Source organism: Gymnodraco acuticeps, unplaced genomic scaffold (genome assembly GCF_902827175.1).
Source record: "Gymnodraco acuticeps unplaced genomic scaffold, fGymAcu1.1, whole genome shotgun sequence".
In the NCBI taxonomy this organism is placed as follows: domain Eukaryota; kingdom Metazoa; phylum Chordata; class Actinopteri; order Perciformes; family Bathydraconidae; genus Gymnodraco; species Gymnodraco acuticeps.
Window position 1 is genome coordinate 1,392,026 of NW_022989799.1, and position 144,179 is coordinate 1,536,204.

A 144,179-nucleotide genomic window follows, 5' to 3' on the forward strand; every position below is an offset into this window, starting at 1 on the left:
GGATGTGTGTTATTTTACCTTTTTTAGCAAAAAGAAGTCCCTCAACGAATGGCCTTTTCCTCAGCAGTCTGTACTGTACCTGGTATTGCACCCTTTTGCTTGCAAAGTACTTCACCTGAATTCGTTTTCATTATAAAGGCCCAAGTGGCTGCTTGGTCACCTTTTCGCAAACTCCCCTCTGTCAACAGTGTTATCTTTGGAGCAGCGGTTTCCTGTAAAGGTGTCATATTTCCCTTTGTGGCTTACTTCCTGAGGTCCTTTACACTCCACATCTGGATCAGACATCATCATCTTCCATTTTCCCCATCTCATCATTGCTTTTGCTCCCTGAACAGTTGTTTAGTAGCTTCAGATATTGAAAATAAAGAGTGTATATGGCACATTTTGGTACCTTGAGACATTTCCCTCAGGGCTGGATAAAATCTGAATGCAAGTGCAAGATGCTTCTCTTCAGGAGAGAATTTTTCCTCTGTTCCTGATCAAGTCATGGACATGAATAACACAGATTTTCTATCACCCTGGTTCCTTATCTCCACACTTCCTCCTAAATCATTCATGGCTAGATGAACTTCTCAAGCTTTCTTCATATCTCACATTGTTAGTTTCTGAGAATGGGTCTCAACATACTCTTTTGGTTTTTGATATTGATATTATTGTTCTGGTGTTAAGATAATTTTTTGAATCTCCCTCTTTTCTTAACAACTGGAGCTATGTCTATTTTAGATCTGACTTGGTTAAGAGTTGATTTGTTCTTTGGTGAGAGGAACTCTTCCCCTTGTGCTGGGTGGGGGATGGGTAGCCTACTTTGGGAGAGTTCCTTTACAATCTCCAGATCTTCCTCCCTGAGTAGAGGCCATATAATTTTTTAATGGGTCTCTCTGTTGTCTGCTCAGATTTTCTTCCCCTCCAGAGGTCACGCCTGTCTCTGACCCCGTGTGCTGCGTTTTTCTGCAGCACCTCAGGAGCAGAGAAAGGAGGAGATTTTTTTTCCAAACGTGTAAGCTCCATTCATGAGCAAAATAGCACCACATGTTACTCTCCCTGACTTGTCTTTAAAGCGTTCTTTTAGGCCTGAATTGAGTTTTCTGTTGTGTAACGGAAAATCCCATTTCCAGAAAGGGGTCAAAAGCAAATAGTTTAGTTGATTTTGGTAAAGTATTTGAGCTTTAGCTTCGCAAAAAACGTTCTCATATTAGTTTTGAAGATATTGTTGGGGCTTGATATCTGCTGATAGTTCCCACATAGGTTTTTTCTTAAAAGTACATGCAAAACAACTGGTATTTGTGGGTCATCTGATCACCACATTTTCTTCTGACAGTTTAATAGTCCTTATCATATTATCACTCTGTGCTTTCATGCTAGGACCTATTCTCTTTGCCAGAGCTACTGCTATTTTTCCTGCATGTGTTAGCTTCCTATTAGCAGGGTTCATTAACATGGTTTGTTGATCCAGTTTTAGGATTTTCAATATTTGACATTATTTATTTCCAGCATTCCTTTTCCCTGAATATCATGTCTAACAATGTGTTTTCTTCTAGGAGTAGTAGATGAGATACTCATAAATGGCATTTGTGAGCTTTTATCCATGTATGGTGGAGGTAGGGTCTCAGACATTATACCACCTGCTTGTTGCTCTCTGTCCAAACGGTAGTCGGACAGGAAACTTATTTTGGTCGCGGTACGCCCGTGGGTCTGGGCTAAGCTGACCAGGGCGGGCAGAAGCTCCGGATTTTGCTTCTGTGTATCCCTCCCTGTGTGGTTGGCTCCGAGTCATTAAAAAAACTGCGTTCTAACCTCAATCCCGCCATTTTTTTTTTTAAACATTTTTTTTTTTATTTAAGGGTTTACGTTCACTCTTTTATACACATGCAAGTTCCTAGGCTATTATTCACACCAGAGGATCAGTTCCGACTATACCGTCACTTGGTTCTAGGTTACTCTTTCTGGATTCAGCTAGTACATGCGGATACCTCAGTTAAGAGTGTTACGTACCGAGCTTCGAGCTGTTTCAACAGCATAGGTACCTTTAGACCTATGTTTATCTTTATTAAATCTCCCATTAACTCTTCCCCACGTTATGTTTTTAACGCAAAAGTTCAAACCGCAGCTCTTTGTCAAGTCCTACCTATAAGTTTCAAAGTAATTGGACAGGTACTGAGCAGTTCGGCTGACTTCACTACTAGCCACCAAATCTGTGTTAAAGGGACACAGGGGCTTCTCAATTTGGCTAGGGGAAGAAGAACCTACTTTAGCTTCTTTATCAGACAGCAATATCCGATATAATATAACCCTCAGTCCGGTGCAATAGTATCAACTTAAATTACTACACTTTTAGGTTTAATTATATATTCTAGGATTCGGGTAGGTATTTTAACAAGACTTTCAGCCTGTATTTCGCTGATTTGTACTCCTCGACTTTTTTCACTAGGTCGTTTTGGTTCTTGTATTTTGACTCTGTAAAAGTATTACTTTTCACAGAGCCCCACGTTGGGCGCCATGTTTAGAGTCGGCGAGGTCCTGATAATTTATTCCGGTAAATTACTCTGACCTACTAATTGACCTGACCGAAGTTATTGAGTCTATGTAAGTTTGCTGCTTGGCTCAGATCCACCAACGTCAGCAAGATCTCACCTCTATTAACTCCCCGAAGAACCAGGTTCAATTAACTGCTGTTTCAATTCAGACAACTCTTTTTTAATCTGTGTAAGGGATCCCGAAGGATTTTGATATCAGTAAATGGAGTGTGCTCCTACCTAAGTGTGTGTGGCAGGGTGCAGTCTTACCTTTGAAGCAGGAGAGGAGAGCACAGGTTGTCTTTTAAGTTATCCCAGTCCAAAAAGGTGGGATCAGTTTATTTGAAGAAAAATAGGTCCAAACTAATACAGGGTTTTTACCTTCTCTCTTTACAACATTATAATCATACTAAAAAAATGGTGCTGTGATCATGTTCAAATATGAAACTTTAATTCACAGTCTTACATTTATTACCAAAATGTTTAATTTCAACTGCCCAATTCAGTTGTGACATTTAAAAAATCTCCCGATGGGTATGGCTTTTATGAGGTATTTCCTCATAAAAAGACCGGTGTCAATACTAATCAGAATTCAAACTTTCATTTTCACCCAATCAATTCACATCAGGTTCATACCTTTTTTCCGACACAGACGGCGGGTACTAACATTCAAAAACACACACCTATCTCCCGCAGGTATTTCGGAGGAAGATCCTCACGGTGGCGGTTACTAATTACGAACACACTCCTATCCGACACAGATGGCGGGTACTAACATCCACAAACACATACCTATCTCCCGCAGGTATTTCGGAGGAAGATCCTCACGGTGGCGGTTACTAATCACAAACACATCTCACAAACACATCTCCCATCAAATCATTCCACTCAGCATTTCAACCAAGAAATTCACTCAGCATTCAAAGAAATTCACTCAGCATTTCAACCAAATTCACTCAGCATTTCAACCAACAAATTCAGGAGATATTTACCAAGTTTGAGAGAACCTTACCGAGAGCTATTAACCCAGCTCTGAAGGACAAAGCCTACCGGGAGAGAGTATACCAGGGGAAACCCCGCTCTCTCTCGCGCTCTCTCAAAAAACCAGTCTCTTTATGCTAAAAAAAACGGATCGAAACCCCAAAAAACAAACACCTCCTCTATTCCCAACCAACATCTTCTATTGGCTATGGCCTAAGACACACCTTCCCATGTTTGTGTAGAAAACAGGACATGAACAGACATATTCTATGGCTATCATAACCACCTTTTTGAGGCCTCAATGTTTTTCTCCTTCAGTCAGGAGCCCCCCTCCCTGTGAACTTCTGTCAACTTAACAAACCACTTGGTTTTGTTTATACTGTAACTATAGAAAAACCTAAAATATGAAGCATTTTCATTGTGGGTTATACAAGAATATAATTGATTATATTTGATTATAACTAACTTTCGTTTTAAGTATTAAACATACTATGAAAACTCTCAACAATATGCAGCTACCCAATTGGTGTAGCACGATCACGTGACGGACCGTGGCACTACTTTTGACCAAGATATTATTACGTTTTGAAGGGACTAGTTCAGCCAATAATTACGTGCCTTGAAGATTTGACAGGAATTTTAGCGACAAACTTTTTTTTGGTGGATAAGCATGACTCGTTCTTTTTTATGAACTAAAGATTGTGTAGTTCCACTTCTGTGGAGCGGGATGAAACGATAACAGGGTTCACCTTATGGCCTAAGAGGAGCGACGGTGGGACATGCCACAACGAGGAAGGGGGCGAGGTCGAGGCTGAGGGCTGGGCCGTGATCAGGTGAAGAAGGCAGACTGAGACACGGAGGATGATCAGGGTTGCCAACTCTCACGCATCTGGCGTGTGACACACGCTTTCACTCTCAATCTCACGCTCTCACGCTGCCCAAACTATTCTCACGCCAAAAACAAGATGAACCGGCGATCGTTTTTGGTTGGTTATTTACAATGTTGAGTTGACAGCTGCTCAAGCTGCCGATCCGCAGACAGCAGAGGTGGTCAAGCCCCAACCCGTATTGCGCATGCGCAGATCTAAGATCCAATAGAAATGATAACAAGTAAAAGTCTGCTGCTTATTGTTCTACTAGGCCAAAAATAGAGTCAAAGAATATATGAGAGTGAGAGTGAGAGTTAATTAATATATTTGACAGTTTGGAGTAAGTCTGTAGATGTGTGTGTGTTTCATGTATAGGCCTCTCACGGTAATTAATTTTGTTGGATACATTTTCCCGGAAATTATTGCGATAAACGATAATATTGTCGGCACCGTTGTATGACCATTTTAGACCACTGACATAATATAATATATAAAAATAATTCAAGTACATCCTTTCAAACTGCTAGTCACATCCTCATGTAAATGGCAATGTATCGAGGTCAGAAAAGTTATGAAGTTCATTTTTATTTATCCTACGATAAGTCAATTAATTGCTTATCGACAGGCACACAATAAAACAGTGGAAACAAACATGTGTTTGACTTTCATTAGTGAATGAAACTTTGTGCCCTTTATAGTCTGTGTCCAATATTGTGTATTCGTATATATATATATATATATATATATATATATATATATATATGCTAAGGTCCCGCTACTGACACGATAGCAGTCATTTAGTGCGCATACACTATGTGTAATTAAACCCATGATATCAAAATCTCACTCCAGCCAGGTACCCAAAGTTGGCAACCCTGGGATGATACCGGTGCATCATTCTTTTTCAAAATAAGTGACTGTCAAAATCAAGTAGGAAATAATGCGGCTTTCACACCAGCGCTTTTCCCTTTCTAGCTCCGAGCGGGAGCTTTTCTGGTTCAGCTCCGGTTTCCCTTTTCTGCTCCCGCTCTGTTCACATCGCCCAGAGCTGCCGCTGCTGCGTCATGACGTCACCGTTTACGTGCCTGCTTCAGTGGCGAGCCGTCAGGGCCCATCTGTGAGGGCCTAAGATATTCGAAAAAATAATATTTGAAAACATTTTTAAAAAAACGTTTTTTTTTAAAAATATTATTTTTTATATTTTGTTGTTGTTACATTTTTCATTAGTTTTACCAAAATAACTTGATTTAATTGTATTTAAAATAATATTTCCAAATAAATAAATCCTTCGAATCTGCCTGTTCAGTTTCTGTTGGAATGTGAAGGGTTAAATGCCGTCTCTGCGAGTTATGTGAAGACGGGAGAGCTTGTTGGTCCCTCTCTACATTCACAGAGGGCCAGCTATAGAGAGGCGAAGCCCCTCCCCTTCCGGGAGCCTCCATGGGACCCCGGAAGCGGAAAATTATACATTGAAGTCAATGGAGAGAGAAAGGTTATCTTTTGATCCCGTTTGAATTGTGCCATGAATGACACATATGATGTTTGTCAATTTAAAAGAACATTTTACAAGTCAAAAAAATGTGTCGTAAAACTGTGAAGTTACACATTTTTTTGTGTGAAACCGCTCAGTGAACTACAGGTCTCTGGTCTCGCACAAAACGCGTCACCATCACAAAGACGGCCGTCACGTTAGCAAATATCACCTGTTTCTTTCAGAATGAGGCGAAAAGTAAAACGAGATGAACATCACTACAAGTCTGGGCATGTTGAGAGCTGTACATACACGAAAGGGGAGTTAGTCGGTTCTGTAAAAGCAGCGGGACCGGCTTTACAAGGTTTCGGTGAGTAATATGAGTGCAATGTGTAACGTTAAGGTCAGCTAGCTAACATTAGCTAACAAGGTACACTAACGTGTTTTGTTTTAGTAATTAGTTTTCTCCTTAAGAAATTCGTGGTCTCTGTGTATGCTGTGTGGATAACATTAGTGTTCACAAGAACAAGGTACACTCCCGTGTTTTGTTTTAGTTACTCTTCAGATTGAAGCGGCCAGTTTTATATCGACTATACTGTATGTGTGATCTTCCTTTTTCTCGTTGTGTCATTTGAGTTTATTTGCTGTGTGTAGATTCAAGGAGGACAGAGCTGTGACTCCCTCTGGTACACTGGTATGTGTTTTCCTAATGTAGAGAGCATTGATTAATTAATAAACTACACACTGAGTCTAGATCCTGACCAAATCCTTTTTTATTGTTGATCAAATGTTTTTCAAAAATGTATTCATACACATTTAGAAAAATACAATGTACAATCACAACCAATACAGCACAAATTACCAAAAATACAGAAAAAACAAACAATAACAACAATCAGACAAGAGGACAAAACTATGGAAAAATAAACCCTCCCACCCCCAGATCCGGACCATCCTTGTATTATTGCTCATTCAATCTATTATAGCATGCTAACAAATGGTACTTACTTTATTTTTACAGATCTGCATGGGAGACGATGGCGTGATGCAGAGCGCTGTCTGTGATTGTGCACAGGGGATGTACAAATGCAGCCACGCTGCAGCATTGGCAATATTTGCCATGTGGCAGATCAGCTCCACAGATGTTGAGTGCCAGTGGAGGAAGCCTGGCACTTAAAAAGTAATCCAGCCGGTGTCTCAACTTTACCAACAGCGAGAGGAGACATACAACCCACTGGCCAGAGACATCGCCAACTGTCAACTGGGGGGTTGTAAACGAGGCCGAAGGGGTGAAGGCTTTTGTGGAGGCCTATCAAGTGACAGTGTTCGAATCGAGTCTGGTCTCTTTGTGAGTGAGTCGGGTGTTTTGGGAGCATCACCCGATGGACTTGTGCAGCCATCTGCCCTGCTGGAGGTGAAGTGTCCACACAGCCAGAGGAACATGACCATCGCGGAGGCAGTCCAGTTACCATCCTTCTGTCTTCGTGAGGAGGGTGGGTCATATATTCTCAAGGAGAATCACCCATACTGGCACCAGGTCCAAGGGCAGCTGCACATCACAGACCGGAGTCTCTGCTACTTTGTTGTGTGGACCACGAAGGAGGCGATCATCATCCCCATCCCCAAAGACCCTGCATGGCATGGAATTCTCCTCCTCCTGGAAAAATTCTACACCCAGCATATGCTCCCTGTGTTGGCCAGTAGAGAGGAGGACATTTAAATAAACATACTCTTAACACCCTCGGACTCTGCGTTGTGTTTCGTATGTGTGATGGGGTGTTATGCAGAGGGGAGGAAAACAGGACACAGCAGATTGGGATTGTGGTGGAGAAGCTGAGCACTTATTTAATTGTTGCATGTAATTATTATTATACTGCATGCTTCTTAGTTATTCCATCTTTTGCTGTAACATGGATCTGTATGTAACTCTATATTTACTTGTTATCTACCACACTTCCTTCTACATCATACACCATCATTATACATGATGGTGTATATAGGATATATATATTTGTATACATATCTGAAAATTGTATAATTTTATTTAAACATCTTTTTGATCTCTCTGTCTATAAACACAAACTTAGTAAGATTGACAATAAAGTTGACTTTGAAAAATATATATATTCTTTATGAAAATAGTTGACTGTTGTCAAATGAATCCAAATGAAACGTTGGACTGAACTACAACTACGCCTTTAAATCTCTACGGACTGTTTTTCAGTGGGATGGCAATTTCCTATCTTTAAACATTTATTAGTTTTTTCTCAGAACAGATTTGATTTTCTGAAGTTAATTTAACTTTGCCAACCATGTAAGGTCATTATTAAAAGGTACAATCAATTTGTTTAGGGTTGACTAAAATAATGAAAAACATTTCATTTGGATAATTTACTGACAGAATAAGAAACTCAATGATGCTCTACTCACCTGTTCCCTTTTTATAAAGTGAAACAGTTGAAACGATAGATTTTAGTAAACTTAAAAACAACCTTCTCCAAAAGCTATCGAGGAATATACCGAATACTTGTTTTAGAACTTTATTACATATTTTTATATAAATAGTTTGAATGATCCATAATTGACAGAAGCTTGTGTTTACACTGACCTGTTACTCATATATTAATGTCTTTGTAACTTCAGTAAACCACTACCTCACTAATTTCTTTCATTCATCACGGTTCAGTAAACTAAGTGATACATGAACCAGTTTAATCATTATAATAACGTAGGATTGCAACTCTTTGAAACTGTAGGTGGCTCTTAAAAGAGCCGTTGTGTTTGGGTGTGCTGGTCTCAGGTCAGTCTAAGCCCTCTCTCCGCGGATGCGGCGGGCCAGCTGGATGTCCTTGGGCATGATGGTGACCCTCTTTGCTTGGTTCATCTTACTGGGGGGCAGCTACATGGATGTCGGTGCAGTCCACAATCATTGTGCAGTTGAAGGCAGAATGAATTTATTATTGACTCCGAATGAAGCACAACTTCATGTCATACAATACAATGACTTTATTTGTAATTGTGTAAAAAAACATGAGCATTGATTATCAAGCAGGACCTGCAGGAACAGAGAATGGTGATGGATGGAGCTGGGAAGAGAGAAGAATAAAGAAAACAGATCAACTTTATTATCGGATATTAAAAATTCAATTTCAAAACAAGTTGCCGCTCAAAACAAGTTGCCGCTCCTAGTTTTCTAGTATGTAAAGATGACCTATGCAAAATATCACACTCAATACATGTGTGTCTCTGGGGGGTGCATTGTGCCTTTGATGTATATAAATAATATACCATAACCAAATACTATTATGTAGAGCGGAAATCAGGTTGCCAGAGCAGGTCAGTGTGCATGTTCCTCAACGTCTCAGCAGTTACAGGTGAGGTAAAGAAAATAAAAGAGAAAAAGGTCAGTAACAACACTTTAAAGTAACAACACTTTGAATAATTATCTCTTCTAACAATTTTCTCTCAATAAGCACACAACGACTGTCTTTCCAACAAACAGATTGACTCACCCTCACTGTCATCACAATGAAACACGTCCAGAAGAATGTCATGCAAAGCTCCCTGCCTGCCTTCGACTCTCCCTGAACTGCTTCCTTAGCACCCGGTGGAGGGCGCAGTAGGCTACTCTTCAAATGTTTCACGAAATACTTACCATCATGTTTGGTTACTGTTTAACATTTTGGTTTACTTCATGTAATAAAATAATAACTTCATGGTAAGGCTACTAAAAATGACAAGGCTAAGTAATGTAATGCTAACTAATGTGCTCGTACTAGCTAGGTAGCTAACTTGACTATGTTCCATGCACAACATATATATTACCTATGATATTACCTGATATGTCTGATCCAGCGACTCCTGGTCCTTTCATCAGACGGGAAGCGATAGAACGAGCAAGTGGTATGATCACTTTTGTGATTACAACCTGGTACAAAGCACACAGGCATCTTGTAAAAGTCAACCAACCACTTGGAGCATTATCGCCTGTGACATCACTTACGCGACCCAGAATGGGATTTGGGATTTGTAGTCTTTGTAGTCGCGTATTTTTCATAGTCTTATATTTCAACAGTTTTACGACAAAATGTGACTTTTTTGACATGGAAATTATTGTTTAAGATTAACAAACATCATATGTGTAGTTCGTGGCACAATTCAAACGGGATCAAAAGATATGTTTTCTCTCTCCATTGAATTCAATGTATAATTTTTCGCTTCCGGGGTCCCATGGACCGGAAGTAGATGGGCGTGACTTCGACTCTCTATAGTAACTCAACCATGGATGTATAATAAGAACTGGATACAGTGTGGGAGGCGGGGCCTCATTCATTCCTATGAGAGTTGCTCATTAGAGCATGATGACAAAATGGCCCAACTTTTGAGAGAGCGAAACGTCAGATTACCCGGCATGCCTGAGAAGTACCCGTATGTGCGCTCATAGCGCATGCGCAACTTTAACCACGCCTCCCAAAAGGCTTATTCACATTAAGCACGTGAATTTGCGTACACGTAACAGCACCGCGCGTTCATGACAGCATGGTACTGGATTTATATTAACGAGGCGGTAGTTAGCAGCTAGCGGTTAGCTAGTAAATGATGCTAACTTACACATCAATCGTTATGTACTTTTATATTACGCTGACATCAGGATCTAGTGATATCCAAGCAACAGAGCTTAATTTAGCATGACACTTGTGTACATGAAACCACTTGGTAATATATACAAATGTATATGTTGAAGCCTGTTATGATCAATTGTGAGTTAAAACTGTATCTAAAAAGTAAAGCTGATGATGGATTACTGTGGTGGAGTTAAAATAACAATATCCTATTTCTTTTTTAAATGTGATGGAGTAAAAGGATAGTAACTGTGATTATTCATGTTAAGTAGCCCACAAGTAACTAAAACGTATAATACTTGAAGGAAAGGTGTAAAATGTTCCCATAAATACCAATATCACAGTACAACACCCCTTGTTGTTAAATACCAACCATGTGTATATATTAGGGCCGGGACTCGATAAAAAAAATTAATCTAATTAATTAGAGGCTTTGTAATTAATTAATCAAAATTAATCGCATTTTTAATCACATATAAATATTTGACCTGAGAACAGTGAGAAGCAATTTTTTTCACATGGATTTTAGTATACCATTAGGCGCAGTCACACCGCAGTACTTTTCCCACAAAGGTTCATGAGAACTTAGTTCATGAGAACTCTTTGAACCTGGGGGAGGATTAGGCAAATGAAGCCGCTGACGTCACTTCTTCTTCTTCTGCTTTGGGTTTACTGGCAGGCCGCAAACCACTTCACGGCGTATACTGCCGCCCAAAGTCCCCGGCCGGAAGTCCCCAGAGTTCTACTGAAGCCTTCCGAGTAAATCGCCAGAACGCCGACACCTCCTCATCTCCACCGCTCCCATGTTTTATTTTGTGTTGCCATAAGTTAGTCTCTCTGCGTTCTCTGCGCTGGGCTAATGCTAATAATGCTAATGCGAGGATAATAAATGGCGGCTTCACAAAACTTTTTGGGAGTTTTACGGGGCGTGGTTTGCAATCCGCCCAGCCAATCAGAAATATAGCTCTTTTCTCACAAGAGAGCCGTACGAAAGTCCCTGCTCTCTAGCAGCTCTCTGCTCTCTAGCAGGGACTTTCGTGGGGGTAAAAAGGTTCTCATGAACTAATTTTAGTACCGGCTCTTTTTGGTGTGAACGCGATTAAAGAGGCTAACGTCCACGCTAGCTTCCACGCTAGCTGCTATATGTTTTTGCATTGAGGTGATACTTGAGGCTTGATGTGCTGCGGTGATATGCGAATTTGCACACAACCGTGCTCTTATCGACGCTTCCATCCGTCCGTTTTTTAAAACAACATTTCCCACTGTTGTTCACTGTGGTTTATTGTTGTCTGAAGTCATAAACGTTAGTTGGTGCTCCAGTATAATCGGTACGCCTGAAACTCATCCAGTGAGAAACGTTCCGCGGTGCAAAAATAAGTGCGATTAAAATGCGTTAATTTTTTTAACGCGTTAATTTTTGTGTAATTAATTAATCTTAATTAACGCGTTAAAGTCCCGGCCCTAGTATATATATATAAATATGCCGCTAAAACTGTGTAATATACCAGGCTGCTAAATCCTCCAAACTGTTGTTGCTGGATGTGTATTTTTTTTAATTATAATTTCTTGTTTTGAATCTTTAATACTTTTTGTATGCATACTTTAAGTAACATTAGGCTGTCTTTGGCTCTTTTCTGCTGTAACAATGTAAATGTATTCTGATCTAATTGATGTTTTTGTCAGTTTGTTTCCCTATATTGCGACACTTATTTGGTTTAAGATTATTTCTCCTTTTTTTACAGACATCCCCAACCATAGTGGAATGCTGTTGTAAAGGATTGCATTGATCCGTGCATCAATACCTTCACCCAGCTTTGAGGCCTCCAATGAATGAACATCATCTTGTGGCTGGGAAAAATGTGAACAAATAAATCGCACAAAGAGTGACTTTCTGTTGTAATCATTATAATATCAAAGACAAGCACTTTAAGTAACAATATATAAAATCATTCAGCAGCAGAGGATGGGGTGGAAACAGCATTTCTAACTAAGATGATTACAATATTACAAGTTAAACATCAAGATGAACATACTATTATTCATTTAAAAAGTACATGGGAGACTTAAATATCCTGCAATATACCATTAGCAGAATTGGAACAAATGTGCCAAAACATTTCTAAAATAAACATAAACATAAACTGAGGGCTTTCTTCCTGAGCCGTTGGGAGTAAAGGTCCTCCATGGATGGCAGCTCCGCCCTGGTGATGTTCTGTGCAGTTTTCACCACCCTTTGGAAAGCCTTACGAATGAGGGCGGTGCAGCTGCCGTACCAGGCCGTGATGCAGCCGTGTCCGTGATGGACACTGAGGAACCTGAAGCTGCTGACTCTCTCTACCGTAGTCCCATTGATGGCGATGGGGGGCGTGTCCCTCTCTTTGCTGCTTCCTGCAATCCACAATCAGCTCCTTGGTTTTGCTGACGTTGAGATGGAGGTTGTTAACCTGGCACCAAGATGTCAGGTTTTCGACCTCCTCTCTGTACGCCGTCTCGTCGTCTGGGTGAGGCTGGGGAAGATGAGTGAGGGAAAGAGAGAAACAAAACAGGGGGACTAAGATGAGTGAGGGAAAGAGAGAAAAAGACAAGGGGACTAAGATGAGTGAAGGAAAGAGAGAAAAAGACAAGGGGACTAAAGTTTAAGAGAGAGGAAGAACACAGAATGTGAGTGAACAATTTAATTAAATTACACATTTAAAAAAAATAGTGTGAGTAAGTGAAGACATCCTTACAAGGAGGACTCCCCTGTCAAATTTAAAAGTTATTCTTGTTAAATGTACATATCCTGTTGAGGCTAGAATCCAAAATGCAGAACCACTTTAGATTGTAGCCTCAAGGGACTGTTTAAGGTTACTTAAAAACATATTATTTCCCAAATTGGTGAAATGAACTCCATCTCTTAGAAATATGCCAGGGCAGTCAAACTTAATGCAAGGATGCCTTACACTCTACCCAAACCACTAACACATTTACCCATCTCTCTGTTCACCCACATTCTGGCCTTGTTCAGCTTTCCCGGATTGGCTTTTCCTCTCATTGATAGAAGATAGAATTTTCTTCATCTTTGAGAAGTTGTCACGGAGGGAAAGCAGGTCCTGCTTCATCGCTGTGACAAGCTCCACACCTTTGATGTTGCCAAGGTTGTTGCCGCCACAGTGGATGAGCAGGACATCCGGGACTGTTCTTCCTCTCAAGGACAGATAGAAAAAGGGAAGAAGGTTCCTCCACCTCAGACCACCCTTGCCAAACCACCACACACGGCAATTGAGACCCAGGTTGCTTCCCATGGTGTGTCTGGCTCTTTCTTCCCCACGTCTAACGTAGCTGCTCCCTATTATCCACACATTGGGACCTAGATAGAATAAAATATATTGAAAAAGGAAAAAAAAGTGTTTACTGGTGATCATCTTTTAGAAAAAGGTGGTACATGTAGCCTGAGTTGACATATCATTTTCATCATATTTTTAAGACTACACAAGTTTAATTGGGAGTAGCGTTACGGGGGTGAGTGTTTTGCAGTTCTAATGTACAGAGATTGTACGGCAGCGAGTACGAGCACAGTATCGTTAGTACTGTGGTAGCTGTCCCTGTTAGGTCTAGTACGGTCTTCCTTGGAGGTCGTAGGGGGGGGGGGGCTGTTAGTGCGGTGTGAAAGTGGTTAGAGCTATTAGCTCGGGAGCACGCCGAGGCTGCGGGTGGGGTTGCCGGTTTTTTCGGTCGCTTCGCCGAGCTTACGGTATTTAGTGCGTAAGTACCCGCCATAACTAGCACCTGAAGACTAGCGGGGAGTTTAGCCAGTTACTGTGAGGCAGTTAGAGGGACAGACCGCGGTAGCGTGTAGGCTGTGTAGTAGCGTGAGCGTGCCACATAGTGTTGTCATGATGGAGAGTGTGGAGGAGTTTGTGAGAGCGCCTACAGAGGAGCTACTGGAGGGCTTCTCACGTGAGCAGCTGATCGGTGTTGCTGAACATTTCCGCTTGGATGTTGGGGATAAGAGGATGAAGGAAAACATAAGAGGGATTGTTAGAGCAAATCTGTTCGAGTTGGGTGTTTTCAAAGGGGGAAAATATACTGTTGATCCTAGCAGAGACAGTGGCAGTACGTCTGGCTGCCGTGATACAGACCTGACTTTTGAGCAGAGAAAGGAGCTGTTGCTGTTGCAGGTAGAAATTAAAAGGCTTGAGTTAGAGGAGCGGAGGTTGGGTTTACCTGCTGGGGCTGCAAGTCAGGCCTCTAATTTCCCTGGTAGAGATACTCCATTTGACGTTGCCGGTAATCTGCGGGTTGTGCCTCAATTTAATGAACGAGATCCAGATACGTTTTTCTCCTTGTTTGAGCGTGTTGCTGAGAGCAGAGAGTGGTCAGAGGCTAATAGCACCTTATTGCTGCAGTGTGTGCTAACAGGTAGGGCCCAGGAAGCTTATTCTGCTTTAACGGTGGCGGACAGCAAAGTGTATCTGAGGGTTAAAACTGCGGTGTTGAAGGCTTACGAGTTGGTCCCTGAGGCTTATCGACAGATGTTTCGGTCCTGGGAGATGTCTGACAAGCAGACACATGTTGAGTTTGCCAGGGATCTGGTTACCTCTTTCGGTAGGTGGTGTAACTCCTTGAAAGTGGATACGTATGTCGCATTATGTGAGTTGATGGTGTTGGAGCAATTTAAAAATTCTGTGCCCAGCCACATTGCGGTTTACATCAGCGAGCGCCAAGTGAAGACTGCTGCAGAGGCTGCTGCTCTGGCAGATGACTATGTGCTAACGCACAGGGGCGGTCGCGACTTCAGGGTCCAGGATAAAGGGGGTATGTATCGTGCAGGGAGATGGGAAGAGAAAGCTAATCCGCAAGGGGGTGAGCGTGAGATGCGAGGTCAGCCACAGGGAGATTCGGAAATCTGTCATTACTGCAGGGAGAGGGGGCACTGGAAGGCTGACTGTCCAAAAGCTAAGGCTAAAAGGGAGAACTGTGTAGGCCAGTTTAACTCTGCTGCTTGTGCTGTGTCTGTGGTGCCGTTACCTGTCATCTCTCCCTGTCAGCAGATTAATGAGCCATGCGGGTGGAAGGACCCAGTGTTTTCTGCATTTGTGTCAACCGGATACGTGTCATTGGTGGGAAGTGATATCAGCGTGCCGGTAAAGATTTTGAGAGACACTGCATCGTATGACTCATACATTCTGAGCTCTGTGTTACCGTTTTCGGACGAATCTAGAACTGGGGATTTGGTCCAGATGAGAGGTATGGGAATGAATGTTGTGCCTGTTCCTCTGCATTCTGTGGTGCTTAACTCAGGTCTGGTGCAGGGTGTGGTCGCCATGGGGGGTCCGTCCTGTAATGCCAATTGGTGGTGTGGATGTTATCCTGGGTAACGGCCTGGCTGGCAGCAGTGTGTGGGCTGAGGGTCCACCACCTACCATGCAGTCATCTTCACCCACTGTGACTGTTAAGGCAGAGGAGAAGGTCAAGTGCTCTCCTGCAGTGTTTGTGACACGGGCTGTGAGCCGTGCACAGGAGGAATCTGAGCAGGGTGAAGAGGTCAGTGCGACAGATTCAGTGGTTATTCCTGACTGGTTGTTGTCTGTATCCCGCAGTGAGTTGGTGATGGAGCAGAAAGCGGATGTCTCCCTCAGTCCGTTTTTTGAGGCGGTTCTCTCCACCGGGGATGGAAATGGTGTCACCAGGGCTTGTCAGCTGCAAGGGGAATTGCTGGTCAGAAAGTGGTGGTCACGTGGGAAAGGCTTCATCGGTGGGCCAGTGTATCAGATTGTGGTTCCTGTTAGGTTTCGGGAGGAGGTCCTCAGAAAAGTGCATGGGCAGTCGGGACATCTGGGTGTCCGTAAAACATGTGGTTACCTGTTGCGGTATGTCTTTTGGCCTGGGTTGAGGAGAGATGTGTCTCGGCATGTTGGGTCATGTCACGCATGTCGGACGGGTGGGGCAGTTCGACAGCGACCTGGGGGTCAGGTCTTGGGTTTGTTGCCGGGGTCTAGGTTGCAGTTTCTGGAGGGACATTCCGGGTTCTTCCAGGTGCAGGGTCAAGGGACTGGCCAGAGTGGTCTTCTGTCCACGCCGGAATATCGGAGAAGAGCTCCTAGCTATTTGTGGTACTAACGGTGTTCTTAGGGGAACTCCTTTCTTATGGGGGGGGGGGGGGGGGTGACGACCCCTCCACACCACGTGGGGTGCCGTCTGGATGTGGGTGTGCTTTCTGGGTGTTCACAGGTTCATGGCTGATGAGTCGCACCGGTGGGAGGATACCTGCCTGATGAGCTGCACCTGGAAAGGAAAAGGATATAGGAGCCCAGCCGTTACGTCGCTCTGTCTCCTCTGGGCACTTTTCCTGTGCCAGCGTCAGGGACCTGTTGCTGGTTCTTTTTGTTTGGTTGTTTGTTTGTTTGTTTGTTTTGAATAAATGAACATTATATCATAACCCTCGTCTCGCCTCCCCGCTTTATGTTGCAGCCCAGGAGCCGGGTTTTAACAATTATATATTAATATTACATTAAATAATGCATGACGATTTCATGCATTATTACGAAGCAGGATGTATCAAGTCACTGACTTTTTGTGATAAGGTCACAATCAACTGATTTCACTTATCAGATGTAAAAATAAGGTACAATATATTTGTTTTTGACATATGAAAGTAAAGGGTATGCAATCAAAAAATTACTGAAACAAAATGAATAAAAATTCTTATTAAAACTATACAGCACCTTGTCCAAGTATGACGGGAGGCCCACTTTCCTTCAGGATTTCCTCTCTGGATGACGATCCGGCTATTTCTGCCATCTATAAATAAAGTACAAATGATTAGCTCTTCACGCCTCTTTAAAATAATATGTGTTCTTGAAGATTCTGTATGCATCGTCGTTTACAATGGTAGGGACATTGCATTGGAAATTAGTTGTGAAAAAGACATGTAATTTTTAGTTTTTTCATCTCACATTTATAGATTTTAAATAGAAATATATATATATATAAAACGAATTATAAATGCAAAGTCTGGTTTCTAGAAAGTTAGCTAATGCATACAGAGTTAACATTGCAGAACTGCTGGCATGCATACATTTCTAGCATTTTGGTTAACTATGAAAAGTATGGAAAATTACTGTGCAAACACCCAACATTAGCTTAGCCACAGTAGCGGTTGCTGATGAGTGGTTTGGCTTATTTTACTCTTTTATATGAGAACATGTTACATTACATACAGACATTAAGGAGGCAGGTTAGAAAATAAATATGTTTTCGTCTCTTACCTTTTGGAGCAAACTGTTGACGGTTGTTAGCATAGACTGTCTGTATATATAAAGCGTTGTCTCTTTAGCCTCAGGGACGTGACAGTGAACACTGAACGTGACCGCGTGTGAAGGGGGAGGTGCTGAACACGTCACATCACATGAACGTGCCGGGCAGCGCGGTCCCGTGGGTTAGATGCGCGTTCATAATGCCAAGGGAAATAACTCTCAGAATAACGTTATTAGCACATTTTTACAACTTGAGGAACGAATGTTTTTAATAAGGGCTATACAAGTCTTCATACTGGGTTGTTTATTTAGTTTAAAAAAAATTATCCAACGAGTTACAGACCACTCTTTCCCCATGTAAGTCAATGGGAAAAAGTTTTTCCGGGCCCAGCAACCAAACGGAAGTGTAGTACCGCCGTTTGGCCACTACGAATATTCTCATCAGACTCCGGCGCACTTCCTGGGGGCTTGAACTCAACGAGAGAGTAATGTCAAATGACAGTACAATTGACCAATCATATCTTCCCTCTAAATGGGCGGGCTTTATTTTCGCGGACTTTATGACAAGTTCCGCCCGCTGTGAGGTCTATGCAAGTGGTGCAGTGACGCATCCTAAAACCCGGAAGTAAGCTTCGCTCGGATTCCCTCGACAGAAAGCGGGTTTTGGAAAATAGCTGGAAATAAGATCTGTGGAAAACGAACCTGTTAGATAAATGCATGTTTTGTTCAGCCGGATAATATCCACATGTCTACCCTACTTTTATTAGTTTCGAATCATAAATCTAATCGATAGATTTATGATCGATAGATTTATGATTAGCATAAGTTCGTTCATGATGATGGCTCACTTCAGTGATAGTGAGGACATCGTTGCGAAATTATGGGCCTAGGTATAAAAGTCACGGCTCGCTGGAAGTGAACCGGATTCCGGAGCTAAGAGGCGGCGCCTCTGCAGTGTGAACAGGAAAAACCGGTACTTTTCAGGCTCCAGCTCCGAGACGGAGCTGAAAACACGTTGGTGTGAAAGGGGCATAAGAGAGGTCTTATGGTCGACTGTGGTGCCACGACACACATGATTAATGACCCGGCAAAGTTTAAGACAATCGATAAGAGCTTTAGACCCGAGGACCATGTGATAGAGCTGGCAGATGTAACAAAAACGACCGGGATGGCGAAGATGAGAGGAGAAGCCGAAGTTGTTCTGTTCGACAGCGAGGGACAGCAAGTGAAAACGAGGCTCAAACGAGCGCTTTACATCCCATATTTTCCACAGGACATTTTCTCCGTGAAAGCAGCGACAGCCAGCGGAGCTGAGGTCCGCTTCAAGGACGGTGATGATTGGCTGATTCATCAAAATGGTACTAAGTTTAAAATGGATGTGTATGGTAGGCTATATTACCTTAGCACAGTAGAGGATGAAAATACTGATGATGTTTGTAATGGTTGTCATGACATCCAGACATGGCATAGAATACTTGGTCATTATAATTTTGAGTATGTGTCTAAACTTGAGAAAGTGATTAAAGGTATGTCGATCAAAGGGAAACATGACATGTCTAACCATAACTGTGAAACATGTACGCAGGGAAAATGTACTCAAAGCAGAAACAGGCAGGCAGATGCAAAAGCTAAGACAGTACTAGAGCTAGTACATACAGACCTATGCGGTCCAATAGAACCAGCAGATAAAGATGGGTACAGATATGCAATAGCATTTACTGATGATTATAGTGGGATGATTTTTCCCTACTTTATCAAAGCAAAGAGTGATACAGCAAAAGCTACTGAAAAATTCATAGCGGATACTGCTCCATATGGACACATTAAGTGCATAAGATCTGACAACGGTACTGAATTCACTGGGCATGAGTTTCAAACTTTACTTAGGACGAAAGGGATAAGGCACGAGACAAGTGCACCCTACTAACTTCACCAGAACGGTACTGCTGAGAGAGGTTGGAGGACCTTATTTGAGATGTCACGATGCATGCTATTGGAGAGTAAACTCCCAAAGCAGTTATGGACATATGCTGTACAGACAGCAGCACAGATACATAACAGGTGTTACTGTATATCCCAGCATTCCAAGTATTTTATCCTGAGACAGGGAAAGTCGTGAAACATAGGCTGGTAAAATGTATCACAAAGAATAGTGCAGATAGTCAGACTCAGACAAATCATAATATGGATTTTGACACTTATGGAGAAACTATTCCCACAACACCAGGAGGGACAAAAATGGTGAACCAGAATCAGAGAGAGCCTAATGTGGGTGTACAGTCCTATAGTGAGGAGAATATTGAGGCTAGTCAGATCCAGACAGATGGTACTCAAAGAGAACAGGGAGAGAGTGCACGACGCTATCCCACTAGACAAAGAAACGCTCGAGAATATTTAATGGTGTATCAGTGTAAGGCTGATTGTAATGATGAAGGTGAAAATGTAGATTATTTCTACAGAGTAGCTTGTGACGTACCCAAAACATACATGCAGGCTGTAGGCTCTAAGAAATCAAAAATGTGGGCTGATGCAATGAAAGAGGAGATAAACTCTTTAACAGAGAATGAGACCTTCAGTCTGACCACATTGCCAAAGGGCAAGCAAGCAGTGGGAGGTCGTTGGGTATATGCAGTAAAGGAAAGCCCAGATGGATCTGAGATTTTTAAAGCCAGATATGTAGCTAAAGGCTGTAGTCAAGTAGAGGGAATTGATTACAAGGAAACTTTTTCACCGACAGCAAATATGACTTCTGTACGTACATTGATGCAGGTGGCTATACAGGAGGATCTTATCCTACACCAAATGGATGTGAAGACAGCTTATCTCCATGCACCAATAGACTGCGAGTTATATATGGAACAGCCCGAAGGTTTTGAGGCAAAATCCAAAACAGGGGAACATTTAGTGTGCAAACTTAACAAGTCATTGTATGGTTTAAAGCAATCCAGGCGAAACTGGAACAAGTTACTGCATGATCATCTTACAGAGAATGGGTGTGTGCAAAATGATGCTGATCATTGTGTATACAGAAAAGAGTCTGAGAAAGAAAGAGTTATTCTGTTGATATGGGTAGATGACCTACTTATAGCGGCCAATAACAACGGCTCACTCAGTGATGTCAAAGAGATGTTGAAGAGGAAGTTTAAAATGAAAGACTTGGGTGAACTTAAACACTTCCTAGGTATCAACTTTACACAGAGTGAGGGGGAGATTATGAGCCAAAAGAGACACATAGCAAATATGCTAGAGAGGTTTGGCATGTCAGAGTGCAAACCAAGGTCAACTCCATGCGAGCTAAAGTTACATTTTGACACTGAGGGTGAAGTTATCGATTCAACAGGATACAGAGAGATAGTAGGTAGCTTGATATACATTATGACATGTACTTGACCTGATCTGAGCTGGATTGTGAGTAAACTATCACAACACTTAGCAGAACTAAAACAACAACATTGGGCTGCAGCAAAACAACTGTTGAGGTATCTAAAGTGCAGTGCTTCTCAAAGTGTGGTCCGCGGACCACTGGTGGTCCGTGAGTGCCCCCTAGTGGTCCGTGAGTATATTGGTAAAATTTCACATTTTAAATAAATAAATAAATGTAAGCTATCCGCACTCTCGCGGGAATATCTCTGCAATAGAGCGAGCTTAACTTTCACTTCCGATTGCATGATATAGCCCAGCGCAACACCTTCATCAAACATGTTGCCACTTGTTTGTACCATTTTCAGGCGATTTGTAATCTGTTCTAGAAAAACGATGTGATTTTGGATATTTGTGGAGTTAGGTGGTCCGCGAGTGTTTTTTTTTATTGGTTAAGTAGTCCTTGGTATGAAAAAGTTTGAGAAACACTGCTATAGACCAAGAGCTACATTACAAGAAAAGTGAGGAAAGCCTAAAGCTTGAGGGATACAGTGATGGTGATTGGGCAGCCGATCAAAATGATAGGAGAAGCACAACAAGATCCGCTCCCGCCCGCACCCGCGACGTGCAATACCGAACCCGCCCCGCTACCCTGCACATATTGCCAATTAGTTCTGCAACTCGACCCGACCCGTCGGCACAAGATCCGTAACCCGACCCGAAGCCGCCTATATATGAGAAGTCAAAACGTGCAATTATTAACACAAGCAGTTGCATATTTGTCTCAAGAAGCGTGGGATGTTGGTTATTTTCTCGATCTAGAATGACACCAAAAGCCTCCCAGACGTTGGATTTCGCTCTTGAGGAAGTGTTATTGAAAATGCTGTATTCTCCGCTAGAGAGCTTCACCTCAGCCATTTCGAATGTGGCGCGCATGCACAGCAGCAGATTGATGCGCTGCAGAGGTTATGATTATGTGCGGTCCCACGGGGGAGAGGTCTGAGGATTTTAAACATTAAACTAAATGATTATTATTTTAATATACTTATTATGCAATACCCGCGACCCGACCCGCATCATATTTGTTTTACCCAGAACCGAACCCGGAACCCTTTTTTGCGGGTCACCCGTCGGGTACCCGTGGGTACCCGACCCGATGCAGGACTCTGGCCAACAGTGGCGCTATCGACTTGTGAACAACTTAATGGAACAACTCTCTCTATGCTCCGTATCAGCTGATCGCTGCATGGTGCGTCTCTCTCTCTTTCTCTCTTTCTACACACAGCAGATCCGCTGCCCGTTTAACAGCCTCATCTTTGTCAAACTTTCTTATTCGAGGCAGTCGCAATTTCTACAGGCTCGCACTACCTGTTAGCAACTGGCATCTGTTAGCATCTAGCTCTCCTGCTTACAAACTTTTAGCCATCCCTGCTTATACAAGTAGTAGTTTTAGTTGTCTGCGATCTGCCGAGGCCTACCTGTCGAGTACGGCTGTACTGAGGTGTTTTTCCTCCGGAGACGTCGTGAAGAGACGGAGCGGCTCCACCTGTTGCTGAATGCGATCTGCGATTTACGGAGGCCTGCTCGTCGCGAAGAGACGGAGCGGCTCCACCTGTTGCTGCCTGCGATTCTGCGATCTACGGAGGCCTGCTCCCACCTGTAGAATACGGCTGTACTGGAGAGGTTTTTACCCCGGAGTCGTCGCGGAGAGACGGAGTGGATCCACGCTTCGGGCTTGGCCTGCTTCCACCGGGCGTGTGCTGCTGTACGGAGGAGGATTTTACCACCGCTGGGGCCTGCTTTCCACCTGTCCTGGTTCTGCTGTTGCAGAGACCTGCTTTCACCCCGGGGATACCACGGAGGGACCGGAGCGCTTCCACGCTGCTGTTTTCGCCTGTCCTTTGCTGCTGTGCTGATTTTGCTCCAGGAACATCGCGGATACTGTGTGCTGGTCTGGGAAAATGGCCCATATCGGGATTCTGCTGTGCCTGTTAACTGTTTTGGACTATGAGAAGATCTCTAGTCATTCTGAGAAGTCTACTGGATTCAGGTCTGTTCTGCCACCCGCAGTGGGCATCCCCTGCAAAGGTTCGGATGTGTTGCTCAAACAATTACTGGTTGCCTTGTCACAGACAATCTGCTCGACAAAATATGTTTGTCTTTTTTGTTTTCCTGCGATGATGGTTCTTCAGGACTGCTTCTTAAGCTCAAATCACACTCTCGCAGACTTTTCCGGTGTTTCTAAATTAGATGACAATGTATGTGTGTCGTTTAAGAGGAAAAGATGCCTGGTTTTTTTGTTGTTATTACTGTCAGGAAATGTACAACCTAACCCTGGTCCGCCCAGTAGTAGTAGTCAGATCGCTACTCCTGCTGATTTTAAAGCTAGGTCTGGGTTGAATGTGCGCAGTCTGTTAGGTAAACTAGATTGTGTCCGTATCTGGGCGAGCTCAACTGACGCTGACGTCATTGTTTTATCAAATCCGCTTCAGGAACCTGAGGAACATCAACCCGGACACCATGACCCTGGACCTCCAGCATCTTTCTTCCGCCAACTTCTCATCAGTAAATGAGTCAGTTGCATATTACAACCCTTAACAGTCTCCTTGATCTGCACGCCCCCCTCAAAACCAGAATGGTCACCTTCTCGCGCTCAGCCCCTTGGTACACCGGCGAACTGCGGAGAATGAAGACAGCTGGGCGTGTCCTTGAGCGGCGGCTCAAGGCCTCAGGACTCACTGTTCACCGGTTAGCCTATCGTGAACACCAGAAGGCCTACGCACAGTCCCTCAGAGATAGACGGTCCCAGTACTACTCCTCCCTCATCAACAACAGTACTGGAAACTCCAAGCAACTCTTCTCCACCATAAACCACCTCCTCAAACCCCTCAAAGTCCTCTACACTCCGACTCCACTGAGAAGCAGTGTAGCAACTTTGCCGCCTTCTTCACTAACAAAGTTGATACTATCCGCTCCCTCCTCTCTAGCCCCTCTGCACCTCCAGTTACAACTGCTGACCCACAGCCTGGGACAACCCAGCCTCTTCGCTGTTTCACGGACATCTCTCAGCGAGAGGTTGAGGGCATCGTTAGGAGGATGAAGCCCTCCACCTGTGTCCTGGAGCCCCTTCCGTCAGCTCTTGTAAAATCGTACATCTGTACCATGAGCCCCATGATCACTAAGATCGTAAACCTCTCACTCCAGGCTGGCCATGTCCCCTCTGCCCTTAAAACCGCTGTCATCAAACCTCGTCTCAAAAAACCCTCCCTTGACCCGGGAGTCCTGGCTAACTACAGACCCATTTCCAACCTTCCTTTTCTATCAAAGGTGCTGGAAAAACTAGTTGCTGCTCAGCTCCAGGACCACCTAAACTCCAACAACCTATTTGAGAAGTTCCAGTCTGGTTTCCGCTCAGGCCACAGCACATAAACTGCCCTGGTCAGGGTCACCAACGACCTGCTGATGACGGCTGATGCTGGCTCTCCCTCTCTCCTCATCCTCCTCGATCTCACTGCAGCTTTCGACACCGTCGATCACGGCATCCCCCTCCATCGTCTGCACTCCACCATCGGACTCTCTGACTCTCCCCTTGACTGGTTCAGATCATACCTCACTGGGAGAACAGAGTACGTCTCCTTGGGCGAGGCAGAGTCGGGTACCCACAACGTCACCTGTGGTGTCCCTCAAGGATCAGTTCTCGGCCCCACCCTCTTCACACTCTACATGCTCCCCCTTGGCTCTATCATCAGCCGACATGGAATATCATTCCATTGCTACGCTGATGACACCCAACTGTACCTCAGGATCAACTCTACCTCCTCTGCAGCCCTGCCTTCACCCACACTCACTGCCTGCCTGGAGGAGATACAGGCGTGGATGAAGCAAAACTTCCTGAAACTCAACAGCTCCAAGACCGAAGCCATTATAGTTGGCACCCCACACCAGGTTCGGTCATCCACCATCACCACCATCACCTTCTCCGGCCAGGACATTACCCTCTCCTCAATAGTCACCAACCTGGGAGTTAAAATGGACGCCCATCTGACCTTTGAGGCCCACATTAAACAGCTGTGCAAGAACTCCTTTTATCACCTCAGGAACATCGCCAAACTCCGCCCCACACTCACTCTGTCTGACGCCGAATAGCTGGTCCATGCCTTTGTCTCCTCCAGGCTGGACTACTGCAATGCACTCCTCATCAGGATCCCTAACAAAAGCATCCAGAAGCTCCAATACATTCAGAACAGCGCTGCTAGAATCCTGATGAGGGTGCGCAAATATGATCACATCACCCCCATCCTTAAAGCACTACACTGGCTACCCGTGGAACTGAGGATCAAATTCAAGGTCTCCGTCCTCACCCACCAGTGTGTCCATGGAACAGCCCCTCCCTACCTCAAGGAATTCCTCACCCCCCATACCTCCTTGTGGACCACCCGCTCCAGCAACTCCAACTTCCTCAAACCCCCCAGGACTAAGCTCCGTACTATGGGAGACCGGGCCTTCTGCTCGGCTGCTCCCAGTCTGTGAAATGCTCTCCCCGACCAAATGAGAAGCACCACAGACCGTGGAGGCTTTTAAAAAAGGCCTCAAAACCCATCTCTTCAAAAGAGCCTTTGCCTAGACCTTTTTATCACCCTTTTATTTATTTTTTATTTTTGTATTGCTTTTTATTAATTCTACCGTGTTGTGTAATGTTTATTTATACTGTTCATGCTCACTACTTGTAGCACTTCGGGATTTGAAATCAATATGAAGTGCTTTATAAATGGAACCCATTATTATTATTATTATTATTATTAAACAAATCTATTTTGGCCTCTGACATTGCCTTAAATGGTTTTAATGTGTATCGTAACGACCGACCTAATAAAGGTGGTGGCGTTGCCATTTATGTTAAGAATAAGTTCAGTGTAACCACATTAGTTTCCAAATCGATCAGTAAGCAATTTGAATTTTTAGCCATAAATATAGAAGTGGCAAAGGGTCAACAGGTCATGGTGGTGGGCTGTTACAAGGCAAGGCAAGGCAAGGCAAGGCAAGGCAAGGCAAGGCAAGGCAAGGCAAGGCAAGGCAAGGCAAGGCAAGGCAAGGCAAGGCAAGGCAAGGCAAGGCAAGGCAAGGCAAGGCAAGGCAAGGCAAGGCAAGGCAAGGCAAGGCAAGGCAAGGCAAGGCAAGGCAAGGCAAGGCAAGGCAAGGCAAGGCAAGGCAAGGCAAGGCAAGGCAAGGCAAGGCAAGGCAAGGCAAGGCAAGGCAAGTTTATTTATATAGCACTTTTCAACACAAGGCAATTCAAAGTGCTTTACAAAAAATGAAAGAGATTAAGAAAATGGCATTTAAAATCAGTCATTAAAAAGAAAAGCTAATAAAATAAACATTCAAAGAAAAAATACATGGATAAAAGTTACAGTGCAGTCTAAGATATGAATAGTTCAATTAAAAGCAGCGACAAAAAGAAAAGTCTTCAGCCTGGATTTAAAAGTAGTCAGAGTTGCAGCGGACCTGCAGGTTTCTGGGAGTTTGTTCCAGATATTTGGAGCATAATAACTGAACGCTGCTTTACCATGTTTAGTTCTGACTCTGGGGACAGAAAGCTGACCAGTCCCTGAAGACCTGAGAGATCTGGATGGTTCATAATTTAGCAGGAGGTCAGAAATGTATTTTGGGCATAAACCATTCAGTGCTTTATAAACCAGCAGCAGTATTTTGAAATCTATTCTTTGACACACAGGAAGCCAGTGTAACGACTTCAGAACAGGAGTGATGTGATCCACTTTCTTAGTGTTAGTGAGGACTCGAGCAGCGGCGTTCTGAATCAGCTGCAGCTTCCTAATAGATTTTTTAGTGAGACCTGTGAAGACACCATTGCAGTAGTCCAGTCTACTGAAGATAAAAGCATGGACAAGTTTTTCGAAATCCTGCTGTGACATTAGTCTTTTAATCCTAGATATATTCTTTAGGTGATAGTAGGCTGATTTAGTAACAGTTTTAATGTGACTGTTGAAACTCAGGTCAGAGTCCATGACTACACCTAGATTTCTGGCTTTATCTGTTGTTTTGAACATTGCAGACTGAAGCTCAGCGCTAACTTTTATACGTTCTGACTTGGCTCCAAAAACCATTACCTCAGTTTTATCTTTGTTTAATTGGAGAAAGTTCTGACACATCCAGTCATTGATGTGTTCAATGCACTTACTCAGTGTTTGAATTGGAGCATAGTCTCCTGGTGAAATTGTTACGTCAATTTGTGTGTCATCTGCATAGCTATGGTAACTTATTTTGTTGTTTTTCATTATCTGAGCCAGTGGTAGCATGTAGATGTTAAAGAGAAGAGGCCCCAAGATGGAGCCTTGAGGAACCCCACATGTCATATTTGTCAACTCAGATGTGTATTTACCTATAGAAACAAAGTTGTTTCTGTCCTTTAAGTAGGATTCAAACTGTTAAAAAACAACTTTTTCAATGATTTTACCTAGAAATGGGAGGTTTGATATGGGCCTGTAATTGTTCATTACTGAAGCATCTAGATTATTCTTTTTTAAGAGCGGTTTAATGACTGCAGTTTTCAGAGCCTGTGGAAAAATACCTGAGTGAAGAGATTTGTTTACTATATGAAGTAGATCTGAGGCCATGCAAGGCAAAACATCTTTGAAAAATCCTGTTGGAATAATATCAAGGCAGCAGGAGGAGGATTTCAGAAGTTGTATAATGTCCTCTAGGTTTTTATCATTAATCTGATGGAATTGTGTCATGGTGTTTGAATTGATGTTAAGTGGAGATAGGGACAACACATTTGCTGTTCCTGATGCAGAGGCACTGACTGCTTGTCTGATTTTCTGAATTTTGTCAGTGAAGAAGGCAAAATCATTGCACTCCCTGGTGGATAGAAATTCAGAGGCTACTGACACTGGGGGGTTAGTTAGTCTGTCGATGGTAGCAAACAAGGCACGTGCATTGTTTTTGGTAATGATGTCAGAGAAGAACGATTGTCGTGCGTTTTTCAATTCCAAATTATAAAGGCCAAGTCTCTCTTTATAGATTTCAAAGTGAACCTGGAGATTTGTTTTTCGCCACCTGCGTTCAGCTTTTCCACATTCTCTTTTTTCTGTTTTCACGGTCATGGCCTTTCTCCATGGAGATATTTTCTTGCCAGACACTTCCTTTACCTTAGTTGGAGCAATGGCATCTATAACATTTTTAATTTTTGAATTAAAATGATCTACTAGCTCATTTACTGAGATGTTAGCAGGGGCAAGTGTGGAAGAAAAATTCTGAGTAAATATTTCCCTAGTATTTTCAGTTAAATATCGCTTTGTGGTTACAGACCCCCCTCAGCTGTCAAAGACTCCTTGTCTTCACTAGCAAATCTTTTATCACAACTAGACTACAAGGAAATAGTGCTACTTGGAGATTTTAACTGGGACTGGTTAACTGCAGTGTCAGAGGATTTTAAAAACCTTTGCATCTCTTTGAATGTTACTCAGATTGTGGACAGTCCTACTCGCCCTAACATTAAGTCCCCTAATAAATCCTCCCTAATTGATCTAATTTTAACTAATGTTCCCCATACCTATTCATCTGTGGGAGTATTTGCAAATGATCTGAGTGATCACTGTGTTGTAGCCACAATTAGGGACACTAAGGTCCAAAAGGTTAAACCTCGCATTATCATTAAGAGAGACAAAAAACATTTTGTGGAGCAGGGTTTTGTGCATGATCTGTTTGATTTTGATTGGGGTAAAATCGATCTGTGTGCTGATGTAGAAACCGCATGGTCTTATTTTTATCTTGGTTTTATGGAGATCATTGATAGACATGCACCCCTGCGTAAATTTAGAGTAAAGGGACGAGACAATCCTTGGTTTTCTGCTAATCTGTCCAGTCTCCTTCATGAGAGAAACAAGGCCTGGGCAAAGGCTAGGAAATCAGGCTCAGAGGTAGAATGGCTGCGTTTTAGGCAGCTAAGAAATAGCTTCACATCGCAAATCAAAAGTGCTAAATCTAAGTATTATCTGTCAGTAACCACAAAGAATCTGAATAATCCCGGAAAATTTTGGAAAGCCATTCAATCGTTATCCACCGGCGATATCCGTAATGAGCTACCTCCGTGCATTACCACAGCATCTGGCACTATATCGGACAGGGCCACTATGCTAAATTGCTTTAATGAGCATTTTGTGTCCTGTGGTTCTCATTTTGATTCCGTCACTAACTCTGCTTCTGTGAACACTACAGTATGTGACTCTGAAAAACGTGTGTTGGAAAACCCTTTTAGTTTTACCCCTTTTACTGTTGATGTTGTTCGTGAAGTCTTAACCAAGCTAGATCCTAAAAAGCCGGCTGGCCCGGACAACGTAGAACCTTTCTTTTTAAAGATAGCTGCAGATTGTATTGCTCCACCTCTCACTACTCTTTTTAACCTCTCCCTCAGCACTAACACAATTCCAAAATTGTGGAAGTCAGCGTATGTCCTGCCTTTGCTAAAAGGAGAGGAGGCCACCTTATTAAATAACTATAGGCCAATCTCTAAGTTGTCAGTTCTGGCTAAGGTTCTTGAACGCTTAGTGAGTGAACAGGTAAAGGTGTTTTTATGTACAAATGACATCCTGTCTAAACATCAGTCAGGCTTCAGAAAACAACATAGCACCATCACTGCGACAATGAAACTGGTGAATGATGTGGCGAGTATTTTAAATAATAAGCAGAGTTGGGCAGCTCTATTTATTGACCTTTCAAAAGCGTTTGACACCGTCGATCATCGCATTTTAAAGCAGAGGGTAGCCAGTATAGGCATGTCCAGCCATGCCGTAGGGTGGTTTGTGAACTACCTCTCTGAAAGGTCCCAATGTGTTCACTTTGATGGGCTGTCTTCTGAGTGGTTAAACATTGCTAATGGTGTTCCTCAAGGTTCTGTTTTAGGTCCACTTTTATTCTCCATATATATCAACAGTTTAGGTGAAAATGTGGATGAAGCTACTTTACATTTTTATGCGGATGATACCGTGATGTACTGTGCAGGTCCCTCCATTGAGGAGGCTGGTGTTAAATTACAGGATGTTTTTAACATTATTCAGACTCATCTCTCTGAACTAAAGCTTCTTTTAAATGTTGATAAAACCAAGGTAATGCTCTTTTCTAAAGCTAAAAAGACACCAGAGCATGTTTTAGATATTGTAACTACGCAAGGAATAAAACTTGAAGTGGTTACCTGTTACAAATACCTTGGTATCTGGCTTGATGATTGTCTCACTTTGAAACTTCATGTCAATAACCTGCTTAAAAAGCTGAGGGTTAGGCTAGGTTTCTTTACAGAAATAAGTCCTGTTTCTCGCTTGAGGCCAGGAAAAGGCTAGTCACTGTGACCTTTTTACCTGTGCTGGACTATGGTGATTTGATGTATATGAATGCACCTGCCAATTGCCTGGTCAAGTTAGATGCTGCGTATCACAGCGCACTGAGATTTGTGACAAACTGTAAAGCATTAACCCATCACTGTACCCTGTATGCAAGGGCTGGTTTGCTTTCACTAACTGTACGGAGGCTCAGTCACTGGTACATTTTGATTTACAAAGCCATGTTAGGGAAACTTCCATCCTATATCTGCTCCCTGATCTCACGGCGAATTGTAAGTGGCTACTGCCTGAGATCGAATGCTGTGGTTTTATTAAATGTGCCAACTGCTAGGACTGTCTTAGGGAAGACAGCTTTTAGATGCGCAGCTCCTCTGTCTTGGAATAATCTGCAATTGAAATGGAAACTGAACAATCTGGTGCCACTAAATGTTTTTAAAGCTCGGTTGGATGCTAGTCAATCGGAAGCTATTGGTACCTGTTTATGTGGATAATTATGTAAATGATGCTGTATGATGTCCTTTTGTTGTTCTATTTATGTTTTTATGTTTCATGTGGAACTACTTGAGCAGGTCTCCCTTGAAAAAGAGATCAATGATCTCAATGGGATTTATCTGTCTAAATAAAGGTTTGAAATGAAATGAAAGCCGAGTACATGGCATTAGCGGCTACTACTCAAGAGAGCATGTACCTTGTACAGTTATTAAAAGGGGTAGACCGTAATAGCCCACATGTACCAGTGAAGATATATGAGGACAACCAGGGAGCAATAGCTCTATCAAAAAACCCTGTATCCAGACCGAGAAGCAAGCATGTAGACATCAAATATCATTTTGTACGATCTGCACATGCTGAGGGGAAGATATCTATTACATATTGTCCTACTGCAGATATGGTAGCTGATGTCCTAACCAAGCCGTTGACAAAGGCACAATTTGACAAGTTCAAAGGGTATTTGTTTGGAGAGTAATGTGAATTGCAGGTGTAAAAATTGAACACTGCTAGAGAAGCTTTTGTTTTGTTTATTTGGATTCTGTGTACCACTGAGTTATCAACATGACTTTGAGTGGGAGTGTTGAGCATATTTGTATAAGAACAAAGTCATGTTTCAGTTCATGTGTATGACATCATCAGAATGTGCCTGAAACGTGGTGATGCTAATGAGCATGCACAGTTACAATAAACGGCCCAGTACTCCAGGCCAAACTCTGAGCGATGTGGTCGTGTGTTTCTTCTGTCCGTTAGCATACTTACAAGCTACTTTGGTTGACTGCAAACGTGGAGACTTCTGCTGAATATAATGTCTCACGCAACACGTGTTACGCGAGGAGTACGGAGACTCAGACCTGTGTCACGCGCACTGGCGCCTCAGTGGGATTTGGCTTTGGTGTTATGCGCACTAAGCAAAGCCCCATTTGAACCTTTAGACCAGGTTCCCCTTAAACTGTTGTCAGCCAAAGTAGTATTACTTTTGGCTCTATCAGCGAAAAGGGTGAGTGATTTGTCTGCTGATCCAAGGGGATGGCAGTTCAGCTGTTTTACGCCCTAACCCGGCCTTTATGCCAAAGGTCATCACAAGCTCTTTTAGAGCGAGAGTGATCACCTTGGATGGCTTATTCCCCCCTCCTCACAGGTCGGAGGAAGAAGCTGCGTCTCATCTCTGTCCTGTGCGCGCGCTGTCTTGCTATGTGGCGCGCACGGCGGCCTGGCGCCGTTCTCAGCGCCTGTTTGTGCACTATAGAGAGCGCTCGTTCGGGCAGCCTCTGTCTGCACAACGGCTGTCACACTGGCTGTGTGAAGCCGTGTCACAGGCATATGTCTCCTCTGGGGTGGATCCCCCGGAGAACATCAATGCATACTCCACCAGAGGAATGTCCTCCTCCACGGCTTTGCACGGAGGAATGTCGGTGGAAGACATTTGCACTGCTGCATCTTGGTCTTCCCCCTGTTCATTTACTCAATTGTATTTGAGGGATGTCTCCCATTCCTTTCTGACACACCCTGTACTGGGTGTCCTGTCAGAGTGAGTGATGTCAGGGATCCAGCTGTGCGCCTCTCTCCTGCCTGTCTACACGCAGAGAGCTGCTGTTCCCCCTCTTTTGTCACTGGGCAAAGTGTGATCTTCGTCTCTACTTTCTCACAGCGGCAGTATTGTTCCCAGCCTTCGTCCCCTCATGGAAAATATTCATGTTATGCTATATTCCAGGGACTGTGATGCGCCATTATTACGCATGGCGCAATAGGCATGGGTTATTATCTGAGCAGGTGTGTCTGTGCTTCTAGTACCAGGCGGACCCAGTGGGGCGCAGACTACATCATGCTTCGCCCTTAACCCAATAGCGATAGCTTCACCCCCTAATCGCACCAGGAGCGTCTGCGCTGCATTGCGGCGTTTTTAGCGATCACGGCCACTCTAGTCAATGGGTGCTATTCCACCAGACACGCTGCGCCGCGGCCCGAAGCGTCCCAGAAGCTCCTCGCCGCAAGGAATTTCTAAAATATAGGATGAATCCTATTTTTGACGCGGCGCAGGCAGGAAGTGGAATGTTCATCCAACAACTGCGAGGCTGCACACAAGACGCTCCGCTTCCGCAACGTTTTGAAACGCGCCTGGTGGGTTAGGACGCAGGAGGAGGTCGCAGCGCAGCCGCAGCGCAGACGCTCCTGGTGCGATTAGGGGGTTAGAGGGCGAAGCCATATACAAAATAGAACTGAAGTTTCCTACTGTAACTCCAGCTTCTATGAGTATTGGCGTAGCCCTCTAAGTGCTGGGCCCCACTGGCTCCACGAATAGCTGAAGAAAAGTTATTTTGTATGGGAGCAGATTGTCGGGCCTCCTTCCTATTTATACCGGAAGGGAGCCCACCTTGCGGGTGGGCGTGGACTACAAGTGTTTCAGTGCTGCGCGGGTGCACAGGGGGATTACCCAATAGCGATAGCCTTAGAGGGCTACGCCAATACTCATAGAAGCTGGAGTCACAGTAGGTAACTTCAGTTATGCCTGCTGTGACGTCAAGTTACTCCGTTCTCCGCTTGTAATTATGTCGTTACAAGCTTCAAAGTTGTATTTATCATCTGAATTTGCCGAAACAAGTTTAATATTCTGAAAGCCAAGACTTTGTTTAGGCCTATTTGAAATCAGATGAAAACAAACTGTAACGGACCCTGCCGTGTTATCTATGATTACTATATGCCTTACATTCATAATTTCAGCCGAGGGAGGAGGAGCGGCGCTGCGGAACAGCAGAGTGGCAAGTGAGAGGCGAGCTGTCATCTTCCCTTTACAAGCTTAAAAAATGTATTTATCGTGTGATTTTGGAAATAAAAGTTTCATATTCTGAAAGCCAAGACTTTGTTTATTTAAAATTTGAAAAAAACACCCGATTGTTGTTGTTGTTGTTGTATTGGCTCATGATAGGCCCCCGATCTCCGTAGGCCCCTGGGCTTCAGCCCAGGTCAGCCCGTGCATTAAGGCGGCCCTGCCAACAAGAGTCACAAGGGTGTGTCACTTTGCTAAAGGATAGTTGTGACCAGCTATCAAGGCCAGACTCTAAGACTTTCCAAGGGGTAACAATGCTGCTGCTGGAGTACTGACTGACTGGAAGTATTGCTGATATCATGTCTACCATATCCTCTTAAAATACTCTGTCCAATAATATAAGTCTCATGAAGAAAGGTGTTTTAATGCTGATTCAAAATAGCAGAGAAACATGCATTCTTGTTCTCAGGAGGGGACATTGACAGAGGATTACTCAAGAAGTACACAGTAAAATTACTACTTCATAGTAGCCTACTTGTGGGAGTAGTTTCACTACTAGCCTACTGAGTCCAACAGGATCGATCTCACGAAGAACTAATGGCATAAAAAATAATAACAAACTCGAGAGACGGCTGAGCTGACCGCAGTGCAGAATTGCTGCATAGTTTAAATCTCCTTACAATGTTGTCAATTTTAGACATAGGCCTATTATATTTACAGCCCTTCATAACCATTTTCTGGGCTCAATATGTGTCTTGGCTGTTTTCGTTGTGAAAACAAATGGACCGTAGATACACGGATTGACCGTCCTCATCTGAGCTTTTATTTTGTAAGGTAACTTCCGGTAGCAGAATATGAAAAACTGTAGTTTTTTGTTTCTGTTTTCTAGTGATTTTATTTTTTGTTTTGAGAAGTAGAAAATGAAAATCATCCCGTTTTTTTAAATGTAGTACCCAACCCTTTTTCACCATGATAAAGAAAAACGCCTTGTATTTCAATTTTGGTTTTTCAATTTTAAAACGAAAATTGAATATCCACTCCAGTGTGTTTTCTGATGGCTGTTTTCTCCTCAGAACCTCCTTGAAGAAGGTGGGGCTGTCCATTTAGTGGAAAGCTCACACCTGTCCCACACTACTATGACAGGTAAGAATTCAAATGAGTCGCAAAATACTACTAATAACAAACTTTATTCTGCAAGTCCAATCTGGATGTATCCCTTCTAATAAATAAGTGATGTGTACAATGAGTAAGTTTACACCATTAATTAACCATTTGCAATATATTTTCATCCTTGAATTGTGAAAATAACTGTAGACAGCTAATATAATGTCAGCCTGTTTCAGGTAAATGTGTGCATTTTGTCAGATGAATTGAATGACAATTGCAACGAGAACTGAATCACATGATTAAGAATAAGCCAAAACAGTCGAACTACATCTTAGCTCGTTTTTTAACCGGAGTTCAATAACTTCCTAAGACAAAAACCATGAGGGCAAATATATTTCCCAGCATTGTGCATCACTTTTAAGTGTCCCCTGGAAACAGTTTTCATTTCTCTTTATGCAGCTATCAACATTCATTTTTATTTTGCTTGTGTTTTGTCTATTTGCATATGTTTTATTTACAATGCATTGAGCTCTCAGGGCTACGAAGATACATTTCTTCAAAAGGTGTCACACCACCAGGTCTGTGTGACAGACATTTTCTAGCTTGGAAGTTAAGTGTTCATGCCACATATGTTCCATTGTTTGGCCTATGGTGGCCGGGAACTGAAAGAGCTGCTTATAAATAGTCCAAACTCAGAATATGGCTACTTCTTGAAACATGAAAAGGCACTTTAAGGCGGACATGTTTGGTCAAACCTCGGTTCATGATGTTAAATGTAACTTGGCTGCTGGAAACACAACACTTTACAATAATTCATGATCTTAAAGACATTTGTGAGTTTGATTGACAGCAAAGAACATTTTCTTCGGCATACTCATACAGTAACTTCAGATGGTGCGACCTACAATTAGTTGCAAGCACACAGTCACTCAACCTGCATGGCTCCAATACACAGAGGTCTGACTTCTCTCTTGTTTGACCTTTGCCCTTTGACACAGCCGAGTTTGACTGCTAAGTTTGCCTTTCAGGGGCGGTATGTTCCAATCCTGCAGGTCAGACATCCAGTTGCTGTCCATCTCACCCACAGAGGGACATTACTCTCAATAGTCTGTAGTGTGAGGCGGTTTGATGAAAATGCTCAGGCAGCAGAGAAGATGCAACAGATGTCCAGCAGAAGATGTTGATTAGTGTAAATCTCCTTTCATGTGTCTCCGTGGCTGTAAGGCAAAGTCCACTCTGGTACCGAGTGTTCTCTAGAAGCCCTGCTTGTGTTGTCCTCTGGACGTCTTTGCAATGTGTTCTTTTACAACCAAACATGATCATTCAGTCAGTATCTGTCCTGCTCTCGACTGTACATGTCCCTGGTCCATTTGATCATAGTCTCTGGAGATCGATAAAGGAAGATCAGTTTGGAGTAAAGTTCCTCTTCTAGCTCCAGCTCTCCAGTCTCACGCACCTGAATCACACAAACATGAGATGGTGGAAGATGATTACAAAGACATGATTTTCCAGTGCACTTACAGTAGCATGGCAACAAGTAGATTACTGTAGTTAAAGATCTGTTTCTTAGAATTTGAAAAATACAATACAATAAATGTGTGTACAGAATGTAAATGTTCACACACTGACCAGGAAGATGTCTGTGCAGAGCTTCAGGATGCGATCCACACAGGGCAGTTCCTCAAACATGATGGAGTGTGAGATCTCGCTGAAGAAGCCTCGCACAAACTTCCCAATGACTAAAACCACGGACACGTATAGACCCATGATCCTGGAGGGAGAGGGAAGAAAGAAGGACATTTACATCCAAGAAATAATTGCTCACAAATGAAGATGGTTATACTTTATTGTCAGATGACATATTGTTTCTCCATTTACAACACATGCAAACACAAACATTCAACACAATGAAAGATACCAAAAAGGTTTTATCAAACCCATGTATATATTTGTGATTGTGGGTTCTCTTACCCATATCCAGCCAGGAAACCCAGGCTGGGGGGGCTGACTTTGTCATTGAATATGACCATGGGTAGAACTCCACATGGGGAGGGGGCACAGTCTGCAATGGCAATGTCCCACCACTCCTGGTTCCCATTAAGTGACCTGTCACTCTTCAGGGACAGTGTGATGTTCAGGTAACCATCTTCATTACCTACAAGACAACACATCAGTTAAAGAAGACATTTGTATAAACACACAATGTACTGTACACCACTGTTATGTACTTCACTGTACTGTACTATACTTCTCGTGATTGTGCTGTTATGTTAAATGTTTGTTGTTTGTTTTTCATGTATTGAAAAATGTATGTATTTGGCTCAGTCAGAGGCGGCAGTGGCTCAGTCAGAGGCTCAGTCAGAGGCGGCAGTGGCTCAGTCAGAGGCGGCAGAGGCTCAGTCAGAGGCGGCAGTGGCTCAGTCAGAGGCTCAGTCAGAGGCTCAGTCAGAGGCTCAGTCAGAGGCTCAGTCAGAGGCTCAGTCAGAGGCTCAGTCAGAGGCTCAGTCAGAGGCTCAGTCAGAGGCGGCAGTGGCTAGGTCTGTAGGGACTTGGTCTTGGAACCGAAGGGTCACCGGTTCACGTCCCAATCGGACCAAAAAAAAAACGAGTGAGCTGGTAGCTGGAGAAATGCCAGTTCACCGCCAAGGTGCCCTTGAGCAAGGCACCTAACCTCGAAACTGCTCCCTTGGTGCTGGGTACCTGGCAGCCTCTCTGCTCTGCTACCTCTCCTATCTGCATGTGGTTGTGTGTGTGCATGTATATCCTCTGTGTGTGTAATGTGTGTAAACACAACAGAGTGGGGAAAGAAATGTCCCTGTAAGGGATGAATAAAGTATGTCTTCTTCTTATTGTGTCTTGATATTTGTCTATGTTGATGTTACACATGGAGCTGCTGTGATGAAAGTCAAATTTCAGACTTGATCTGACCATTAAAGTATTATCGTATTGTATACTAAAATGTACTGTACTGTAATTTACTGTACTGTAATATAATGTATAATAACCTCTGACCTTTGAAAAGTTGAGAGACTGGTTTGGCCTCAGCTCCATTGGGGGCCCGGATGTAGTTAGGGAACATATGAGGAACATGCCTGGGAAAGAGAACACAGCATGTGTAAGATATAACTACTGTAATATGAACTACAAACCATGAGCATCCTGTCAGAGTCAACCTACACAGGCTCAGTGCGGTTTCCAACCAGCAGTGAGGCCAGCTCTGCTCTGACTGGGTTCCCAGGCTCCAGGTCTATAGAGTGTTTGTAAAACGTGTGTTCCACTGTCCCTCCTTTACCCAGGTCCCTGTCAGAACCAGAGACATGCAGAGAGAAAGAGGGGTGAATAAAATCAGCCTTTAGAGACAAGAAGAAATACTAAGATACTCCTAGAGAGTGGGGTATGTTATTAGAGAGCAAAGGCTTTACCTCTGGAAAGTCCAGGCGAGACGTAGTGTTAGGTCCACTGGACTTCCAAGTAGTTCTTTAATGACTTCCTGTCTGCTGGGGGGGCTGATCCTCCACACAGATCCTGAACTACCTTCAATCATGGCCGTCACGATATCCTCATAACTGTAGAGCGTGATGAACTGCATGGCCACCTAAATGCACATACACACAAAATGATTAATTAAAAACAGGTATACAGAGAGGTGGCTACTCAAGTAGTGCACACACACACACCTTTCAGTTTGTTAACATACCATGTCAGAGTCATCAATGATGTTACAACTGAGCATTTGAAGAAATGTGATTCAAACTACTCTTTCTGAGGATCAGATCGTGCAGCAAAAAGATGACATTATCCATGGCAGATGCTTTTTTCCAAAGGGAGGTACAGTATATCAGTGAGGCTAATTGAGGGACATTCAGAGGCAGTATGGAAAGAGAGATAGAGTTTGCTATCCTCAACATTGCAGCAGTAAAATAAACCATGTGAGCAGATAAAGGGACCAAAGGGAGGTTGTGCATATGAAAGAAAGCGAAGGGGACCAAGCAGCCACCCTGGTGTTATCCCAGTAACAAGGAAGTGATGCCTCGACTTTCCTTTCTTGCCATCTTACTTTGAACAATCAGCAGGGACATTTCTGTCTTTATTTGATTACTTCTTCACAGCAAAGGCTAGCATTTAGTGCTATTTAAACTGATGAGTAAAACAGTCATTCTTGGTATTACAGATGAAACATTCATAACTCATTTACATTATATAACCTTGTGGTATTGAATTATTTTCCCTGGAGTCTATTTAAAATATATTGTGGAGTTGAACAAAACTCTGCAACTCAGATTTTGCACATGTTGAGTGATATAACAACTTGTTATAGTAATTTCCTGTATACATACACCTACACCTAGCTGGCAGAATTATAAGAAACTGATCTGATGATTGTTTATTTACATAAATGCTCAAACATCAGGAAAAACAGACAAGAGTGCATCCAGACATGCATTTCAATTAACTGAAATCAGTACGCACCGCATTGTCTCCAAATGTCTGGGTCATCTGGTCATATTCAGCCTCTGTGAAGGGCTGGATGGACTGCTGCTGCACACTCATGGTGAACAGGGACTAGACATACACAGAGGAAATGGTGGATTATGCAAATGTATATAATTTCACGCTGTGTCCTTTGCATTTTACACATGTACCTTTATTCTATGTGTCTGTATGTAGACTCAATAGAGTCCAAGCAACTGGATTGATTTCTATTTGTGAATCTTTGCACACTGTTACCTTACTTCTATGAGTATTCTAATGAAGGTCCAGGATCTATCAGATGTCCCACCTTCCTGGCAATTGTGCCTTTTGATCAAAACAAGTACAGTCTAAAACATACTTACAAAATTAAATAACTGTCTAATTTAAACGCCAATTTCCTATCAAAAATAATCCCTTTATGCTGCCAATTAATTGAACACTGCAGACTTTTTGATCAAATACAACATGTAGATGCAGCTGCTCTGCCGTAGCAGCTTTAAAAGAATATTTTGTTCTGCTTTAAGAGACGGTAAAAGACACTACTATAAAAGTCCATTACCTCGTATCCTCCCAGCTTGACGGTCACTGTGACATCGATGGGGTGGCTGACCACACCCACCACTGATCTGACCAATGAGATGAAGAGTAGAGGGAACCAGATGATGCAGATCAGGAAGAAGATGATGAGTCCACCCATGCCATATTTCACCATCTTCTTCTTCTTCTGTCCTTTGGGCTGTGGGTATTTCTGAGGGCAGAACATATTGTAATAGTATCAGATAAGTGCCCTGCCTTCAGCTTCAAAGAGAACGTGCTGTGGGGAAAGGGTCATATCAACCATTGATCACAGACAGTAAAGTGCGACATAGTATAAAACAAGGTGGTTATTCCTAGGATAATGAGCTCCTCATTTATCGCTGTTCTGGCTCGGTGTACAAATCCACATCAGTGTTGAAAGCTGAAGCTCAATTTGTCTGGAGTCTGCCAATTGATTACATTAAAACAGGACACCCATGTTAATGGTGTCAGTCATAGGAGCTTCAGTTGAAGTAAACAAGCCTTTATGTTTACAGAGACAGCAGCTAGTCAGTCTCTCCCTAATAAACAACATAATTATTGTTTATTTACATTACACAAGCAAAACGCATTTAAACCCATGTTAAGTTTGGTTTTTAACAATGAAAAATGGTGCTGCACATATACTTCATACTGCTTTAGTTTGGAAGAAGCTGTTGCCCTTTAATTTAGTTTCATTGATGCATTCCGGACACATCACTGTTCTCATGCACTTCATACCTTCTCTGTCTCACGGCTGCATTTGATGATGAAGATGTTGGCATAAATGTCCTCCACACACATCCAGTTGGACAGAGACAGAGTGGTGTCAGTCCAAACCCAGTCCATCACTGCTCTCAGCTCCACCAGGAAGGGAACCAGACGAAACCTACAAACACAACATCCATAGCAAACTGTAAACATACTGTACGGTGATTCTAGACCCCTTATACCTCCCTCCCTTTCCATTAGAAACCTAATCTGTCTCAGTGTGTGTCGGACTGGCTTTGTGTCCGTACCCTTGGAAGAGGAACAGGTTGAGGTGGTTGTATTTCTTGGTGAGGAAGTTGCCTAAGATACGAGTGGGGTATCCACAGCGGATCTGATAGGCTGACAGGCCGAAGTAAATACACTTGACAAAGTACCAGAGCTGGGCCACAAAGTTCTGATTGAACTTCCTGAAAAGAGACGAGAGATGAAGAAAAACAGAGCGTGTTAAATCTACTTGAACTCTCTGATTTAGTCCATTGGTGATAACCAAGGAATACCATGAAAACTCCATTAATACAATAAATACATGAATCATTTGACTTCACCTTTCAGTGACAGCAGGCAGGATGAAGAACATCCACAGGTGGATCCCAAACACAAGGATCACCTGAAGGAAGGAAGGAGAGTAGGAAGGGTATTAGGAAGGAAAACAAATCCCCAAATGTATGCCAAGCTTTGATGAACTAGACAGGTGGACACACATCTTCTGGACACACATGTTCATTTGAAGGGGGGCACACCTTTTTGGCTGCTCCAGGCACCTGTACCACAACATGTTTAACACCCACATACACACAAACACACACACTCATCACCAGTAATGTAATGGCATGGAGAGGTGTGCTACTCTATGAAATAAAACATCTGATACTGGCTGTCAGCAGACATGGCTGCCTTGTTGTGTGGATTTCAATGCAAATCTATTACACTTTTACAGGTCAGAGTAGGCGCTTAAACTAATTGGGGCCAGGCGGAGGTCATTTATTTACAGAACTGCAGGTCCAAGTAACTTCACACACAGTTCTGCACAGCCTCTGGTGCTCAGTAACAAACACCAAGTGTGAAGTAGATCACTCAAAGGGCTGAGGAGATCATCGAAACTCAGATACACACACGTGAAACACTGAGATGTCTATTATAATACAGTGATGTTTTTACGAAGAAGAGCAAGGTCACTCTGCAGGACTCTCTGGGTCTCCTTAAAAGTCACTGTCTATCTAGGAAGTAATTGGATGACATGAATTTACAAATCAAATCTTTCAGCTGAAATACAGGAATGAAAATCCACTCATTTGTGATTATAGAGTGCCACAACCCACATCCTGACTTAAATGCATGAATGCTAATACTCTGAAAACATGAGCTGAACCTGGAAGATGAGTTTTCCTAACACAGCCTTGCGCAGGTACAGCGCTCTGTCGATGATCATGGTGCTGAACTGGATGAGCAGCATCACCAGGAAGGCCTCGGGGACCTGGTCCTCCGACAGGGTGGAGGCTATGTCCGCCGCTGCACTGTGTTTCTGAAGGGGAGACAGACACTCTTTGATACAAATATGGAATGTTACATAGTATTTGTATATAATTAGAATATTAACAAATGTGATGCAGCTATTGACTGAGAATTCAATTAACTTTTTCCCATTACTATACATTACATTGTATTTAGCAGATGCCTTTAGCCATAAAGAATCAAACTTACAGCAACAAGAAAAATGTAGGCATATTCACTTCAAAATAAGTTTAAAATTAATGTACTTGCTTTGCTTTTCGCTTTGAAATCAAATGGATTACAAGTGTACTACTACTCACTATTTGAGTAAACATGTAGGTAGTTTCCACATGCACTTGCTGGTTTTGTTAATGCAGGGCAAGCTGTGCTATGTGTCAAAAGATTAGGTGAATGTGATATGGAATATTAGTAAGATGAATTGATATCCTCTTATGTCACATTACTCATCTCATAACTTCAAAACAGCCAGTAACTGTGGTTAGTGGTTTGATAAAGTGGAAACATCACATGATTCAAGTACACACAAGACATGGTCAATTGTGAGTGAAGTTGATGATTTCTTTAACCTACTAAATTCTAAAGTATAATAATTTTTTTTAAACATATTGTTGTTAAGGATTACACATCTTAAGTGTTAATGTGGTGTTTCAGTAGCTGGTTGTATATGTGTTTATGTCAGTCAAACTGCATTTTCTATTAATGTGCAAACCTCATAAAATGCCACAAGCTGCATTTGAAGTACTATGAAAATGGGAGCAAGTCACTACATTTAACATGCGTCTGCTAATGTTTAAATTCAAAGCTGAGCTAAGAAATGAAGAGACGGGGATATTTAAATAAACACGCCTGCGGTTGTGAAAAATTGACTCCCATTTGAGAATCAATAAGTAATATAATTATTTATCAGTGACTAATTACTACTTGTTTTAATAGCTAGGATAGCACACCCACCACTTAACTGCACAGGTGCTATTTAGGCAACACATTTGTATATGTTTAGACTTTATGTTAACAGGAGTGAAATGTCAGTCCCCTGAAAGTGAAGCCAAAAATCTCCATCGCCCCCCAGTGGCTGGCTGCAGTATAGCCTTCTGTTCAGAGAGACAAAGACATCTTCCATCCAAACGCCCCACCCATTTCTCACCCCAAAGGCCCAAAAGCCGAAGATGACGATGATGAAGTCGATGACATCAGTCAGGAACATGAATGCATAGACATCTGTGGCAGTCCGGTACTCAGCATGGAGGATCCCCCCGAAGAAGCTCTGCGCCGGCCGGTATACACTCCGGATCCTGCAGAGGGGACACCATCAATAAACACTGCACTGCTGGAAACAGTAATCACGTTCCCCAAATACATTACACTTTGTACTTTACTTTTCCTATGATTGCAACGGAAATATTTGTTTAAATCTGAACTAACTTATGGCTTCTGTTATGGTGACATCTTATTCTCTATCCTGCTCACCCAGAGATGCAGACATGTTTTATCTTGTGTCCCACAGCCAGCAGTTTCTGACTGGCTTCCTCTCTCCTCCTGCCTTTCTGCTTCTTCTTCTTCTTCTTCACTGGTTCCTCACAGGGATCTGCACTCTCAGCCGTGGCCTCCTCTGGAGCAGACAGAACCAGAACCAATGAGGTCATGAGATTCAAACAGAACAGCAAACCAACAAAAACAATCAAAAATGTACATTTTGAAACATGATGCCTCTGTTCAACGTGCTACAGTATGTGACTTACAGTAGCAGTAACTTAAAGAGATTTAAATACCTAGTAAAGTGGAGCCCAGAAACAGGCACATTTACTGATGAGCTTTCAGAATGATCTTTGTTATTTGGAACAGCAGTGAAACCTGCACATTAAAGGGGACCTATCATGCAAAATGCACTTTTTGATGTCTGTTATACATTAAGATGTGTCCCCGGTGTGTCAGGGAACTCACGCAGCTTCAGAAAATAAAACCCTCTCTCTTTTCCTCCGAACCCAAATCTCTAAAAACGGGGGAACAACGGAGCTGATCCAGATTTGCGTCCGATATGATGTAATATCTGAAATGTGGACCCAAAGCACTATCAGAAACGTTGCTATCAGAAACAATGCCCGACTGTTTTGGACGTAATATGGTCGGTGTTTACATTAGCATCGCTAACACTCAGAGCTAACCTGTACTGGAGAGCATGTGCGTGAAGAAGCAGGAAATAAAAAGGAACTCACCTTGTGGTATAACCGCCAAGAGAGAAAGCCTTTGAGCTCCATACTGTTTCAGAGAGAATCCTTGATAATCCATGATATGGCTTTTCATCACCGCAGTATTTAGTTTACATTACATGTCACTTGTTAGACGCTTTTATCCAAAGCGACTTACATACTCAATACTGTGGACAATCCCCACAGGAGCAATTTGGGGTGAAGTGTCTCAGGGACACAACGACATGCTGACTGCAGCGGGGTTTGAACCTGTGACCCCCTGACCCCAACACCTACAGACAACCCACTGCACCACACGCCTCGCGCCTTTAGACAGTAGCTGCCGGGTCCCGCATGAGCTCAGCGCCCTCCTTTTTTTTATCAGTTATTTTATGTTTAAAGCTTTATACCCCAAATCAGCACTTTTGAAACAGGAAGTGAAATAGAGGGGTATGAGGCCTGGCTAGAATGGGTGATCTGTTTGGTATTTTGAGCAAAACACTTCATAGACATGTTTTTTATATATTTGTATATATCTGAGACCTATGCTATTGCCTACAAATAGCATGATAGGTGACCTTTAAGTAAAAATGTTAGTTCCTTCTCTTCATAAAGCATACATTGAATGCGGATTCCATGCTTTTGTGCTGCTGTAAAGTGTTGTGTCTTGGAAAGCGCTGAGTGTAGTATCAGTTTTGACACTTTGAGCTGTGTTCTATTTCAATCTCTAGAATCAGTTGTAAAAATTATTGCAGCTAACAATAAGAGCATGCATGTTAGCTGTCAGTGTTCGCTCCAGGAACAGCTGAACTTAGCTTACATACATTTACAACACAGCCACACATTTAGCAATCCGTGCAATGGCATGTCTTGGTAGAGACTTGTAGAACACCAAAAAGGTTGTTCAGACAGGATCATTTTCACCATAGATTTTGTTTTCGCAAGGGAAACACAGATGTGCATCAATAACTGCCTGATTTAAGTATTGATTAGTACATTAAGGAAATATGATATGTACATTTTTGACAGCAAACCGCATTTGTTTAAATTTGGTTTAGATGTTAATGAATTTGGGACCAACACTGAGAAGAAGGTTTCCAGCCCTGTTAGATGGTCCAACAAGCATTGAGGTTGACTCATAATGGACCTTATCTTTGGGAGGATGTATTTTTATCAAACATGCAGAATGATGGTGGGATTATAATTTACGACACATATACATCCTTGAATGTGGTACACCGACATGGAATGCAGCTTTGTTAACATGATGAGTCCCAGATCTACCATCTCAGTCCACACATGATCAAGCCACTCACCTTTGCTGCTCTGTTTCTTGGGTTGTTTAGATTTATTTCTGAAGCGGAGACCGCTGCTTTTCTTTGGGACTTCCTCTATCCCCTGCTCACTGTCTCCCTCCATCCTATCCTCCCTAGGCCTGCTGGGAAGATTCTCAATGTTCAGCCCAGACGTAGGCTCCTCTCTGGGGGCTGCCTCAGCTGCAGGAGGCTGTGCGGGGGCAGCAGAGCTGGTGCTGGGCTCTACAAGGTCCACAGAATCCTAAAGGGAGAAAATATGTATTAAAAAAAAATAATATGAAAAGTACTCTAATGCCTTTAAAACCAACATTACAAAATAACATCCAATATCATGTATTGGCACCAACCTTCTCACTTGGGTCCAGCTCAGTGATCTCCAGGTTCTCCAGGGTGGATGTGGAGCTCACTCGGCCCTCCTCCTTGTCCTCCTCTTCTGCTCTCCCCTCCTTCCTCCTTCCATCTTCATCTCCTTCTCTCGTTTTTCCTTCTTCCTTACAGCTCTCTGGTGAGGGGCTCTGCTCCTCCAGGGGGCCTTCATGGTCCCACAGGCCGTACCGCTACACACACACAGGAATTATATTGAGCACTTCTGTTGGAGACAGGTCTACCAAATCCTTTCTCATGTAAAGCTACATTAAGCATCTTGACAGATGAACACTAGAAACATCGGTCTGAGCACAATTTTACACATTATACTAAACTAAACACTAGGGCTAATTAGATCTACCTACAAGAACATTGCTGTTCCTCATCATTAACTAATGAGTAGATTCTCAGTAGAAAATAAAAAGAACAGTATGCTTAAGACTCAGATTTCTACCTTCTTAGCAGTGTGGAAAGGATCAGTGTGCTGAAAGCATTAAGGTAATAACAATAATAGGGAAGGCTGTGGCTCAGTGGGTTACTGCTCAGTGGGTTAGTGTGGTGATCTTCGAATCAGGGGGTAGCAAGTTCGAGTCCCACTGCAGTCAGCATGTCGTTGTGTCCCTGAGACACTTTACCCCAAATTGCTCCTGTGGGGATTGTCCACAGTACTGAATGTGTGTAAGTCACTTTGGATAAAAGCGTCCAACAAGTGACATGTAATGTAATACAAATAAATGTCCTTTACACAGCGCTTTACACAGCGCTTTACACAGCGCTTTACACAGTGCTAAAAGACGCTTAAAGCTGCTAATAAAATAACGAGCTGCAGGAATCCCTTAGCCAGCCATTTTGCTACTGATATCAGTTTATGATATAATTTAAATAATAATTTAAAGTCTTCATTAATATCCCCGTATAGTGACATTGGGCTTAAAGAAATACTTTATATTTTGTTTCACGATGTCACAGGTGATATTGGTTAAAGCTAAACAGAGTAGGCCAATTCAAATCACATCCGCACTTCAGTCATGATATTGATAAATAAGCTACAGCTGGAAACATAAAACAAAAACATAAAATTAAATGACAAGCCTGCTTTGATTAATTCTGTCACCATTGTAAACTGTGTCCATCAGCTGTATCTAAAGTGCATTCTGCCACACAGTTCTTAAGGGTTGAGCAGCAAGAGGAAACTGTCCTAACTGTAACATGTACAAGTGGGGATATTTTGAAAAGTTGAAGGTGGCCAGTTATGCCCATGTGGTTTTCCCCTGTACCACAGCTGTAACACCGCTGTAAAGACTGACCATGAGCAGGGAGCGGTGGAAGAACAGCGCCAGCAGCTGCAGCAGATCGTATTTGATGTAGTTGTCGGTCTTCTCCAGGCCCAGGATGCAGGGAGGGAAGAACGGCTTGTCTTCATTCAGAGTCATCTCATACACACTGTTCCACGGGAAGAATCCAAACTGGAACAGGTACTTCACCACCACCATCACCTGGAGACAGAACAGCATGGCAACACCCGTCAGAGCATCAGTAACCATGGTGACCCCATCACAGCTGTGAGAAGATGTCATAACACTCCCAGTAACTGACTTATCACCAGTAATATTAAAACACTGTACTGTGATGCTATCAATGAACGATAAGGAGATCAAGCGTATGGTTGGGTCTGCCTTTTATCATGTCAGAGCAGGCGGTCCTAAAAACAAATCTTCATGTATTATAAAGTCTAACTTCTTATTTCATTGTCAATACGGCAAAATGTCTTATTTATAAATCACATATCTATTTTGAGTGTTGTCAAAATATAGACACAACTAAAACACCAAACACTTAAAACCTTATCAATTCAGCTAAAATTAATGACTATTTTTAAGCTGTCCAAACTTGTATTTTTGGTCAGTTGGATGCAGAAAAAAAAGCTGTAAACGGAGCATTGGAAAGTATATTAAATGATAAGTTGAAGTGTTAGAATTAATTTGTAGTAGTGTTTGTGTCCAACTGATAAATATCATTTCAATACTCTCTTTACCTTTTTTTTTACTCCACCGATTCCTGAAAATAATCTGTCTCTCTTTAGCTTCTATTGTTCCACTATGTTGAACTATTACTCATCATGTTTTAAATGTGAAGCAGGTTAAGTGGAATCTGACGGAGCTTTTTGATTGAAAACAGCCGTCTGCTGCTTCTAGAAACGATTCAAGCGAAACAGAAGAAAAACAGTAGAGTTGTGCTGCCAGATAGCTCAGGGATTGGAGGCTCATATGAGGCGTTCACTGCCAGCATGTCATCCCTTCTCTCTCCCTTTTTCATCACTGTCTTGACTCAAGGCACAAACACTAGAGTTGTGGGCGATTAAACCCAAACAGAGGAAGGGGCAGGATTTGAACCTAGGTTTTTGATAAGAAAGCATGTGTTGCTGACACTGCCGTTTGGAACCACACAGTGGCACTGCTGTTGTTGCAGCACATGACTCACTCACTCAGAAGCACGTGCCCTCTTAAACCAAAAAAAGGGCTAAAAGGCAATAAATATGTCAGTAGAGCTGAGCAATTGGAGCTAATCCACCGTGAGATATTTGACATCAATTGGTGGATCTTGGGTGACTCCAAAAGTGTGTTTGTTTTTAATATTACAGTTGTATTTTGCACCTCGGGGTAACTGATGCTTTGGGATTGTTTTTACTCAGGTAGTAAAACAAATCAACAGAATTCCCCAGTTTCCCTTCAAGAGTTCTAATAATGAACTTTACTTTCTGGAGTGCATCTCCTCACCTCTGTGTAGACTATGGCAGTCATCCAGAACCTCTTGGTGGGTCTGGGAACAGACAGCATGGCCCACAGGAACACCATGATGGGGAGGACCAGGGAGATGACCGAGGCGCTGACCCCGTTGTTCATCACGATGATGAGGTAGCAGACCAGCTCAGAGTTGGCAGCCAGCAGGTGGTAGAGGGCGAAGAGCAGCTGCAGCAGGCGGCTCTGAGTGTGGTAGAAGTCCCTGCTCTGCTTCAGCTCCTCGATGAAGAACTGCCTGCACAGAGGAGGGAACCAGGAGTAGGTATTCATTCATGATTGTACTCATCACCAGTCTTACAGAATCAGGTTTATTGTTATTAAACAACAACTTACTATTTTAAGACAATTATACTATTAAAATATAGCAATATTTACATGAAATATAGATGAAATATATATATATATATATATACCTGTAAACATGTAATAGAATAAAATAAGTGCAGTAAGTGGAAAGCTGTGCAGATGTAAAAGTTAGCTTTGTGTACCATGTGCACAATTCCAATATCTAATAAAACCAAAATCCAGAGTTATCAAGTAAAACAAAAGTTCAAAAATAACATAATTTTCTATGAACACATTTACTATGCAAATATTGTGGTATTACTGCTGCGATAGACGCATAAGAAACCTCTGAAACCACAGTTAGTCTTCTTTAGTCATGAGGGGTAATTACTTTTTTAGTGATTTCTATCGTTTAGTATACATATATTAACATATTCAACCATTAGACCTTATACATATTTTTATTAGGGTTGTTATTGTTAATGCATAAACGCTTGTGGTTAATCTGGAAACCTTAAGGCGTAAAAAAAAACAATTAATGCAAAAATATGCACATTATCAAGATTGAGTCCAACTTCCTACTGCAACTGCAGCGTGGATGTTTTCCATAATTTGCATGGCAGTGAAAAGAGAAAGAAATGTGAGAAAAGTCACATGTATTATCCCTCACAATATACAAGTAAATACTAGTCTTTTAAACTATTACTTTGATAACAGGAAAACATTTTTTTAATCGATTGACACCACTCATTTTTATTTTACATTGCCCTTTTTCCTGTTATGAATCATTTGAGTAGGCCTTAAGTCAAACTAGGAAGATAGGAACAGCTGGGATGTTTATCTTAAGGTGGCATCTTTGTTTTTGGATCAGAAGATGTTTTGACTAGAGGCAGATATGTTTATGAGTCTAAGAATCAGTTACATTTGCAGTCCAACAAGAATTTGGCAGAATAGATTGTGGAACACAGAGTGACTGCATACTTGTATTCACTTGTATCGTTCATCTGCCGTTTCCCTTGGCCAAGCTTTGATTAAACCTTCAGTATTGTTAGATATTAGTCCCATCTTCCAGAAGCCTCTTTGTTTTCCAGTCATATTGCTCAAAACTGAATTTCCATCCCTGAGCTCCTACCTGTCTCCCAGCAGCTCGCTGGCTGTTCTCGAGTGTCTGTTCTGTTGTTTGCTCTCCACTGGCATCAGCTCCGTGTTGCTGGAGGGGGGGTCTGGAGTCAACTGGTCCCCAGAGCTGTTGAGCCCGGGCCTGGGGGTGGAGCGGCCCGTCACCGCCCTGCTGTCCACCTCCAGGCAGCTGATTCAACACACACACGTACACACACACATTATGGATACAGAAAAAATGTGGGAATCCAACTGTCTAGAGGGGTGGAATTCAGATACTTGAGTAAAATAACTAATACATCAATGTGATAATACTCCATTACAAGGGAAATTCTCACAATCTCTTAGTAAAATTGGAAAAAAATGTATTTATTCTGCAGAAAATTCCTCTTAATAATTACACATATATAATCATATATTACATACAAAGTGTTCATATTTTTGTCTCAATCACCACTTTACTGATGTAGATAAACAAAGCTCTGATACACAAACGATGCAAGTTTACCACTTTCTTTCTTAACTTTTCTAAGTATTTTGGATAATTGCACCTTGTGTATCTTAAACAGTTATTGCACCGGTTTATGTCAAAATAAATATATTGTAAATATATATATATTTTTTTTAAATGTAGCGGCAGAAAGGTATAAAGTAGCGTTAAATGGAAATACTCAAGTTACTTTAAAATTGTACTTAACTACAGTACTTGGTTAAGTGTGCTTTAGTTACTAAGTGTCACTAATATGTTATAAAGAGCCTCACCAGTAGTGACACTGAACATGTTAACAGAATAAAGACAGGCTCTCATTACATCACCTGTTTTTCAGGTCTCAGGCTCGAAAATGACACTTCCAGAACAAATGACCATAACTACACTTGTAAAAAAGGGGAAAATTAATAATCTTTTTTCTCAAAGTAATGATAAACCTGTGAGTTGGATGTAGAAAAGTCAGAATCAATATAGATGTTTTTTATTTTAAAGAAAATTCAGATTGAACATTGATTGTGTCCGTCCAAAGAAAAACCATTCCTTATAGTGGAAACTACCCTTGGATGATGGGATCGAAGACTAAAAGCTTTAGGAATCCAAATTATAACATAATAAGTACCCTGTATCAAGATTGATGCAAAACAAGTGACATTTGACCTTTTTAGAGAGGCTTAGCACAAAAAACTCCACCTCTGTCATTTGGGCTGATCTGGGCGTATTTGCCGTTTTTCTGGAACCCATTGGTCGATATTGATGATTGACATCTCTTTTGAACCGTTAGAGCCAATAGAATCGAAGGGGAATTTCCACATACACACACACGTTACCATTGAGAAGTGAGAGCTATGCGCACGCAGTTTTCCCAAAGCGAAACCTATCTTACGCTCTGAAATCTGAAAATGTAAAACTAGGTTTATTGCTGATGGATTATCAGAAATCATTTCAAAGTGACACAGATACATTGGATTAACCTATGGATTAACCTTCAGCAGCGTTGTTATCGTTTTAACGCCATTGAACACAACTTTTGATCAGAATAAGAGCTAAGGTAAGAAATGTGCAGTGTTTGCTACCTAATGCCACGTGTTGTGATGTCTGTTTTTGTTTCCCAGGTCGCGAGTTTTGATCATGGAGTGATGATACTGATACCTATCTAATCTGTGTATTCTCACGATGCTAATCGATTGGTTGGATTTGCATTTACGATAAGCAATAAGGGTTTTATACCGTGAGTTCTGTGCTAACGGTGTTAGCATTTTTTCGCTCAGGGCTAATTCAGAGGCTCAGCGTTAGTCTTGTGTTTTTTTTTGCTAAAAATAGTTCATATCATCAGTTAGCTGAGTTTCTTCCCGTTACATGGATATGACACATTCATAGTTTATTAAAGAAGCCCTCAGACACTGTTGCTTGCAGATGAGGTGTGGTGTCTCACCCATTTGTGGATTGTGAATAAAAGACACCGTGACACACTCTTCTTCCACACTCACCTGTATCTGGGGAAGTCTGGATCGCTCTCATCCAGGCAGGTCTCCAGAGTGGGACTCTCACTGTCCTGAGAGAGCTGCTCCTCTGTGGAGTCTTCTGTGGCGTTATGCTGTGGAGGGAGACACACCTGAGTGAGTGTATGCGCTGAATGTGTAACTCTAAATGTATGTGATTGGCTGTTGTGTGTACCTGCTGTATCTTGTGTATGATGAAGTAGCGCTCGTTGCACAGGACAGTGGATGTCTCTCTGTACTGTTTGGTCAGCAGGTTCAGCCACTGAGTCAGCCCGTCCACCATGGCCAGAACGACGGCCAATAGGAAGCGCAGGATGTCCAGGATCCTCTGAACCATCTCCCCGTGACCTGTAGCGCCCGGACAGAGACGAGCTGTGATTGACTGTGGATTAAACTTCTGAGAAACCTCATTTTTTGTGTAGGTTTATTTTCATATATTGAGTAGATATAGTGGATACAGCGAGTTATTTTTTTTAATGAACTGTATGTAGAGAAAATATATGCAGAGCAGTCCAAATATCATCACATTTCTACTAGTTCTGTCTTGTTTTATAATGTATAATGAACCTGCTCCTGTTATCATTTCGAATTTTGAACACTAGAACCAGTGTAGTAGAAAAGCCCTTTTCTTGTTTTCTGTGGAGCCCTGATCCTCCCGTTCTTCAGATGATGGGAGCTCAGGTCTGAAGCTTTTGTTCTTTGCTTGTTCTTTTTTGGTAAGTGGAGTTTAGGGTTCATTTAGTTAAGTAATAATTTTTATTTATTGTTTTTGCCATTGCTCATTGTTCTGAAGTTAAATAAATTGCTGAACTGGATTACCTTTGTGCTACTGACTTTGCTTCTTAGTGTTTAGGTTCTCTTAACCCAGACACATAATACATGAGATCTATTCAATAGGATGTGCTGTTGCATGTTTGAACTTGTATCTATGTACTGTCTTATTATTATTATTATTATGGGTAATCATACATAATAAAGTCTAGAATCTGAACCAATTATCTCTTAAGTACTATAAACAGGAAGCCATTCATGTAATACACACTGTCAAAACATGTTGTGAGGGTGAAAGGTTGAGGAAGAAAAACAAATGTGAACCTACCAGACTGCTGTTCCTCTGGCTCCTCCTCCTCCTGAAGGCAAGGGTCCTCAAACACATCACTGTCTCCACAACCTACACTCACACATACAAACAAATGTGGGAGGCTGAAATCATGCTGGCTAAAGAGGAATTATTCCTGAGTATTTCTAAAGGGAAATTCCACTCCTCTCACAGTACAAGTTGAATTTCTGGAAGAAGTTCTGTCCTGCACAGTGACCCTATGATTAAGAAAAGCCTTATGTGCATATAGGTTAGATTTCACTTTATTGTCATTGCACCATTTGTTTTCTCAGTATAACATTAAGCCGTCTTTGGCTCTTTTCAGCTGTAATAATGTACATTGCCCCTCTGTGGGACTAATAAAGGTATTCTGATTCTGATAAATACTGAGTTGCAGTTGCTAACCTAGTTCTAACCATAGGTGCAAGAACTGTGGTGCCTGGTGAGCGTTCTTGACCTGGTTTTATATGTTGGTACAGGAGAGGTCCTTCATGATCTGGCCACCCAAATATTTCTCTTCTCTTTTAGATATCTTTTTGGGCCAGAGGGTGCCTGGAAGTTCAGCAAGCGGGATTCAAACCTGCATACTTGGCTGCGAGCTCTTAACACTAAGCTATCTGGCGGCCCGGCACCCAGAAGTTTCTAACTGGCAACACGCGCATGCCTTTGGTCTTTATTACATCTCAGTGGGCTCTTTGGTTATGTTGTTGTTGAGAGCCACGTCCTGGACTCATCTTTCTTGTTATTGAGGTCAAACTTTGTGTTGTCTGCAAATGTAAAAATTGTATTGGAACACTGTACAGGGGGGCAGTCATAGGTGAAAAGGGAATAGGCGAAAGGACCAAGTACAAAGCCTGAGGGACACCAAATTCCGTGGACATGGAAGTGCAGCCTCAAGTAACAGAGGGAAGTCTTTAAACAAAAATCTCTAAGCTGAGAGATCAGTTTGGACGGGATGATGGTGTTGAAGGCTAAACTAAAGTTGATAAACAGCATTCTCACATCAATCAATCAATGTTTATTTATATAGCCCAATATCACAAATGTTACATTTGTCTCAGTGGACTTTACAGTTTGTACAGAATATCAATAAGACAATACGACACCTTCTTTCCTTGGACCCAAAGAAACCCCACAGATAATGGGGAAAAATTGAACACGCAACATGCGTGTTGCTGTCCAGTTGTCATTGACTGAATGTATCGAGAATCGTCTGTCCCCTTCCTTTTTTCCCAGGTTATCAAACATCAGTCATAAAAGTTGGGATAGTTAAACTAAGTGACCTTAACTATGTCACTAAAAGGATGAAGTTATAGTTCAGGTAAATCTTTGGGGACTTGGCTTGAGAATATTAACATGTTACAACTCATACTGAGTGTAGCCCCTCAAGCTACACAATAATGTGGACTTTCTAGGTGTGTTTTTTTTCAATCTACATTACAGGGTTTACAACGAATTGCATGTTGTAGTCCCTTTATACTACACAAGAACAAACCATAAACAATGTTTGCCACAGGGCGGTAGTTAATGAGACCCTGCAGGTACAGGGATGATGGTGTGTGTCTGGATCAGATAGGAACACTCCTGTGATAGTGATACGGTATGTTGAAAATGTGTGTGACTTCATCAGCTGCTGGTTGTTCATGTAAACAGCAAGAGATTTCATCATGCCCAGCAGCTTTACTAATTTTCCCTCTCAGAAGGAATCTTCTCATTCCCTGCACTCAGTCTTCTGCTGACATGTTGGGGTGCTTTTGCTTTTGTAGTCTGTGATCACCACATCAGCAAAGATGCACAATGTCACTGTTGGTCCAGACTGGTCTGAAGATTGTTGTGGTTCTTCTGGGTGGCAGAATCACCAGTCTGTGCACCTAAAACCTTCCCATAGAGCTGCTGTAGCTTAATGTGGTCACATTTTAACCTTTTATTCTGATGGTTTGACCCTTACTATCAGCTGGGAGTAAAGACAGCAGTAGCAAGGAGATATGTCCTGACGTGTGGATGGGGAAGGGCTTTGTAGCTGATAGGAACATTAGTTTAAACATGTTCCCCCTGATTGAGGTGTGGAATTGCTCTCGTAATTAAGGCAAAGAGTCCTAAAATCCTTACAAAAACAGCATCCGGTTGCCGTCTCATTATGACTTCTAATGAACTCAGAATTCCTGTAGTGCACTTTTGAATTTGCATAAGTAGGAATGTAATGGCAAATAAATTGGCAATGGCAACATATAATAACATACTGTAGCAAAGGTTTATGGGACCAGCTGACAACACCATGGTAACAAAACATGTGTAAGAATATCTCACCTATGGCAGTGAAAGCCTCCTGCTGTGAATCTACTCTCCCTTCTCTCTCCTTCTCTTTCCTCTCGATCCTTTTCAGCTGTCTCTGGTTTCTCTGCCGTTCTCTCAGAGCGGTCTTCACATTGCTCACCCACGCCTTGTACGCTAACTGAGGGAAGAAACAGAAACATCAGAAAATTAGACTCTACAATGTTACTGCTGAAACTTTCCATGCATAATGACAAATGTGTCCCTGTACTTGGATTTCTCTTTTATGGTTATTTGTAAATCAGTTTTGTATCTGACCTGAGAGGCAGTCTGTTTCTGAGGCTTCTGTTCTTCAGACTCCTCTTCATCCTCACTGTCTGACTCAAACAGGTAGTACTCTCCTGAGTGGAGCACTGTGACAAGAACAAACACATTACAGTCTCTCTTACAGTATACTTGATGCCTCATTTGGGTTATCAGCAGCGCATCCTGTTTTTAATCAAAGATAAAAAGTGTTTGCATCACCTGAAGCATGGTCCATCCACGGCTGGTGCCACTTCTTCTTCCTGGAACCCCTCTTGCCTCTCTTGGCCTCTGGAGGGGAACAAGAGAAGGTTAAGATGGGAGGAAGAGGATTCATTCACACGACAAACCTGATAATGGTTCTGCTAATCAGAGTTTTAAAAACATTCATTTGGGTTTCGGTGGAGGTGAATGCCAAAAGATCGTTAAAATGGTTTATCTTTATGTAAACAATGAATGTGCCCAGGAGATTCCATTATATTATTATTGCGTTCATGCCATGTCTGAATAGAGCCACATGTGAGTAGAGTTGATTTTATTGCATACAACCAAAACTAACAGACATCCGGTGGGGGGCTGGTTCCCTGGGCAAGACTCTTCACCTCAAATGGCTCCTGTGGGGATTGCCCACAGTACGGAATGTATGCAAGTCGCTTTGGATAAAAGCGTCTAACAAATGACATGTCATGTAAAAGATGTAATGGTACAGAAAAAATGTAATGGTAAAGAGGTCGGATCATTTTTCATTAAAATGGCCATGAAAAAGTCTTACTAGAGATGACATGATTCAGGAACTTCTGTTGGTAAGGGCCCTTGCTAAAATGTTGATATTTTTGGACCAAAATCAAATCTCGTCTCCTGTACACCCTATCCAGGCGCCACACCTCGTCTATTCCAAACAAAGTATTTCAGTAAGCGTGAATGCTTCTTTGTGTGCTATGTGTGAAACTGACAATTGCAGTCTTGATTCTCCCCGGATACTGTCAGTAAGAAAAAGGCTTAGGTTTCGCAAGAACAACATAATGGGATTATAATAATATAACTTTGTTAACAGTGCAACTTTCAAAAACAAGGTTGCAGCATGCTTTATGATCAAACTAAACAGGTCCTCAGCAGGAATGTGAGTCTCAGCAAGCTGTGGGGTTCTTCTGCACTTTAATAGTTATACATTGATTCATATAGTTTTAAGTAAACACGTACATATATTATCATTAAAATATACTCTAGTAATAACAAGTGGTATGTGAAGGATGTGGTATATCAATGTGAAAACACTAAAGTTCAGTCCACTGTCACAACATTCCTCTATCCGCAGGCTTAGCTGGGTTCTGTGTTTCAAAGTCAAACTGACAAAACCCTGAGGTTGCAGCATCTGCAGATAAAAACAAGTTGACATACGGACAGGCCCAGAGATCTGTTTGGTTTCCTGATAGCTTCTAGTCGACCAGTAAACCTACCAGTAGTGTGACTCTCAGTAGAGTCTTCACTTGTTTTGTGTCCACCTTTGTACTTCTGCTGCTTGGAGCGAATCCTCTGCATCCTGAGAGGAGAGGACAGAAAGGGAAGGGCAGGAAACAGAATTCATTATATAATACATATGATCTGTGGCCCTAATGTAAAGCTACATCTTCCTGGTGTCAACTATGGTTTTCTTGCCACATCCAATCCACTAACTGAAAATGGTGGTGTTTTTTTGGCAGGCAGGTCTTAATAAAATATTTTTTAAGTTGACATTTTATTAAATTGGGCGCTACAAATGAATTGTGCAAAAACATTGAGACAAACTGATTGTCACATTCTTATTTATTAATGAATGTATAAACCTGTGGTATCTAATATGTGTTTCAGCACGATTTCTGCTTATGTGCAGAACTGTCTGAACATTCAAAACATACCCCACAAAAATCTACCTGATCGATTCCTCTGTTGTTATTGTAGTATCCCCTTCAGAACAAACTTAATCTCACAACCTTTTTGGCTTATTGTCTACTAACATTTTAACTTCACCATCTCCAATACAGTGCAGCTCACAGCCTCTTTCCTCAGCTTCAGTTAGAAGAATCCTGAAGTAGAGACAGTCCCTAACAGACCAAATCTGTATAAGCGCGGTGGAGCCAGGGAAACGACTCATTGCTAAACAATTCACATTTGTTACTTCAAGGCTGGATTATTGTAACTCTTTATTATCAGGGTGTACCAAGAAGTCAGTCAAGTCGCTTCAGCTGATTCAAAATGCTGCAGCTCGTGTACTAACCAGAGTTAGGAAAAGGGACCACATTACTCCTGTTCTGGCTGCCTTACACTGGCTCCCTATAGAACACAGGATAGAATTTAAAATTCTTCTTCTCGCCTTCAAAGCCCTTAATGGGCAGGCGCCATCTTACCTTAAAGAACTCATTATACCCTACTGTCTTACTAGGGCATTGCGTTCCAAGAATGCAGGGTTGTTGGTTGTTCCTAGAGTCTCTAAAAGTACAATGGGAGCCAGAGCCTTTTCTTATCAAGCTCCACATTTGTGGAATCAGCTTCCAGTTTGTGTTCGGGCGGCAGACACCCTATCCGTTTTTAAGAGTGCGCTTAAGACCTTCCTTTTTGATAAAGCTTATAGTTAGGGCTGATTAGATTCAGCCCCTAGTTTTGCTGATATAGGCTTAGTTTGTCGGGGGACATCTTACTTCTTCCTTCTCTCTGTCTATACCTGTGTACTCTCATGTTCCGATTAACCCAGCTTCCCCAAATGTCTTTCTTTTTGGTGTCTATATACGCCGGGATCCGGAGTCATGGATGATCCTGCGCTCCTCTGTCCTGGATCGCGAGCCCTGGATCTTGAGTCGTGGCTGTGGTCCTGGATCATAGGTCCTGGATGGATATCCTCGTGGATTCATCTTCCTATTATACACACATGCATTTCCAAACATTTGGACTACCTATGTTGCAAATGTATTATCTTTTCAATTTACACACGGCATCTATTGCACGTCTGTCCGTCCTGGGAGAGGGATCCCTCCTCTGTTGCTCTCCCTGAGGTTTCTCCCATGTTCCCTTTAAACTGTGGGTTTTCTTTGGAAGTTTTTCCTTGTACGATGTGAGGGTCTAAGGACAGAGGGTGTCGTATTGTCATACTGATATTCTGTACAAACTGTGAAGTCCACTGAGACAAATGTAACATTTGTGATATTGGGCTATATAAATAAACATTGATTGATTGATTGACAATGTGTTGATAACTGAGGGTTACAGTCTGTTTAGGTTACAGTAGCCTATGGACCTAACCAACACTAAGGCAATCACATCTTCCACGATCACAAATCAGAACAAAGATCAGGTGTCCATATGCTTTAAGCCAGACAACATATCAGCCAGAGCCTACAGCCATGCTAGCAAGTTAAGGGGATCTTTCAACCAACACCTACAACTTCAGCTGCACAGTAACATAAGGAACAATCAGAGGATCACCAAAGTCTGGGCGCCACAAATGTCTGTACAAAATAAATGTATTAAAAACAGGTGGACTGACGAACAATGCTAACAGAGCGTTCACCTGCAACCAGCCTTCTACTTTCTCTTTGGTCCACTGTTACAACGCCTCTCCTGAAACAATGTCCATCAGCTGCACTTACTGTAGTGTAACACTTACGATCTCTTGAGCTGTGACAGAGACTTCCTCTCAACCTGTTGGTGGAACTTGATGTTCTTCACGATGCTGGCTCTGAAGAGCTCGAACCCCCTGAAGAAAGAGACAGACGTCCCAGCATTTGGTGAGGCTAATGTGACATGTAGACAATTATTTGAATGGTTAATGAATCTTTGCAACTAATTAAAATCTGAATAATTCAGATCTGACTGTTTCATTTTTAGCAATGTCAATCAAGCCACTTTAAATCAATGTTGTTAACAATTATAACCCAAACAATTCAGAGTGGGGCGAATACTTTCTATTGGCACTTTGCATAAATTATACTATAGTATGTCACCTTTTTTGCGATCTGTGATAAAATATCATGCAATTATCTAGGTGACCCCTTCCTCACTCCCTCATCAGTCACTTCCTGGTGTTACCTGAAGGCCTGTTTGGCAGAGGCCTGCAGCTCTGCGGTCACATGCAGGAAGTAGAAACTGAGGAAGACCCTCCTCTGCAGCAGCAGGCACAGGAAGCAGATGCTGTCCCAGATGACGCCCGCCTCCTCCACCGGGAGGCTGCACGTCTCATCACTCACTGCTTTTGCTGTGGGGAGAAAACACACCATTACACATGTGGCTTTCTGCAGAACACTACTGTGTGTAACTGCCTCTGTCAGGTGGGACTTTCGGATATAATAGCATGTGAATGCAATGTTGTTACATAAAAGACAAGCTCATGAATACACAGTCAGAGTTTAAGCAACAACAGAACTGTCTAATGTTGATCCAGTTTAAGAATTAGAAGGAAAAGGGATTTATTTTTGTTATTAATTGTAATGTTTAATACTAAATCAATTGTCCTTTATTAACCAAGATAAAAACAATGAAACACAATGCAAGAATACATCCCCTATGTTAGCTTATCTAGATAATAGCCCAAGGAATAATATGAATAAAACACTTACGGTCATAGTATCCTTTGACCGTGCACACCAGGCTGAAGAGTTGAATCACCCAACAGAAGCTCTTCTGCATCTCAAACACGAACACACACGCCAGGATCTGAAACACACACAGAGAAAAGGAATATGACTGGAGAACTTCTATGCATCTTTAAGTTTGAGAAAAACAACTTTGAGTGGCAGTGTGAGCTAGAGCGGATGTGTGCAGATTCTTTAAGAGGATTCATCCACAGCGGGCACATGGACCTGATGACATCACTAGCCGGGCCACAAATAGTCAGAGGAATCGATGTACACGCCAAACGTGATAAGACATGATGAGCTGTATACTTACTGATAGCATGTTTTTAGAAATGATGACAGCCACGTTGTACATGATGAGACAGTCCCATAGGGTGAGGCGGGTCCTGGAGGACTTCACCAGCAGCCGGGACCCGAACAGCAGGAAGAAGAAGCAGGCCAGAAGGTAGCCCAGCCCGAACACAGAGATCCTGGTCGCCCCGGTGATGAACACCACAGACAGCACGAACCATAAGAGGTGGCGGAACACCAACACCTTTGCCATGTCCAGGTAACTCCTGGGGGGGGACAGGGAGAGACAACATTAATGTCCAACACATTTTAAGTCGATGACGCAACTTTAGATTACCAACATCTCTAATTTACAAATATTCACATTCATGTCAAGTTAATAGTGATTTGAACGACAGCTATCCAAGCCTTACATAATATCAACAACAGATTTAAGCTTGTGATAAATATGTTGGTATTATTCTGTGTACATGTTAGTTAATAAGAAATATAAAACTGCATTACAGAAATGACATGTATCCTTATCAGAGAGGCAGACAGACAGACAGAGTACCTGCAGTTGATGAAGTTGGGGGCGGGGTTGAACAGTCGCCCCTCCATGGGGTCGGGGTTGTCGGTGTTCTCTCCGGCCAGAACCATCCAGTCCTCCGTGGTCTCACACTCAAACACCTTCCACTGCTGAGACGCACACACCAGCAGCACAAAGTCCGCTGTGACACACACAACACATCATCATCATCATCATCATCATCATCATCATCATCATATTTCTGTCAGCAAAAACACCTTAATATTGCTCAATTAGAACACTTTAATAGTGTTGGTATGAGATACCTGGACTTTAGCTGTACTTTAGTGGCTCTTTTGTTAAATTGAGTATCATGAATCACAAATAGACCAGGACAGGGAAACCTGAGTCACTAAAGGCTTTAAATGTGAAGCATCTGTGCATGAGGTTTATTCACAGTAGCTTCACACCAATTAAATGGAATAAATAGCAACGTGGATGGGATGAGTTTAATCACAAACAGAATGACAGTGAAAAACATGGCTGCTGTACACTAAGATGTACACAACATAGATTGTATAAACTCAAACACACACCACTGACCTATGAGGTTTTTGGAGTTGGGCACGGTGTAGAAGTCGGGCAGATGGATCCATTTGATGAGAGCTGAGTTAATCAGCACTGGAGTGTTCCACCTCCACGGGTAGTCTGCAGAACAACACAGGAAACAGATAAGTAACGAACATTTGTTACACAATTCTACAGTTTTCCACAACTCTGCAATGAATGTCTACAGTACTTTACCTTTAGTAGAGTTCAATATGATGCCATGTTTCGCACAGCATTCATTAAATATGACATGATATTACTTTTGGAATGAATGAAACATTGATGTCTCCCTGCCAAGAAACTGAAACAAAGCCCTGCTAAAAAGAGAACCATTATTTTATTTTAATTATATGCATAAAAGCTAAAGTAATGTGCGCTTGATATACCAACATCATCTCCTGATCAGCTCAATTACTATATAACAGCAGACCAAACTGAAAAAGACACACACACACACTTTGCTAAACATTTTCTTATAACACAGTGTAATTTAAATAGCTCTAAACCTAGAACAGCTTTGTGGGTATTTTGGGGAGATATAGGGACTGGGAGCGTAAACATATTTATCTAAAAAAGGGACAGACAAGAATTTTCATGCAATATAGGCATAATGCTCCAGAAGGATGATTCACAGATGAAACACTCCCTCTGCGAAAAAGCTAGTGGAGCAGAGATTATCCAATAGGTGGGTCAGGACTTTAGCTATCCACAAACTTTGCAAATAAAACATATTTAATGTACTGGAGTGGTTACCATTAGATAGTATGGGGAACAGCTAATAGACTGGGACCACAGGGCACATTGGGTGCAGGAAAACTGGGCATATTATAATATATAATATCTCCATAAACAATATTGGTGTTACTCACAAACCGAACATTATTATAAGACACTGTTGCTGTGTATTGTAGAAGCTCTTATCTGGACATGGACTCACCCATACAGATGGCAGGTGGGATGCCCACACACAGCAGGTACTGGTAGATCATGAAGATGGACAGGAAGAGGCAGTATTTGGGCCAGATCCTGGCCATGGCTGCCCGCCGCCGCCTCACCAAGATGGCTACCAACCAGCAGCCGTGGATTATCACCAGGAAGTTCATCCGCTGGCCAATCACATTCACCGTCATCAGGAAGCAGATCTTTCAAAAGAGATCATTGTTATTTTACTACTTGATTGTTATTTTTTGCAGTTAAAACTTTATTGTTTGGAAATATTTTAGTGTTGTTTCCTTTATTTACTGTCTTTTTTTTTTTTTTAAATGATTTCAAAAAAACCCTGGTAAAGCAAGGAAGTGATCTCGAGCAGCTACACTTTACCTCTAATCCGAACTTGTAGAAGGTGTAGTTGATCAGGTACTTGAGGCAGGGGAGGATGCCCTGGTCCAGAGTGTCCCTGGTAGCGGGGGGGAACAGAGCGAGGACGATGGGGGGGGAGCGCTGGAGCTGACGGTAGTGATGGGCCTGGTGACGATACACTGTGGCCTCAAACACCAACAACATCAGCACTATCAGATGGTTCTGCAAAAGAGAAAATACAAATCAGTCAGGACACCAACTCAATCCTGAGTTCAAAAGAGAAGTGAAGGAAAACCCAAAAAAGATTTAGCACATTAGCAATACTGGTTCAAACGTCTCAAAGTCAGTGGGCTTTTTTACGTGATTACACCAGTCTGTACCCACAAACTGAAAGATTGACAATAAAGTTGACTTTGACTTATTGTTAGATGCATGAAATAAGGTATTTGGTTAACACACGCTGAAGAGATATTCACATTTTTGAATGAGACATAAAATACGTCACTAGATACCCCACTGGTGAATGTCCAGAGCTTTTTTGTGTCTTAAAAACAGCAGTTGCTAACAAGTAGCTGAATGAGACGACTAAACATCATTGTTAGCTTAGCGGTTGTGATGCAGCCCTGTGATTATGATGTCGTTTTCTATCCTAACGTTAGCTCATTAATCCGGTGTTAAAATGTGTACATGTGTTTGTCAAAGAGGAATAGTTTTTCTTTTGTCCAGCTCAAAACATAGACACTAAAACAGCACATTTACTCATCCTGTGTCCAGATACAACAGGGTGTCTTGAACATACCTTGCTGTATCCCAGAACAGTCACATCTTTCCTGATTCCAAACCATTTGGCTGGATCCACTGGGTTTTTATACAGGGAGGAGTTCATCATCTCCTCTGGCAGCAGGTTGGTTTCATTTGATAGAGGCTGTGAGGGAAAGAAACATGTATAAGCGGGAGAATCAACACCGTATAACCCCAGCTCCCACTGGATCACATTATTATCCAGTGATGAGTTCCTCTACAACACCTGCTGCCCCAGCTTGTGGGAGGAAACAATTTCTATCTATTTTGTTTTGTATTGAACATATCTAGTGCAGAGCTGTTTCTTGAACAATAAGCAGGGTTTAACTTTCAGCCTTGAGCTGAGCTGAGCAATGCTACAGTCCTGGCAGTCTCATAAGTCACATATCTGTGTAAGGTGACGGTCTATTGATAGATTATGACTGGATGATCAGAAACAATGATGATGATAGTGAGCACTTCTCCTTTGCCGAGATAATCCATCCCACCTCACAGGTGTGGCATATCAAGATGCTGATTAGACAGCATGATTATTGCACAGGTAGAATGCCTTAGAATGGCCACAATAAAAGGCCACTCTGAAACGTGCATTTTTGCTTTATTGGGGGGGGTCTGGGGGAGTCCGAAAACCAGGCAGTATCTGGTGTGAGGGGTAGGGGTAGGGTTAGGGTTAGGGTTAGGGTAATGTTGTGAATCGAGTGGCCCATGGTGGTGGTGGGGTTATGGTATGGGCAGGCGTATGTAATGGACGACAAACTCAGGCCACTCGATTCACAACATTACCCTAACCCTAACCCTACCCCTACCCCTCACACCAGATACTGCCTGGTTTTCGGACCCCCCCAGACCCCCCCAATAAAGCAAAAATGCACGTTTCAGAGTGTCCTTTTATTGTGGCCATTCTAAAGCACACCTGTGCAATAATCGTGCTGTCTAATCAGCATCTTGATATGCCACACCTGTGAGGTGGGATGGATTATCTCGGCAAAGGAGAAGTGCTCACTATCACAGATTTTTTCAGATTTTTGAACAATATTTGAGAGAAATGGTTATTTTGTGTATATAGAAAATGTTTTAGATCTTTGAGTTCATCTGATAAAAAATGGGAGCAAAAACAAAAGTGTTGCGTTTATATTTTTGTTCAGTGTAGTTAGCTTACAGTAGCTAAGCATCAACCTAGCACTGAAAGATGTTATGCTACAGTATTTCTGAGAAAAAGTCAGCTGAAATGGTGGCATAGTTGCCACTGCTTTACATGTCGACAGCATGTTTGAACGTATTTGCAGCAGTAAATGTGGCTGTTTGGCCACTGACGTTGCCATAACAACACCTGAATTTAAATGTGCAACCTCTTTTTGTGACAGATTTTTGCAAGAAATTATAATTCTTCTGAATTATATTCCTATTGACAGCTAGTTTCTATGTGAACATTATGAGATGGACAGCCAGAGAGAATACATGAAAAACAGTTATGAAATACTATATGACAAAAGAATACAGTTTAAGTGATTTGTAAAATATCCATAAAGAAAAATCTGCTTACAGTTCTGTTTCATATGGGTGTTGAGAGATGTATCCATAGATCTCTTAATTTTGCTCTCAAAGTGCACCAGATTGATGCTTTTAACTTCAATATTTAAAAAAAAAAATCCCTGAACGCCCCTAGAGGAGGTGAGGACCCCCTTAGAGTAGGTGAGGACCCCCCTAGAGGAGGTTAGGTCCACGGTGTTTACATGCTTATGCTAACATCATAAGACAAAAGTTGGTTCCGTGTTTTGTGTAGTGAGAACGCGCTAGAGTGAGGGGGGCCCCCAAGCCAAAGCTCGCTTAGGGCCCCCAAAAGTCTAGGGCCGGCCCTTCACACAGTTCGTATTTAGTCTCCTGATTTTTAAATGGGAATTCAATTATTTGAGTGTTCCCAAAGCCCCGGTGTTCTGCAGTTTGTGTGGGCCTACTGTACTGTTGCACTGTTTATGCTGTAGAAACTATGTCCAGGACAAGGTATTTGGAAGTTTTGGAAGATTCATAGCTAACCACACTGAAGATTATGGATTATCTCATATTTGTAAGCCTCAATGTGTCCTTCCCCCCCCCCCCCCTTCTAACATCACCAGAAGTCATAATTTAAGGGGTCATTTCTCACATTTTCTGGTTTTTGGGTGCAAAATCTATTGAAGTCAGAATTTATTCCAGAACTCTTTATCCTGGATATCTCACAGGTGTCTGTGCAGTTAAATCCTATCTAGTGTTGGACCTGCATTCAGCTCTGCCCTGAACTAATTCATAAGAATTTGAAGCTTTTAGAGTATTTTTGTTTTTGAACCTTGTATCTTTCCTTTTAAGATACTTTTTCTCCTATCCTTTCTTGTGAATTCCATTAATTCTCTCTCCTCTGCAGCCAATCCGGCCTTTGGTGGTTCAGGTATCTTACTGTGGACTTTTACTGTATAGACCGTCTGAATAGAATAGCACCCGACAACTAGTAAGCAAAACATCTTTGTAGCAAGACTTTCAGTTTGACCACAAGAATAACCTAGGCCTGGTTCAAACTCAGCGCTACATTGTCAATTATGTTCTAATAAAGCTTATCTTTATGTGTTGCGTATGTGAGAGGCAGACACTTCCACTTGATCTTAGTTGTTAATGGAGAAATATGGTACTCTTTAAACACATACAGATTTGTAAGACTGTAAGTAAGTCTGAAACCAAAGAGAGATGCTCACCAGGCTGCAGTTACTGGAGTACTCTGCTGGGTTGACCACACTGAGCTGGTACAGCATCTTGCACATGATGATGACACACACCCAGGCTGTGGACAGACATGAGGCCATGGGCCCGAAGCGAGAGAAGGGCATGGCCAGGGACCAGAGCACCACCAGGACCAGGTTCATCACCGAGGGCTGCACAAAGAGAACACAAACACTTCAGTTGTATTATGGAAAACATATAGATCTGTGCAGATCATTCATCTCTGAGGCTCTGTGTTCCGGATACAGTGCTTTCATAACTCATTCACATCCTTTACAAGTTGCTCATCCAAAGGCAAGATTACAGTTGTACTTATTATGTTATCCCTTACATTTTTCTCAAGTGCTATACTCAAGTCAAATGTTGAAATACTTTTTGCTACTTTATACCTCCATTCCACATTTTGGAAGCAACATTTTTTACTTTCAGTCTGCTACATTTAACTGAAATCTAATTATAGATTCAGATTATTAGCCAATACAAAATGTAAATCAACTAATAAATAAACTGGTATATAATTATAGGTTAAGATATCAAGCAGCAGCTCCACCTTTACCAGCTGTGATGAACACATTCATAATTGAGTGTACATGATTCAGAAATCAGCAGACAATTGTTTTACTTTTGGAATGTTATGTACATTTTGTTGCCAATACTTATGTACTTTAACTAAGTAAGGTTTTGAATGCAGGAATTTCAAGTTTGTACTGCTGCTTTACTCAGGGAAAAGTCTGAGTACATTTCCCACCACAGGTTGTAACATATGTTGACTGGATGACTCATATAGAAAAACAAAACATTGATTAAAGTGTGCATGTTAAGAAGATAAAGAGGTATCTGATTTTCTACACTGTTTTATTAATGTCTTTCTCTCTTAGATGTTACCTCCTCCAGGGACACCCACACAGAGAAGAAGGCCACCGTCTTGAAGATGTGGAGCTCCAGGAGCCTCCAGATGAACACTTGCACTTTGGTGAGGTTGTCAGAGAACCTTCTGGACAGAACCAGTATCCTGTCCATCACCAGACCCCACTTACTGGGGGTCAACTCCACTGAGAGACAGAGAGAGGAGACTCAGAGACAGAGAGAGGAGACTCAGAGACAGAGAGAGGAGACTCAGAGACAGAGAGAGGAGACTGAGAGAGGAGGAGGATACATCAATGGAGGAGTCCATGACAGATTTAGACACCATCAAAAGTCAATTTTTTATTTATCACTTTTTATTTGATTCCCAAGCTTTATTTGACTACAACTAGATACAGTGAGCTGATGGATAGAATCTATGTTCAGATATTCAGGCTGTACTTATGTTCAAACTTGGTACATTTAATTAAATATTTGTGTCAAAAAGTTGCATTGTAATTGTAAGAAGAGCTTCTCTCACCTTCGTCTTCAGATTCCTCCTCCATGTTGGTCACCAGCTCCTCCTCTTCAAAGTCAGTCTGCTCAGTCCTCTCCACGCTCTTCTTCCTGGAGGAACATGCGATCATTAGTTTCTTTTAAAGTAAACATTTTAATTCCCAGGGAACACATGATGATGGGAAACTTGAGCATAAAAAGCAGAGGTATGAGCAGGGACGTGCACAGACATTTGGAGGGGCTATTGCTCTGGACTGGAAAAAGCCCCCCCCCCCCCAATAAAAAACACAAGACCTTTTGAAAATTGTAACTTGTTTTTAATGTAAAAGAAACCAAACGATTATTACATCAACTAAATTGAACAGTAATTCACATCTCATAACAAAATAAGCTAAGGCGACTACTTGCATTCGGTGACTTGATTTAAAAAATGAAAACCAGGGAAATTTTTTGTTTTGCGGTCCATATCTCATTAAAATATCTAATGTTAGTAACTATTAAAGACACAATGGGGACAATTCTGTTCTAATGTAGTTTGACCATTGTAACTGCTGTGCAGACATACTGATAAAATAGGGCCTCTAACTAATTACCTTTAAATAAACTCACAAATTAATTAAACCAGTTCAATACGCATTATTCTTATTCTTATCATTCTTTGTGAGCGCAGTAACGGTAAGGTATCTAATTACTTATTTATTTAGTATTCCATAACTTAATAACAGAGATGGTCAAACTGAAGTAGAGACATGGCAGAAATCCTACAATGAAGCAGGACATTGAACTGTTCACCCATGAGAGGGCGATCAAGAAAAGAGAGCGAGCGGCCCCGTTGAGAGAGTTTACAGATGAAAAGACACAGAAAGACAGAAGCTCAATAAGTAGGCTATATTTAGGTGTTTTTTTTGTAAATAACCGACGGTATCAAGAGGAAGTACAGTCCCCTGGTTTGTCCCTTATACCCTAACTGCCATGAGACAACTCAAAATCAAGTTTCCAAAATCCGACACTGAGGTGGTCTTAACGCACCGGCAAATGACAGTGCTGACAAAGTGTGTTTCCCGCAGCGAGACGCTACAATACTAATTGTGGGCTTATGTTGATTCGGCCACAACAGAAAAAATAAAAACAAACTCTCGCTCTCTCCAGAGGGGCAGGTCAGCCAAAAAGGCCAAACGGGCCGTTGCCCGGGCAACATTAGCCCGTACCTGTGCACGTCCCTGGATATGAGTGTAGATCTCCATCTGTTGCTGTGACAGGAATATGGTGACCACATTCAGTCTGTCACAGTGGCCATGAAAAGAGAACATGACGTTTGAAAGACTCAACTATGCTATTCAAATTCCTTGACATTCATTCATAACAAAAAACATTTTCTTTAAATTAAATCAAATGCTTTGTGTGTGATAACATTCATTGGAATAACTAAGACTATTTTTATGATCAAAATATTTTCAAAAAATTCAAAAATCTAAAGTAATTGATTATATGTATAATATGACCTCTGGTCTACCAAATTAATTTCACAATGCTTCGGTAAATGTTGCCATAAAGAAGGACAATTCTGTTGCTTTTTTTAGCTGGACATTTTTTTTTTCAAATACTATAGGCGCTTTCACACCGCAGTACTTTTCCCACAAAGGTTCATCAGAACTTAGTTCATGAGAACTCTTTAGTTCTCATGAACTAAGTACAGATCTCGTTCACACCAGTCTATGGTTCACACCGGAATAAGTCCCTGAGGGAGGATTAGGCAAATGAAGCCGCTGACGTCACTTCTTCTTCTTCTGCTTTGGGTTTACTGGCAGGCCGCAAACAACTTCACGGCGTATACTGCCACCCGAAGTCCCCGGCCGGAAGTCCCCGGAGTTGGGGACTGGCTTCAGTAGAAGCTGCTGGGAGTGCTGCTGAAGCCTTCCGAGTAAATCGCCAGAACGCCGACACCTCCTCATCTCCACCGCAACCATGTTTTATTTTGTGTTGCCATAAGTTAGTCTCTGCGTTTGTGCGCTGGGCTAATGCTAATGCTAATAATGCTAAGGCGAGGATAATAAAATGGCGGCTTCACAAAACCTTTCGGGAGTTTGCAATCAACAGGGACGGAAAAGGGGGTAAAAAGGTTCCCATGAACAAATGTTTGTTCCGGATTTTTTTGGTGTGAACGCAACATTTCGGAACTATATCGGAACTAAAGTGGGAAAAGTACTGCGGTGTGAAAGCGCCTTATGTTTGAGGTCTCAACTCCCTAGCTCCTCCTAATGTAATACTGCTTAAAATCTCATTTGCATCCCACACATATTATCAGTTTTATACAGAAGTAATTGGCAGAAGAAGAAAAGTCATTCACATGCTGATATGACGCAATGTGAGGAGTGTTTAGAGAGTGTTACTTGTGTATGGGTGTGATGTGCTCCAGGTCGGTGATCCTCATGAAGGGCTTGTGGAAGTAGTGCAGCTGCAGGATGCAGGCCAGCAGGAAGAAGCCAGGGATCAGAATACTGCTGAAAAGCTCAGAGAGAGCGAAGGTCTCCAGACCAACGGCTGCCAGCCTGAGGAAGGGGGGAGGTTACCATTATATACACTTATCACTTCAGTTTGAATTTGTATCTATCTTTGTCCTAAATGACTGTTTAGACAGCCTCCATTTGCTTTGTGGTGATGTCTGGTATGTTATAGGGCAGGGATCACCAACTACATTTGTCCAAGGGCCCAAATTATTCCTAGAGACACTTTCGGGGGCCAGCTATTTTTATATAGCCCTGAATTTTGAAGTTGTTGACCAGGGGGGGGGGACAGTACATGAGCACGCTCATGTACTGTCAAGTCGCGGGAGCCTCGTAGCGGGGGCTACTGCAGAGCGCATAAAGCAGACTCTTCACGCTAACGAAGGATCACTTCTTCTTCAGGGCAGGGAAGGCTACGCAGTACGCAGGCTACTGTCCCGCAGGCCGCAGCTGCTGCCTCTGTTGGATTCCGGTACTGCACATTACTCACGAGACGTTGTAAAAGAAAAATGAGTGGGGGGCGAACGCACTAACCACTTCGCCAGCGCCACAGCGCGTGCCGGATGAAAATGTCTGGCGTGCCAGATTTGGCCCGCGGGCCGCCAGTTGATGGTCACTGTTAAAGGGCATGTACACTTAAAAAATCGTTCTGCTTTCTATAAAATCACAAACTATAAATGAACGGCAGCAGAAAGCTTCTGCAGCTGAAAAAGACACGGGGAAATGGAAGCAGCAGTGTAGAGGAGTAAATAAGTCAGAGTCAATATACAAATGAGCGTTATGCATTTACATTTTTCGTATTCTAACCATCAATTGATTGAATCCGAGTAGATGTAATTCTGTAATATCTCATAATAATTCTGATGTTTTAAGGCCCTGATTTTGTTGCATTAAGAGAGAAATCACATAACGGGTGGTTATAATTATTGCAGGTGTGTTTGTTCAATAACACCACAGGGGACAGGAAGCTTTAGTTTGTAGACTTTCAACTTGTTGGAATTAATATATATCTCCCGTAGTGGTGTGCATTTAGTTTCGGTGCCTTTTATATATATAGTCCATCGAGAAAGAGACAGGAAACCTAAAGACCCTGACACGTACTGTTCCTCTGTGAAACCGGTGAAGTTTCTCCAGTATCCGGGGAAGTCTTCAAACTGGTAGGTGTAGATGGAGATCAGCACCAGCATGGTGTATGCCACCACCAGCCACCAGAAGATCTTCAGCAGACGCCTCCACAGGGAGTAGTACACCTGGGGAACAGGAACAAGTCACAAAAACACAATCACAACCAGTATCAGAAACCCTCTATTCACCCCAGAGCAGAAACAATTACAATGATACAGCAGAGGTGAACGTGTAAGTAGTGCGAGACAAAGTAGCTGCCAGTAATAACAAGATTACATTGTCATTTTGTTGTAAAGAACTACATATTGCACAACAGTGGGGTTAGTGTGAGTGTCTGTCTGTGATCCTACCTGGTAGAGGCACAGGCAGAGCAGGAACAGCAGCATGTAGATGATTTTATATCCAACAAGTTTCCCAGCGAAGGAGACCATGATGAACATCCCTCCACACACGTAGATCCAGTATTTGGCGTAACAGCTCATCACCATCCCTCCCAGAACCTTCAGAACCGACTCATTAGAGGACCCCTCCTCTGAAGGAGAACAGGAGGAAGGGGATTTAATACTCTGCATTCAAAATCTTACTTAAGTAAACACAAAAGAACTGGCATTACTTATGTGTTATCGCCCATTTCAGAATCATATATTTACAAGTTTATATTTTTAACCTATAACTATTTGACAATGTTTATATATGAGTTCATATATATAATATGTTATATTAGTTAGTAAACTGAATGTGTAACTAGTAACTTAAGCTGTCAGATAAATAAAATAAAAGCATACAATTAAAATACTCAGATTAAACTTTACTTGGTTAATAAACTTTATTATTTCTACCACTGGGGAGAGTGACAGTAAACACGGATTCACAAACATGTCTCTGCAGACTGGAAACATATTTCTTCATGTGTAGAAAGTTTGTGTATTTGTACAAAGCTAACTGGTTGATGGTGATGGTGGCACTAACAAAAGTCTACAGTCTATAAAACAGAGTTGTACATCTCGATTTGGTTAATCCTCTGATATAATAATGCTAGTGTAAGGGTTTTAATGAAGTAGGCGTTTATCCTGAAGCAAACTCTGACCTGCCGAGGGACTTTTATTCTTATTAATTTGGCTGAAATACCACATTGGATTTTTGGGGGCTTGTGTGTATACAGGGGGGGGGGGCTTGATATCGGTTAGGTTTAGGATTAGGGTTAGGCATGTGTTGGTTATGGTTAAGATTAGGATAAATCTCCAGGAAATGCATGTAGGTCAATGTAATGTCCCCTGAAGTGATGTATACATGGTGTGTGTGTGTGTGTGTGTGTGATTTATAGATGTCTGACCTCCTGTAGTGACCTCCTGAAGTGGCGTGGTCATTTTCCTCTTCCTGCTGAAGTTTTCCTTCACTGACTGACGCACCAGCAGCCAGAAGGTTAAAGTAAACAGGAGCTGGGGGGAGCCAAAGAAAAAGAGAGAGGGATGGAAAAACACAGAAAACACACGGAGAGCAAGAATACACTTCACTGTGTTTCTGAAAAGTGGAAAAAGCCAACCCTAACATTAAAATGAACCCTCCCTGCACTCAGCTGTTCAGAGCAGTACATTATCATAGAGAACACTAAGTATTCAACCAATATCATGGTGGTAACCGACCTGTGCATAACTTTCATTTTGGAGAATATTTACTGATCATGTATAAGAGCCTAATTAATAATAATAATAATAATAATAATATAATACATCTTATTTAAAGGCATTAATTGTGTTGTGTTAATCCTATTGTCAGTGTCTTGAAACTCACCTTGCTCCGGGCAAAAGGCTGAGCTGATGAACACCACCTGCCTATATATAGGTGCCTGGCTAATTGGACTGTGCCATTCCCCTCAAACCTTGAGGGGTGTATAAAGAGGCCACTACATTTAAGCCACACATCATTAGAGCCTTCTCTCCCCTGCACTCAACAATGGACTGGCCAGTAGTGCTGTAAATTCCTGCAGTGTGGAGATGAAGGCTGGGTGTGTGAGTTGCTCTTTGGAAGAAGAGTGACGTTTGTGTTTATACATTCATGCTCGATCCTAGATTGTATCTGTTTATATTATTAATAATACACCTTTTTTGTCCTCCTAATTAGTGTGAATGGTGTGCAACAGCATTCACACTATAGTTCTTCTGTTTCTTTAATCTTCTTCTTCTTCTTCTTCTTCTTCTTCTTCTTCTTCTTCTTCTTCTTCTTCTTCTTCTTCTTCTTCTTCTTCTTCTTCTTCTTCTTCTTCTTCTTCTTCTTCTTCTTCTTCTTCTTCTTCTTCTTCTTCTTCTTCTTCTTCTTCTTCTTCTTCTTCTTCTTCTTCTTCTTCTTCTTCTTCTTCTTACCAATATTTTGCCGTCGAATAACTTCAGCCTACTTTCAGCTACAGAAACCATTCAAATATCAAAAATATTCAGCCTTTTCAGCACATGATGGGAAACTTTCAACTTTTTCAAAATATGCTATACTTTTGAAATATTCAGCTTTTTAAACTCTTTTTTTTAACATGTAACTCAATGGGAGGAACCTTCAAATCCTCTTTTACCTACACCTTGCGCCAAATGCTTCTCCTTCCACATACTTTCAGCTAGACACTTCATTCCAACTTTAAAAAGATCACAGGACCTTCAGCTATTAAACTTGTGTTCAGATATTTTCTACACTTTTTGAGATATTTAACATTAGTGTGTATTGTGCCGCTCGTTAAGTCTAGAGTGCTTTGATCTCAAAACAGAGTGGAGGAGAGTCTGAAATTCGCCTTAAACATTTCTTTTAAACCTGCCATAAATCCCAAACCCTACACTCCTGAGACATAATTTTTCATGAAAAACATAGGAAAACCTCTCCTAGGTTGGAAAATAAAAAAAAGTAAGCAAAATAATTCAACAAAATGCCTCTTGAGGGCATGAAGAGACAAAAACGTTCAACATGTCTCCATTAAGGCCCATTGTAAATTCAGCCTGATCTTTCCTCAGAGCAGCAGCTGCACCCCTTTAGTAAATCTGCCAAAAAGGCCACATTATTGACCCGAAAGTGCACAAAAAGCAGACTCTGACGCTCCTCACGGTCCTGACATCCTCCATGCGTTGACATTTTTTTTCTCATTGTTTCTCATTCAGAACGATGGAAAGGCTCTCCTTTCACAGCACATCTCCATGGAAACCTTTGATCTCAGGGCTCACGTACACAGGTGTTTGATAACGTTGTCACCATGGTAACCTTCGATCTCTGGGCTTACACCAGTGGTTCTCAAAGTGGGGGGCGCGCCACCCCAGGGGGGCGCAGAGGCATGACAGGGGGGGTGCGAGAGACCAGGAGAAAAAATGGTTATTAAATTATTTTTTTTGAAAAGATTAAAAAAATAAATAAATCATATTTTGAAAAATTATTGATTCGAAAATAATATGATTCAGTACAGTACTATTACGTCTGGGTGTCTGTGTTTTATTAAAGCTCGGCTCTGTGTGTGTGTGGAACGAGCCATTTTGTGTGCGTGCGCGAGCGAGAGAGAGAGAGAGAGAGAGCGCACCGGTACCGGAGATCGTTGATGTTAGCTTCTGGTGCTAGCGAGCTACGCTAACGGATATAAGGAGTTTTTTCAACAACAAAGTGGAGGAGAGTCCTCTCCTGTCAGACTGAGAGGCTCAGTGAGCTAAAGGACTCTCTCAGTGTTATCTCAGTGGGTCTCAAACGTTTTGGTCACCATTAATATAAATAAATTAAAAACAGGTATGAAATACTATATGACATTAAAAAATGTATAAAGTTTAAAAGGGGAGTGATTTGTAAAATATCCATAAAGAAATAGTAAATCTGTTTACAGTTCTGTTTGATATGGGTTTTGAGAGATGTATCCATAGATCTCTTCATGTTGCTCTCAAAGTGCACCAGATTGATGCTTTTAACTTCAATATTTAAAAATAAATCTTCCCGGGGGAGCTTGCCCCTGGACCCCCCTATGTGAGGTCCACACACCACCTATACAAATAGCACTTTACCCCTGCTTACACCTATATGCCGTGAGCTGATTATCGAGCCTTCATTGTAACAGTCGCGGGTACGTTGTGTATTTACGTGGGGATCGTTGCAGTAGAACATTCCACTGTAGCGCCCGGTGCATTAATGGGAAACCCTAAATGTTAGAGCACCCTCTATGAAACGTCAAGCTACCCCACAGCACCCCCAAAATAAATCTCTGACGCCGATACTGAGCCTGACTATTTGTGTTGGGGGGGGCCCGACTTTTTTTTTTCTCCAAAGGGGGGGCCTGACAGAAAAGGTTTGAGAACCACTGGCTTACACACACGTTTGATAACGTTGTCACCTCAAAACACAAACACACAGGCTGGAGTTTAAAGACTGTCTCAGCCTATTATTTTCTGTCTGATGGAGACTTCATACTGACTTCAACACGTTCCACATATTTTATACATTATTGGTGACGTTTGGTTTTAGTTCAAAAGTTTGCAGTTAAAATATTCTGCTGCTTTTCAAAGTGTTTTTTCTTTCTTTTCTCTTCTTAATACACATCCATTCACTACTACTTACATTTAATATCTAACTCCATCAGCCTACTTTCAACTATAAACCATTCAACTATTAAATTATTCAGCTATTTCCAGACATTGAGGCTATACATTTTGTTGTTTATACCTTTTGTAAACCTTTTCTTTTAAATATTAAGCTTCTTCACTATTTTTCCTACTCTTCCAGTTTAACCTTCTGGGAACCGAGGAAAAATTATTAATATTAATATTTTTTATTTCCTACCTATTTCGGGTTAAAATAACATCTCGCAATTGAGACTTTTTTTATTTTATTTTATTTATAAATGTTACAGTATGTCCACTGTAGAGGACGTCGGGACCATTTTAGTTTGAAAAGACAGCCAAAATTAACAGATAGACTATGTAACGTATTATGGTTATAGAGTGATATTAATACAAGAATACATTCACCTTTATTTAAAACATAAATAAGTAATTGATCTGAACATTGCTGTTTATTTGGTCACTAAAAACTAGTTTGGTTTTTGGTGAATCTTTCCAGATCTTCAAAGACTTTGTAGTCAATGTAGTGGGAAAGTACCTCATTGACTCCAGTCAGCACGGGCTGTAGGGTCATCTTGACTAGTTTTATGGATGTTGTCTCCATTTGACCATGCTCACAGAAACAAAGCTTGCATTCCTGAGGCAACTCTCATTTTCTCATGGCTCCACTTAAAATAAAAACAACAATAAGACATACGTGCTACTCTTGGCCCACAGAGGGCCATGTCTTTCCAGCTCGTCCCTATCTGTCTCTATGTATCTATCTGTGCGCTCATGGAGCCTCCTGCATCTTCCCCCCCTTCTTCTTGACCCTCTTCTATCCCAGGTGTGAAAGCCTCATCTCTCTCATCATCTGAGAGCTCAAAATCTGAATCTCCCTGAACTTTCTGGTACAGAAAATGTCTGCTTCAGTTCCGTCTCCTGCAACAATATTGAGTCATTAAGTCCATGAAGATAGTCCTGACGTCCACTAGAATGGACATTTATAAAAGGGCTGTTATTTGAAAACTTTAATTATTTAATTGCTTTCAGAACTAATTACATAGTTCCTCACATGTTAATAAACAAGAATATATATGATTTTCATGGTAAAAATGACAATTATTCAACAATATTTGACTTCTCCTCCTGCTTCTATAAAATGTTGTTTTTGGTATGCCAGCCATTTTGGATGAAAAGAAAGAGGAACTTCCCAGAATGCAATTTTAACCAATGTCATATCACTGGAAAGAACAGGATGAAAAAAATTGGATGTCAAATGTTCAGCTTTAGAGCTAATTATCTCATCACACAGTGCTCTAAGGCAAGGGTTCCCAAAGTGGGGGTCCCCTCGGGGATGATAACAAAATAAAAATTGAAAATTAACAAAATAATTATTTTATTTTTTTATCAATTTTTTTATTTTTTATTATTAATAATAATAACGTGTGCATAGACCTTTTTCGGGGGCGGACTTGCCATGTGTATAATTTCCCCGCAATGAGGCTCCCCCTTTGACAATCCACTAGCGCAGTGTTTCTCAAACTTTTTCATACCAAGGACCAATTAACCAATAAAAAACACTCATGGACCAGCTGACTGCACAAATATCCAAAAACTATAGGCCTGCTTACCACTCCAACAGTATATAACAAATTAAAGCCTAATAATGACAGCTTAACCTTCTCTATATCGCCACGTTCACAGATGAAATCAACAATACATATACAACCACAGTTTATATAAGCATTTAGTTCAAATGCGATTTAAAATGCTCTCAGGTTTTACACCTCTTATGAAATGTAGACTGCATTTATTACGGAGTTTATGTCGAACAGACTCACAGATCGTTGGCTACTGAGAGAAATGCAAAATACACCGCATAGTAGCCTACGACACAAACCTCCGCTGTGGATTTTCAAAACAAAATACAGTAAAACTATGGTCGCAAGCCCAAGTTTAACTCTCTGAGGCCTGCATGGTCTGCCTACAAAACAAAAATAAAAAACGTTTATGCTGCCCCAACAACAGCCTCTGATCATCAACAGACTTCATGCAATGCTTCATCGGATGCATTTGTTAGCTTTATCTAACCCCTAACACATCTAAATCTACTTTTAGCATGTATAAATATTCATAAAATACATCCATTGTTTGTTCTATATGCTTCTTGAAATCCAAAAAAACCCATTGTTTTTCTAGAACAGATTACAAATTGCCTGAAAATGGTACAAACAAGTGGCAACATGTGTGACGAAGGTGTTGCGCTGGGCTATATCATGAAACTTAAGCTCGCTCCATTGCGGAGTTATTCCCGCGAGAGTGCGGAAAACTTAAATGAATTCACCCCCCCGTTGACAGGGGGTCGCCAGTCTCTGGCACTGTTATTTTGGGGGTCGCGGGCTGAAAAGTTTGGGAACCCCTGCTCTAAGGTGAGTGACTTTATACCAAGAACAGAGACTCTCCTGAACATTTTGATATGTAACACACGGGGTGCCACGTATAACAAGTACATTTAAAAGGTGATTTAAGGAGACTTCTAAAAAAGACTGAAGAGGGTTAATGCGCTGTTTTTGTATTACTATAATGAATGAATACATTAGGTGCATTCTTTATCACCATCTGCACCTGGCTCGCCGATAATAAATTATCATTACACCTGGGTAAAACAGAGTCCATTCTCTTCGGTTCGAAACATAATCTCAGCAAATCCGACGACTTCTCAGTTGCAGTGGGTGACATTATTGTCACAAGTAAAAGGTAATTACATACCTAGGATCTATCCTTGAGGCAAACCTCTCCTGTGACAAAATGGCATCCAATGTAATAAAAAAAGTAAATCAAAGAACTAGATTCCTATACCGGATCTCCTCTCTGGTAAACAACAACACCCTGAAAACTCTGGCAGGAGCACTCATTCAAGGGTACTATGCCTATGCTTGCACGTCATGGTACCATAGCACCTCCAAGGCGCTAAAAATAAAACTTCAAACATCGCAAAATAAACTGGTCAGACTACTGCTTGACCTTTCATCTAGAACCCACCTCACCTCTGCCCACTTTGACAACCTAGGATGGCTTAGAGTAGACGACAGAGTACAGCTACTTGCAATGGGCCTGGTCTACAAGATCCACTACACCTCTATGGTACCCATGTACATGTCAAAATTCTTCCCAAAGGTCAAGGAATACCATGATCATAACACCAGAGGGAGCTCCACAAATCATGTGAAACCCAAATTTGGCACAAAAAAGGGGGAATACATGTTTCGCAATTATGCCACATCAAGGTGGAACGCTCTTCCCACAACTGTAAAGGAAAGTAAAACTATACTTACCTTCAAAACCTCTCTTAAAGAGCACCTTCGGGGGAGAGCATTGCAAAACTGGCCCCGGTAATGGTACAAATCTCAACCTGTCGTTCAATGGACAGCTTCCCCCCCCCATCTATGTATATACTCACATTTTAGACTCTGTTACTAACTGTATATCTGTAGACTTGGTATGTCTTAAATGTCCGGTTAGGATGTATTAGAACGAAATCTAAAATGAAAATTGTAAATAAGCAATCTGTAAGTAAAAAACCACCTGTATGTAAATTGTAAATAAGCCATCTGTATGTCAAATATGTCTTATATGTCTTAAATGACATGATGAATTGGAAATGGGGGACCCTGATGTAAACAAAACGAAAGTCTTTCTCTGGTCTGCATCCCCTTAATAATTGTATGTTTTGAGCTGTACTGTACTGTACCCAATATACAAGCTGTTAATAAACTTTTCAATCAATCAATCAAAACCATCATGTTATAGTGATACAGTTAGTTTGTGTTGGTTTATTTGTTCAATACAGCCTATTTCGAGCACATACATTCGAATGCATTGATGTTGAAGTAGGCTACTTAGGCTACGTCAGTTCCAGAGTCTGGGAGCAGTGCAGCTATAAGCCCCAGCACTCATGGTGACGAGGCGTGGGGACAGATATTAGACCAGCAGAGGATGAGCGGACGGAACGAGAAGGTGTCCGCCAGGTAGGTGGGGGCCAGGTTGTGATACTAGGCCTATGCAATCTGATACTGAATATTATTTGGCACAACCGGGGATTGAACTTGTGATGTTTTGTCAACAAGACACATGCTGTAACTGAGCTGCTGACTGTGTGGAGTGAGGCCTTCACTAAGTGGCCCACAGGGCAAACACGCTGCAACGGCCCAAAGCACTTACATTAGGAGAAACACTTCAAAAACTGTGCAAATATAAAAACACATTTGTACCAACAGACATGAACATGAAGAAACATCTTGACCAACTTTATAACAAATGTGCAACGTTTCATTAAAGCGCTGCATAAATGAAATGCTGCAGGAGAAAAACACGTTTCATTTATGCAGCGCTTTATTTTAACGCTGCGCATGCGTTGTCAAGTTGGTGAAGATGTTTCTTTATTTCCATGTGTTTCAGTACATTTGTATTTTTATATTTGCATCGTTTTGCAGCTGCAGCGCATTTCTCCGGATTAGAGTCTTTTGTGCTGTTGTAGCATGTTTGCACCTGTCGGCCTCCGTACTTTACTGTCAATCAGTGATACAAATATCATACATAATCTCATAAAAAGTCACAACCTTATACTTCATCACCATCAAGTCAGTGACCAATCCCTCCTCTCCTCTTACCATGGCTCCCAGCCTCAGACAGGGGTACTGGGCTCGGTCCAGCCCCAGCTGGCGGAGGCTCATGGTGCCCATGGTGGTGGGCAGCTCCGGCTGCAGCTCCATGGCCCAGACGTACTGCAGGCAGCACAGAGCCAGGCCGTACAGCAGGATGAAGGGGGAGCAGAGGGTGGCCGCATGGCGCCTGCAGACACACAGCTCAGTGAATACAACATGTGAGAGGCGGCTCAGTCACAATGTAGCCGGTGAAATCTACACAACTAGGAAACTATACAAGTTAAAGGTGGGGTAGGTACATTTGTAGGGATGTAACGATATACCGACTATCGCGGTATCGCGGTAAATAAACGTCTCAATACCGTCGTAAATCTGGGGGGGGGGGGGGGGGGGGGGCGGTGTTATGTGCATGCACCTCGCGGGAGCGCACACAGCGTAAAGCAAAACCTCCCAGACATGTATTGATCTGTACGGCAAAGTACGGTTTGGAAACTATATAATTTCCTTTTGGAGGGCATGCATAACACGGCATAACACCAGAGCCTCGCTGCGGGGAAACGTTGGCGCTGTTCCGAGTTTGTTCTAATCTGTCAAAATGACAGACTGCTTTCAGATTTTTCCGTCATTGTTAGATAAAATATTCGGTTAACGCGACCACTGCTGTCCCAGCAACATCAGTACCAAGCGAGAGAGTTTTTTCCAGAGCAGGGGATATTGTAAATGCCCAAACATCCCAGCTTATAAATACCTGGAAATGTGGACATTCTCATATTCCTAAAGACCTGTCTGATGATGCTGAGTGAGTGTCTTAGTGAGTTTGAGTTGAGTTACTTGAAAAACTAAAGTGAAACTTGATTTATTTTATTGCAGGGTCTGATTATTAAATGTCCTTGTTTATTTGTGAGATGCAGTGGCACAAAGAAAATGCCTACTTTGTTTGGTGGTACTACAATAACACTGGTTTTCTTGTTCCAGTCTGTTACTGTCACTTTGTTTTTGACACTTTAAAATACTGCTATCCTACTAAAATGCTGTACAAATCAGATGTATTATGTAATAAAGAAACATTTTCCGAGTAAAACAAATTGTTATTGTTCAATATCGCGATAAATACCGTACCGTGGACTTGTTATCGCGATATTATTGTACCGTGAGTTTTTGGTATCGTTACATCCCTATAAGTTTGAGAAACCGGCTCGAGAAACACTTTTTGTTATATTCCATGGAATGCTCTTAACATCCCGATAGCAATAAATATCTTAAGTGCTTTGACAAAAAATCCATAAAAAAACGTCATCTGTGGAAGCCGTAGTACTGTAAAAATCCGTTTAAATGGATTGGATTGCCGCCCTGTCTGTCAGCCTTCCATCTCGTGCACGCACAAATGTATCTCGTGCCCTCATTGGGCGTGCATTGCAGCAGTAGGCCTACTTCTCGCCAGCAACAGGCGGCCACTTTCACCAGTCTGCTGACGTCATGTGCGCGTTCATGTGTGTTGGAGGAGGTGCTCTGTAAGGAAGTCTGAAGGAAGGGGCGGATTATTTTCAATTTTAGTGCACTCGAGCCGGTTTCTGAAACTTACCTACCCCACCTTTAAGATATGCATTGTTTAGTTTATAATATCTGTTCATAATAATAAATAATACATTTTATTTAGTGGCGCCTTTCAGGACAGCCAAGGACACCTAACAATGCATAACAGAATTCCTGGACCCAATAAAAGAAGCAAAACATGACAACAACAATGGGGCAACAATAACAAAAGAAACATAAAGAAGGGTTTACACTGTGGGGTGGGATTTAAATGTTGTGATCGTGTCAAACGTGTGTTGAATCTGTTGGAATCAATTAATGCATTTACAGAGTGTTTTTGGTTGACTGCAACCCTTTCATAGCTGGATTATTCAGAGTTATAACAAGTTGATCATTTTCAATCAAATTAAGATTTTATTGCATTTCTGCATTTCTGGATCTCAGCATTAGTTTTTGATCCTGCGTCAGACAGAGGCAACCAGGCCTGACCTCAGCCTCTCAGTCGCTTCAACAGTTATTATAACGTTTAAAGATAATCAAGTTGTTCATCAAAGTCTTGAATAGTCACCTGGCGCGCAGCATCCAGATGAGGCAGGCCCACAGCAGCAGCACGAAGGTCAGCCAGCTGTGGTACGTGATGCTCCACACCTGCACAGCATGGACACAACTCATCAATATGTGACATCCATATTGTTATAGGCTCACGAAAGCTTGTAGAACCTCGGTGTGTTCATTGAGTGATAGCACTGGTCTTATGTAAATGTATACATGTATAAAATCATGTTGAATATTTACCATCATGGCTATAAGAGCACAGACATAGCTCTGCTGCATGACCACCTTCCCCAGCAGGAAGAAAGGGCTTTCACTCTGCCGGGGGCCACTGGGGGGGGCACTAACACCTGCCAAAGAAACAATCATGTCAGAATGCAGATCATAACAAGAACAACCAACTGAGGAGGGTCAACAAGACATATGATCAACTGTTTATGATCATATGTGAGGACTCTAGCTTTCTGTGGAAATGAACTTTAAAGAACATCTCAGTGAATTACAGCTGGCCCTTTTTGATTAGATACTTAAACCTTTAATAGCTTAGATCTGGTAACCTGATGACATCACCACCAAGCTTGGTAACTGATTACATGGACAGGGATTACGTGAACAGGATACAAAAGTAGGTACCTGTATTCCTTTGCAGTTGCATAAAAAAGAGACATAGAAAGACGTTATCAGATTACTGTAACATTTCTAAAGACAATTGTGGATTGCTAGCAGGATTACAATGTTACTAGAAAACTAATGAGAGCATACATGGTCTGTTGTAAAGGATCAGATGTTCTCTCTTCTCTGTGAGCTGTACTGTTCTGTAGGCTAACACTTTAAGTGTGAATCTATATGCCTACTGCCTGCATCTGTTTATGGTTTTCTTTGGTTCATTTGTTCTGTTTCTAATTCAGTAGGTGACCCTATATGTTCATACAATAGTGTGTGAGAGCTTAACTGTGTGTATTAAACTAAAACGGAGCATTTTCTGTCAGCTCAGATTTGATTTCTGCTTTTTATTTCAAGATTCATCAACACTATTTATAATTCATTTATCATCCTTACAAACAGTACATTCTAAACAAAACCCCTGATAGTTCAGATGAAAGCATTGATACCCAGATCGGCAGGACTCTCCTCAGCCAGGGTTCCTCCTCTGCTGCTCTCTGAGCCCGTCGACAGGAGCATGAGCTGCAACAAAGAGCACACAAATAATACTTTAATATTCACAACTGTTCAATATGGTGGACATGTGACAGTTTTCTTAAGATCATTATTTAATCCAACTTGATATAACTCATGATGGATATGAGGCATTTTTTAAACCTCCATTGCAGTCTCTTTAAACGGTCTAATGGATTACTAAATTACATTACATTACATGTCACTTGTTAGACGCTTTTATCCAAAGCGACTTACATACTCAATACTGTGGGCAATCCCCACAGGAGCAACTTGGGTGGAAGTGTCTTGCCCAGGGACACAACGACATGCTGACTGCAGCGGGGTTTGAACCTGTGACCCCCTGATCCCTGACCAAGTTCACTACCACACGGCACAACCTGCCCTGGTTCACTCACTGCATGAAACGCCAAATAAAAAATAAAAATAAGTTATACAACAAAGCCAAGCGATCAGGCAAAACTCGTGATTGGGAAAACTTCCGCAACCAAAAGAAATATGTTAAAAATAACCTTCGCAGTGCACACTGGGACTATATCGAAAACACACTCACCCAGAGTCTTGCTGAAAACAATACCAGACTATTCTGGAAATATGTCAAAGAGTGTGGAGCGGACAACATTGGAGTCTCCCCTATTAGAGAGGGCGAAGACCTCTACAGTAGCAGCAAAGACAAGGCTGAACTCATCAACAAACAATTTAAATCTGTATTTATCAAATCAAATCAAGTTTTATTTATATAGCACATTTATAAACGATTTTTGGTGGAGCCAAAGTGCTGTACATATAATAAAAATAGCCTACAGTAGAGACACTTTACAGCAAATACAACAGCACAGATTGTTCAGAATATCAGTATGAGAAAAACAACACCCTCTATCCTTAGACCCTCACATCGTACAAGGAAAAACTTCCAGAGAAAACCCACAGTTTAAAGGGGAACATGGGAGAAACCTCAGGGAGAGCAACAGAGGAGGGATCCCTCTCCCAGGACGGACAGACGTGCAATAGATGCCGTGTGTAAATCGAAGAGATAATACATTTGACAGCATATAGACCGAATGTTAGGAAATGCATGTGTCTGTAATAAGAAGATGAATCCACGACGATATCATTTACTAAGGATGATGGTAGCCAGCCCTCTATATCAGGAGATCCAGCCCCGCAGATAGAAGACCTGATCATCACGACTGAAGGAGTGACCAAACTACTGGCAAATATTAAGATCAACAAGGCTAGCGGCCCAGATGGTCTACCCAATCGTATACTCAAAATGCTGGCCCCCCAAATAGGCCCACTGCTCAAATGCGTATTCACGCAGTCACTGCAAACAGGAAATCTACCCGATGACTGGCTGCAGGCAAACGTTACGCCTATATTCAAGAAAGGGGACCGGCATACCGCCGCAAATTACAGACCAATTTCCCTGACAGTAGTATGTTGTAAACTCCTGGAACACATCATTTGCAAACACCTGTTGAATCACCTGGAAAGGCATAATGTCTTCACCCTGTTCCAGCATGGATTTCGACAAAACCATTCGTGTGAAACTCAACTCCTAGTCACAATGCATGACCTGGCAAAATATCATGACCAGAAATTGCAAGTCGATGTGGCAATCCTTGATTTCTCAAAGGCTTTTGACACGGTTCCACATACGTGCCTGTTGCTAAAGCTGGCCCACATGGGTATAACCGGCCCAATACTTGATTGGACCACAACCTTTCTCATGCAAAGAAGCCAACAAGTAGTCGTAGAAGGGGTGAAATCAAGTACAGTTCACGTTGACTCTGGTATGCCACAAGGCACTGTGCTGGGTCCATTGCTTTTCTTATGCTACATTAATGAGCTGTCCGTCACATGTAGCATCTACAGTGCGATTATTCTCTGCTCTACAGGCCTATTAAAAATGGAAGTGACCAAGAAGACCTACAGGGTGACCTGACTAGACTTCAGGAATGGGCTAACACTTGGGGAATGTGCTTTAATACTAGTAAGTGCTACATCCTACGAACAAGCAGATCAACAAACCCGCACATTAAAAACTATACTCTATGTGGCCAGGTGTTAAAAGAGGTGACCCACCAGCCTTATCTTGGGGTAGAAATCCATAACAACCTGAAATTTGGCCAACACATTGGACAAATTGTAACACAGGCAAACCGTTCGCTCGGCTTCCTACGCCGGAACCTGCGATGCTGTCCCCAGAAACTGAAGGAGACAGCTTTTGTGGCCCAAGTACGTTCTAAACTAGAGTACGCCAGCTCGGTCTGGGACCCCTACACTGATAAAGACAGTGATGCCCTGGAATCAGTACAAAGAAGAGGTGCAAGATTCATTTTTGGAGATTATGAATGGGACAGCAGTGTCACAGAAATGCTCAAGCGATTGAACTGGGTGGAATTAAGTGAAAGGCGGCGATTGGCTCGTTTGGTTCTCTTCTTCAAGATTGTCCATAACATCTCAGCCATTGATGCATCAATGTACCTAGAGCCAGTTAGAAGAAGTGCAACCCGCAAAGCCAACTCTTTGAACTTCGAGCAAATTTTCGCAACTAGTGACACTCTTAAATACTCCTTCTTTCAGAGAACAATCAGAGAGTGGAACTTGCTACCAGAAGAAGCTGTCATCGCAGAAACCGTGGAGCGCTTCCGGCAAATTTTAAGAGACATTTAGCGGGGATCATCCATCCCCCACTGAGCGTGATACCTCTGGGTTCTGCTCAGTATTAATCCAGATCTAGATCCAGATCCACAACGCACAACTCACTGCACCACACGCCTCCCTACTAAATGAGACATAGAGAAATTAATATTTACCTGTGTGTCATCTTCATAGTTATCTTTGGGTTGATTCCAGGACCTCAACTCCACCATCTCCTCCTCTTCTATTTTCTCCTGTTGCTGCTCCTCCTTCACCTGCAGAACACAACAACAGCATCTCATAATAAAACACAAATGGAAAAATCCTACAATCAAAGTGTTGATTTCTTGCAGTCATCATAGACACGACAGCTATCACTGTAAATGCACATCTGTTCAATTGAAATACGTGGATGTCTCTGAACTCCTGCTCTCATGTGTATCATTGGAAGCTAAATAGCAAACCGCTAATGACAGCTGACTGTATGTGCACACTAGTAGCTGGGTGTGGGGATTGTCCAATAGGTGTAAAAAACGATTAACAATACTACATCATTTTAGTTCATATCAATATTAATGGTGCCAAGACCAAGGCAGTCCTTTTTTCCACCCCCACTTGGAAAAGTCTTCAGTCATTAGCAATGTTGGCCAAACACATGCAGCACATGGACATTTACATTTACTGAAATAGCTGACAATTGCAAGGATTTCATTTAAATCAGGAACTGTGATCAAAGAACTACAGATTACGTTTTCTAGTTCTGACGCAGATTTATAATAACGCAACAAAGAACACATCACCCCTGTCCTTCAAAACCTGCACTGGCTCCCTGTCCGTCAACGAATACACTTCAAAATCCTTCTGCTAACACACAAAGTTCTCAATAACCAGGCCCCCCCCTACCTCACCGACCTGATCCACCACTACACCCCCTCCCGCAGCCTTCGTTCATCAGAAGCGAACCTCCTCTCTATCCCCACACGAACCAAGCTCCGAACCTGGGGGAACAGAGCCTTCTCCATCACTGCCCCCACCCTCTGGAACTCCCTTCCACAACACATCAGAGACTGCATGACCCCCCCCCCCCCCCCCCCCCACTTTCAAAACACTGACAAAAACACACCTCTTCAGACTGGCTTTTAATTTGTGAACTATGTTGTGTTGCTGTTTAAATATATTTTATTCTATTTTATCTCGTTTTATCACCACTGTAAAGCATCTTTGAGCACCTGAAAAAGCGCTTTGAAATTAAATGTATTATTATTATTATTATTAACAAACCACAGAGTAAACATGTAGGGACTACGAATGCATCCATACATTTCATTCCTACTTGTTTTTGTTATTGCACATTGCATTACAGTACATGGCATTTAATTAAAGTTTTTCCAAAGCGACACTTCAATACCGCTGGCCAGGCCTACAAATCTTATCTGTATTTCCCAAGGACACTTTGACATTGTGACTGGTGGTTGGTGATCTGACCTCTGACCCTCTGATTTGACCCTCTGGTTTCCCCCCTCAGCCCCAGCCTCCCCTCTGCTTAGATCCTCTCTGCTCTGGACACATTTCAGTCAGTACCAATGAAGAAGAAGTTTCAGACCTGGTTAGATGTCCCATGATATCCTGTCTTGAGAACGGTTGCTACGGTGACATAGAGGAAGAGCAGTATTCCTGGGTTGACGTAAACGGGCCAGTCATGGTCAGCGTTGAGGTTCAGGTCGTAGGGGGAGGAGCAGTTCCCTGGGATGATGATGTCCTTCAGACCAAACAGTCTGCACAGGAGCACAGATAAAGAGATGAAGAATAGAGTTAACGCTAACGGCATGTCGCACAAATGCTTATTACTGCTGTGGTGATCAGATGTATGTGGGTCTGGGATGGCCCAGTCACAATGATACCTCTAAACTGTCAGTTTGTTAAGATAAGTGTAAGCCAAGTGGAGCTATTCAAACTGACTCTTCAGAATGAAAGTCTGCCCAATGCAGATCTAAAAGATGAACTAGAAACCAATCTGCAAGCCAACAGAGCAAAGAGTAAAAGGTCATTATTGATTTGACACATAACAGAGATGCAGCCAATTCAAGTCTGGAAACTCAAATCATACTAAAATGTGGGTACTATTTTCAAACTCTTAAAATCTTAAATATAATGTCAAAACTGAGCCAATGTTTAAAGCGGCCAACAGAGAATGTTTATTCCACATTTGAGCTCTTTGGTGTACTGTTGTTGTATATACATGTATGTTACCGGGTTTCTCTGCTTACAAGTTGCCTGTTACTTACTGCCCTTTTGGGGATTCATTCATATTAAGAACAATATATATAATTAATAGATTATTATTTTGAATTTGAATATGAACAGCCACAACATCTAATAGAGAGTCAAAACACGATGGGGAAGCAGAAGAGGACAGAGTGAATCAGCTCAGCATCCTCCATGACCCTAACCCTCCTCCCTTGTTCAACATTGATCAATGAACTGCAGCTACGACAGATCCAGCTGCTGTTAAACCATCACAGGTCGTTGTCAGAAGACCGGGCCGGATCTACTTTCACAAAGCCAGCAAAGTCATGGCAGCTTTAAAACTGGTTTGAAAATGTTGTCAATCAAGCAGAACAATGACTGAGTAACTATACCATCTGTTTTCTTCTCTAGAAAACAGAACACAGACACATCCCACAGGAATGTAACAAATGCAATGGTGTTAATGTTCATTTTCTATTTACTAGAAAAACCCACATGTAGAATCAGCACACTTATTGCAGCGAAAATACCATCTGCACAATGCTACTACAAAACAAAAAGAAACAAAAACAAGAAACTCAAGGGTATGAATCATTTCGTTTTTCCCGAGGCCTAGCCTGTGTTTCGCTCTTGTTCCTCGTGCACTGTCTGTCTGTCATCGTTCGGTTTCTCTTTATTTACGTTGTTTTGTTTTACCTTGGCCCCCCTGGTTTTGTATCAACTTTATTTAATTCAAAATGTGCTTCTTGATATACCTGCCTCCCTAACTTCTTGCTAAAACCTTGACAGTTTTACTATACCTGTGAGTCATAAATAGAAATCTTCAGTATAGAAATGTAAACTGTCAGACACACACACACATACACACACACACTCAGTGACACACTGACACAGAGACCTGGTAGAGCACCGTGTGATGACAGATGAGAGAGAAACTGGGAGAGCGATCATACTGAACAGAGAAATGATGCCTCAACCGACGCCCGCTCCTCTTACTGCGACTCAGCTGCTGTGAACGGCTGAGAGGATGAAGCATCAGCTGATCGCTTTTAGAAAGTCATTCCACGCATACCTGAGCAGAAAACACACTCTGCTCACATTCCTCTGTGTTGTGCGTAGACAGCTCTGCTAAGATTGTTCCCTAGTTTAGGTTTCATGTTCTGTGTTTAGATAGGTTCCTGTTTTATTTTGATAGTCTTGTCTACCTTCATGTGTCTAAAGTACATTTCCTGCCTTGTCTGTTTTCCCACGGTTGTGATTGTCTAATTGTCTTCACCTGGTGTTGTCTGTCTAGTATATATAGTTCTCGTCTTCCCCTGACTCGTTGCCAGATTGTCTTGTGTGTTCCAAGCATTCCAGCGTTAAGATCATTTGTCATTGTCCTTAGAGTTATCGTCCATAGAGAGTTAGGTTAAGCAAGTCGTTTTTTGATAGTATAGGTTAGACAGTTTATTGAGTGTTTGTTTTGTTACTTTATGTATTCAGTGTGTTGTTACCTGATTACATTAAAACACTTTATTTTGATACTTTGTTTGTCTCTGCATCGTGCATTTGATTCCACGCCTTTGTACAGCCTTAACACTCTGCTCTGACACACACATTCACCTTCTTCTCTTTGTCTCTAATCTCACACATTCTCTTAGGCACCTTCTGTTTTCTTCCCACATAGATGTCATATTGCGAGCACACTATTAATAGATATTTAGATTTAATTAGGAATATTAGCTTCCAACCCTCTGCCTAATGAATATGTCGTCTACTTGACTGTGAGGCATGGTGCATGTTTCTGCGAACAGAGACATGGTGGAGGGAAGAGAACTTTCTAGGTCAGAGGAAAACAAGATGTAGTGAAGCACATACGAAGGGTTTTTGGAGATGTGGAGGTTACTTAAAGTTCACTTATGTGGTTATTGTGAATTGATAGTATATTGTTTTTTTTTGGCGAAATCCCTTCATGCTACAAGATGAACATGCCTGCAAAAAATATCTTCACCTGGAGGAAGAACAGCTGTTTTTCCTTGTGACTTATGAGTCACAAAAACTGAGCTACATGTTTGAGTCTGTAGGTCTAGCCGCCTGTAGCCGATCTGACATGTTAAATCACGGATGAGATGACAAGAGAATATATATAATAATCTACAGGACTTGATCTACTGTATAAGGCAGCACATACGAAATTGAATAGCATATATATATATATATATATATATATATATATACACATATAATAAAATATAATCCTGTAACCAAACTCTTGGGGTGCATTCACACCTAATAGTCCGTTTTCTGGTGGGCACCAGACCACAGTTTGTTACATTGTTTCATTGTTCAGAAGGTTCGGTTTGCGTTCACATGGGCAAAACTCAAATGGACTATAAACATTAAACACAAGTCATGTGCTCGGAAATGCTGTTCAACCATTGGTCAGACATTAAGGGCCGGGGGTAAAAACCATGGTAAAAACGCAAATCCCGGCAATTTCTACCGGAGCCTCGGCAATGGAACATCGGCACTTTCGGCAGGTTATTCTCATGCTGCTGTTAATCTGGAGATCAACAGACACTAGCGGCCCGCGCATATGATTATATAATCAGACAACGTCCGTTAAAAAACATTATAACACATAATGAGAGACGTTCTGCAGTAAGGAGGGGCGTTTCACCGACGACAGGTGTTCTTACTTTTATGTAGTTGACGGAGCATTTTTACTTTACACGACACTGTTCACCACTTTATTCTGCTTCACTCTTTAACTAAACAACCGCGGATGTCTTCAAAGACTCTTTCGCTAAAGATTTTGAAGATATCCGCGTTCTTGTGACTACTACGCTTCATGTTTTGGTGCGGACTGCGTTCACACCAGCAATGAACCGCTCCAGAGTTCGCAAGCAAGCGTTCCGAGACCACCTATTTTAGCGGACCAGAGTCCGGTTGTTTAGTTCACTTAAGAGGTCGCGACACAGAGGGCCTCGTCACATAACTTTGTCCTGTTTATAAAACTATTTTCTAGTGTTGATATGTTTGTATTTTTAACTCCTGTGCAATGCCTAGATAACATCCTAGTTTGGGACAGTGCATATATCTAACAGTCTCTCCATCTATCAGAGTGAGCGCTGTGCAGTCTCACCTGGCCCACAGGCTGTGGGGGGGGAACATGCCCTGGGCCAGCAGGCTCTGGTACAGGTACAAACACATCATGTGACCCGCAGTGAAGAAGCCCACCATCACACACAGGGCGTTGAAACCCAGGTGGCTGATGGGAAGGTGGCACGCCCACCACGTGCACACGCCGATGAAAAGCAGGAAGTAGATGGCAGAGAAGGCAGAGGGCAGAGTGATGCCTGGGGGGGGGGAGAAGGAGAGAAACATCAATACAATAATTAATAATTCACATTCTCCTAAAAGCGCTTTGAGTCATTGAAAAAAAGCGCTATAATAAAAAATAAAATACAGACCGACATTTCTTCTTTTATCATAAGTATTGAGTGTTTGACTGTTATAGACAGTTACAGCATATTTTTTAGATCAAATGTGTTAGTCGTGTTTTAATAAACAGTTAACAATTTGGGAAAAATGCATATTTCCTCTTTCCCAAAATGCAAAGTAGAGATCCAAGATGGCGGCCTGTGCACTATGCAAGACTCTGGGGGTGTTTCTCAATGTCGAGGAAGGCTGCTCCAGAGCCACTATTTCAACTTGACATTTTCAAGCATACTACGTCATCGAATGCCGTCGCAGGACTGTTCCAATGTCCAGCATTCTTGGAATTCTACAGAGGCCGGAATCCTTCCTAGCCTCGGAAAATAAAGAATGGTGGAACAGGCTAACAGGTGTGCAGGTGTGCGTCATATGCGAGGCCCCGCCTTAAATGGAGTGCGATTTCCGCCAAAGATTTTGGAAATTGGTCCGGGCGCAAAGCATTGTGGGGATTTTAAAACCGCGGAGGATACACATCTGCAGCCTCGAAAATTTCCCGCAATGAAGGATGCCGGCCTCGGTAGAATTCTGAGCATCCTGGACATTGGAACAGTCCTTCGGCGGGACTCGATGACGTAGCATCCTTGAAATAGTGGCTCTGGAGCAGCCTTCCTCGACAATGAGAAACACCCCCGATGTTTTCTAGTTTCTGTGAATTAGCAGTTATCTGCATACTGGTTTCAAGTTGTTTCACTCGGTACTGCTGTGCGTATACATCGTATAGCCGACAACAACTTTTGGACCTGAGCTTTTTTTGTCCATTCAACTCCTTTAACAACGTTCAAGGACAGCCAGGACCCTTTCTGGTTGGGGACAAACTGCATTTTGTTATACTCTGTGCAATGATAGTAAAGTGTAATCTCATCTAATCTGATAAAAACTAATGTAAACTTCATATTTGCCATCCAGCACAGCCATAGCCTGTGTGTTTGTTTCCTAGTTTGTAATAAAGGTTGGAATATTGGGAAAAATGTCTTCTAACAAATAAAAAAACTGCCTTATACATTGCCGTTTGTAGGAAGTGCCCATTTTCACTGACAAATACTTTAACTATTCTGCTTTTGGTATTTTTTACTTTCCTGTAGTGTATTATATAGTTTTTGGCCTTCCAGAGGTAGTAGAGGCACGAGGTACAAATATGAACCTGATAAAGAGGATATCAAATGCAACTTTGATATCACCAACTCAACTTTGTGAGGTTTTTTTTAGTAGGTCTAGTAGAAAAGATGGTGCCAATCTAATGCCCCGGCCACACGAGGACGAAAACGGCCGTTTGCGTTACTGTTTAGTGTCATATAGACCATTCGGCCACACGAGGACGACCGCATACGGCACTAAACGACTGAGGAAACGATAACGGGTCCCAAGGTGGATAGAACGACATACGCAACGCTCTGGGGGGTCAAACAGCTCCGTGTGTGCGCCCTATACGATCATTTTCTGATAATGATTGCGCAATAGCCCCGCCTCTCCCCACCTCTGCTGCTCACCTCCGCGTACCCCGCGCCATTGCTGATGTGTTTCGCCACCAACAACAACAACAATGGCGGATCGCAGAGTTGCTATCGTGCTCCGGACGCTACTGACCATGCTACAGTTCTTTGTGCAACATCTACAGCAGATTTACACATCCGGGAGGGATCTTACTCGCTGCTTTTGTGGATATGTACTGCAGCTTCAGCGATCATTTTCTGATAATGATTGCGCAATAGCCCCGCCTCTCCCCACCTCTGCTGCTCACCCCCTTGTCAAAGTAAACTGCACACTGAATTCAGATTATTTATCTTTCTCTCGATATGGACATAAACGCGAGTGAAGTCTAATCTGACAGGACGGAGACATCTCTCAAACTACCTAAACTAGTTATAAATATGTTTATTTTTACTGTCGGCCGGGTCACTCATTACTGGATCAGCTGCTGCATGAAACAGACACTGGTGCTGTCCGAAGAGAGGGAGGAAAAAGAGAGGCTCCGTGTATTTTTATTATTATATTATATAGAGTCGTTATTCATTTGTTTTATAGCTCAATAAATAACAAAAAAGACCTTTGACCGGCACTTTTATAATTTTGTCGGAAGATTTAAACTTTAATACACGTTGACTGGCTTAAAACTCTGCCCGGTTCCCTCGGCCCCCACCGCGGAGAATAAACAGAAGGGCAACCATGACAACCATGCTTCTTCGCTGCTTTTGTGAAGGAAGTTACAGCGCCACGTACAGGCTCCTGCATATGTACTGCAGCTTCTCCAGCGGTTGGAGCTAAACGGAGCGGTCTCGTGTGGGCAGACACTATCCGGATAACTATTGCGTGTGGACGGAAGCTTGTTTGCGATTGCGTTTGCGTTAATCCTATGCGTTTAGCCGTTTTCGACCTCGTGTGTCCGGGGTCTTAGTACTGTCAGAGGCCTTAACCCACACTAAGTATAGGTGAAGTCTCCTCAGCCAGCTATGGAAATGAACCAGTGATGTGACCCTGAGGAGGTAAAGCTGTGTCACAGATCCTACCAGCCAGCGCCAGAAGGCTGATGGCTAAGATCCTCCCCAAGTCCCGCAGCATTTTCCGGGCCTTGGCCTTCAGACGCTCAGCCAGCTGCTTGGCTCTCGTTGCTGTGGAAACCTGCTCGTCAGGGTCACCAGGTAATAACCTTTCTTCTTCTTCTTCGTCTTCATCTCCTGATGCCTCCTCCTCTTCGTCCTCTTTCTTATCCTCCTCCTCCTCTTCCTCCTCCTCCTCCTCCTCCTCCTCCTCCTCCTCCTCCTCCTCCTCCTCCTCATCATCTGTGTTTTTTTCTGTTGTATAGTCTTCAAGCTGATTTGGGAAAGTAAGGTTAGAGTTATTACAGTTTTTAAGGTAAAATACAGTCACACATCAAATCCACATTACATTTGTTTTTCTTTAGGTACAGTTTCAGTTGCAGTGATTCCACCAGTATATATCTATGTAGGTGAGGCTTAAAGGGGCCCTATTATGCTCACACTCAGACCCCCCCCCCCCCCCCCCTACCTGAAACGCCTCCATTAGTCTCCTTTGTTTACTTATGTAACATAGTGACATCACTGTGTAACACTCACTTATATTGGCGAGCACTCCAGCACATTGTACGTGATAGGCTAATGGGCAGGACATCTTCTAAGCGGTTGACCAATTAAAACAGAGCCGGCCAGCTAACCAATCAGAGCAGACTGGGCTCTGGTTTCAGACAGAGGGTGAAAAGAGGTGCTGCAGCACAGGCAGTAGGAGAACAATAAAGAGCTTTTTAACATTAAAGCATGGAGACATGTCACATTAGAGACACTACATACTGATATGAACCTTTAAGTCCCTTTGCGTCATGGTTCCTGCATCCTGTCCTTGCATGTGTGCAACATTTGAGTGCTTATATTTATCTTCATTGTTGGACGTCTTCTTAACTGCTTATGGAAATGCTTACCATGTCGAAGTCCAGGTTTTATAGGGCCCCTGCTTCTAAACACACTGCTTATACTGCAGTATATGTGCTGCTTATGGGAGAGCGCAGCAGCCTCGGGGTGTAATGCTGCATTTAACACAAAAACAAATTGTTCCACTTTTCTTTACTGCGAGTTGTCTCTCCTCAACGTTCAACATTATAGATGTGAATCCAGACATTCAGGTTTCATCACATGATTACAACATGGGCTGACTAAGAATAAAACAGAAACCCTTCCTCAAATACACTCAGGGTGCTCTTATATCCCTCTGCTAAGGAAATAAATAAGTACCAGAACAACTATTAGTCATGATTTACAGTAACAGGTGGCAAAGATCTCCTGCATCTTATTACTGGGTCAGAAATACCTCAGAAACTCATCCTTTTTGAAATATGATAAATCACTCCAGCGAGATTCCAAATGCATCCAAGCATTGATTATTCCTGTTACACATGACAGTTTCCAGGAATACTGTTCACTACAGAAGTTAACAAGCAGCTGTTTCCATCATAAGAGTGCTGAAACCCCGCTGCACGCTCAGATCTATTACAGCTACTGACAGGGAAGATTTGAGCACCTTGGGAGCCAAATATGATTGTGTTGGTTAAGGAGAAAGAGTATTGGATAGTTAATTCTCAGGTTGACACAAACCCAATTCCAATGACATGATAATGATGCTTTGTGTCTGACATACAAGTAAGACATGTAAGGTAAAAAGCTCAGTAGAGCTGAAGTGAATATATTTCACTAAAAACAGCTATTAAGTCCCTTCTTCAAATAAAACTATGAATTGGTGCAGCTTTCAACATCATATCATATATATTCATGATCTGCTAGTAACAGCACAACGGTATAGTGTAAAACTCAGTGGCAAGCCGTCAGGGCCCTCTAGGCCCTCTGTGAGGGCCTAAGATATTCTAAAAAATAATATTTGAAAACATTAAAAAAAAAACATTTTTTTTTTTAAAATATTATTTTTTATATTTTGTTGTTGTTACATTTTTCATACATTTTACCAAAATAACTTGATTTAATTGTATTTAAAATAATATTTCCAAAGAAATAAATCCTTCGAATCTGCCTGTTCAGTTTCTGTTGGAGTGTGAAGGGTTAAATGCCGTCTCTGCGAGTTATGTGAAGACGGGAGGGCTTGTTGGTCCCTCTGCTAGCATTCACAGAGGGCCAGCTATAGTAACTCAACGAGAGAGTAATGTCAAATGACAGTACAATTGACCAATCAGATCTTCCCTCTAAATGGGCGGGCTTTATTTTCGCGGACTTTATGACAAGTTCCGCCCGCTGTGAGGTCTATGCAAGTAGGTGCAGTGACGCGTCCTAAAACCCGGAAGTAAGCTGCGCTCGGATTCCCTCGACAGAAAGCAGTGGGATTTCTCCATAGGATTTTGGAAAATAGCTCGAAATAAGGTCTGTGGAAAACGAACCTGTTAGATAAATGCACGTTGTATTCAGCTGGATAATATCCACATGTCTACCCTACTTTTATTATTTTTGAATCATAAATCTAATCGATAGATTTCTGATTAGCATAAGTTCGTTAATGATGGCTCACTTCAGTGATAGTGATGACATCGTTGCGAAATTATTAACCGAGTCATTTTCAAGATTGAGTTACAATGATAAACTGGAGTGGCAAAGGATCAGCTGAATGACCCGCAAGTGCTTCATCCAAAAGGACAGGAGGATGGACTTTGTGTTTCAGTGATTTGATCATCAAAGGTAGGCCTAAGTCATTTTAATGCGGGCCGCCGTGCCGACTTAATTCATTTGTAATTGTTACTTGGCTGTGGGTGCCCTGTCATGATAGGTGTTTATATAAATGGTGTTGTTCTGTGTGGTAGAGGGTCGCTGTCATTGATGCGTTTTGCACCCCGGACCACTGTTTTGATATTCCGCTGAAGTCTATGTTGAGACGTAATATCTCTTCTTTTTTTTCGAGGGAAGGGGGGGTCAGAGGGCCTAGGTATAAAAGTCACGGCTCGGCACTGGTAAAACTCCACTAGCATCCCTCAAGGCCGCTTTGACAATATTTGACGATTTTTACAGCGTAACTGTGTGGGACCACACATTGGATCTGCAGGCGTCACATAACATTAGGTTCATCCTCAGCAGACCATGAATATCTCATCCATTTTAATACATTGTCAATGATTTAAAGGGTAATGATGGATCAAGAGGTCACCAAAATTCAGAGAAAACTTCCTCAGGGGGTCATAAATATCTAACGGCGATACAGCCACACCAGAGACACCGAATGACAAACCAAGAGCCATAATTAGACACTGCTGCTTGCAGGGTTAAAACCAAAAAAACTCATTTTACATGCGTCTAATTTGAATGTTTATGAAATCGTCATGGAAAACCAATAAACAAAAGCCCATAAATAAAATGTGATTAATCTCACTTCCCTAATGACTTACCATGACACACATACCAAGTTTACAGAACTGTTAAGTAACAGGTCCATTTAACTAACAGTTTTGCGTTTCAGCATCTCATAAATATTTCTACTTTTCAACCAACTAAACACAATCAATCAAACTATCATCAATCTGTGAATAAGGAAACATTTTTCATATGTTTAAACATGATAACCTTTTCCCTGTCTTAAATAAATGAAATGATGACAGAGGGGACATAAAGAGTATCTGATCAGAGTGTCTTTCGGGACAAGCATGACACGTTTGATATTTAAAGTGAAAGCATTTCAAAATAAATTGGTTCCAATGAAATTCATATGTTATATCAAAATGCAGTTATAAAATAAATTACTGGGGCTTAATCCTGTTGTGGCGCAGTGACCCTTCAGTCATACTGAACCTCCCACACACTGACTCACCGATGTGATGTTGGCAGCAGCCACCATTTCCCGGTTGCTGGCCAATCTACTGCACAGGACCATTGTTACCAAGGCAACCACACACACACCCAGGTCAGGAGACAGAAGGCGTATCATACTCCAAGGATCATCCAACGGAAGCCTACAATACACACACACATGTATAGAGAGGTCAACGGAGGTCAAAAAATGTTCCATCTTCAAACACATGCGTTCAACCAAAAATATTATATTCCAAAGCGTGGGCAAAGAAAATGAATCTGGTTTGATCTTCCTTCAAATGTGTGGGTGTATCACATCCTCTAACCATCAATGACAGTAGAATGAATATCTGGTGCTACAGCTGTTACCTGGACAGTCCTATATGTCTGCTTATGACGTCCCATTGTGAGCAGTTATCCCCTATGGCGATGTTGAGGGGGGGATATGTGTATAGAACAGTCTGGAAGCAGATGTGAGCCAGAACAAACAGCAGACTGGTGCAGAACACCGCTCTGATGAACCGACCCGTGGGACCTGGAGGACAAGAAACAGAGAGAGAGGGAAGGAGGGTCAATCCTGAGGAACCATGTAAAGTCAAAAATAACATAATACATGATTCAATTTTGTGTCAATATAGAGTGAAATACACCAAAGGTGAGGATTCCTGTACATTTCCCCTATGTGGGACAAATAAAGGTATTCTTATTCTGGCATGTTGATAAATCCTCCTGTTACTGTCTAACCCAGAGTCAGAGGAGAAGCTACAATGTGTTTAGCCTAGCTTAGCACAAAGACTGGAAGCAGCTGGAAACTGCTAGCATAGCTCCATCAGAACTGAAACAACAACCTTAAGAATAATCCTATGTATATTCACGCCATGAACAATGAATGTTTCCTACTAACAAGTATATGTGTGTATCTAAACTTTGATATATATTTTTCCTTCAAAACATAGAGCGTCCTTGTTCCATCACATAACCTCAAACACTCAGAGCACCATATGTGGATTAAGCACCTGAAAACAGTTCCCTCCTTGGAAAGATTGGCTAAAAAACTACACAGTGTGTGGCTAAGGAGATTTATTTTTATAGGAAACTTTTTATAAGATGTTTTTAAAGATGTTCAGTAGGAACCACTGGTTGTAAAACTACATAGCAGGGAAACAGTTTCTTTTGGGTATTTTCAAATGTGTTGGTAATTGATAGCAATAAAAACAGAATAATAACAGCTTTATTAATTTTTTATTTTCAAACAGAGCAATAACCAATCAACATGGGATAGAAGCCTGGCTAGCGGGGAACGTTCTGACAACTTTGGCTAACATTACCTACAGGTTCTAATTATGTTTTAAAGAAACGTTTTAATCTGATGTTCAAAGAACCTTTTTAGGATGTTTATTATTTCAAATAATGTTCCTATAAGGTTTAAGGCTAACTAAGACATAACGTTTTAACTGCAATATTCAGAGGATGTTTTCAGGATGTTATTGAGGCCTGATATGACAGAAAGTTTATTTATAAAACGTTCCTTGAATGTGATATGTTAACAAAGGTGGAACGTTTTGCCTGCAACATTCTAAGGATGTGTTTTGGACGTTGTTGGGGTAACACATTAAAGATGTTCTTTATAAAACGTTCCCTCAATGTTACATGAAAACAAATGAAGAACATTCTCCAAGAAACATTCTGAAAATGTTTTCAGGATGTTGTTTTTTTATAAAATGTTCCTATGATGGCAAATATTAACACGGTCATGGTCATTTATGTCTAGATTTATTTCTAGAGTGCTTTAAAAAACAAACTTGTTGCATTTGTTTGAAAAGGATGTTTTCAAAAATCTGATGTCACCATATTTTCCTTTTGAAAAAAACAAACAAGCACGTAATTCATGATAAGCTGTAAACAGATATTGCATGTTTGCGGTGGCATGTGAGTTCCCAGATAGACATTTTTGGTTCTCAAAAATTCTGAGAATGTTACCATTCATTGTTCTAGGAATGTTAAGAAGGTTATCACCAAACATTTTAAGAATGTTTTTAGAGAACGTTATCCTACCTTTCAGAAGAACATTCTGGGAACCAAAATAAAACGTCCAGCTGAAAACGTTTTAAGAATAGTAGGGCATAATGTTCTATGTTATCAAAAACATCTTAAGAAGGTTATCAAAAACATCTTAAAGTTATCACCAAACATTTTAAGAATGTTTTTAGAGAAAGTTATCCTACCTTTCAGAAGAACATTCTGGGAACCAAAAGAAAACTTCCCGCTGAAAACATTCCTAGAACAGTGAATGGTAACAATCTCAGAATGTTTTTAGAACCAAACATTTCTAGCTGGGAGGTCCCTGAACTTTAACCCCTTTTAAGGGGGGCAGGGTATCTTTACACCATATAGAAGTGGAATACATCATCTGAAGGCGAGTTGAACATTAGTCTGAGAGGCAGCTCTGCTCTTTGTCAAGATTTCTAGGCATCTGACTATCTGTAATAAACTATGTGTTTTGGTAAGTGTGGGAGAAACTTCCGTGTAGCAATGCAGTGGGAGTCACCGACTCATGAAGGAGACACGGGATGAGCAAACCCAGTCTCACGGCATTTCGTGTTAATAGTCACAACATTTAATCTATTGATTCGTGTTCACCAACACGATTTTCCCCTTTTTTTCGTGTCACACAGAACGATTTTAAAAGCAATGTATTTCTATTGGTAGTATGTTTCGTGCCTGCAGCACGTCTTTTTGTCCATTCGGGTCTTGGAAGACCGGAAGCTGTGTGGTTCATAAAAACATGTTCTTACTCAATATCAAGCCACGATTATTGTTTTTATTTTAAATCATATAATGTCGGACTTTTTTTGTCGTCTGTGAGGAAAATAAATGGGGCTCAGAGCCTCAGAATACTGAAATCTGTATTTTTTTAAATCTTTTTTTCCTTGTAATTTGTTATTCTTTTCTAAATAACACACTATTATTTACTCACCAATAACACACAATTATCCTTGTTTAATTTATTTGTTTAATTCCATAATCTCGGGCTTTTTTGGCATCCGTCAGGAACTGAATTTCAAAATAAAAATAACCGGAAACAGACGTAGCATCATTGCGATACACAGCCACTGAACTAATTACCCAAGATCCTCAGCTATGGTTTAAGCTCGCTGATTGGATGTTTTAGCCGCATTGCATGTAGGGATATGGTGTTCATGCCATATCAAATCCCAAAAACTTTTTTTTTTAAAGAAAATAATACTTTATTCCGTAACATCACATAACAGCATTGTAATACACGGTTCGGCTACATTACATATTACAGATCTACCGTAGTTCTTTATTTATAGAGCCCTGATGAGAAGACCTTTGGAAAAACTGGAAGAAATGCCGCCGAAACTGAATACTTGACGTGGATCATAAATATATCAACAATTAAACAACATCTTCAATTTCTCTAAACCATTTGTGACCGAGAGTTGCCCGGTTAGAAACTGGGAACAACAACAGGCTGAAGCAGCCCCTTTCCAGAGATAACAGACGTCAGGGTTGGTCATAAACGTCAAAGGGCAAAAAGGTTAGATATCTAGGAGTCCAGGAGAATTATTCCTTAACAGTAAGGCTATTAATCAAATGTAAAAGTTTAGAGTGTATCAGGGCTTACAACATTATGATGAATGTAAGTATTTGATAACCATGCTCTATATTTTTCAAATATGTTGTTACAGCAATGTTCAGTTGATACCATTTGTAACAAAAAATGTATGCTACATTTCTATATAAAAACATAATCCCTCCAAAACCACATTAAAGGTCCCATGTCATGCTTTTCCGGTTATTACCCATCCCCTTGTGTGTTATGAAGGTTTTTATGCATGTAAATGGTCTGCAGAGTCAAAAACCCTCAACGTACACCCTGTAGGGAGTAAAACTCTAACACAGAAAAGACCTCCCCAAAATGCCTCGTTGGAGATTTCTCATGTTCTTCCTGGGCATCGTGACGTCTGGATACCCAGTAGACACGCCCAGAGCTATGACGCACCCTCTGCCAGCCAAGCATATATACTGTTGGAATCTCAGGTTCAGTTCAAAACAGTGCTAACGAAGTTGCTAGCGTTTACATATATCAACTACAATGTCAGCAGATGGCCTTACATGTTTCTCATAGCAGGAGAATGTCTGCATTCACACACGAAATACTCATAGACAGTATACTCCGGGTGATTTACCCTACGGCAGAGTCCTGCACGGGTCTGATTTTCAAGACCCGCTCCTGCCCCGCACCCGCGACGTGCAATACCGAACCCGCCCCGCTACCCGCACATATTGCCAATTAGTGCCGCAACCCGACCCGTCGGCACAAGATCCGCAACCCGACCCGAACCCGCATATATATGAGCAGTGAAAATGTGCAATTATTAACACACGCCGTAGCATATTTGTCTCAAAAAGCATGGGATGTCGGTTATTTTCTCCATCTAGGATGACACCAAAAGCTTCCCAGACGTTGGATTTCGCTCTTGAGGAAGTATTATTGAAAATGCTGTATTCTCCGCTAGAGAGCTTCACCTCTGCCATTTCGAATGTCGCGCGCTCAGCAGCAGATTGATGCGCTGCAGAGGTTATGATTATGCGCGGCCCCGCGGGGGAGAGGTCTGAGGATTTAAATATTAAACTAAATTATTATTATTTTAATATATTTATTATGCAACACCCGCGACCCGACCCGCATCATCTTTGTTTTACCCTGAACCGAACCCGGAAAAAAGCGTTTGAAAAAATACCACCCGCGAATCACTTTTTTTGCGGGTCACTCGTCGGGTACTCTCGAGTGAGGGAACAATGGAGCGTGACCCGATGCAGGACTCTGCCCTACGGTCAGTACATTATAGTTGGCATTCCTAACCGAGCTACCGTTCATAGCGTGTATGCTACCGAGATAAACAACGACGCTACCGAGAGGTAGACATGCTAGGCGAAAACATAGTTTTCATGCCAGCTACAATGAATGACCGAACGTAGCAGACTACCCGTATAAGATTGCAATTGTAAACACATTCTTCCTAGCCTAATATGTATGGAATGCCATTCAAGCCAAAATTAAATAAATAAATGAATACATAAATAATTAAATAAATACATATACATATAAATATGCCTATGAAATACATTATGAAATAAATAAATGAGGCAATAAATATGTATACATAAATACACATTTATTTATTTCAAGAGACTTTTATTTCATAATGACACATTTATTTATTTCAAGAGACTTTTATTTCATAATGACATGTTTATTTATTTCATGGGGACTTTTATTTCATAATGAAACATTTATTTATTTCAATAGGGGACATGAACCAGGGACCCTCCGTTTCCAAACCAATCCTTACACCCAGAATAAGTACAAGATTCCTAAAACAATAGCCTTAGCAACTAATTTGATTGTATAAAACAAACATTTTTGTATAAAATATATAAACGCCTGTGTGTATGGGCTTCATAATGCACACACACGTAAAGAAGATCCCTGGAAATGAACTACAGTAGACTGTCCTAGAGCTTGCCCTAAAGCCCCGGCCACACGAGGACGATAACTGTCGTATCTGCTACAGTTCACTATCAGATAGACGGTTCGGCCACACGAGGCCAACATGGAAACGCAGAAAGCGATAACAATAACAATAACGGGTCCCAAGGTGGGTAGATCTGCAAACGAAACGCTCTGGGGGGGAAAACGGCTCCGTGTTTACGCCTATACGATCATTTCCTGATAACGTTAAAGCAATAGCCCCGCCTCTCCCACCTCTCCTGCTCCGAGATCAGCTGCTGGGTTGGCAGAAGAGGGGGAGGAAAAGAGAGGCTCCGTTTTTTATTCTTATATTATTATATAGAGTCGTTATTCATTTGTTTTAAAGCTCAATAAATAACAAAGAAGACCTCTGACCGGTGTCTCAGGGGGTCGTTACAGTTTTATACAGAATAGGAATACGAATATTTTTTTAGATTTGAGAAAGGAGGTTTGCAGGAAAGTTGTGATCACAGACTACAGAACAACTTGAAAATGGTACGTATCATTTCCTGGATGTTTGTGGACCGAGAACATAAGTCTGTTGGCCTGAGATACAAACAGCAAGAGGCAACCAGAACAGCTGACTCTCATTAGCTGAGACATTGTTTAAACCATACAAAATAAATTATCAGAAAACCATCTTTGGAGTCCAGTGGTGGGAAAAGTATTCAGATTCTTTACTGAAAGGGGACCTATCATGCAAAATGCACTTTTGTACGTCTTTTATACATGAATATGTGTCCCCGGTGTGTCAGGGAACTCACCAAGTGTCAGAAAACACAACCCTCTCTCTTTTCCTCCATACCCAAATCTCTAAAAACGGGGCTGCAACGGAGCTGATACAGATTCAAATTTGTCTGACGTCAGAAAAGGGGTGCTCCGCCTATATGGGCAACTCTCCACCTATCAGGGGAATGGGGGGTTGGGCCACGGCCATTGCCAGTCGAAAGCGCTGGAGACGCTGTAGTACATATGTGAGGCCTGTAAGTGGCGCTGTAGTCTGCCACAAAAGCAACGAAGAAGACTTCTCAAAGAATCAGCCCTTGCAAAAACAGGGCTGGAAAAGAGCAAATAGAGTGAAATGAGGCAGATCTAAAATGCATGATCTGTTTGGTATTTTGAAAAGAAAACTTCACAGACATGTTTTATATAGGTATGGCCCTACAATATATTTTTCAAATATAGCATGATAGGTCCACTTTAAGTACTAACATCACACTGTAAAGATACTCAATTTCAAGTAAAAGTACTGTATTGAGTATGGAACTTATATAAAAGTATTTAAGTACGATTAAGAATATGTACTAAAGTATAAGGAGTTAAACTACATACATATCTTTAAATACTTTAAGCAGAAAAGCAGCAAATCTACACATTAAAAAAGCTTGAACTGAAATATTTTTTAACAAAACACCTCTTAGCAAATACATCTGTAAAATAAATGTAGTCGAGTAAAAAGTAAAACATTTTTTTACAAAATGTAGAGGGGTAGAATAATATAAAGTAGTATAAAATGAAGGTACTCAGGTTAAGTAAAAGTATCTCAACTGTGTACTTAAGTGCAGTACTTGAGTAAATGTACTTAGTGGATGGGACCAGTGCACTGGTCCAAGTCACTAACATGAGAGGGGGTGGGATTTATGACCTATAATACAGCCAGCCTCCAGGGGAAGATAAGGATGTTTTGGCCTCACTAGCTGTCATGTGGTCCATCTTCATTTACAGTCAAATACCAACTCATCTGAATGGAGTAGGTATGTAAATGAGTAGTCTGTTATCCAGCCTGCATCTTTTCCTTCAAGCAGTGCTCAAACTGTTACACCGGAGAACAGAGGATTAGGTTTGGAAAGACAACATTGCTTATTATAGTCCTGACTTGGTCTTGACTTGGACTCAACTGGACCTGGACTTGGACTTGACTGGGATCGGTTCAGCTGGAAAAGCTGTTGTCATTCCAACGTCCACTCATCAATGTCGGACCAATATTTCTTGTGTTGGCGAGAAGTGCTCTGACTTCAGTGTGATGGAAACTCGGAAAATAAGCCCCGAAAAACATCCAGACATACCTGAATGAGCCCCATTCAAACATGAAATCTGGATATTAAAAAAGGTTCCTTTTGGCATTGAAATTAATTTTAAAAATGACATGTTGATTCAGGTGTAGAAATCAGTGAAGCAACAGTTTATGGATAGAGTAGGAAGTTATTGAAGTAGCACCGAGAACACAAAGTGGCTTGAAAGCCACACAATATATATTAAAAAATGGCGGAACAATTAACTATTGATATCTTATTTATTATTCACCTTACTTGAGATAACAACCCATCTGCTATCATGTGGTGGCAACAAGTACCTCAAAGCTATGGTGAATAATGAATATGTCGCCTGGTTCCACATCGAGTTTCATGTAATGTGTTCCCATTCTTCCATTAAACATGCCCAAAATAATACAGGTGCTATTTCATTTGATGGCTCTAAATCTTTTTGACAAGTCAGATGATGCTAACATCCTCCATGGAGTTCAAACAGACTCGCTCAGGGATCAGAAACAGAGTTGATCTTGATTTTAACCAACCACTAAGAGCTCTGTAGTAAGACTTTCTGTCAGTATCCAAACTAAACAAGGAACTTAACAGTGCCTACTTTACACAGTATGTATATTCTATCAACCTATCAATTGTTAATGAGTTGTATAGTGAATAAAGGCCTTCTCCATCCAGCAGACACAGAGCTGCCTCCCTCTTCTGCACTGAGGTCTCAAACCTCATTCAGACGTGCTAACACACGCCGTACAAACAGCCTTCATCTTTTATTTCTAACACAACCATGTCATCTAAACACTGTCTGGTAATGTGTCATTGTGTTTATATCAGTGAGCGTCTGCAGCGGTTAACAGCACACAGAACCAATGAGATTACAGTTTGCAGTTATCATAACAACTACTGCTCACGCTCTTTTCATTAATAAGCTTTGAATGTTTCCCACAGAGGTGTGTGTGTGTGTGTGTGTGTGTGTGTGTGTGTGTGTGTGTGTGTGTGTGTGTGTGTGTGTGTGTGTGTGTGTGTGTGTGTGTGTGTGTGTGTGTGTGTGTGTGTGTGTGTGTGTGTGTGTGTGTGTGTGTGTGTGTGTGTGTGTGTGGAGTTGGCTGTTGTTGATGATTATAATGTTATAGCACATCTTCACATAAATCAAAATAATGGATTAAGGCATTTTATGGGTTAGTTCATGTCCCACAAATGTAGTCTAAATGCTGCTATGAAGTATATAAATATTCCTTTTATAGCGTACACAAATGTATCTCCGTTGTCACTTCTTTTCCCCAAAGATATATATATACAAATGAAGGAATCTGCACACATTAGTAATCTCTGACCTTAAACTATGGCCTCAAAAGACAAAATTGGAACAGGATCTGAATACTGAGAACACACAGTTCAAGTTTTACAATAAGCAGCTCGTGTTTTAACATGAAGCATGTCTTCATCAGAGTAACAAGATTCACTCTGACTGTAAAGTACAACATAGTACTTACTGTCATTTTCTAAATTCAGCAAAAGGGAACAAATGCTGCTTTTTCAGCACTATAGTTGCACTGAACTACGTATACGAAATATAACAGATACAATTCAAACTAGTAAAAGATGACTCAGTAGAGTGAACTCTTCCAAAATCTAAATGTTGTTTTCTTATTTTTTACATTTGTTTAAGAATCCAATCTGATCCGCTATTGATGGTAGAGTAAAGTTAAGTTGAGTAAAGTAAAATAAATGAACATTGCTGTGACACTTGTAAAGATATGTCTTGTTTCGTGACAAAAACATGGTATCTATAATATTCAAGGATTTAAAGATAGTGGTGTTAAATATACACTTAGTAGCTGTCTGACAACAATTATGCATTTTATTCTCCTGATGGTTAGAAGATACAATCATTGATTTGTTCATAGTGCCCAGTAACTGTGAACTGTAACATTAGACGTCAAAGCATTACTGAGTTTATAGACAATTCACCTCTGAGGGCCATATAATCCAGACGTTAAGAACATCCTGACATCACCATCCTCAGACTGAAAGAATCTCACTGCCCTCCTAAAAGTATAAATAAATGTAGCAGTCTTATTCGGATTTATACAAGTATAATTGAATATTTGAACATGTGCCAGCTGTTGAGTAATCTCCAGCTCCGACTTTAACTGTCTCCTGATTCTCCTCAGAGCAAACACTGCTGCTTCCTATTAGTCACTTGGATGTGTTCCATTGAGTGTGTGTGTGTGTGTGTGTGTGTGTGTGTGTGTGTGTGTGTGTGTGTGTGTGTGTGTGTGTGTGTGTGTGTGTGTGTGTGTGTGTGTGTGTGTGTGTGTGTGTGTGTGTGTGTGTCTGTGTGTGTGTGTGTGTGTGTGTGTGTGTGTGTGTGTGTGTGTGTATGAGGGTCTTGGCAGGCCAGAGGGTTTTCCTTTAGGGGAAGTCCCCAACCCTCTCTCCTTCTTTACTATTCTCCCACCATAATAAAAGCCTCTCTATGCTTTTTGATCACCGCATCAGAATGACTACAGGGGCAAATGTCAGTTGGCCAAGATAACATTGTTAGCTTCCCCAGTGCATGATGGGTATGTTCACCAAGGATTGTGTCAGGCTATTCATTTGCATCACTAAGAGTGTTGGAGGGGAATAAACTGGAGTATTGAATTACTGTAGTCTACTTGGTCTGACACACACACACACACACACACACACACACACACACACACACACACACACACACACAGAAACACACACACACACACACACACACACACACACACACACACTCGTAACACATTGTGAGCCAAGGAACAATTCCATTGGCTGTTTGTGGCCAACAGACATATTCCAGCAACCCAAATTGTGTAAATGAGTACGAAAAAAGTATTTTCAGAACTGTGTGAAGGGGCAGTAGAGTAAGATACAGTTTGCCTACTCATCTCCCATTCTCTAAGACTGTCATCAGAGGCTTAAATAGTTTGATGTAAACTTGAACTTGTCTCTGTGTTGGAAGTATTGTCTGGAGCACGTTGTTTCCACTACACTGTAATGAGGGAACAAACCCCCCATTGTTGAGTGACTTGTGTGAGCATAATGTATTTTGACCAGACTATATTATGTCCTATAGATGACGTCATAACTTCTACCAGCTGTCGTGCAGAAAGGCAGAAAATAAGATACTTCTCAGTCCAATTAGCTTCTCAGTATACTAAGATAGATGCATTTCATTGCTCTGCTTACAAATACATTGTTGATGTTGTTATCAATAAATAAAAGGTAAGTGGCGCAGGATATTACATATGAAAAAGCAGTTTGACTCGTTCCCAGTGTACAGAGCTCGTAGGGCTCTGCAGAGGCAGCTTCATACATCATCTTTGATTAAAGGGCTCTCTGTTTGGAGGAACCTGGACACAGTGCCCCCTCTTCTCATAGCATCCCTTCAGTATGTACTTTGTATTTCTTGTGCGTCAGTAGGTGCACCCGCCGATAACTTGCATGAACTTCTCTACATTATTGTCTTAATTGTTATCTTTATTACCGGAGCATTATGGCTTGTGTAGTCAAACATATTAAGATATTAAGCAGAAGCTAAGATATCCCGCTAATGCTATTCCACTGACCAGACTACCACTGGCTGATGTCCGGTCCCAGGATAATAAGATGAAATAAGACTCATGCTGACCCACAAGACTGTGCTGAGATCTGTACAGAGACCTGGCTCCATGAGGCCTTCTGAGTCAAACTGTTGTACCTGACAGATAACTATATTAATGAGTGACATAACCAGATCTTGGTGACTTGTTATTTTAACTCACTTGTTAATTCACATCACCTTATCTCCAGACAAACACAAGCAAATCAAGTTAAAGGCAAGAACAAAGCAAAAACAAGCAGGAGTGACATTGATTGGAATCACATTGAATTTGACAAATGTAGAGTTAAAAAAAGAAACGCTAAAGGGATGTGACAGATGGTCTTACCTCCGATGGTGTGTTTGTTGGGACACAGGAACCATGGCAGCAGCAGCAGGTACAGGAAGTGAACCAGGGACAGAGCGTTGTAGCGAAAAAGACAAGCTGCAAACACAGAAACAACAGAGTCAACAAACAGCATGGAGAATCATTTACATAGCAAATACCCCTAACACTTGGCATTAAGAGATGCATGTAATTGGGCTATTAAGCATTTATGATTATACTATGCAACATGACTAGGTCTGACAAATCGTTCCGCATGTATACATATAAGAAATAATACAGTATGATGCCCAACAACTAAGATATATAGTCTGTGCAAAGACAGGAGAGACCTACACATAACATTTATAGCACATTTCTAAAAACGAAATGGCTTCACATTCACACACTTGTGTATACCCAATCAATTACCAAAGACTGAGTGAACATCAGTTAAAACAAATACTTCAAAATATGAGACACTTGGCTCAAATATGACCATAATAACATGTTTCCCCTGACTTAAACCATGTCGTGTAGCCTATATGCCTGAACCAAACAAGACCTAGTCTTACAATGCAAATCAGAAGAACATTCATTAGCAGCCATGTTGGTGGAGACTCTGTTGCTTTGGAATAAGGACCTTGTGAATGAATGGATTCATCAGAATTGAGTAAAGAATAGTCTGAGGGTATATGCAGAACTTTGTGTCTCTGTCTCTTTCTTCTTAACATCTCTATCAAATTGTATCTTCTGATCGGACTTTCATCTTCCTGACAGACATTTAGAGTTCTGTTGTTCTCACCAATGCTTTGCAGCTTTAAGAATTATGAGCTGAGGGACTAGTGTATTTTATGACTAAAATCCACTAGAGACCTGATGCTGTCGTTTCTACGATGTATTTTTCAGAGTCCACAGAGAGGGCTTGCTGTCTGCGTGAGAAAGCTCTGTTAGCTTCTCCTGCACTTGTGGTACAACGAGAGGGAATTTACGAGGTGTTGATGGCTTAAAGAAGTTAGGAGGATATGCCAGTATTAGGACCTGGAAATTAAGGAATTGTGCACGCTTATTTATCCATGTTAGACTCATGCTGTGATAATTAGTAGCTCACCTAGGGTTAGGGGCTGCACTAATCTCAGCCTGTTGAGATCACAGTGTGCTCCTGGAGGTGAGAGCTTTATGGCTGTCTGGCAGTCATAGTATGTGTAGTAAATCAAACACCAGGCACACAACTAATGTAACCAGGTGTAATGTAACCCTCCCTACACGCAGATCACGCAGACTGCGTGGGGCCTCATCTTGCGGAGGGGGCCTCATCTTGCGGAGGGGGCCTCATCTTGCGGAGGGGGCCTCATCTTGCGGAGGGGGCCTCATCTTGCGGAGGGGGCCTCATCTTGCGGAGGGGACCTCATGTTATGCGCAAATGCGGCGCGATTCATGTAATGCGCAAATGCGGCGCAATTACGAGTGCCACAGTTTCCCCGCAGCGAGGCTCTGGCGCTAACAGTTTACGAGTGTGTTCACGAGCGTGCTTTAGCATATTTTTGCAAAAGGCATTTTGCAGAGCCATGTTTGATGAAGTGGGAGATGGTGGACAGAGTCTCCACTGAACAGATAGAGCTGCAGTATGATAGGACACATACATTATAACCTGTGTAGAGCACATTAATAAAGGTATTCTGATTCTGATGATTGTGATTATACAGAGGGGCATCACAGCGGCTTTGTCCATGATTTAGTTCATGTCAATGATTCAGTAATCAGTTATATCAGTTATAATAACGTAAAAACCCTCTGATTTCTTGAACCAGTTTGTCATGCATTTATTTATAACAACACCACAGGCGTGTTTGTTTTATCTCCTCCAAAAATACCAGTAAATACTAGAATTGTAATCTTGTGATTAATCATAAATAATCACAGATTATTATTGCTGCTAACACAATAACATGTTCTAACTCAGGGGTGCCCAACCAGTCGATCGCGATCGACCGGTCGATCGCGGGGAGATTCCCAGTCGATCGCGAGATGTGTCTAAAAAAAGAACAACAATATTCTGTTTTATCGTTAATGTCCTATAACAAAATCTTCCTGTGCCAGAATAATGCACTTGAACGCATCAAAGCTTTGTGATTGGCCGGCGTGACCCCATGTGTCGGGGCGTGACTGCAGGGCAGTGGACACTATTTCGCTGACGTTGTCCGTGTCAACAGGAGTGACAGTCCGCACACACACAAGACCGCAATTACGGCAGAAGCAAAAAAGCCCAAAATATATAATTTTCACTCCGAGTGGGAGGATGATTATGTTTGTATCTATTCCAATTCAAAGTCCATCTGTCTCATCTGCAATGCGAGCGTGGCTTTAGTCATTTAGGAGCGGCATTTCAAAACAGTGCACAAACGCTACGAGACGGAATTCCCTCCTGATTCTGCCCTCCGCTCCCAAAAGGGGAGGGGCCTGAAAGGACAGCTAAATGCACAGCAGTCCATTTTCACCAGGCCCAACAACAAGAGCAAGGCTGCTACCATAGCATCTTATCGTGCCGACGCGCTTTTGGGGGACAGTAAAAATAACAGTAGCATTTCAACAGGTTTTTGATATGATAACAACTCAAGTTAGATACCGTTATTAATCAGCTGTAAGTTTGAGTTTGTTTGAACTTATTCATTATAATTATTGTACAAAATGGTATAAGAATGCAAACTTAAATTGATTATAGTCTATCATCAATTCAGGTTAAGAAACTAGTGTTGCTTGCATCCTATTTTACAGGCATTTCTTTTTATACTCTAATAAAATGCAACAAAAAAAGGGTTTGATTCTATTAATTTTGTCTTTTTTATTGCACTTTGGCAGCAGATTCCTGTGTAGCTTCAGATCTGAGTTATCTTATTAGTAAGCCTCATTTATACTTTTGTAGCAACACTATTTTTATATAATGGCAAAGAAAGGGTTCAGAGTCTTTTCTTTTTTCCCTGTGTCATATGTGGCAGCACTGTTCAATGTTTCTTGAAAACATTACCCACTGTAGTGACGTGTGAATAAACTCCAACTCTGTATCAACAACACTGTTGTGTAACTTCAGTTAAATACTTGTATGTGTGTAGATTAGAAAGAGGTCAGATAAAGAATCTGCAGTATTTTAGGAAGTATTAATCGTACAAAGGTCAGTTTTATACAAGTAGAAGTGTGTATTCACCTGGTAGTAGGCTGTCAGTAATGGCTACACCTCTCTATTTGGACTGGTAGATCTCGGCAGACTGGCAACTTTAAAAGTAGCTCTCGGTTCAAAAAAGGTTGGGCACCCCTGTTCTAACTGATTGACAGCCCTACATTACATGGTGGAGCAGCATGAACCGAACAGACTGCTGCAGCATTGCCTAATGCCTCCTTATGAACCAGGGCAACCACTTGTCAGATTGTTGAGTAATGTCCTGTGAAATGCATTCTCCCCAGAGGATGACTCATACATTGTGACTCCCTGACAGAAATCACCATCAGCGGAATATCACTTGTGTTTTTGAAGATTTCAGAATTTGTTTTGGATTCCTAAAGAAACCTGAACATTCCTCTTCTGCCTCTATTAGGCACACATATTCACCTGCACACATGAAATATCACAATCTGTTATGTTACGCACTTTTAAATCTGTAGGCTTTCAGTTTATTGACACCTGTTAGATTGAGTTTAACTGGTGTTGTTTCGATACTAACTGTTGGAGCTATATATTGCCTTATATTATTTAAGAGTTAAACATTTATTTTCTTGCTGTTTATAGTAAATGTATTATTAGTTATTGTTATTGAAGTAGTTCTATGCTTTTATTTTGAAGGCAGTGTTGGGCACTGGGTGATTAGAGCACCTGGTGTAATTGTATATATTGGAGACAGGTGGAGGTGGGAGCCAGAGCACTAGTAGGCACGTGGATTTTTTACCAGGGTGTTTCGAGCCAGAAGAAAGAAAGCCATAGGAAAGGCCAAAGCAAAGAAACATAGGAAACCTGATTGTCCTTTGTTAATGATATTAGATCATAAATGCACAAACGGAGATTCTTGTCTGGACTTGGATCATTGCCCTGCGTAAGTTCCGCTGACTAGTGCCTCAGCAGCAGTGTTATTTTAAAGGAGACCTATCATGCAAAATGCACCTTTTGTACGTCTTTTATACATGAATATGTGTCCCCGGTGTTCCAGGGAACTCATCAAGTGTCAGAAAAGACAACCCTCTCTCTTTTCCTCCATACCCAAATCTCTAAAAACGGGGCTGCAACGGATCTGATACAGACTGATACAGATTTGAAAATAGTCTGATGTCAGTGACGAGGAGCTCCACCTATATGGGCAACTCTCCACCAATCAGGGGAATGAGATGTTTCCGTGGCATGGTAACAGCATGGTAACATGATGCTCGTAACTCGGCCCCCTCCTTTGCAGGGGGGCGTGGTCAGCTGCAGCGCATGCAAAGACAGGGTGGAGGAGAGCGAAATGAGGCATGGCTAAAATGCATGATCTGTTTGGTATTTTGAAAAAGAAAACGTATAAATATACCTTATTTAGGTATGGCCCTACAATATATTATTCAAATATAGCATGATAGGTCTCCTTTAAGTTAATTATCAGTTTAATTTCTATATGATTTTGGCCGCTACACTAACACTAAATATGTTTTACGTGGTTGTCAGGGAATAATTTCCAAGGCCCATAACTTTGACCCAGTTTATCAGTTCATACTGTCCTGACTGAGCACAGGCACTTGTAACCTTGGCTGCTGTGCTCTCAGTGTTCTGTCTCCCTGTTCCTGTCTGTTGGCGTCAGCTGATAGAGGTGTTATCATTATATCTTGTTATGCACAATGTTGATTATTCTCTCAGAACTAGCTAAATACATGAGTCTGGGGTAGAGATCTTCAGAATTGATTGTGGCATCTCAACCGTGTGGTCAACTCGTGGCCCGTGACATGTCTTGTGAATTGTCCGGCCGAAGCTCCAAATAAACCGTCAGTGTTTGCCATCAAAGCTCCAGCTCTCCTCGTGTCTCTCTGAGTCCTGATTCCAATTGCTTCAGAAGTTTCCCCCACAGTGGTTTTAAGGGGATTGTAAGTCATTCTAGAACCCTGTAGGCAGGAGAGACTGAAAAGAGTCAAGGGAAGCTTATAAAAGGTAACAGCATTTAATTACACAAAAGATGCGGTGGTGTACAAATGAAATTGCAAGAGGAGGCTCTCTCCCCATGTGTCCGGTCAGCCCAGGTCAGCAGGTAAAGAGAGATTGATTCTTGGCTTGCCCTTCCTGTTGTCATCTGAGGTCTTCTCCTATTGGCCGGCGTCGTGGGGGGCGGGTCCAATGCAATTCCTGCCTTTTTCTGTTGCTAAATTACATAATTCTGGTGTCTGAAGAGTTTATCGCCGGCCACTAGAGGGCAGCGTCACTGCTGTCGCTGTCCGGATATGCCGTGCTCTGACCCGGTAGTGCCGAGCGGTAGTGATGGCAAAATGAAGCTTTGAATAAAGCATCGGACCACTTGGATAATTGTGTCGGAAATAGGTTCATTTCTCGAAGCTTCAGTTACAGCGACCTCTCCTGGCGAAGTGCAAGGCTGCAGTGGGTTTAACGTATCTTTGCCTTGAAAATTATTCGATGCACACACTCACACTAAGACTGAATATCATGTTCTATTTGCAATTAAAGATTGATAATTGTGTGTATTGGGTTATTGAGAAGAGAGTGTGCTGGAAAAATTGTTGGGAGGAGAGGGCCTTTTAACAGTTATTAAAGTATTAAAGTTGAAAAGCAATGATTAAAAGTAGGCTACATCCATTCCGGGCTTTGAACCAGCTGCGCGGAGGACATCGTCGCATTCGGGCCGCCGGCTCTACCCACTGGGCTATCTATTCCTTAAAATATTGAACTGTTTTTATATTACTGATAATTTTCTTTTTGTTCACAGCTTCTCCACATTTCGAAGTGTTTCCCGAGCCAGAACGACCTATCTTTCTTCCTGGCTTGCTCTATAATGATAGCCTAAGCCTACTACAATTCAAATGCAATACTAACAACAACTCAACAGCAACAACGCAAACTACGACAACAACCCACACATTGTGCATTGTTTAGAGCGGTTATAAAGTGTTGAAGCGCTCAAATTTGAAACTGTTTCAACCTGTCACCTGTCAGAATCGAGACGAGGCAGTGCATTGAATCGCGTGAATGGACCGCGAACCAGTCAAGTGATTCATTCAGGAATGAAGCAGTTGCTGGTTCGGACGTCACATGTCACGTGATTTGAAGCAGTTGCTGCTTCTGACGTTATATGTCACGTGATTTGAAGCAAGCTTCGAAGCACTGCTTCTATGAAATAGGAAGTCCAGGGTTGAAGCTCCGTTCGAAGCTTCAGTGTCAAACTGTCATCACTACCGAGCGGCCATTTTAGTTCAAACATTGTTCATTCACTCCGCCTCGAGTTGAGACGTTCATCCACTCATTCATGTAAGATTGTCCATCCACCTGAACTATTTTAAGCTAACATTATTTTTGGCCTGGCTATCTGGTATAGCTTGATACGCTTCGACTCCCTAGTCTTCACCATAGACTGGAGCATTTGTTCATTTATTTGGATATTAGCAGCTAATACACAGCTAAGTTGTTTGCTCCAATGATCTGGAACAAACTCCCAGAAACCTGCAGGTCCGCTGCAACTCTTAGCCTACTACTTTTAAATCCAGGCTGAAAACGTTTCTTTTTGCCGCTGCTTTTCATTGAACTATTCATATATTAAACTGCACTGTAACTTTTATTCATGTATTTTTTCTTTTAATGTTTATTTTATTATCTTTGCTTTTTAATGACTGTTTTTAAATGCCATTTTCTTAATGTCTTTCGTTTTTGTAAAGCACTTTGAATTGCCTTGTGTTGAAAGGTGCTATATGAATAAACTGGCCTTGCCTTCACAGTAAGGTGTTTTTTATATTAGCACAGCAGTTAATACACTGTTCCTAGCACTCCAGCTAACTCAGATGGACCCTAACGTTCTTATTATATATCCATGAGACAGGCTCCAGGGCTCGACCCTGTATTTGCGGGAATCAAATATTGAGTGGAGAGACATCACACACTTTTGTGGGCTAGACATTGCAGCCTCTAGGGGCCACAGCAAGGCTTTAAATGTTACTTTTGTATTTATTTCAACAAGGTCAACATCATAACAAGCTCATTCTCTCCTGTTTTTGATGTCTCTCTCTCTCTTCCTCTGAATCACTTTATGATGGAGTTATTATATGACTCGTTCACTAACTGGAACACAGACAAAGAGTCAAACACACAAGTACTTTGTTATTTCCTCCCGTTACTAAAGCATAACACCTATTGTCTTTCTGCCTGTGTGCAGGATAGACCTCAGAGGGAGTCAACGTGATGAACAGACTAGAATGCCTGTTTCATATTTCCATCTCTACCTTTCTCTCTTTTGGACCGTAAAACAAAGTGAGGAAATCAATGACATCAGTTTGTTTTGTTAGGTGGTCAGGACTATAAAACAGGCACATGAGTTCCTATACATTCAACTTGTATTACATTTCCTGCACATAGTAGCACAATGGACAAGACACAGAGGACAGACGGGATTGTTTAGTGTCCACCGAACCAGTCTTTGATGAAATGATTTTACAGAAGGCCAAAGGTTGTCCTGGCATTTGGTTCAATCTGTACAACAACACTGACCAAACAAACCCAGCCCTGAAAAACCACAAACCACGGAGAGCTACTGCAGCCTGACTCGTGTGTGTGTGTGTGTGTGTGTGTTCCTGTCCATACCCTGGGAGTGATGTCACTGACACATGCCTTTCTCTTTGTCCCTCTTTAAGTGTTCCTCTTCCTTACATTCACACTATTTCATGTGAATTCTGCCAATCACAGACATGGAACCATACAGCCAAGCTAAGACAGGTCCAACCAACTCTTTCCTTTGCACGCATTCTCTCAGCCTGTTCATATATATATCATTTATTTAACCAGGTAAAAAGTGTCATTCAGATTCAAATCTCTTTTTCAAGAGCGACCTGGCCAAGAGGGCAGCATGAACAATGTTACAACAAATAAACACAAACAAGACAGGCAGATGAATACAGCGGTCGTAAAACACTAATGAAATGGCACATTAACCAGTCAATATGCAAATCAAATAATTCAATCAATTGGGGATATAAGAGCAATCACATCAATCAAGAGAATGTTGTTCTGTCCTGTAAAATGGACTTGAAATCCCCCATAGTGATCAAATCTGACAGTTTCGGCTCCTACACATTATTCCAGTTATTATTCAAGATAGTTTACAAGCTGAGCTCTGCCATTGAGAAGGTGTGTCTCTCTGAGCGGATGGGCAGAATCTCAGGGTCTGATCAAAACACAGACTGAAACATCCCAACAACATTGGAATATACTGTCAGCAGCGCTTTTACATAATTTTTTATTTTTAACTTCACTTCCCAGGCTTTTCTAACTATCAGCAAAGATCATCTTACACATTCTTAGAGGATTACATAACAACCTCTCACTTCTCCACCAAATGATACCTGAGATGTTGCCATTAAAGGAGCTGTCTTCAGTTGCAATCACTATTTTAATCCAAGAAGGCTGTCTAAACATGCCAGCTCTATATAGCAGATATCACATATAGCTTTATGTCGTACATTTCTCCAGGCCTGAACTTAGTGTACTCGAGCAATGTCACTTGAGTGTACATTTAATTTATCTTGTCTGACGTAAGAACTGTTGGCGACTTCATAAAGCAATGTGAGTGTTATAGGGGCCATTCTGCTCATCTTCATGTTCATATCAGTATGTAGTGTCTCTACTTTAAAGAGTCCTCTCCTGCTGATGTTCAGGTGTATATCAGTATGTAGTGTCTCTACTTTAAAGAGTCCTCTCCTGCTGATGTTCAGGTGTATATCAGTGTGTAGTGTCTCTACTTTAAAGAGTCCTCTCCTGCTGATGTTCAGGTATATATCAGTATGTAGTGTCTCTACTTTAAAGAGTCCTCTCCTGCTTATGTTCAGGTGTATATCAGTGTGTAGTGTCTCTACTTTAAAGAGTCCTCTCCTGCTGATGTTCAGGTATATATCAGTATGTAGTGTCTCTACTTTAAAGAGTCCTCTCCTGCTTATGTTCAGGTGTATATCAGTGTGTAGTGTCTCTACTTTAAAGAGTCCTCTCCTGCTGATGTTCAGGTGTATATCAGTATGTAGTGTCTCTACTTTAAAGAGTCCTCTCCTGCTGATGTTCAGGTGTATATCAGTATGTAGTGTCTCTACTTTAAAGAGTCCTCTCCTGCTGATGTTCAGGTGTATATCAGTATGTAGTGTCTCTACTTTAAAGAGTCCTCTCCTGCTGATGTTCAGGTGTATATCAGTATGTGGTGTCTCTACTTTAAAGAGTCCTCTCCTGCTGATGTTCAGGTGTATATCAGTATGTAGTGTCTCTACTTTAAAGAGTCCTCTCCTGCTGATGTTCAGGTGTATATCAGTATGTAGTGTCTCTACTTTAAAGAGTCCTCTCCTGCTGATGTTCAGGTGTATATCATATCATGTATATATATAGGGAGGCCTGTGGTGCAGTGGGTTGTGAGTTGGTATTCGGATCACGAGGTCACAGGTTCAAACCCCACTGCAGTCAGCATGTCGTTGTGTCCCTGGGCAAGACACTTCACCCCAAATTGCTCCTGTGGGGATTGCCCACAGTATTGAGTATGTAAGTCGCTTTGGATAAAAGCGTCTAACAAGTGACATGTAATGTAATATCAGTATGTAGTGTCTTTAAAGAGTCCTCTCCTGCTGATGTTCAGGTGTATATCAGTATGTAGTGTCTCTACTTTAAAGAGTCCTCTGCTGCTGATGTTCAGGTGTATATCAGTATGTAGTGTCTCTACTTTAAAGAGTCCTCTCCTGCTGATGTTCAGGTGTATATCAGTATGTAGGATCTCTACTTTAAAGAGTCCTCTCCTGCTGATGTTCAGGTGTATATCAGTATGTAGTGTCTCTACTTTAAAGAGTCCTCTCCTGCTGATGTTCAGGTGTATATCAGTATGTGGTGTCTCTACTTTAAAGAGTCCTCTCCTGCTGATGTTCAGGTGTATATCAGTATGTAGTGTCTCTACTTTAAAGAGTCCTCTCCTGCTGATGTTCAGGTGTATATCAGTATGTAGTGTCTCTACTTTAAAGAGTCCTCTCCTGCTGATGTTCAGGTGTACAGTATATCAGTATGTAGTGTCTCTACTTTAAAGAGTCCTCTCCTGCTGATGTTCAGGTGTATATCAGTATGTAGTGTCTCTACTTTAAAGAGTCCTCTCCTGCTGATGTTCAGGTGTATATCAGTATGTAGTGTCTCTAGTTTAAAGAGTCCTCTCCTGCTGATGTTCAGGTGTATATCAGTATGTAGGATCTCTACTTTAAAGAGTCCTCTCCTGCTGATGTTCAAGTGTATATCAGTATGTAGTGTCTCTACTTTAAAGAGTCCTCTCCTGCTGATGTTCAGGTGTATATCAGTATGTGGTGTCTCTACTTTAAAGAGTCCTCTCCTGCTGATGTTCAGGTGTATATCAGTATGTAGTGTCTCTACTTTAAAGAGTCCTCTCCTGCTGATGTTCAGGTGTATATCAGTATGTAGTGTCTCTACTTTAAAGAGTCCTCTCCTGCTGATGTTCAGGTGTATATCAGTATGTAGTGTCTCTACTTTAAAGAGTCCTCTCCTGCTGATGTTCAGGTGTACAGTATATCAGTATGTAGTGTCTCTACTTTAAAGAGTCCTCTCCTGCTGATGTTCAGGTGTATATCAGTATGTAGTGTCTCTACTTTAAAGAGTCCTCTGCTGCTGATGTTCAGGTGTATATCAGTATGTAGTGTCTCTACTTTAAAGAGTCCTCTCCTGCTGATGTTCAGGTGTATATCAGTATGTAGTGTCTCTAGTTTAAAGAGTCCTCTCCTGCTGATGTTCAGGTGTATATCAGTATGTAGTGTCTCTACTTTAAAGAGTCCTCTCCTGCTGATGTTCAGGTGTATATCAGTATGTAGTGTCTCTACTTTAAAGAGTCCTCTCCTGCTGATGTTCAGGTGTATATCAGTGTGTAGTGTCTCTACTTTAAAAAGTCCTCTCCTGCTGATGTTCAGGTATATATCAGTATGTAGTGTCTCTACTTTAAAGAGTCCTCTCCTGCTTATGTTCAGGTGTATATCAGTGTGTAGTGTCTCTACTTTAAAGAGTCCTCTCCTGCTGATGTTCAGGTATATATCAGTATGTAGTGTCTCTACTTTAAAGAGTCCTCTCCTGCTGATGTTCAGGTATATATCAGTATGTAGTGTCTCTACTTTAAAGAGTCCTCTCCTGCTGATGTTCAGGTGTATATCAGTATGTAGTGTCTCTACTTTAAAGAGTCCTCTCCTGCTGATGTTCAGGTGTATATCAGTATGTGGTGTCTCTACTTTAAAGAGTCCTCTCCTGCTGATGTTCAGGTGTATATCAGTATGTAGTGTCTCTACTTTAAAGAGTCCTCTCCTGCTGATGTTCAGGTGTATATCAGTATGTAGTGTCTCTACTTTAAAGAGTCCTCTCCTGCTGATGTTCAGGTGTATATCAGTATGTAGTGTCTCTACTTTAAAGAGTCCTCTCCTGCTGATGTTCAGGTGTATATCAGTATGTAGTGTCTCTACTTTAAAGAGTCCTCTCCTGCTGATGTTCAGGTGTATATCAGTATGTAGTGTCTCTATTTTAAAGAGTACTCTCCTGCTGATGTTCAGGTGTATATCAGTGTGTAGTGTCTCTACTTTAAAGAGTCCTCTCCTGCTGATGTTCAGGTATATATCAGTATGTAGTGTCTCTACTTTAAAGAGTCCTCTCCTGCTGATGTTCAGGTGTACAGTATATCAGTATGTAGTGTCTCTACTTTAAAGAGTCCTCTCCTGCTGATGTTCAGGTGTATATCAGTATGTAGTGTCTCTATTTTAAAGAGTACTCTCCTGCTGATGTTCAGGTGTATATCAGTGTGTAGTGTCTCTACTTTAAAGAGTCCTCTCCTGCTGATGTTCAGGTATATATCAGTATGTAGTGTCTCTACTTTAAAGAGTCCTCTCCTGCTGATGTTCAGGTGTACAGTATATCAGTATGTAGTGTCTCTACTTTAAAGAGTCCTCTCCTGCTGATGTTCAGGTGTATATCAGTATGTAGTGTCTCTACTTTAAAGAGTCCTCTCCTGCTGATGTTCAGGTGTATATCATATCATGTATATATATAGGGAGGCCTGTGGTGCAGTGGGTTGTGAGTTGGTATTCGGATCAGGAGGTCACAGGTTCAAACCCCACTGCAGTCAGCATGTCGTTGTGTCCCTGGGCAAGACACTTCACCCCAAATTGCTCCTGTGGGGATTGCCCACAGTATTGAGTATGTAAGTCGCTTTGGATAAAAGCGTCTAACAAGTGACATGTAATGTAATATCAGTATGTAGTGTCTCTACTTTAAAGAGTCCTCTCCTGCTGATGTTCAGGTGTATATCAGTATGTAGTGTCTCTACTTTAAAGAGTCCTCTCCTGCTGATGTTCAGGTGTATATCAGTGTGTAGTGTCTCTACTTTAAAAAGTCCTCTCCTGCTGATGTTCAGGTATATATCAGTATGTAGTGTCTCTACTTTAAAGAGTCCTCTCCTGCTTATGTTCAGGTGTATATCAGTGTGTAGTGTCTCTACTTTAAAGAGTCCTCTCCTGCTGATGTTCAGGTATATATCAGTATGTAGTGTCTCTACTTTAAAGAGTCCTCTCCTGCTGATGTTCAGGTATATATCAGTATGTAGTGTCTCTACTTTAAAGAGTCCTCTCCTGCTGATGTTCAGGTGTATATCAGTATGTAGTGTCTCTACTTTAAAGAGTCCTCTCCTGCTGATGTTCAGGTGTATATCAGTATGTGGTGTCTCTACTTTAAAGAGTCCTCTCCTGCTGATGTTCAGGTGTATATCAGTATGTAGTGTCTCTACTTTAAAGAGTCCTCTCCTGCTGATGTTCAGGTGTATATCAGTATGTAGTGTCTCTACTTTAAAGAGTCCTCTCCTGCTGATGTTCAGGTTTATATCAGTATGTAGTGTCTCTACTTTAAAGAGTCCTCTCCTGCTGATGTTCAGGTGTATATCAGTATGTAGTGTCTCTACTTTAAAGAGTCCTCTCCTGCTGATGTTCAGGTGTATATCAGTATGTAGTGTCTCTATTTTAAAGAGTACTCTCCTGCTGATGTTCAGGTGTATATCAGTGTGTAGTGTCTCTACTTTAAAGAGTCCTCTCCTGCTGATGTTCAGGTGTATATCAGTATGTAGTGTCTCTACTTTAAAGAGTCCTCTCCTGCTGATGTTCAGGTGTATATCAGTATGTAGTGTCTCTAATGCAGTGGTTCTCAAACTTTTTCTGTCAGGCCCCCCCTTTGGAGAAAAAAAAAAAGTCGGGCCCCCCCAACACACATAGTCAGGCTCAGTGGCGGCGCAAGAGACTTCTTTTGGGGGTGCTGTGGGGTAGCTTGACGTTTCATAGAGGGTGCTCAAACATTTAGGGTTTCCCATTAATGTACCGGTCGCTACAGTGGAATTTTCTACTGCAACACTCTCCACACGCACATACACAGTGTTCCCGCAACTGTTACAACGAAGGCTCGATAATCAGCTCACGGCATATAGGTGTAAGCAGGGGTAACGAGCTATTTTTATAGGTGGTGTGTGGACACATTGAGAGCAAAATGAAGAGATCTATGGATACCTCTCTCAACACCCAGATGAAACGGAACTGTAAACAGATTTACTTTTTTTTTATGGATATTTTACAAATCACCCTTTTAAACTTTATTCTTTTTTTAAGGTCATATAGTATTTCATACCTGTTTTTCATTTATTCTCTTATTTTTTTATAACGATAATGATCATATAAATTTGTGCCTCAGAAATAATTGTTTACATTAATGGTGACCAAAACGTTTGAGACCCACTGAGATATCAATGAGAGAGTCCTTTAGTTCACTGAGTCTCTCAGTCTGACAGGAGAGGACTCTCCTCCACTTTGTTGTTGAAAAAACTCCTTATATCCGTTAGCGTAGCTCGCTAGCACCAGAAGCTAAGAACAACGATCTCCGGTACCGGTGCGCTCTCTTCTCTCTCTCTCGCGCACACAAAATGGCTCGTTCCACACACAGAGCCGAGCTTTAATGAAACACAGAGACCCAGACGTAATAGTACTGTACTGTATCATATTATTTTCGAATCAATAATTTTTCAAATTATGATTTTTTTTTTTTAATCTTATTTTTTTTTTTATATAACCATTTTTCCTCCTGGTCTCTCGCGCCCCCCCTGGCATGCCTCTGCGCCCCCCAGGGGGGGCGCGCCCCACACTTTGAGAACCACTGCTCTAATGGAACATGTCACCATGCTTTAATGTTCAAAAAGCTCTTTATTTTTCTCATACTGCCTGTGCTACAGCACCTCTTTTCACCCTCTGTCTGAAACCAGAGCCCAGTCTGCTCTGATTGGTTAGTTGGCCGCTCTGTTATGATTGGTCAACCACTTGTCCAACCCGTTGGCCTATCACGTACAATGTGTGGGAGCGCAAGCCAATAGAAGCATGAGTGTTTCATAGTGATGTCATAATGTCACGGGAGTCCAATGGAGGCGTGGGAGAGACTTTGCTCCGTGCACATTTTTGGATATCTGGACAAACAAAACCAAAAGTATCTGGATAAAGAGATACTTAGCGGAAGATGGAAAGTAAATGTGTTCAAATTAGGGTGAGATGAGTTTTTGTTTTTGTTCAGGTTGTGTTGTTCAGCTCATTATTGCCTCTTCCTGGTGTTGACAGGAGGAGACATTTCATTGTGACCCGCTGCAGCTCTAACAAACAGTGCACATAGTTGGCCTGGAGACGGAGAAAGTATTTCCTCTCTTCCACATGTGACTCATGTGGTCGGTCATCTGACGTGGGAATGCCAATTCACTGACTGTGTGGTATTGTAGCATGAGAGCTAGTTCACTGCCGCTAACACGCTCACTCAGCCCATTGTTCTCCAACAGGTAGAGAACTCATCTCTCATGTTTACACTCTTTGATGAAGCCATATCTAGGAGCTTATATTATTTAATAGTTATCCATTTATTTTATTGTTCCTTTTTGTTTATAGTAAATCTTCCTTTTAATTCTTATTTAAGTTTATCAAATAAGTTGTACTATGCCTCTGTTTTTGTAAAGGCAGCCTTTGGGCACCGGGGGGGGGGGGAGACCTGCTCATTATAAATATGGGAAACAGGTGGTAGTGAGCAGCGCACCCGGTAGGCTTATGGTTTTTTACCATCGGGTAAGAAGGAAGAGAAAGGCTTGATGTGTTTATAATAAGTCTCACTGAAACGACTTTTGCTCGGATCTTAATTATTTCCCATGCGTAAGATTAGCTGACGGGTGCCTCAGCGGCACTTTGCTTTGTTTTATATTTCTTTCTTATATTTTTATGATTTTGGCCGCTATACTCTTCCATCAGGATCTTAGCCTGTTTTGGTACAAGACATAACTAAATGCTTTTTAAAAAAATAAGCTTTTGGTGGAAAAACTAAATAAAGAGGGGAATAGAAGGATATTAAAGTTAAACACACTATAAGGCATCTTTTCACATGTTTCTAAGTCTATGGTATTGGCTACAGTATGAACGTGTATCTATACTTTCAGAACACATAAGCGTATAATTGTAAAGCCGGTCATGATGATGGCAGGAGAAGAACAGTTTGGAGCAAACCAAAGGGGATTTTCATTATTATTAAGAAATGGCCCAAAGCACAATGAATAGTAATCCTAGCAGGTTTGTGTGTAAAGGTCAAGACGAAGACTGGGCCGAGCAAAATCACCATCCTGAGATACACAACACTTTCAAGAACTCAGCACCACTGAGTACTTAGAAGAGTGCTATATACACACACTGATCACAAAGTGCCATATCATCCACTGCTGGCTTCCATAAAGTCACTTATCTGCCACTCCAAGGTTTATGATTTGCAAATATTGTAAACATTTTGGAACACGGATATTGGATAGGGTTTTATATAGTGTTTGCACAGTCATCAAAGATGCTGGTTCAGCCCTGATCCAGGTCCTACTTCCTTAATAAAACGACGTCTCAGCGCTTTATATTTAAAAAGTACAGAGCTAGCCCCCACATACAGATGTCACATACTTGGTGTCAGGAGCTCCACCCTGCTGCCCGGTTAATCATCAACACACCCAGAATGCAGTGTGTGAACGGGGTGATAACAGTGTGCAGTCAGCACAGCACCTATCAGTCTGCAGCACCCCCCGTCTGTCCCCCTGCATGTCTCATATTCAGCCTCTGAACACACAGCTGTTATGGTTTCATTTGTTTTTCACATCTCTCCTTATTGGCAGGCGGTGTTAGGAAATGTGGCAACACTTCATTCCAGTGCTCCCTGTTTCTCTTCCTCTCAGAGCTTTCACTCTGCTCAGGTTTTTTTCTACAAAACACTCCTCAAGAAACGCCCACAGCCTGTTAACCAGGAGGTGTTTTACAATTTAATTTCCTGGGGTGTCATTGTGCTCTGCATCTCACAAAGTTAGCAAACATTTCCAAAACTGCCATTTAAAGTATTGACGGCACCTTTTCAGTGTGTCTGTTATCTGTTTTAAGATCTCAGGCCTGATCCAAGTGTAGGGCTCAAAGGAAATGCAAGTCAGGACAGTTTCTTTACATCACCATTCCAGCAAAAGTGGGTGTCTTTTAATTTACTTAATGTGTCATACAGTCCCTGATATCAATTTAAATAATCATTAATACTTGTATCATGTCAGATCCATGCAGAAAGCTGAGCTTCTTTAGAGGACCCCCAGCTGCCTTCATTCAGAGAGAGCTCTTGCTTATCTTTCTTACAGTGCAGACGCTTTTCTGCTTGCTCCTGCCTCTGCTTACTTTTTATGCTGATTTTCCTATTCTTATTCTCTGAAAACTTCGAGCAGCGGCTCCTGGACATTAACTTATCACTGGGACAGTTCATCTTCGTAAATAGACGGAGGGTCTCAGCCATATTTCAACATTTTTACGACGACGTCAGTCTTACAATAGCGTGGCCTAGCAACAGCTAAAGCCTGGTAGGCTACTGCTATTTAGCTAGTTGGTAGCAAAATGCCTCCGTTCTCTACAGATGACTTCCAGAAACGTATACAGAAGATGGCTGTGTTGGAAATGAAAATGCAACGGTTGGAAGTTAACGTGGAAGTGAATGGACTATGTCGTGGGAATGACACGACTTTACCAGTGTTGCAAAATAATGGAGAAGGGTATGCTAACTCACAGCTAGTTAGCAGCTACAAGGATTCCAAGGAACAGGAGGGCTGTGTACCGGGTAATAAATCTACAAGTGGTAGTCCTCCCTGGAACTCTCTGGGTGCAAAGCCTAAGAGTAAATCATTTCCATGGGATTTGGGAGGACGGATAACAGGCAGAGCCCAGAGCTCCGAAATCTGTGATGCGACCGGCTGGCCTGCATTGTTATCACCCAGGAAGAGCGCCTCTTCAACCCCTATTCATACTAGGAAACAGCAGTGGACAGCTGCTAAAGGGAGAATTACAAACAATCCTCCTAAACCACCAAGTGTGCCAATCCAGAACAGATACGCTCCGCTGACCGAGAACCGGAGATCTGATGACCTGGATAACCTGTCCTCTTCACGCAGCAGGGTAAGGACCAATAGCTACTCTAAAAGTAAAAGGCTAGAGGGAAAGCTAACGACTGGGCCTGAAACTCTGATTGTGGGTGACTCTGCTGTAAGAGATGTAAAAGGTCTGTGTAATAAGAACAACACCAAAGTACCCTGTTTTCCCAAGGATGTGGTCTCTGACTCGGCTGAGAAGATCCTGCATATTGGGGCTGAACATCCGACTGTGAAGAATGTGGTACTGCACATTGGAACAAATGATGTTGTGAAACAACAGTCAGAAGTGCTGAAAGAAGACTTTAAATGTCTGTTGGAAACTGCCAGCTCTCTAAATGCAGAGGTGTTCATCAGTGGCCCTCTACCGCCAGTCAGAAGAGGAGTGGAGAGATTCAGCAGATTGTTTGCACTGAACACCTGGCTTTCAACGGCCTGTACTGACCATTCTGTTCATTTTATTGACAATTTTAACTTTTTCTGGGATCGCAGACATCTTTTCAAGGCAAATGGAGTTTGCCTGAACAAGTCAGGAGTGAAATTGTTTATCTCTAACATATTCAACTGCCTGCGTCATCAATCTGTTCCCTCTGCCAAGGACAAGCGGCAAGAGGGATCAAAACAGGAGAAAGACACAACACATCACGCAGAAAACCCTGAAGAATTATCGCTGCACCCGCCTGAGGAATGTTCTGATTATGGGAGACCTATGAGACAAATGGAGGAATCTCCACTGCCCGTCACCCCCCCCCCCCCCTGTCAACGCCTTTGAGGATACTCCGTTCACCCTTTCACCCTCGCCCACCCTCCTGGAGATCGATGAACACACAAAGGAGATACAGAGGGTTGGCACCGATTCCTTCCTGGAGTTCAAAGACCAAACGAAGGCGATACGCAGGGCTGGCACCATGTCCTTTACCCCCGCTCCTCAACGAAGCCCACCAAAATCACCGCGGAGACGCGCACCATCTCCCCCGTCCTCATCACCGCGCCTACGTCAACCACCTCCCCCCCCTGGCAGCATGTCCTCTACCCCCGCACCATCTCGCCCGTCTCCATCACCGTGCCTACGTCGACCACCTCCCCTCCCTTCGAGGGGGCATCTGCAGTCTCCGAAGCCTGATAAGGATGTGTGTGTACAAAACACAACAAACTCTTACTGATATGTGATGGGTCCAGGCTCAAGGGCGTATGGCACTCTCAACTCTTTCCAGGACATGTCGGGGCCCTGCCTGCCAGTAGCTTTGCCGATATCTGTGTTGATAGGTAATAGATTAAGAGCGGTGAATCATAGAAACAGGAAGCGCTCAAACGTTTGTGTGAGTGTATCTAATTTAGCAGTGATTCCATGTCAGCCACAGCTTGTTACAAAAAACATGACTGATAGTGTGTTTAACTAACTTAAATTAGCTTTATTAAATGTCAGGTCTTTGGCAGGAAAAACATTTTTAATCAATGATTTAATCACTGAGCACAATCTCGATTTTATGTTTTTAACAGAAACTTGGATTGAACAAAATAACAGTGCAGCTGTTCTTATCGAATCAACCCCTCCCAACTTTAGTTGTATGAGTCAGGAAAGAATGCATAAGAAAGGGGGTGGAGTTGCTATTCTGTTCAATGATTCCCTTCAATGCAGGAAGACATCGTATGGAAACTTTGATTCTTTTGAATATGTGGCCCTTCGGCTGAAATGCTGCTCTCGAGCTCTGTTCCTAAATATCTATCGACCACCCAAATACTGTGCAAGCTTTTTTGATGACTTTACTGAACTGCTGTCTATAGTGTGTATTGACTTTGACCGTCTAGTCATTGTTGGTGATTTTAACACCCATGTTGACAACCCCCAGGACAGAGGGGCTAAAGAACTGTTTTGTGTTCTTGATAGCTATGGACTGACTCAGCATGTGACGGAGCCCACGCACAATAAGGGGCACACTCTGGACTTAATTATCTCAAAGGGTGTGAATATCTCTAAGGTTGTGGTGACTGATGTTGCACTCTCTGACCATTCCTGTGTTTTCTTTGAGAGCTCTATTTCTGTTCACAAAAATGTTCAAAAAGAGGTAACCACAAAGCGATATTTGACTGAAAATACTAGGGAAATGTTTACTCAGAATTTCTCTTCCACACTTGCCCCTGCCAACATCTCAGTAAATGAGCTAGTAGATCATTTTAATTCAAAAATTAAAAATGTTATAGATGCCATTGCTCCAACTAAGGTAAAGGAAGTGACTGGCAAGAAAATATCTCCATGGAGAAAGGCCATGAGCGTGAAAACAGAAAAAAGAGAATGTCGAAAAGCTGAACGCAGGTGGCGAAAAACAAAACTCCAGGTTCACTTTGAAATCTATAAAGAGAGACTTGGCCTTTATAATTTGGAATTGAAAAACGCACGACAATCGTTCTTCTCTGACATCATTACAAAAAACAAAAACAACGCACGTGCCTTGTTTGCTACCGTCGACAGACTAACAAACCCCCCAGTGTCAGTAGCCTCTGAATTTCTATCCACCAGGGCGTGCAATGATTTTGCCTCCTTCACTGACAACATTCAGAAAATCAGACAAGCAGTCAGTGCCTCTGCATCAGGAACAGCAAATGTGTTGTCCCTATCTCCACTTAACATCAATTCAGACATCATGACACAATTCCATCAGATTAATGATAAAAACCTAGAGGACATTATTCAACTTCTGAAATCCTCCTCCTGCTGCCTTGATATTATTCCAACAGGATTTTTCAAAGATGTTTTGCCTTGCATGGCCTCAGATCTACTTCATATAGTAAACAAGTCTCTTCACTCAGGTATTTTTCCACAGGCCCTGAAAACTGCAGTCATTAAACCGCTCTTAAAAAAGAATAATCTAGATGCTTCAGTAATGAACAATTACAGGCCCATAGCAAACCTCCCATTTCTAGGTAAAATCATTGAAAAAGTTGTTTTTCAACAGTTGAGTAATTTCTTGCATTTAAATAACTGTTTTGATGTGTTCCAGTCAGGCTTTCGTCCAAACCACAGCACTGAGACTGCTCTTGTAAAGGTCTTCAATGACATCCACTTAAACACAGACAGTGGCAGAACTTCAGTGTTAGTATTATTAGATCTCAGTGCTGCGTTTGACACTGTTGACCACAGCATATTACTAGACCGACTGGAAAACTGGGTGGGACTTTCGGAAACAGTTCTGAATTGGTTTGAATCCTACTTAAAGGACAGAAACAACTTTGTTTCTATAGGTAAATACACATCTGAGTTGACAAATATGACATGTGGGGTTCCTCAAGGCTCCATCTTGGGGCCTCTTCTCTTTAACATCTACATGCTACCACTGGCTCAGATAATGAAGAACAACAAAATAAGTTACCATAGCTATGCAGATGACACACAAATTTACGTAACAATTTCACCAGGAGACTATGCTCCAATTCAAACACTGAGTAAGTGCATTGAACAAATCAATGACTGGATGTGTCAGAACTTTCTCCAATTAAACAATGATAAAACTGAGGTAATGGTTTTTGGAGCCAAGTCAGAACGTATAAAAGTTAGCGCTGAGCTTCAGTGTGCAATGTTCAAAACAACAGATAAAGCCAGAAATCTAGGTGTAGTCATGGACTCTGACCTGAGTTTCAACAGTCACATTAAAACTGTTACTAAATCAGCCTACTATCACCTAAAGAACATATCTAGGATTAAAAGACTAATGTCACAGCAGGATTTGGAAAAACGTGTCCATGCTTTTATCTTCAGTAGACTCGACTACTGCAATGGTGTCTTCACAGGTCTCACTAAATCTATTAGGAAGCTGCAGCTGATTCAGAACGCCGCTGCTCGAGTCCTCACTAACACTAAGAAAGTGGATCACATCACTCCAGTTCTGAAGTCTTTACACTGGCTTCCTGTGTGTCAAAGAATAGATTTCAAAATACTGCTGCTGGTTTATAAAGCACTGAATGGTTTAGGCCCAAAATAAATTTCTGACCTTCTGCTAAATTATGAACCATCCAGATCTCTCAGGTCTTCAGGGACTGGTCAGCTTTCTGTCCCCAGAGTCAGAACTAAACATGGTAAAGCAGCGTTCAGTTATTATGCTCCAAATATCTGGAACAAACTCCCAGAAACCTGCAGGTCCGCTGCAACTCTGACTACTTTTAAATCCAGCAAGAAGACTTTTCTTTTTGTCGCTGCTTTTAATTGAACTATTCATATCTTAGACTGCACTGTAACTTTTATCCATGTACTTTTTTCTTTTAATGTTTAATTGACTGCCATGTATTTTTTTTTCTTTTAATGTTTATTTTATTAGCTTTTCTTTTTAATGACTGATTTTAAATGCCATTTTCTTAATCTCTTTCATTTTTTGTAAAGCACTTTGAATTGCCTTGTGTTGAAAAGTGCTATATAAATAAACTTGCCTTGCCTTGCCTTGCCTTGCCTTTAACGTCCCTACAGGTGCATAAAACAGGTTTATGAGATATATTCAATATTGACATGATGTCATTGGGGACCAGGAATGTAACAACCTTAGCTTGCAGAGAACTCCCAGCTCTATAGTTTCTTTAGTTTTTCCCTTTCAACAACTCTGAACTATTTGCACATTATCATGCATTCATCACTGCTTTTTTATTTATTTAACTACTTTACACACTTTGATAATATAGTATCCATGTTTGTACATTTTTCTTTTATGATCAAGTATTTTAGCTTCTTCTGTATATTTTATATTGTGTATAATTTAGACACATACAGTATATATATATATTTTTTAATTATATTTAATGTTTTTTAAATACAATTTTTATTGTGTTTGTATTTCATTTTTCATATTTTGTAAATGAATATGTTAACTTGCTGTGACAAATACAATCCCAATGTGGGTCTGTTTTATCTGATCTAACAGGGTGCTCGGTGTCTGCTGAATGAAGACATCGCTGAAGTTCACATCAACCTGTGTAATGTTATTATTCACTGCTTTGGGTTATAAGTGCAACTTAACCATAAACCCAGATGCACCTTAGGGACATTCATGTTCAACTCTACATTATATTTTACCAAAATAAAGATAAATGCTATAAAATTGGAAAAACCTATCAAAATGATTTCTGTTTGCTACCAGTTTAAAATGTTCACCGTCTATCTATACCATCATTAAATGATGGGAGTTAATACAAACTGTACCAGTCAGGTCTGGAGGAGCAGAAACACCCTGACTCTAGAGTTCTGATAGAGCAGCTAAATAGAGATACAGCCAGAGAAACTTCACATCAAGGTGAAAATAACAGGCCACATTCACTCAGGGAAATAACGAAGAACTAGACATGATGACAAATACAATGCATGAGGCTCAGGCTACCTGTGTGACCCCTCATCCACACAGATATGAAAACTACAGAGTGCGACAATAGAAAAGAAACCAACATCCCAAAATACTTAAAGTGAAGAATGCTTTCAGCGGTAAGACGATACCAGAGGGTGTCTCCAACAAAGCCGAGAGTTTATCTAAAGGGGAAAAACTGCGACCAATAAAAGGAAAAAGAAAATATCATTTGTATGAATACATGAAATGTCCTGATGTAATATCTATGACGTGTGATGAGTAACAATGTGGTTCACTGTCTTCTGCTGTTTTTTCATTGAAGGGTTAGGCCTCTACTCATGCCATGACACAGGTGTCCTCTCAGTCTCTCTCTCACACACACACACACACACACACACACACACACACACACACACACACACACACACACACACACACACACACACACACACACACACACACACACACACAGCAGAGTCATACACAGACAACATGACATCTGCAGTGACTCACAAGGTGAATGCCAACTGAAAAATATTTAAATTGATTTAAAAAGGGATGATTCTATTCATTCATAGGTGGTTAATCACTTAACTTAAAGAAATGCTGTGTTTGAATTGCTTATTTATTTTTCATTACTTCAATTTTAATTTCATAGTGTTGCTTCCAGTCTTCTGTGGGGTTCACCTTAAATGATAAGAGCTTTGTCGATAAAATGCTCAAAAGAACAACTACAGAAAGTGCAGACGGATATTGAAACTTGACCTTGTCACGAACATTTGCATGCCTTTTCACCAAATCCATTATTGAGAAATCACTTTTTAAGTCCACAACTAAGCTTTTATTATTTCATTCATTCATGTTATCAGTGACGTTGTTTGACTCCAGCCCATGTTCATCTGAATACACACATCCGGCCTTATCAGAGCTGAAACAGATGTTAGACACTCAGCATTACACGTGTCATCACTGAATGTGTGTGTTTACATTTAGTTAACTATTAATAGAGAGACACATTTCCCTTGAATCAAAATATACACACACATACACACACCGGTAAGAAAACAAAGCTGAAGCAACACTCTTCCCAAATAGTTGGCCAGCAACAGGTAGATTACAGATCAATGAAATGCTTTGAACACACACACACACACACACACACACACACACACACACACACACACACACACACACACACACACACACACACACAAACACTACACACACAGTTTCCATTTTAATCACAGGCAATCTTCCAAATTCCACAGAGAATAATCAGTTTCTGTCCAGTTTTCCTTTTCAGTTGGAAACAACATGACTGATTTGGGTTAATATTTCTAATCAGTTTCATCTCTTTGTTTAAGAGTTTTTTAGACCGATGAACGTTCTGTAGTATAAACTCTCACCATCAATATCTAAAAAACATATTAGGAAATAAAGAATTATATATTTGAATATATTGAGGGGAAGGCCACATGGAATGAATTGTAAACTACTATATAATCCTTAAGGATGAGCTTCCAGTTTTAAAGAGTCCTCTCCTGCTGATGTTCAGGTGTATATCAGTATGTAGTGTCTCTACTTTAAAGAGTCCTCTCCTGCTGATGTTCAGGTGTATATCAGTATGTAGTGCCTCTACTTTAAAGAGTCCTCTCCTGCTGATGTTCAGGTGTATATCAGTATGTAGTGTCTCTACTTTAAAGAGTCCTCTCCTGCTGATGTTCAGGTGTATATCAGTATGGTAGTGCCTCTACTTTAAAGAGTCCTCTCCTGCTGATGTTCAGGTGTATATCAGTATGTGGTGTCTCTACTTTAAAGAGTCCTCTCCCTGCTGATGTTCAGGTGTATATCAGTATGTAGTGCCTCTACTTTAAAGAGTCCTCTCCTGCTGATGTTCAGGTGTATATCAGTATGTAGTGTCTCTACTTTAAAGAGTCCTCTCCTGCTGATGTTCAGGTATATATCAGTATGTAGTGTCTCTACTTTAAAGAGTCCTCTCCTGCTGATGTTCAGGTGTATATCAGTATGTAGTGTCTCTACTTTAAAGAGTCCTCTCCTGCTGATGTTCAGGTGTATATCAGTATGTAGTGTCTCTTACTTTAAAGAGGTCCTCCTCCTGCTGATGTCAGGTGTATATCAGCATGTAGTGTGTCTCTCCTACTTTAAAGAGTCATCTCTGCTGATGTTCAGGTGTATATCAGTATGAGTGTCCTCTACTTTAAAGAAGAGCCTCTCCTGCTGATGTTCAGGTGTACTATCAGCATGTAGTGTCTCTACTTTAAAGAGATCCTCTTCCTGCTGATGTTCAGGTGTATATCAGTATGTAGTGTCTCTTACTTTAAAGAGTTCTCTCCCTGCTGATGTTCCAGGTGTAATATCAGTATGTAGTGTCTCTACTTTAAAGAGTCCTCCTCCTGCTGATTGTTCAGGTTGTATATCAGTATTAGTGTCTTCTACTTTAAAGAGTCCTCCTGAGTTCAGTGTATATCAGTATGTAGTGTCTCTACTTAAAGAGTCCTCTCCTGCTGATGTTCAGGTGTATATCAGTATGTAGTGCTCTACTTTAAAGAGTCCTCTCCTGCTGATGTTCAGGTGTATATCAGTATGTAGTGTCTCTACTTTAAAGAGTCCTCTCCTGCTGATGTTCAGGTGTATATCAGTATGTAGTGTCTCTACTTTAAAGAGTCCTCTCCTGCTGATGTTCAGGTGTATATCAGTATGTAGTGTCCTCTACTTTAAAGAGTCCTCTCCTGCTGATGTTCAGGTGTATATCAGTATGTAGTGTCTCTACTTTAAAGAGTCCTCTCCTGCTGATGTTCAGGTGTATATCAGTATGTTAGTGTCTCTACTTTAAAGAGTCCTCTCCTGCTGATGTTCAGGTGTATATCGTATGTAGTGTCTCTACTTTAAAGAGTCCTCTCCTGCTGATGTTCAGGTGTATATCAGTATGTAGTGTCTACTACTTTAAAGAGTCCTCTCCTGCTGATGTTCAGGTGTATATCAGTATGTAGTGTCTCTACTTTAAAGAGTCCTCTCCTGCTGATGTTCAGGTGTATCAGTATGTAGTGTCTCTACTTTAAAGAGTCCTCTCCTGCTGATGTTCAGGTGTATATCAGTATGTGGTGTCTCTACTTTAAGAGTCCTCTCCTGCTGATGTTCAGGTGTATATCAGTATGTAGTGCTCTACTTTAAAGAGTCCTCTCCTGCTGATGTTCAGGTGTATATCAGTATGTAGTGTCTCTACTTTAAAGAGTCCTCTCCTGCTGATGTTCAGGTGTATATCAGTATGTGGTGTCTCTACTTTAAAGAGTCCTCTCCTGCTGATGTTCAGGTGTATATCAGTATGTAGTGTCTCTACTTTAAAGAGTCCTCTCCTGCTGATGTTCAGGTGTATATCAGTATGTAGTGTCTCTACTTTAAAGAGTCCTCTCCTGCTGATGTTCAGGTGTATATCAGCATGTAGTGTCTCTACTTTAAAGAGTCCTCTCCTGCTGATGTTCAGGTTGTATATCAGTATGTAGTGTCTCTACTTTAAAGAGTTCTCTCCTGCTGATGTTCAGGTGTATATCAGTATGTAGTGTCTCTACTTTAAAGAGTCCTCTCCTGCTGATGTTCAGGTGTATATCAGTATATAGTGTCTCTACTTTAAAGAGTCCTCTCCTGCTGATGTTCAGGTGTATATCAGTATGTAGTGTCTCTACTTTAAAGAGTCCTCTCCTGCTGATGTTCAGGTGTATATCAGTATGTAGTGTCTCTACTTAAAGAGTCCTCTCCTGCTGATGTTCAGGTGTATATCAGTATGTAGTGTCTCTACTTTAAAGAGTCCTCTCCTGCTGATGTTCAGGTGTATATCAGTATGTAGTGTCTCTACTTTAAAGAGTCCTCTCCTGCTGATGTTCAGGTGTATATCAGTATGTAGTGTCTCTACTTTAAAGAGTCCTCTCCTGCTGATGTTCAAGTGTATATCAGTATGTAGTGTCTCTACTTTAAAGAGTCCTCTCCTGCTGATGTTCAGGTGTATATCAGCATGTAGTGTCTCTACTTTAAAGAGTCCTCTCCTGCTGATGTTCAGGTGTATATCAGTATGTAGTGTTCTACTTTAAAGAGTCCTCTCCTGCTGATGTTCAGGTGTATATCAGTATGTAGTGTCTCTACTTTAAAGAGTCCTCTCCTGCTGATGTTCAGGTGTTATATCAGTATGTGGTGTCTCTACTTTAAAGAGTCCTCTCCTGCTGATGTTCAGGTGTATATCAGTATGTAGTGTCTCTACTTTAAAGAGTCCTCTCCTGCTGATGTTCAGGTGTATATCAGTATGTAGTGTCTCTACTTTAAAGAGTCCTCTCCTGCTGATGTTCAGGTGTATATCAGTATGTAGTGTCTCTACTTTAAAGAGTCCTCTCCTGCTGATGTTCAGGTGTATATCAGCATGTAGTGTCTCTACTTTAAAGAGTCCTCTCCTGCTGATGTTCAGGTGTATATCAGCATGTAGTGTCTCTACTTTAAAGAGTCCTCTCCTGCTGATGTTCAGGTGTATATCAGTATGTAGTGTCTCTACTTTAAAGAGTTCTCTCCTGCTGATGTTCAGGTGTATATCAGTATGTAGTGTCTCTACTTTAAAGAGTCCTCTCCTGCTGATGTTCAGGTGTATATCAGTATATAGTGTCTCTACTTTAAAGAGTCCTCTCCTGCTGATGTTCAGGTGTATATCAGTATGTAGTGTCTCTACTTTAAAGAGTCCTCTCCTGCTGATGTTCAGGTGTATATCAGTATGTAGTGTCTCTACTTTAAAGAGTCCTCTCCTGCTGATGTTCAGGTGTATATCAGTATGTAGTGTCTCTACTTTAAAGAGTCCTCTCCTGCTGATGTTCAGGTGTATATCAGTATGTAGTGTCTCTACTTTAAAGAGTCCTCTCCTGCTGATGTTCAGGTGTATATCAGTATGTAGTGTCTCTACTTTAAAGAGTCCTCTCCTGCTGATGTTCAGGTGTATATCAGTATGTAGTGTCTCTACTTTAAAGAGTCCTCTCCTGCTGATGTTCAGGTGTATATCAGCATGTAGTGTCTCTACTTTAAAGAGTCCTCTCCTGCTGATGTTCAGGTGTATATCAGTATGTAGTGTCTCTACTTTAAAGAGTCCTCTCCTGCTGATGTTCAGGTGTATATCAGTATGTAGTGTCTCTACTTTAAAGAGTCCTCTCCTGCTGATGTTCAGGTGTATATCAGTATGTGGTGTCTCTACTTTAAAGAGTCCTCTCCTGCTGATGTTCAGGTGTATATCAGTATGTAGTGTCTCTACTTTAAAGAGTCCTCTCCTGCTGATGTTCAGGTGTATATCAGTATGTAGTGTCTCTACTTTAAAGAGTCCTCTCCTGCTGATGTTCAGGTGTATATCAGTATGTAGTGTCTCTACTTTAAAGAGTCCTCTCCTGCTGATGTTCAGGTGTATATCAGCATGTAGTGTCTCTACTTTAAAGAGTCCTCTCCTGCTGATGTTCAGGTGTATATCAGCATGTAGTGTCTCTACTGGGACATGTCTCCATGCTTTAATGTTCAAAAAGCTCTTTATTTTTCTCATACTGCCTGTGCTGCACAAAACATGCACACAAAGCTAGCTGGCACTAGCTAATAAGAGCATGATTGGTATAGTGATGTCACTATGATTGGATATTTTTCCAAATGTAGTTTACCAGTTTGCTAGATCATAATGGCTTAAGTTTGAAGTGTTACATTTGTTTGACTATATTTGAGAATAGTGTGTCAATATTTAGTGGCATGATATAAGTGCATTTACGCTTTAAAAATCATCAAGGTTGTGTTCATATATGGAGAATATCCTGCTGAAGAAAACGTGTCAGTGTAATAAATGTTCGCAATATTCCAAAAATTCAATGGAAAATTCCCATTTGTGGAGGGAGCCCTTTTAATGCTAACTTCCAGGTCTGCCTACAGACATGTCATCTCAGCACCATTCTATTGCATCATGGGTTTCATTTTGAAATCGATATTTTGCAAATGATCGATTTTTATTCCCTGTCATTATTGTGAAGTGAACCCCGACCAGAAACTACACATTATCCCTCACATGTATCAAATCAAAGGAACAGTAATGTGAAACCAGTTCCTCACATCTCACTATCCCACATGGCATACTGGAATGCTGACATGCAAACAACTACCGTATACTTAGGCTTTGTGTGTGCGTGTGTGTGTGTGTGTGTGTGTGTGTGTGTGTGTGTGTGTGTGGTGTGTGTGTGTGTGGTGTGTGTTGTGTGTGTGTGTGTGTGTGTGTGTGTGTGTGTGGTGTGTGTGTGTGTGTGTGTGTGTGTGTGTGTGTGTGTGGTGTGTGATGTGTGTGTGTGTGTGTGTGTGTGTGTGTGTGTGTGTGTGTGTGTGTGTGTGTGTGTGTGTGTGTGTGTGTGGTGTGTGTGTGTGTGTGTGTGTGTGTGTGTGTGTGTGTGTGTAGAAGCAGTCCTCTCTACCAGCCTGTGTTAGCTCGTGGTGATTGTTTACCGTTACAAAGCTATTTAACCAATAAAAAGAGGACCAGGCAATTAACAAATTACCCTTTGAAACCACAAAAACTTCACTTTCCCTTTCCCTACAATCAGTGCAACTGTGCACCTACCGAAATAGTGCTTTTGTGCACTTGATAATAGTGCAAAGGGCAAAAATGTAACCCAAGACAACCCTATCGGTATAATCCTCGGTTCCACAGCAACATGAATCAATTATTAATTTAGCAAATTCAAGTTTTTTTCCGATTAATGATGCCATGATTAAACTAATATTTCTGAATGTTTTCAAATGTGCAGGTCCTATCTGTTGGAAGGTGGTGAGCCTGCAGAATCTGCCCTGACTGCCACTCTCTGCAACTTCTGACGAGCCATCAAAATGATTGTGATTTGGACATCACAGTGAACATGCAGCAGCAAGAAAGTGAAATATAAAAACAACAGTTATGACCTTTCTTCCCTATGGAAATTATTTGCTTTAAATATCAAACTTTCTGAAATTACCTAAAATGTAACTGATGGAAGCCAGTTGTGTATACAATGCAACACTGTTTGATGAAACACTGTACTATAGGGTTACAGTTAAGGACACTGTAGTTTCAGATTGTATAACAATTCTCAAGGCCAAATGGCGGATGCCTCCAGATGTAGAGGAGTGGGCATTTACAATTACAAAGCTTGATGCAGATACTCTATAATCCAGAGTCACTGCTCTGCTAACGCAGAATGACTCATGGTTAAGTGTAGATCTTTCTAGAGTTTGCAATTACTGTTGAAACCACATCTCAAATACCGCCAAGCACAGCAGCAAGCTAGGGATTGAGCAGTCCTTCATCAACAAAACTGTCCCAGGACGCAGGGGAAGGCCTCCAGGCCATCCCAGAGTTAAGCCAAACAACAGCACCAGGAAGGCCTCCTTTTCTGATGAGCTGAACCACATTTGTGAACGCTTTAGAAGAAGCCATGAGGCATGCACACTGAAAAAACTGAACCGTTGACTTTAATTAAATGTATTATTTCAACAAACGTCATATAACTGTATTAGGTTCATTGAAAGATATAACAATAGGTTGAACCTAATATTTTGTATTGAAACTTGATATTATTGTTGTCAACTAACCTAATACAGTTATGTGAAATCTTTTGAAATAATACATTGAATTGAAGCCAACGTTTCAGTTTTTCAGTGCTCCCTGAAGACCCCCCCACCCCTCACTGACATGTGCTGCACTGTGCAGGATTAATGTTCCTGACACTGAGGGAGCGTGCTGCGCAGCTGACTGAGGTCCTGAGCGACTTCTTCCACCTGTCACTCAAACAACCAGCGGTCCCCATGTTCTTTAAAAACACTTCCTCTGGAACTCTTTCTCTGAACCCACTCATATTGGACTCTCACTAAATCGTATACTGACAGAACAGGTGTATGGAGGACGCCTTCTCCATGGTGCTAGACTTTACCACCTGGCCAACAGTAACAACTCTGACATAAGACTGTTGTTCATCAAAATCAGTCAGGTGACTATTGCCACTCATTATCACAGAGGCATTGCTAAAATGTGATGTACTAGTTGGACGAGTTGACAACAAAGTAATGGCTTGAAATATAATTAATTTTACAACCAAAAACAGTGTGTGTATGTCGACATGGTTTGCTCATCACAGCCCCAATCACTCACACCTGTACCGGTGAGGTCACTGAAATACCCCGTTGCACCATTTATGCCATCCAGTGTTCATAATAATGGAAAAAAAAAACTGGCTGCAACAATCAGTTCAGAAATCTACACCATCATCCTCTCCAAACTCAGTGACTTGGGCATCAACACCCCTCTCTAACTGGATCCTGGACTTCAGACCAACAGACCCCAGTCTGTGAGGTGTGACAGTAGGGCTGCTCGATTATGGCAAAAATCATAATCTCGATTATTTTGGTCGATAATTGATATCACGATTATTAAAAACGATTATCCATTTACTTTGAAAACATCCATTTATTGAAAAACAAAATGTGAACAGTATATTTTTAACAGTTGATTACTCTGAACTTTAAGTATAATTCAACTGAAAAACCAATAAAATACATTATTAAAAATAAATAAATACAAATAAATAAATAATAGTTTTATTTCAATTATGTTGTTTTCATAATCGTTGCAAGCTAAAATCGTAATTGCGATTAATTGAGCAGCCCTATGTGACAGCCACATCTCCACACCCCTCAGGCCTCAACCCCCACCCTGCAGAACTATGTTCTACAGCCTGAGTGCTGAGTCCTCTCTCCTCTCCTACTCTCAGCCAGCCACAGACTGTGTTATTAAGTTGAACCTAATCTTTTTTTTTATTAAGTTAATAATATTGCTTTCAACTAACCTAGAGTTATGTGAATTCTGTTCATTTAAGTCAATGTTTCAGTTTTTTCACTACAGCCACTTCCCAAACAACTCTTAAAACTCTTTCATTTGACTCCCTGAATCCTGCAGCAAAGATGCTGTGAACAGCCTGCAATGTGGATTTCACATTCCCCTTGTCTATTCCTCTAAAGATGAGGGTATCCATGAAATGTAATCCATACCAATTCACCACTGGCAAAGTAATCCTGTCAGAGAGTCTATCATATCCAAACAGTACATCCACCTATAACGCAGTCAGTTATATTTTATTCCACACCTCACACTGAGGGGAAATACCAAAAGCTGCTGTGTGTGTGTGTGTGTGTGTGTGTGTGTGTGTGTGTGTGTGTGTGTGTGTGTGTGTGTGTGTGTGTGTGTGTGTGTGTGTGTGTGTGTGTGTGTGTGTGTGTGTGTGTGTGTGTGTGTGTGTGTGTGTGTGTGTGTGTGTGTGTGTGTGTGTGTGTGTGTGTGTGTGTGTGTGTGTGTGTGTGTGTGTGTGTGTGTGTGTGTGTGTGTGTGTGTGTGTGTGTGTGTGTGTGTCTGTGCCTATTTTAATCCATGAGGACCAGTTTTCCTGTTTTTGTGGAAAGAAAACGCCAAACAGACATTTATTATTTCACTCATTCTCACACACACACACACACACACACTAGGGCTGAACGATTAATCGATTTAAAATCGAAATCGTGATTTGAAATGATGCGATTATCAAATCGCAAAGCCTGCGATTTTTTTTAACCTTTTTTTTTTTAACAATTTTTTTTTTTTTTGATTGTGTGTCAGTCATCCACACCAATCAGAAGTGCTGTGCTCCACATGTACCAGCCATTGTTAATCAATCAGAGGTAGCCCATGATAGAAGGTGATAGACAGATTGATCCAATCACCTGCCAAGTGCTTTTGAAAGTGCCTGCCCTTTCCAAATGGCTTCCAATGGAGCTTTAGATGCTTTGGTGAAACCAACCATCTGAGTCAGGTTAGTAATGCTCCATCACATGTTTCTATTACAGGGTGAATCTTAAACTGAAGCTTGACTTTAAAGCAACCCAACGGAAGTTTCATGTAAGTTTAGTTTTTTCACTCGTAGCTCGGGCTGCGAGGGTGCTAGAGACGGGAGCACGTTGATACGACCTTCCTAGCCGGAGTTATGGCCGCATTTTACAATAAACTTCCGTTGGGTCGTTTAAAAACAAATATCGCAAATCGCAATCGCAATATTTGTCAGAAAAATCGCAAATAGATTTTTTCCCAAAATCGTGCAGCCCTAACACACACACATACACACACACACACACACACACACTGTCTAATTACACAGTGTGTGACAGAGGTGGTGCTGTAGGTAATGTATGGGTAGTTGATGTTAAAATCATTGGTCCCCTGCGTGCACATGTTAACAGAGAGCCAACTGCACAGTTCCCATCATGCCCCTATGTTCATATCCACTGCTTCCATGACAGTGAAAACAAACACACCACACATGGACATGATGATTACAGGAGCCTTTAATTACTGCCAGTGATCAGACAGAAGTCTGACAGCAGCTGCAGGACACACTGAAGACTCGAGAGGTTGAAGGGACCATGTTTCAATGTACTGTCACTGAAGGATCAAATGCATGCATTTTCATGGAAAACTACCAGTTTTTTAGCATTTTAAGTCTAAGCTTAAATATGACCTGATTATGACCCTAGAAAGCTCTCAGAAAACTAAAAAATTGTCTTTTAACACCAAAAACAAAGGTATTAATTGTGAGGATATTAGAATACAGTATTTCATGTGTTCTTTCTTTGAAAATTATAGCAAATGACTTTGTGGGCATTTCCATTCGCTAATATGTTCAACAAAATGCAAAATGGCTTGGTTGTGGAACATGGAACAGATAGTATGATGATAAATGAATACACTCATT

At 41.6% G+C, this 144,179-nt stretch overlaps 1 protein-coding gene across 1 annotated transcript; it reads right to left on the bottom strand.

The window, feature by feature from the left end:
- Positions 1 to 34,830: 34,830 nt before the first annotated feature.
- On the bottom strand, positions 34,831 to 73,917 carry piezo1 (piezo-type mechanosensitive ion channel component 1). The gene is made up of 43 exons (XM_034223385.1): positions 73,456 to 73,917; positions 72,998 to 73,103; positions 72,015 to 72,196; positions 71,641 to 71,789; positions 70,426 to 70,584; positions 68,061 to 68,146; positions 67,562 to 67,728; positions 66,652 to 66,828; positions 63,927 to 64,052; positions 63,149 to 63,349; positions 62,766 to 62,970; positions 61,823 to 61,927; positions 61,265 to 61,421; positions 60,734 to 60,977; positions 60,403 to 60,499; positions 59,876 to 60,041; positions 59,454 to 59,543; positions 57,274 to 57,356; positions 56,039 to 56,107; positions 55,832 to 55,926; positions 55,550 to 55,694; positions 53,243 to 53,314; positions 52,319 to 52,491; positions 52,132 to 52,238; positions 50,168 to 50,344; positions 48,727 to 48,985; positions 47,257 to 47,445; positions 45,931 to 46,140; positions 45,584 to 45,824; positions 43,549 to 43,690; positions 43,226 to 43,373; positions 41,939 to 42,091; positions 41,115 to 41,176; positions 40,818 to 40,976; positions 40,540 to 40,687; positions 39,803 to 39,991; positions 39,241 to 39,333; positions 38,193 to 38,365; positions 37,948 to 38,070; positions 37,783 to 37,862; positions 36,742 to 36,925; positions 36,400 to 36,541; positions 34,831 to 36,226 (listed from the first exon to the last, which is right to left on the bottom strand). The coding sequence occupies exons 2-43, from the start codon at positions 73,029 to 73,031 to the stop codon at positions 36,098 to 36,100; spliced, it is 6,090 nt and encodes a 2,029-aa protein (XP_034079276.1). The 5' UTR covers positions 73,032 to 73,103; positions 73,456 to 73,917; the 3' UTR covers positions 34,831 to 36,097.
- Positions 73,918 to 144,179: the final 70,262 nt, after the last annotated feature.

Excerpts from the sequence above, each read along its gene's own strand:
- piezo1 (XM_034223385.1), bottom strand. The coding sequence starts at position 73,031 with ATGACCACGCCACTTCAGGAGGTCACTACAGGAG. Across the intron at positions 67,729-68,060 it reads GGAGGAATCTGAAGACGAAG|TGGAGTTGACCCCCAGTAAG; the intron begins GTGAGAGAAGCT and ends TCTGTCTCTCAG. Across the intron at positions 41,177-41,938 it reads TAGGAAAACTCATCTTCCAG|GTGATCCTTGTGTTTGGGAT; the intron begins GTTCAGCTCATG and ends TCCTTCCTTCAG.